This window comes from Asterias rubens, chromosome 16, assembly GCF_902459465.1.
Source record: "Asterias rubens chromosome 16, eAstRub1.3, whole genome shotgun sequence".
Taxonomy (NCBI): domain Eukaryota; kingdom Metazoa; phylum Echinodermata; class Asteroidea; order Forcipulatida; family Asteriidae; genus Asterias; species Asterias rubens.
The window spans coordinates 600518-709795 of NC_047077.1; the positions used below are offsets into that span (position 1 = coordinate 600518).

At 39.6% G+C, this 109278-nt stretch overlaps 6 protein-coding genes and 1 non-coding gene across 14 annotated transcripts; 4 read left to right on the plus strand and 3 right to left on the minus strand.

Moving 5' to 3' along the window:
• Positions 1 to 5467: 5467 nt before the first annotated feature.
• On the plus strand, positions 5468 to 27755 carry LOC117300824 (peroxisomal acyl-coenzyme A oxidase 1-like). 2 transcript variants are annotated; one of them, XM_033784660.1, is made up of 14 exons: positions 5468 to 5699; positions 7652 to 7811; positions 9443 to 9603; positions 15596 to 15703; positions 16279 to 16398; positions 17595 to 17710; positions 18699 to 18868; positions 19725 to 19887; positions 21284 to 21474; positions 21959 to 22120; positions 22796 to 22901; positions 24005 to 24151; positions 24928 to 25134; positions 25828 to 27755. In XM_033784660.1, exons 1-14 carry the CDS (start codon positions 5543 to 5545, stop codon positions 25894 to 25896), a joined length of 2037 nt encoding a protein of 678 aa, XP_033640551.1. In that variant the 5' UTR covers positions 5468 to 5542; the 3' UTR covers positions 25897 to 27755. The 2 variants fall into 2 exon arrangements, with proteins under 2 accessions (XP_033640551.1, XP_033640552.1); XM_033784661.1 differs by lacking the exon at positions 9443 to 9603 and adding an exon at positions 11961 to 12121.
• Positions 27756 to 36999: 9244 nt separating this feature from the next.
• On the minus strand, positions 37000 to 60646 carry LOC117301018 (tumor protein D54-like). 4 transcript variants are annotated; one of them, XM_033784897.1, is made up of 6 exons: positions 60435 to 60646; positions 46417 to 46556; positions 45379 to 45527; positions 43642 to 43701; positions 40361 to 40523; positions 37000 to 38822 (listed from the first exon to the last, which is right to left on the minus strand). In XM_033784897.1, the coding sequence occupies exons 1-6, from the start codon at positions 60493 to 60495 to the stop codon at positions 38685 to 38687; spliced, it is 711 nt and encodes a 236-aa protein (XP_033640788.1). In that variant the 5' UTR covers positions 60496 to 60646; the 3' UTR covers positions 37000 to 38684. The 4 variants fall into 4 exon arrangements, with proteins under 4 accessions (XP_033640788.1, XP_033640789.1, XP_033640791.1 ...); XM_033784898.1 differs by lacking the exon at positions 60435 to 60646 and adding an exon at positions 51867 to 52563; XM_033784900.1 differs by lacking the exon at positions 60435 to 60646 and adding an exon at positions 47026 to 47983.
• Positions 60647 to 60892: 246 nt separating this feature from the next.
• LOC117301019 (splicing factor 3B subunit 6-like) lies at positions 60893 to 66666 on the plus strand. The gene is made up of 4 exons (XM_033784902.1): positions 60893 to 60928; positions 61948 to 62066; positions 64596 to 64734; positions 65226 to 66666. Exons 1-4 carry the CDS (start codon positions 60899 to 60901, stop codon positions 65313 to 65315), a joined length of 378 nt encoding a protein of 125 aa, XP_033640793.1. The 5' UTR covers positions 60893 to 60898; the 3' UTR covers positions 65316 to 66666.
• On the minus strand, positions 63493 to 63618 carry LOC117301205. Its single transcript, XR_004520272.1, has one exon. It is a non-coding gene; the product is annotated as a U6atac minor spliceosomal RNA (small nuclear RNA).
• Positions 66667 to 67216: 550 nt separating the features above from the next.
• Positions 67217 to 71416, plus strand: LOC117300940 (ras-related protein Rab-20-like). Of its 3 annotated transcripts, XM_033784806.1 has the most exons (5): positions 67217 to 67237; positions 67474 to 67640; positions 69292 to 69385; positions 69823 to 69879; positions 70687 to 71416. In XM_033784806.1, the coding sequence occupies exons 2-5, from the start codon at positions 67612 to 67614 to the stop codon at positions 71173 to 71175; spliced, it is 669 nt and encodes a 222-aa protein (XP_033640697.1). In that variant the 5' UTR covers positions 67217 to 67237; positions 67474 to 67611; the 3' UTR covers positions 71176 to 71416. The 3 variants fall into 3 exon arrangements, with proteins under 3 accessions (XP_033640697.1, XP_033640698.1, XP_033640699.1); XM_033784807.1 differs by lacking the exons at positions 67217 to 67237; positions 67474 to 67640 and adding an exon at positions 67680 to 67794; XM_033784808.1 differs by lacking the exons at positions 67217 to 67237; positions 67474 to 67640 and adding an exon at positions 68397 to 68489.
• A 5233-nt stretch (positions 71417 to 76649) lies between these two features.
• LOC117300744 (solute carrier family 22 member 18-like) lies at positions 76650 to 84795 on the minus strand. The gene is made up of 9 exons (XM_033784526.1): positions 84653 to 84795; positions 83020 to 83344; positions 81485 to 81728; positions 80446 to 80578; positions 79522 to 79634; positions 78798 to 79009; positions 78192 to 78293; positions 77120 to 77240; positions 76650 to 76937 (listed from the first exon to the last, which is right to left on the minus strand). Exons 2-9 carry the CDS (start codon positions 83308 to 83310, stop codon positions 76780 to 76782), a joined length of 1374 nt encoding a protein of 457 aa, XP_033640417.1. The 5' UTR covers positions 83311 to 83344; positions 84653 to 84795; the 3' UTR covers positions 76650 to 76779.
• A 605-nt stretch (positions 84796 to 85400) lies between these two features.
• Positions 85401 to 105324, plus strand: LOC117300745 (glutamate-rich protein 3-like). Of its 2 annotated transcripts, none has more exons than XM_033784528.1 (12): positions 85401 to 85580; positions 91372 to 91663; positions 92055 to 92219; positions 92632 to 92739; positions 93359 to 93568; positions 94737 to 94941; positions 95444 to 95630; positions 96342 to 96508; positions 100079 to 100165; positions 100639 to 102941; positions 103598 to 103695; positions 104204 to 105324. In XM_033784528.1, the coding sequence occupies exons 1-12, from the start codon at positions 85561 to 85563 to the stop codon at positions 104733 to 104735; spliced, it is 4374 nt and encodes a 1457-aa protein (XP_033640419.1). In that variant the 5' UTR covers positions 85401 to 85560; the 3' UTR covers positions 104736 to 105324. The 2 variants fall into 2 exon arrangements, with proteins under 2 accessions (XP_033640419.1, XP_033640418.1); XM_033784527.1 differs by lacking the exon at positions 85401 to 85580 and adding an exon at positions 90328 to 90619.
• Positions 105325 to 109278: the final 3954 nt, after the last annotated feature.

Here is a 109278-nt window from a genome sequence, read left to right on the forward strand (position 1 = left end):
ATCCTATGTTTTGGCAGCGGGTACCGCAACGATATAATAGATGTTAAATTAATTATGCATGGGGACCATTTACAGTAGATTGTTTTGCTTGCTTTTACAATTCCAAGTTGCCCCGTTTCTTCTCAAGGTTTTGGAACCCGGGTCATTCGCGGTGGACGCTTTTGCACAGAACTGGGCAAATGAAATTGTTTGTTAGTTCCTCCAGTAGTATTGATTCCAGCAGTCCTAAAACATTTACATTTATGCAACGGTAAAGGAGCTTTAGTTTTTCCCTGGTGGCCATCTTCACCTTTTTGGCCATTACTTTGGTCTTGTTAAATAGAACTTGGATGAAAGGATTTATCACATTTGAAGGATCTAGTGCACTACAGTTGGGAAGAAATAAGAATTCTCTTTTGGGTTCCAATAAGTTAAAGAGCCTTGTATGTGTAGCTTATTTTGATTGCACCAACAAAAGCTATATATTTTTTTCTCCCCCATGTGTATCAGATCATTTGCAGTTTAGCCGCATTCATCGTTCATAAAAGTAAGTTTGCAAATTCTGAGAGTACAATAGTGTCAATTGCAGCTGCCATAAAATGGCTTCACTCAATAGTAAACACCACACCCAATCCCTTGGACTCACCAGTAATGCAACAACTTATTATATTAGTGAAAGAAGAAAGTTACACAAACCACCCGTGCAATAAGACCCCTTCCATTCAGTCTAGACAATATGATAATCGATAGATTTGGGCAATCTGATTGCAGTCTGATCGATTTAAAGACGGCATGCTATGTCTCCCTTAAATTTTAGCTTTTTTCAAACATTACAAGTAACGGTATTTAATAGTAGAGTTATGTAGATGTATAAGTTCAATTGCATTTTCCGTTAGGAGACGGTTAAAGAGAAATAAGAAAAGTTTGAGTTTATACTATTAACACCGGTCATTACTGAATATGACTCTGATTTGAGATTGTTATGGATGGAAATTCCTCAAAGTAACGGAGGTTTAAGCGATGTTGCGAGTTATGTTTACTGATAAACTGCTTACTCAATATGTTAGTTTCCAGACCGATGTCTGAAGAGCCGAAAGGGCTGTTTTCCTTTGTGGAAATCGGGAAGAAAAAGAGAAAATTGGTGTGAAGAGATTGTCGAGATTGTTGTATTGTGTTGAAAACGAAAAGTGCTTTTTGTTAAACAAAAGAAACATAGAAGTTGTACTCAGCGGCCGAATCCCGGCCTTATTCCCATGTTTTTCAATAAATTCGTAAAATATACTTGACTGCTTCTGTGTGCTTATTTTGGTTGTTCATAAGGGTAAAACTGTTTTTCATGCGTATGAGCGTAGCGAAGGAGCATGAAAAAGACATTTCTTGTTACGGGCAATGCGGGCGCTGTCGGTGAGTTGGCCGCGCTGTGTGTGAAAGTGTTGCACCAAGACTATACGCGCAAAAACGGAACCGGAAACTGTAGGAAAACGGCATCTCAGTCATAACAATGCAACACACTGACGTCGTACATGTACATGATACAGAGCTCAAGCACGTCGGAAACGGAAAAGTTTGACAGAGTTTCTTATTTTATTACGGCTTTTAACCAAAAAGGTATTTATGAATGGGGATAAAGGAGTAGTGACTCGTTCTTTAACGGCCGTTAAAAACCTTACAGGGTCAGTGCCGTGTGATAAAGGCCCTCGCCAACACGGCAACGACCCTGCCTGTTTTAAATGGCCATGAAAGAACACGTCGCTACCCTATTCTAAATCCAAAATTAAAAATGCCCATTCCGGCCCTATAGCTAAAAAGCATAAAAATGTTGACAAACCTATATATAAATAATATACCAATATAATACACAAGATTCTGTAAATTGTCAGTTCTTGTTGACAAACCTATGTAAGCCTATAATATACCTATACACAAGATTCTGTAAATTGTCAGTTCTTGTCCAATCTCATGCTCCATTTTGCGAAGCATAAAAGTGCACGCAATGTATAACCTCTGTACAGATGCGCGCGCAGTAATAGTTGTACATTGATTACCGGTGTATTGATTGCGTAAACTCGAAAATGAGACCCAACCAAGCGGGAGCCAATATGATATTTTTAGTTTCTAGAAGTTATAAGTATTTCAACACCTACGCTGCTGTAATAAATGAATGCCCAAGGCGCATATTTGTAGCGTCTTGACTAAAGTCACCTGCCGTCGATTTCACCAAACTCTTCCTAACTTAGGATTAATCTTAGGACTTAGGACGGGTTCAGTTCCGTATCAAAATACGTAGGACGCATTGAACTCATCCTAAGTTAGGACAGGTTACTCGTCATAACTCGAGATAGGATTGATCCTAGCATTTCATGAAATCGGCTGCTGGAATTATATATTTTTTTTTCCGTCAAACATTAGAGTATAAGTTTATGAACAATAAAATATTTTTTTGAGGAATTGTTTGTAACGATTTATATGTTTAAAAAATAGATAAAGTTGTTTAGGGGGCGACTCCAAACACACCTACGTTCAAGTACATGCAAGTCCGACTTTGTACGTTTCGAAAAAAGTTTTTTCTTGCATTATTCCGGCAATGTCGACCAGGTGTATTGTTGTATTGTTGTATTTAGACCTGCTGGATGCAGCAAAACAACTAAAGATGGGGTCAGTTTGCAAAGTGGTCCGGTCCGACGTCTTTTCCAGCACTGTGCAGCAAACACTTCGAGCCGACGTGCTTCAAGAATCCGGAATACATGAGTTGACACATTTTGACATTGGTCTAGTTGTATATTTGGTTTGCGGTAACACCATGTGTGTATCTACTTGCCAGGTAGAGTTGTTCTTAGGGAACTGTCTTGCTTTATTCTACTGCCGTGGAATAGATAATCGGAGGTTCGAGAGACTTCTCAGTTCTGAAAAGAACTGTCCTGCTTTTAACTATTACCAGGGCGGATGGTATAGAAATTAGACTGGACTACTACTTTAGCTTATAGGATCGTAATTAACTGTACTGCCGCGGAGTCAGTTCTGAAATTGGTCTCAACATTTCGACTAGCTTGCTCTAGAACCGATGACTAGAGCAAGCTAGTCGAAACGTTGAGACCAATTTCAGAACTGACTCCGCGGCAGTACAGTTAATTACGATCCTATAAGCTAAAGTAGTAGTCCAGTCTAATTTCTATACCATCCGCCCTGGTAATAGTTAAAAGCAAGACAGTTCTTTTCAGGGAAAAGGTTCCGTATGGCGCCACCACTTTTTCATTCGATATGAAATAGTATAGTATCTTATTTACCTCAATGAGATATCCCTTTTTGTAAAAATGAGTGAAAAAGTGGTGGCGCCATATGGAAAGTTATCCCTTTTCAGAACTGAGAAGTCTCTCGAACCTCCGATTATCTACTCCACGGCAGTAGAATAAAGCAAGACAGTTCCCTAAGAACAACTCTACCTGGCAAGTAGATACACACATGGTGTTACCGCAAACCAAATATACATTGATACCTCTCTCACCATGCAAAGACAATGCCTCAAAGTCAAATCCTATAAAGGAACTAGTTGCGAAAAAACGTAACCCTCCTCCGTTATCGCAACTAAACAAGGAACATTACTCAAATTACTGACGGACAAACGGGTTTGACAGCTTTATTACAATGGTGACTGGTACCGAAATGGAAGTAGTGGTTGGCAAACAAATACTTGAATATGTAAGATTACTTTACACGAAACATACCTTCAAAACATGGACAAGTTTTGGTGAACAATGTATGCCTTTTAGTTTTCATACCGCAGTGACTTCTGTCATCTGTCGTCTGTCAAATCTCCCTCTCTCCCGATGATCCCATGCTCACAAACTGAACTAATGAGGGCGCACTCCAATAATAACGAGTTTGAAAAAAATAATAATTTATTGTGCGTTCGTTTAGCTTCCCTGGGTGGACCCCAGTGTGTGACCCCAAATCATTGCTCAATCTAAACAAGTTTAGCACCATTGGACTGACATTTTCAAGGGCTTTCGTCTCGTTTAAAACTAAGTTCTATGGAGATTTTCAAAGCGAGGCTAGAGGCCGGGGAGTGTTCCCGACACATCCCCCAACTTTGGGCATTAATACATGATACACACGGCGCGTGGTGATAAAGAATGGAGAAAAAAAGGTTTACTCATTGGAAAAAAGTCCGGACTTATATATATAAAAACTTTCAGCTATGCTCTTGAATCATTCTGGAACTAAATGCTAGAGAAACGCAGTTTGTACCTGAGTCATCCTGGCATGTCCCTGCATCAGAATTTCAAAGTTTTAGGGCGGCTTCCAGACTTCTTGAAACCGAAAATGACAAGTAGGCGGCTGTTCTTCGAAACGAACTCAACAAGCCTCCCTAAGGGATTTTTGTGCACAGAAAAAAAATCAAAAGTTACAACGGGTCAATTTTACCCAAAATCATTGCTCAATCTAAACAAGTTAAGCACCATTGGATGGACATTTTCAAAGGCTTTCCTCTCGTTTAAAACTTAGTGCTATGGGGATTTTCAAAGCGAGGCTAGAGGCCAGGGAGTGGACCCGACACGCCCCCCCCAAAAAAAAAAAACACGGTGCGTGGTGATGAATGGAAAACAATAATACAATCATGTAGTCATTGAAAAAAAAGTCCGGACTTAAAAACTTTCAGGTATGCTCTTGATGAATCATTCTTGAACTAAAATTGCTAGAGAGACGCAGTTTGTACCTGAGTCCTGGCATATCCCTGCATCCCCGAATTTCAAAGTTTTAGGGCGGCTTGCAATTGGACACAGCTTCCTCAAAGCGGAAATAACAAGTTACGGGACGCTCCGAGCGGTTTAATATCGCCTCTCCAACGGGATTTTTGTGCACAGAGCTGTCAAATAGCGTTCCCTGATCTTAACAGTTACCCTTGGCATGGTAGGGCAGCGTAGAGCTGGGAGTTTGGCATATATGATCTGGCATATTATGATCTTCCCAGTGTACATCAAGGGCCATCCGTAGCATTCTTGAAAGAAGGGCTTTCATCTCGTACAAATTTTAATGTTATGACGATTTTCTAGGCGGGGCCAGCAGACAGAGGAAGTGGACCCGCTACCCATCCAAAATAGGGGCGTAAATACATATGTGCCTAATGTGCCCCGACCCAGAAACACGGCGGCGCGGCCGATGAATGGACAAACAATGGCCCGGACCTCTAGAACTTTCAGCCAAACTCTTAAATAATTCTGGAACTAAAAATAAAAGAATTTTTAAGTTTTATGGCGGCTTGGACACTTCTTCATACCAGAAATGACAACTGCGTGTGATACGGGAGTTTATAGCGGCTAAAGTGTTGGTGCAAGACGTTTCTCGTTTTTCTTTCACGCATAGAGCGGCCAACTTACCAACAGCGCCCGCTCCGACCGCCCGTATACAAAGGAACACGAGAAACTTCTTGCACCAAGACTAGTTTTATGGCTACTGTTTTTCTGTGGGTCACGGTACGGACGTGTACTACTACCGCTTTACGTCGGGTTCATCATATCATCAGTGTGTGTACTGTGTGTGCGTTTCTTAGGTCAGAGTGGTAAATATGGCGTCTACAGCTGCAAGAGCAATCTCTTTGGATCCAGATTCCAAAATCAATCCAGATATCCAGAAAGAGCGTGACACTGCCACATTTAACACCCTAGAACTCACGTATGTACTCGATGGGGGCAGAGAAATTACTGAAAGAAGGCGATACGTGGGTAAGTGTTTTTGTTTGACTTTGATCAACATCTCTAAATCAACCAGCCCGATCCGGTTGCAATGTATGTTTTTATTTACACTAACTCGTGTCCGTAACTGTAAGACTTATTTCCCACTAATAAAAGCACTATATGTATGTTTAGTTTAGGTATACGGTTTCGTTCCGCTATCGTCTCCCGTTATTTGATAGCGTAACGAACGAAACCGCATAGTTCTAGGAGTACACATCCTACCTCCATGGTGGTCGGATTTTTCCGTCAAGGGAACTGCAAACCCACACAAGGCAAGGGGATAAAAATTACTTCTACTATAACTATATTACTTTATTAGTTTACTATTTATTAGTCTAACGTACTAGTTAGTTACTACTACTTCGGTACTTGGCATAGTCCTAGCCTTTCAGTCAGGGTGTAAACGCTTGCAATAGCTAATCTCTCTCTCTCATATGACAAATGGTTTATAAATGTCTATGATTATGAATTTCACAAATAAAATGCTGATAAATGAAGAAATTGAGATTCGTAGAGTAGCTAGGAGTAGGAGCATGGAGTCTGTGTGACATGGTAGATGTACCTACACTAGCTAGGCTAAGTAGACGGCTTTAAATCTCTTATCTACACGTACCACTAGTCATTTTTAAATCATTGTTCACAATCACACAGTGAAAGTGAGTGGTGTATTTACATAGCAAGTTTAAAAATTTCACCAATGAGCAAAGTCATCACTGTCAACAAATGATTTATCTGTGATAATGATAGATCCTAACTACAGAGATATAACACCATTGTCATGATTGAATCAGTAAATAGTTTACTATATAGGCCTAACTAACTGTTGTATACTTTGCCCAGTACTAAGTTTTCTCCTCCTAGAACTGTGGAGCGAACCTCATCATACGTACATGTACGTACAAATATAGTTCAGTTAAGTATCTAGTATCAGACCTAGCACTGAGTTTGGGGCTTGAGAATCATGAGATACAGCGAGAGCCCAAGTTACTGCATGGGTCTAATTCAGTAGAGTAAAGTTGATTTGATATTTCCTTCTTTGGGATGCTTTGCATAAATTGCTTTGCATAAATTGCATTGCAGACTATAATTCAGATTCAGAACTGTTTGAGTGTAGTGTAGGACTACCGTTTGACATACAACCAGTTTTGACATACTGACTCACTAGGCCTACATTTTTAATTCAAATTTGGGTAGAATCCAAAGAAAACATTTCTTGAGCAGGATTTGAACCTGTGACCTCCGATGTAACATGCCAGCTCTGTACCTATCTACCTACATGTAGTACAGTATGTCACAATTTACAATGGCTAAATACTCATCGGGGATCAGGTTGGCTCCAAGTGGTTTTGTTCCCCCTGCCTTTCACCTCTGTGGACCCTGGTTTGAATCTCATCTCCTTGCATGTGAATTGAGTTTTTAGTTCACACTAGACTTGTGGACAAGTCGTTAAATCGGCCCCACGCGGTAAAGATAGTCGAGTTGTAGCGGTGCTCTCGCGAGATCACTGCTCTCGCGCGAACTGCTGGCTCCCCGATTTCTACTCCTCATTAACTATCTTTACCGCATGGGGCCGATTTAAAGACTTGTCCACAAGTCTAAGTTCACACCTGATTGCGTGGGTTTTCCCAATAATATTGGGGTTTCCTACCGCATCTAAAACTGAACATTCTTCTTAATTCCATTGGTGCTAATTGTTCTATTGAGTGTGTAATTAATAAATAAATAAATAAATAATAAATGAGTATGAGTAAAGCCTGGTTCATACTTATGCGAATTATGCGATACAAATTTTGACGTCACAAATTCATTCGCAATGTTCAGTTGAATTGTGATCGAGAACAGCCGTGACTTCAACAATTCGCTCCGCATTTGAAGTATCGACCGGGCTTAAGCTTTCAGATTGAAACTCAAAGCTGTTTTTCGTGTCAATTGTTTCACAGAGTCCCTGGCCTTCAATGATCCTGATTTCAATTGCAAGGATGTGGCTTTCATGACGAGGGAGGAGGCATACACTAACAGCATTCGGATTGCCATCCTGTGCATCAAGAAACTCAAAGCACTAGATATCCATGACATCAAGGAGCAAATGTGGTATCGTAGGTCAGTTAGAGTTCAGACAAACCTTCATTAATCATATCCATCGTCTTTTACATTACATTCGAAGACACTGGACACTGTTGGTAATTGTCAAAGACCAGTCTTCTCACTTGGTGTATCTCAACATGCATAAAATAACAAACCTGTGAAAATTTGAGCTCAATTGGTCATCGAAGTTGCGAGATAACTATGAAAGAAAAAACACCCTTGTCGCACAAAGTTGTGTGCTTTCAGATGCTTGATTTCGAGACCTCAAAATCTAATTCTGAGGTCTTGAAATCAAATTCATGTAAAATTACTTCTTTTTTAAAAACAAAACTACATGTACTTCACTTCAGAGGAAGCCGTTTCTCACAATGTTTAATACTGTCAACCTCTCCCCATTACTCGTTACCAAGTAAGGTTTTATGCTAATAATTATTTTGAGTAGTTACCAATAGTGTCCACTGCCTTTAAAGGTACTGGACACGCTTGGTAACTACTCAAAATATGTATGCAGAAAAACTTACTTGGTAACGAGCAACTTAAAGCTGACTGTGGTAACACAATGTGAGAAACGACTCCCTCTGAAGTAACATAGTTTTTGAGAAAGAGGTAATTTCTCACCAGAACAAATATTTGAATCTGCGAAAGACTTCAGACGTGAAGGCAACTGTAAGTGAAAGCACACACATTTGTGCATTAAGGGGACAAGGGTAATGTTTTGTTCATTATTTTCTTGCATCTTCGATGACCAACTTAGTCCAAATTTTCATAGGTTTTTTACTTTATGGAAGTTGGGATACACCAAGTGAGAATACTGGTCTTTGACAATTACCAATAGTGTCCAGTGCCTCTAAGTCACAGAAAAATTATTCTTTCACACACTTGTTTACATGTTTACACACTATCAGAAATATTTGCTCTTCCAAGACAAAGTTACAAAACAAAACAAGCTACAAATGCAAACACGTCCACATTACAACACAGCCTTGAATAAGCTGCCACCTACAGGCTTGGCCACCATGTACACGTACAACAGGTAAATGCATCAATTAAGTCTTTAGATGGTACATACAACCATACTACATTTTCACACTAAATGACGTGGATGATGGAAACTTCTGCTGCACTGAGTACTAGAGTTTTATGTGTGCTCTTAAATTATGGTGCACACATGTGTACTGCAGTCGCCGGATTTCACCTTTGAGAGGGCAATGCCATTTCAATTTGCAATTTAGGCACTTCCATTGGGATTTTTTAAAGACTGTGGAAACCAAGGCAAAGTACAAGAACAAACAGAGGTCATGATTCTATGGCCTCCATGTAATCCTATGTCTGGTACAGTATGGTGCCCATAATTTTCTGGATGGTAGGTGTCTATGTGTATTATTTTATAAATAATTATTATCTATGCCAATTTTGTTATTACAATTTTAAAACTACATGTACCCAAGGCGGGTCTGTACAAACATGAAGGTAGGGGATTGGGTTAGGTTTTTTTTTCTTCATTTTCTATAAACGAATAAATAAATAAAACAAGTACAGGTAGTGATTGCTAAAAAAAAGTGCACCAGTCATGCCAGTTGGGAAATTGTATATGATTCTGAAGACAGACTTTTAACATGATGCTTCCATGTACCTCTTTTGAGCAGTGCGTCCGCACGAGGTAACATTCCCTCAATGCTATTGCACGAGTCAATGTTCATGCACAGTGTGTTCACACAGACGTCAGAAGCTCAGATGGTGCAATGGACGAGCGCAGCGCAGGAACACACCATACTTGGCACGTATGCTCAAACTGAGATGGGACACGGTAGGTACAGTGCAGTAAACAACCAGTCCATTGCTGTGTGACAGTCTGATTGCCAGCTACATGTACCTTACCAGCTTACTGACCAACCAGTCACAGTGTTAACTTTAGTGAAGTTTGTCAAACCTTCTAAAATTCTGATGGATTTAAGAAATGTATTATTATCTGTTTGTGTGTGATGGAATCTGCAAAGCAGTCTCAGTGTAGTGGTGGGAATTGTTTCTGTAGAAAACTGTGGTCATTTCAATGACGACCAATGTCTACACATTTGACATATGAAATCGCTGCGCTACACGCTGCGAAAATGTAGGATTCAAACGGCCTCTACTAAAGGAGGTACTACATTGTATGCACGTCATACGCGGCGACTGTGCCACGCTCACCATTTTGGCTGGCAAATAGGTTTACGTTTAAACGCTGCATCGCCTAAAATACGCACTTTACTGAATAAACGCACAGTGACATTGCCCACCAGTATGGTGCATCCAAGATTATTCAATGATGACGTCAGGTGAATTGGGTCAATAGTTGGTCAGACAACTGCTCTAGATAAGAAAGAGTCATGGGCTCGAATATGACGGAAAGTATGCCTATACCTGTGATTTTTCACAGAACTTGGGGGAAAGTACTAAGCATACAGTATGAATGGATTTATTAGACATCCATGTAAGGGTAAAACTGAAGAACATCCAATGATATTCATCTGAAACTTCCATACATAATGTATGTAGGTGACTTTTAATATCTCTTTCTTTGTAAGTTTGCCTATAAATCAACATTACGTTGACAACAAAACATGGATTAATTACCCTACCTTTAAACTGCTCTGTACTGTACACATGTAGCATGTTCTATCATTAGTAAAAAAGTTATGATTTAGTTTTTTTAGCCCGTTGTAAGTGTACTGAATGTAAGCTGGGGTCAACCACTGATTATGCATGAAAGTCTTCCATCATCCATAGAAGCATTAACCAAGTAAAACAAAAAAAAACTAAACTTGCAATACATGAACAACCGAAGCTCATACACACCACACAAGAATCATGTACATTGTACACACAGGGTTTAATTTTTGTACTTTTCAAATGACTTTCATGTGTTATGGTATACCTCATTTAAAGTGAAATCCTACAGAAATAATTGTGTTTTGGCAGATCTACACTAAGTACGTGTATCATTAGGTGTAGATCGTACATGCATTTTGTGTAAATCTTGCAACAAAAATACAGTACACAATATAATGACAATCACAGACCTGGAATTTCATCTTTGAGAGGGCAAGGCCATCTTCATTTTGCAGAGGCCACTCCCACTGGGAAATCTAAAAGTCTATGGGACACTTTTGAAGGGGCACGAAGGCCAAGTCAAGGGGCAATGGAAGCCATGTAATTCCATGTCTGCAATGTCAAATGTCATGAGTTACATTGTGATGAGGTAGAAAAATGCATAATTGTGGAGCTTTAAACCCGATTGACAATTTTATGCACTGAAACAAATTGTTCTGCATGCTTATTGTTTTAATAGGAGACTCTCTGGTACGATAGGTGGCAGCAGACTTACCGGGTAAAACCATTGTTCTCAGAATTATGCGCATGTTCAGAACTACGCAAACAATGGAAATTTACCCAATAAGTCTGCTGCCACCTAGCGTTGGAAAGTCTCCCATTATGGCTTCCTTTTCAGTTTCAATGTCATTGGCTATATGTACACTACTACAGTGGGGTCTTTGCCTTCTGCATGTTCATTGTCATATGTCTGCACCTTTTGTCCAATCATTCACGCTTTGTATGATTGTAACGTACAAACGTAACTCATTTTGAGCTCTGAGACTTGACACCTTCCCTCCATTCTGAGATTAGTCTTTCACCCAGGCCTTGGCGGCTTAGACAAAGCTTTGTAGCCGCAACGTGTCTGGAGGGGGAGACCACATAAGCTCGCGAGTGGCGAAGATACGTGGCTCTTTCCTATTGATTTTGAAGGCTGCGGCTACATTGCTGTGTCATCAATCATTGAAAGTATAAGACATCCTTAGCAATGCCCTTACAGGCCCGTTTGCTTCACTTTTGAAAGGGCAAGGGCACCAATGACTAAGGCATTTTCTCCTTGGTAAAAGGGCACCCTTGGAGGAAATTTGTATTTCAAGAGTATTTCAAGGGCACCAAGGCAATGACCAAGGGGCATGGAGGCTTTGGCCTTCCTTCTCCGTGAAGTGTTACTTGTACCCTTAGTGATGTTACAAACAATGATAAACTGGACATCTTTTGTTAAGATTGATGTCTCATTTCAATCTAGAAGTCTGTCCTTTACTCACATTGTACATCATCATACCACTACACTTCTAAAATTCATTTCACATACAGAATTGCCGATGGCAATGATATGGGACAACTTGGACTGCATGGCAGCATGGTCCTCCACACCCTGAGGAATCAGACCTCGGAAAAGCAGATGGCAAAGTGGGTAGGGGCGGCCTGCAACTGGGAGTTTATAGCCACCTACGCCCAAACTGAACTAGGTCACGGTACGTCATAACAAGTTTAACACACTTATTGTATGTTCTATATCTGCATACATAGAACAGCCAATTTAAATTTACATTATGTACAACTACTAACTCTAATTAGAGTGTTTACGGCCATAAATGGGGGGGCTGCCTTGACAGGTTACACAAATGTAATCTATCTTAGGCTGGCTTGAATTTACAACTCTTCGTACTGGATTATGCATTGCACTTCCTATAGTTTACGATCAAGCAAAGTCTCCTCTTCCATAGTTTTAAATCATCTAGTATTATTGCTCTGTTAATCATGATTCAGTATAAATTGGTTGACTCGTAAATACTTGAGTTCCTTATCCCTTGATCTACAACTGTATAGCATGTTGTTTTGTGGCACGGTCTGTTTATCCAGTGCGTTGCTTTTTAAGTTTCTTGTGCCTTCATCTCAAACATTATTTTAGTAATGTTTTGGTCTTATCTTGGTCTGATGGTGTCTTGGTCTTGTACACTACATGGTTAGTTTTTTTGGGTACTGGTCACTTCGGCACCTTGCAAACTCGGCACCTTGCAAACTCGGCGCTTACAACCTCGGCACCTTGCAAACTCGGCACCCACAAACTCAGCACATGTACAATTATACAAACTCGGCACCCAGTTGAAAAAGTTTGATTTTCACACTGTAATTTTCAGCCCCCCAGTCCCATAAAAAGTTTTATCCTGTTATAAGTTATTATAACACTTATTTTAATTATCGTACAATTTACCAGAAAGTAGAAGGGAAGTTATAGCAAAATAGCACGGGACGGAAAAAATAACACTGAAATTAAGGATAATGTGCACCAAACGATCTTTGATCTTTCACGCACAGAACTGTCGCAAGTGGTCCGTCGGTAAATTAGTCCCCGGTCACGGCCGGCGTCTTTCAGCAAATCGCGCTCTGTTAAAAGCAAAATTTCATTGAAAACTATTAACCAAATTAAACAAAACCCTTTTTTTAAATGTTCAAAGCCCAAATCATAAAAAAAATTGCGCCGCACTTTCACCACCGACATGGATGCAATCAGCCTAAACATCATTTAAAAAAAACTTGTAGACTGAACTCGGTGAATTTCCTGTGGGCCCAAATTTTCTCGAAAGTTCGGAATTCTTCTCAACTCCCATAACTCGTGATTTTGCCATGAACAGCATTTACAAAGCTACTAATTATCAAACCCTTTTTTATTGGCCGTTATTTGGTTATTTGAACTAATTATCAGTGGCTAAGAACCAGGAGTAGTGATGACCTTTTGTCTGTCCCATTTATAACTTTTGCATTCTGTGTACTATATACATTGTAGGCCTACTAAACTTACTTAGATTATATGTAAATAAAACAAAATCCAATTGAATCTATGCAAACATGTCTAGATGGACTGCTAAGGTCGTTGATAGTGCAGTTCAGAATTACTACACAAGCTGATAAGCATGTTAAGCTGATGACCATCATAAAAAATGATATAAAGATAAAACTACAGACGCTGATGGTGAGTGTCAGTACGATGGCATAGCACAATTGCATGAAGTTCACCCTCATAATAAAGAGCACTGTTATAATGGACCGTATTGAATAACCCCCTTGAGCTTAATAGACCGTATTGAATAACCCCCTTTGTGCTATGAAAGTCGCCATCTTGTAGGGCAAACCGCATGCACGTCCAAACGCATACATCAACGAAGCACGCAGCACGCAACATTCCCAGTTTGATTTCTACGGCACATACATGCGCACAGTCGCCATGTTGTAGGTCAGATATTTGAACTGTGACGTCATATTCAATACGGTATCACCTGTAGAGAGTACAAAATCCCAAATCTCTTTTTCTGCTTTGCGTTTCTTTGTTTTGCTGTTCTCTTATAACAATTTTCCTGTTAAAGAGGGTTAATGTGGCTAGTCCAAGCGATCCAAGTAATACCAAAAGTTGACTGTTTTACATACGATATGTTGTACACTGCAAACAAAACCCATGACCTTGGATGAACATTGATTGCAGTTTTCTATGTTTGTAATCATTGAAATCTTTGTATGTGTTTTTATGCCGAATAAATAATAATAAACAAATACGCCTAAAGCCATGTTCCCATTGGACTGTAGAATAACAAAATTAAATCCAATGGGTGACGCAAGGTTAATTGCTCTCCGTGTCAACTCTTGTAGAGTGTCGCGGCCGAGTGGTTAAGAGCATCAAATTCAAGTTCTGGTGCTAAGTCACCAGAGTGTGGGTTCAAATCCCGATCGTGACACTTGTGTCCTTGAGCAAGATACTTTACTATAATTGCTTCTCTTCACCCTGGGGTAAATGGGTACCTGCGAGGGTAGAGGTTGATATTGTGAATGAAAAGCTTTTGGAGCGCCACGGCAGCTCTGGGCTGTATACTCCCTAATGGGAGCTGAGAAAGATAAAAGGGATGTTATTGGCCCAATAACCAGGGCACTAATGCAAAGCGCATTGATACGGTTTATTGTGAAATGCGCTATATAAGAATTTGTTATTAATATTATTATTATTATAACTCATCGTGACCGTGATGTAAGTTTAACAGGCAGAAAGAGGTCTTGGAAGACTTCTGCGCAACCACGATTACTCAAGTAAAATTTGAATTTTGGCACGGATCAGACCTTGACTGCAGTGTGAAAAGGCCTAATAATATACTGTTGCTGGTTGTCAGCTTGATCACTGATAACACATTGATATGATGGCACACTGTTTGCATAGACCAAGCATTGCCTGTTCATCACATGATGAAGGATTAATTGTTACCCACACATTATGGATCAATAGTACCCCCTCGCTTTATAAAAAAAAAACTGGATTTCAGATTTAAGTATATACCTGAAGGGTAAAAATTGCCCAAGTTAAAGCAGACTACATAGGTGACAGGTCTTAATGTTTTTTTGAAACACATTTTAGGGATGGTTTTAGCGTAAAAGGAAGGTTTGAAAACTTGCACTAATGTTTCCATGACTAAAGGAAAATCACCTAAAACATGTAATGGGTTTGTGTGTGTTGGTTGGTCAGTGGCAAAAGGAAAGGTAGAATGTTTGGTAGTCATTTCTAAATCTAATGGCAATAAAAACTTACTCGGTTAGAAATTACATCAGCTTTTGAATATTTGATTGTTTACATGTAAAGCATTTTGAGAATCATTTAACTTTGAGGTAATGTGGTTATAACAGTTTTTATATTCCAAAATTTGAATCCGAGTGAGATTGCGTATTCCAATTTATGAAGTATTTTTCCTGCATGGACATAGTTTGTTTTAATCGAAGAGCCCTGGCAAATCAGTCTTGAGGTCACAGGTTCAAATCCTGTTTTGGTAAACGACAAATTTTCATCCAAAATAAGACTTCTACATGTATATACAAAGTAGAATAAACTGCCTATAACAAGAGATGTACAATGTAGTTTTTTGCCAGGGAAATGTAAGACTAAATGTTGATTTTGACTGCCTGTCATTTAGGAACGTTTCTACGTGGGCTGGAGACCACAGCGACCTATGACCCCACCACAGAGGAGTTTGTGCTGCACAGTCCAACTCTGACATCCATGAAATGGTGGCCTGGAAACTGTAAGCTTTTTACTCATGGAGTTAATCTATTTCAGCTAACATAATATTTGGTTTGCTGTAACACCATGTGTGTATCTACTTGCCAGGTAGAGTTTGTTCTTTAGAGAACTGTCTTGCTATGTATTCTACTAACTGCTGCTGGTCCTTTGTACTATTTAAAAGAACCCAGTTCACGTACATGTATCTTTACGAGAAGGGGTTTTGCTCTGGGGTTTTACTGGTATGGTGAGCTGCAGATTGTGTTAATAAATCAGTCATTTAACACTTTGAACGCAGCTTTGAAACCTTGTAGAAAAAAATGACTCTCTTTGAGATGCTCTCATGGTGTAACAAAGCATTGTCTAAGAACTGTGCACTATTAGTAAGTGTAGTAATAGTAGAAAATGAAACTTTAAAAACAATTAAGATATGAAAATTACTTTATTACATTAACCCAGCTTTTTGTTTTTGAGTGATAGTATGCACTTTGCAAGCGTTTATGATTTCATGTGGCTACTCGATATACAGAGAGTTCGGTGCAAAGTTGTTCCACTATGTTCCTGCTTTAAATAATTTATGTTTTTGATTTCCAACAGTGGGCAAATCAGTGACACACGCTGTGGTTGCTGCACAACTCTACACAAAGGGCAAATGCCATGGGGTTCACATGTTTATGGTGCCTCTACGGAGCCTGGAAGACCACATGCCACTACCAGGTAAGGCATAAAAATAACAGAGTGAGACCAGGTGACGATTTCACAAAGGTAATCCTAACTTAGGAGTTATTAAAAACTTTAGGCTAGTACTAAGTTAACTTGTCCTATCTCGAGATAAGACTATAGTCTTAACTCTTTGTGACATCCGCCTCGGGTCATTCTTGTCCGAATCCATCAGCATGTGGTTTACATGTATCATACAGTCGCAGATGCTGCTTCAATAGCAATAGCCCTGACATTCTACAATGGACATGTGTATAACATTGACCATTAAAAGTGCGTAACTCCACAAAAAAAGTTTAAACTCCTATGGAGAGTCCTTGGAAGTTTTTAACTATAAAACAAAAGTAACATCATCATTCTTTGCTTACTTATTCGGCATGTGTCAACGCTTTATCTTTTGGTCACTCGACCACCAAGCGCTGTTAACCAGCCTACTTGCCGAACTGCCAAGCCACCACCAAGTTGGACTAAACCATTCTGTGAAAGGGGTGTTACAAACCCGTGTGGCAGTTAGGCGCTGTTTGTTTAAAATAAAACCCGCCGTTCACGCATAAAGCGCCCACGCACTGCCGCACGGGTTTGTAACACCCCTCTCACAGAATGGTTTAGTCCGACTCGGCCGCGGCTCAGCAGTTCGTCGATCTACATGTAGTAGGCTGCATAATGAGAAGTCAAAAGACGTGCGATGCGGCGGGGGAGAAAAAAGTGAGTACCGACTTATTCGGCATGTGTCAAATTTCTGCGCTATAGCTGTTTAGGCACAGATGCCTGGTAACGTGGAGAACGCCTGCGTACTAGCAAAAACTCTCTACTAACCTGTGTAATACCCCATGACATAAGTGGGGAATTCCTTACTACCGTGAGCACAGGCTCTTGGCTTATTGTAAGCAGATCCATAATATTGGTCCCCAATTGTTTCAGCTTAGATGAGTAAGATTCTTACCTGCCTTTCACCTCTGAGGGCCCCACTTGGACCAGAGCCTTGCGTGGATAGGGTTTTCAGTCCCTGCCTGAATGTCTCAGGTTTCTTCAGTCCTACAGATTACAGTGCTTATCGCTTGTGAGGATCCTGTTTTCAACGCAAGAAAGAAATAATAACATTGTTACAAAATTGACCCATTAAGTATAAGTAACGGCACCAGACATTTTGTGTGGTAAAGCATTTAAATTTTCTCTCACCACTGCCCATATAGGTATTGAATTGGGTGACATTGGACCCAAGATGGGCTATAAAAGCATTGATAACGGCTTCCTACGCTTCACACATGCACGCATCCCAAGAGAGAACATGCTCATGAAGTATGCACAGGTAAGCTGTAACCTGATAACTTCGACACAGGAACAAAAAGTTCATCTTTGAGATGTCAAGACCAATTTGGATTTGGAAATGGCACTTCCATCATGTCCAGGTCCCAATTTCATATAGCTGCTTTAAAAAGCACAAAAAGATGCTAAGCACAACATGAACAGAATAAGATTACCTGTGTATGAATTATGTCACATGTACCATGTCTGTATGGTACCCTGCTTATTTCTGCTTAGCAAAGAATTGTCTAGCAATATTTTCTTCTTAAGCAGATTTGGAAATGGCACTTCCATCATGTCCAGGTCCCAATTTCATATAGCTGCTTTAAAAAGCACAGAAAGATGCTAAGCACAACATGATTTTGCTGAACAGAATAAGATAACCTGTGTATGAATTATGTCACATGTACCATGTCTGTATGGTACCCTGCTTATTTCTGCTTAGCAAAGAATTGTCTAGCAATATTTTCTTCTTAAGCAGCTCTATGAAATTGGGCACTGTTGGTAAATGCCTAAATCTACACAGTACACAGAGACTGTACTGTAGTTTTGTTGTACAGGTTTTCACCCTTGCAATTGAATGATTGGTACATTTACTGGCAAGTGTTGCAGAAAGTGGGTTGAGATTTGACAGTGCAGCACGTGCAATGAGTTCTCATATAAAGCGTAAATACCCGTAGCAATGCGCTTTACATTTATGCCCTGGTCATTGGGCCAATAACATTCCCTTAATCTTTCTCAGCTCCCTGGGGAGCTAACAGCCCTGGGCTGCCAAGGCCCTCCAAAGGTTTTTTCATACACAATATCAACACCTACCATCGAAGGTACTGGGTGAAGAGAAACAATCATAGTAAAAGTATTTTGCTCAAGGTCATAAGTGTCACGATCCGGACTCGAACCCACACTCCAATAACTTAACCAACAGAACTTGAACTCAATGCTCTAAACCACTCTGTCATGACGCCCTATTCTGATGTTTTTTTTGTCCTCAGGTTGAACCAGAAGGTACCTACGTTGCCCCACCAGCAGCCAAGCTTTCCTATGGCAGTATGATACTAATCCGCAGTTTGATTGTTGGTGGTATGGGTCGTACCTTAGCTCAGGCATCAACCATTGCTATTCGCTACAGTGCCATCAGGCGACAGTCAGAACTCATTCCAGGGTAAATTAAAATTAATCTTGGCTTCAACAATTTGTGGCAACAAGGATCTCTCTAACGACTGTATGGTTCTTGAAACAAATTTGCTTCCTCATCTCCGTGAGCTCAGTTCACTCAAATAATCTGGTCGCGTTTAAGGACAACTGGACACTATTGGTAATTGTCAAAGACTAGTCTTCTCACTTGGTGTATCCCAACATACGCACAAAATAACAAACCTGTGGAAATTTGAACCAATTGGTCGTCGAGGTTGCGAGATAATAATGAAAGAAAAAATACCTGTGTCACACAAAGTTGTGTGCTTTCAGATGCTTGATTTTGGGATTTCAAAATCTTATTCTGAGGTCTCGAAATAAAGTTCATGGAAAATTACTTTTTTCTCAAAAACTAAGTTACTGTAGAGGGAGCCGTTTCTCACAGTTTTTGTACGATCAGCAGCTCTCCATTGCTTGCTTACAAGTAAGTTTTTATGCTAACAATTATTTTGAGTAATTACTAATAATGTCCACTGCCTTAAAAGATAATGATAACTCAACCAAGATTCACAATCTCTTGCTATGGTCAGCGTACCTTTGCCAAGATGCTGCACCTCCCATTTGGAACAAGCTCCCTGCCTCATTACGTCAAAAACATCTTTGAATATCTTTAAGAGAGAATTGATTGAAGTCCCATTTGTGTTGAGATGTTTAAAAAAAATGTTTTCCCTCTTCACCTGTTCTGAACATAACTTTAGTGCACATTATAAATCCATTTGACTCTTGAAATGGCAAACGTGTGATGTCAGTGCAATGAGTCAATATACAGTACATTGTACTTACGCTTGTTTGGTCATCTGTCATTTTGGCCGTTCTCATTCCAGTGCGGGTGAACCTCAGGTGATAGATTACCAGAGCCAACAGCTGAAGCTTTTTCCATATCTGGCCATGGCATTTGCCTTCACATTCTCAGGTAAACAAATGCAGCAGATGTTTGCACAGAGCCTTGATGCAGTCAGCGGTGGTAACTTCAATGTCCTCCCTGAGGTAAGTACAAAAGGAAAGGGTTAAGGGTACAGTTTTTAGGAGCAGTATTTTGTGGAGATATTGGTCCAGAGGTTAGGCTGCATGGGTGGATTTCACACATCTACATCTATGGGCAAGTTCGAGTGGGCACATTTAGTCGACCCGTGGTTGACTACTGACCAGCAATGACATGCGCAGTCACGCACTCACTCGAACGACTCATTTGAAAATCTAGTCAACCTTCCGGCTTTTTGCTTGATTGTCACTGGTTCCCATCCGCGCTTAGAATTGAACATGCTGTTGGGACCAGTCAAGAAACCATGGGCTCGAGGCTGGTTCCAAATGGTCAACCACAGTTGTCAACCAATGGTCGACCAGCCTGGGTTCGAGTGCAAATGGTTAACCTTTAGTTAACCATTGTGCACACTCGAACTTTAGTTTTAGAAGTGGGAGGAAATCCCAAAGAATTGTTCCAGGGAAAACCCAAGAAGTCAAGTAGGGACTGAAAAACTCAATCCACATAGTGCCCCTGGTAGGATTCAAACCAGGGTCCCCAGAGGTGGAAGGCGAGGCAAGACACCACTGTGCCAACCTGAAATTCCTATAGACAAGTCTTATCTTGAGTTAGGACGAGTTACACGTCCTAACTTAGGACTAGCTTTAAGTTTTTTAATATCTCCTAGGACTAGTCCCTAGGTTAGGACGAGTCACACGTCCTAACTTAGGACTAGCTTTAAGTTTTTTAATATCTCCTAGGACTAGTCCCTAGGTTAGGACTAGCTTCAAGTTTTTAATATCTCCTAGGACTAGTCCCTAAGTTAGGACGAGTTACACGTCCTAACTTAGGACTAGCTTTTAGTTTTTAATATCTCCTAGGACTAGTCCCTAGGTTAGGACAAGTTACTTGTCTTAACCTAGGACTAGCTTTAAGTTTTTAATATCTCCTAGACTAGTCCTCAGGTAGGACTAGTCCTAACTCTTTGTGAAATCGACTCCAGGACTTGCAATTACAAGGTTGTGGGTTCAAATCCTACCAAGCTGACCGCTGATTTCACAATGACTATAATCCGGTTGGCGTCTAGTTACTGAATCACAACTTCTTGAATTGTGCAATTCATATTCAAAGACGCTAAACCAATGTCTGTATGAGAGAGATTGGCTGTTGCTAGCTTGGTGTTTATATCCTCTTGTGGAAGTTTGCCGAGTTCCCTTGACAGGAAGATCAGACAAACAGACAGACAGACAGTGAAGACAGACAGATATTTCATTTTTCAAGTTCATCTTTGAGACACAATGAAGTGCGTCTGAGGTTAACACAGCTATGTATACTGTACCTGATTTATGACTACTAATAATGCAAAAGTTCTTGTGCAAAGTTGGACAACCCTTAAAACTCCACACTCTCTTGCAATTTCAGCTTCATGCCACAGCTGCAGGGCTGAAGGCTTTCACATCCAGTGCAGCCACTGCTGGAGTAGAGCTTCTTAGGATGGCATGCGGCGGGCATGGGTACTCACAAGCCAGCGGGTTCCCCTTGCTGTATGCCAACGAAGCCCCTGCTTGCACCTACGAGGGCGAGAACACAGTCATGCTTTTGCAGACGGCTAGGTAAGATATGGCAAATACCCAGAGTTCAAATCTCACAGTTACAGGCCTTGAATGTTGTTTTTGAAGGGGAAGAGCAATTTTCATCTAGTAAGGGGCAATTCTATGAGGACAATCATAACTTTGCAAAGGGCACCACAGCAAAAGCACAGGGCACTACCACAATCTGTGTGGTTGCAGTGGGTTATTTTGAGCAATGCAATCTAGGTATGCACAGTGGGCTGAAGTCGTAAAGCTGTTAAGCAATTTTATAACCCAGGTTGCTTTGCTTTGCAGAGGCAGGTTATGGACCAAATTATTACTAAGTTTGCCTACATTTTTATTTTATTTTATCAAATGGTCAGGAAATGAGTAGCCACCATAATTACTAAAATAAAATCCTGATCAGATTGATTTTTGGTGACAAAATACATTTTCATATGTATATATGGAAATGTATGTATAAAGTATCAAATGATAACATTATTGGCATTTGTTTCCTGTGAAGGTTTCTGATGAAGTGTGTCGGCGCACTGAAATCCGGCAACCCTGCACAAGGCGTCATGTCGTACCTGGCAGTGCCCCCTCAAGCTCACTGCTCAGCCAGCTCGGAGGCTGATTTCCTCAACCCAAAGGTACTTCTGGATGCCTACCGTCACAAGGCTCAAAGGTAACTAATCACATTGGCCATCCCGAGGAGAGATACATAGGAGTCCTACATCAATCAAGTTGATGTGCTTTTCATTCAATTAGGTGGTTCACTGCAATGGCAGTAGTATTTTCATAACAAATTGCTTTATATATTTCATTTTATTTCATTTTGATGAGGGCCAGTTAAATTAAATTATGTTTTGCGTACATAGAGACTATTTTTGAAAACTTATACACTATTGTTATTGCACTTCAAACAGAGGGACAGTCCTTAAGCTGGCGCCCCAAGCCTAACCCATGGTTTCAGACAATGGACACAGTGTGCAGGGTTGGATTTGACATAGAGTTTTAAAATGGTCTTATCTTGAGTTTCATGAAGGACAAGTTATTAATAATGAGTGATAATAATATCGAAGTCTTACAATGTATATAGCGCACAAAAATGCATCAACCAAACAAGGTACTCAAGGCGCCGAGTATACACAATCTTTCAGAAAGATAGGTTATTGCAGTGATGGATTCTGAGTCCCAATTATGTAGTACCTTGTAAGGGTTTACAAGGTGCTACGGCACCCTACTCTTCCTAACTTATGTTTAGTCTAAAGATAGTTAAATACCTCCTGAAGAGTCGTAGGACTAGTTCTAAGTTAGGACTACCGTTGTGAAATCGACCCTTGTGTGTTTGTATTAACAGGATCATCATGCAGACAGCGGAGAATCTTGCTAATACTGAGAAGTCTGGTGTGGCTAAACCTCTAGCCTGGAACCAGAATCATCTGTACCTGATAAGAGCCGCAAATGTAAGTTACTATGTAATCAGTTCCCATCACAAATAATTTTATCATTGACTCGAACTGCCTCTAGCTACCAGGAAATCTCAGTGGTCTAGTTGGCATTAGACACTGCTCTAGAATTGCTAGGGTCGTGGGTTCAAACCCCACCTGAGTAATATGCCACAGGAAGTACCGAGTATACAGTGCTAACACACATCGGTGTATGGGTTTAAAAAAATCATATTATTTATCCCAATGCAAATTTAACATCTATTATTTATCATTGAGATTGACTATTTTATAGCACCTACTGTTGAGGCTATGGCTTGGTTGTCAAGTGAACTTGTGTTGAAGCATGTATTCTATAATTTGATGCGATCAAGCAAAATGAGTCGTTTGTCGAACTTGTCGACCTTGGTGATCTATGCTTTAATACTGTTTCAACCCAAATGTGATATCACATTTGGTTCAAAAGCTGGAAAAAAGAAATGCCAAAAAGGTTCATTAAGGCATTAAAACTTCCAATTTTGTTATTATTAATTATTTTTTTCAACCCTGTTGGCCTGTTTTTGCTTCTTTCTCCATAATGACATTGCCGACAAACAAATAAAACTATTCACAAACAATACTTTGCAAACAGTTAGAAAGACCAACCTTCTACATGTTTTCATCATCCTTCTCATTATCCAAACACTACAAATGGGTACATCAAGTTTCTTCATAATAACAATTATTATATCAAAGTCTTATATAGCGCACGTATCTACCAAACAAGATACTCAAGGCGCTAAGTTAGATATGCAAACTTTCAAAGAGACAGGTTTTTATTGAAGTGGTGAATTCTGAGAACCAATTAAGTAGGACCTTATAAGGGTTTACAATGTGCTAGGGCGCCACATGGTTATGGTCAAAGGCCAACTACCCTTCATTAGAAACCCGGACACTGTACATTTCTCCAGAAGACGATCAGAGCATACTGATCGAAACGTCGAGTTGAAACCAACGGTTCTTTTCAGAACCACCCCAACTCATTTAGAGATAGTCATTACATGGTGTTACTGCAAACCTTTCTGTATTGTATATTTATGACTCCACAAACATCTTTTTTGCCTTCTTTGCCACCTCCTTAGGCCCACTGTCATCTCTCTGTTGTTCAGACCTTTTACTCTGCCCTAGAGAGCATGGATGCCCCTCCAGCCGTTAGGAAAGCCATGATGACTATGTTCCATGTATACGCCATCCATGGAATCAGTGAAAACAGAGGAGACTTCTTGCAGGTGGGAGAATTAAACTCTTTAATAAACCAGTCATTTTTCAAGAGTTGGAACATTATTTGATAATAGAAAAATTGAAGTGAATATGGAAATATTAAATGAGGATGCTTTTCAACACTAAACTAGCCACCAGAACACATGTTGAAGAGAATCGTTATCCTTTTTTGAATGTTTTAACTAGCATTTAACAGAATTTTGAGTGGTCCTCTGGTGTTTTAACAACTAGCATTCGGCCAGTGTACCACTGTAAAGGGAGAATGCTGCTGATACCATGTAAAAGCACACTGATGCTTTAGTGGAAAGGACTGGTAGGCCTCACTCTCTGCAGGCTTATAGTAGGCTGTTGTTGCATTGTTCAGGGAAAATAGCTTAAAAGGGTAGAACAAAACGCAAGGTTAAATAAACTTTGAAATGTCAAGACCAATTAAGAACTCGCTATACGCAGGTTGTGAAGTAAAACAAGAAGTTCCCGATTCACTGAAGTAAAAGAAGTAGTCCCGCTCGATATACTACCTAATCTGCCTAGGTTAAAGTTAATAGCAGAACAGTTCTTTTTAGAACTGAGAAGTCTCCAAATTCCTGAAAATTTACTCTACGGTTGTTAAATATAAAGGAAGACGAGTTCTCAAACGAACATAATCTACCTAGCAAGTAGATACACACATGGTGGTACCAAGAACACTGCAAACTGCAAAACCAAATACACATTGATACCTCACAAATCCCAAAGACTTTCAGTTTTAATCTCAAGATGTGACTTTCTTTCAACCCCAATCCAGGATGGTTACTTGACTGGTCAGCAGTTGGATCTAATCGATTGTCAGTTGATCCGCCTTTTGGTTGAGGTGCGCCCCAACGCCGTAGCGCTGGTTGACTCCTTTGACTTCCATGATAAACACATGGCTTCTGTCATGGGGCGGTACGATGGCAATGTCTATGAGAACATGTACAAGTGGGCCAAGTCTGCCCCAATGAACCAGCAAGAGGTAAGGTTTGAAACAGTCACAATAACAATAATAGTATCAAAGTCTTATATAACGCACGTATCTACCAAACAAGGTACTCAAGGCATTACAAACAAACTTTAAGAATGCTGTGATGAATTTTGAGACACAATTATTTAGCACCTTCTAAGGGTTTACAAGGTGCTCAACGCATACAGCAGCCACAGCCAGGAACACCGGGGCAAACCCCTTCTCTTTGCGATAAGTGCACTGGGTTCTTTTACATGCGTTACACAACACATGGGACTAAAGTGACGTCACCTAACTACCAAATTAGACACGCGTGTGTCCTACTACAATACAGTACCTAGTTACACTAGTAAAGCCCGGTTCATACTTCTTGCGAATGTGATTGCGATATGAAAGTTGACGTCACAAATTCGCAATGGAATTCGCACTGAGTTGAGTCGTGCTCTACTCACTTGCGAATATCGCTGCGAAAGGAGGGTTGTGACTTCAAATTTGCTTCGCATTCGCGTTCGCAGGAAGTATGAACAGGGCTTTAGTCAATACTTTGTACACGCAAGTGCTGCAAGCTGTGTTGCTATTGAACAGGTGCTTGAAATGCAAGGTTTTGTAACAAAGACATAGAAAGTCATACTTTTCATTTGATGCTAATTGAGTGTATTTCTCAATGATTTACACATCATTTGTTATTCATTTCCAATCTTCTAGGTCAAAGATGCGTACCACTTATACATCCAACCATTCCTCAAGGAGAACATTGCTCAAGCTAAACTGTAGAGGGAGCCCCACATGAGACGAATGTTTATGCAAGCCTCTTCATTACTAGAGTGGTCCGAACCAATGTATGCAATGACAACACAGAGGATGGTCTGTTATTATAAAGGCCTGGTGCATGGAGCTTGGTGATTGAACTTTGCTGAATGTAGGGGTCAGGGCGGGGGGGAGATCTACGAGACATTCAAAGACTTTTGTGCAAGACCAGAATCAGTATGAGAAAAAACAATGTTTTAAAACTTAAAAGTTGTTTTTTGACTACCTCCACAAGATTTGTGTCATTTGTCCTTAAATGGATAAGAACAATTTGATGCTCATCAGAAATTAAAGTCAACGTTTGAGGATATGACACCATGAGGCAATAACTATGATTTATTTTAAACCTATCAGACCGGCAGAATTTAGTTTTCTGGGGTGGATTTCACAAAGAATTAGGACTAGTCTTATCTCGAGTTCGGAGGAGTTACTCGTCCTTACTTTGGACTAGCCTGAACGTTTTTAATAACTCGCAAAGAGTCCTAGGACTAGTTCTAAGTTAGGACTATTTGTGAAATTGACACCTGGACAATGCTAAAATCACTGCCTTCAGGCTTGCGGTCAAGTGTTAATTTCAAGCCCTGGTTAAATGAATTTTGTAAAGCAGTGTGTTCATGGTGATCATGTATTAGTTGCTCACTTAAAATCTTGACTGAGATTTTGCTATGTAAATCAATAATGATTTGATAACTAATATATTAAAATACTACTATAATTGTTAATGTGTAAACAACTATCTCACTTTTTGTTCTAGTCTAAAATCACTTTACAACTTTTCTATTTCTTTGGGTTGCCAAAGCTGTCATAAAATAATTCAAGATTTAATAATATCTCATACATTTACTATAGAATTAAAAAATGCATTTTAGAAAGTGTCACAATGTATCTGCTTAAAATAGATGGGATGTACACAAAAGCGCAGAAGGTGCAGGGGTACAGCAATTTTGTGTGGAGTGTTTTTGCGGCTGAGATGCGAAGGTGTTGCACAATTATTGTGACGGTTTATCAGAACGGTACTCCCCCGTTATGTTTCAGGCTCTACTCTCCTTGCATGTCTAAGATGTGTTCGAAAAGCATTCATAGATGGCCTGGGCCCCTGTCTTTATCCGCAAGAATAAAGACAGGTACCTGCTACTCAAATCCAGTGATTCAATTGGATACAATGATACCGTTGGATAAATGCACTAAAATGCACTAAATAAATGACTAAAAGCTACCGTAGCTGGGTTCGTTTTGATTGGTCTGAGGTCACCTCGGACCCAATCAAAACACATGAAAAGCTTACTTTCAGTTGTCTGCATGCTGTGGCCACATACGTGCGTATTGTGTACAATTAATGTGCATGTACTTGCATGTAATGTCGGTGTAGAATTTGACTGCGTGTATCTATGTGAAATGAATGTAGGTCAAAGGTGAATGTATACTCCGGTACACGCTGGTTTGGAGGCCGGTCTCTGGCGTTATTTATGAGCCTCGAAGTGTGACGTCAGATGTTCAAGCTAATGATATGATTGGGCTGATCATTATCATCAATGAGACACAAGGGGGCAGCAGACTTACTGTTGGTTTTTCCATTTAACAAAATAAGATGTGTTCGAAAAGCAGTCATAGAGGGCAGTATTCAAAGCTCATGACATGATTGCGCTGACTGATTATTATCAACAATGAGACGCAAGGGGGCAGCAGACTCACTGGTGCTTTTTCCATTTAAAAAAGTGTTTTAAATTCAGAGGTAATGAGTGAAACTAGGAAGTCCAAATTTTAAAATAATATGATGACAAATTAAAGACAGTGGACACTATTGGTAATTGTCAAAGACCAGTCTTCTCACTTGTTGTATCTCAACATAAGCATAAAATAACAAACCTGTGAAAATTTGAGCTCAATTGGTCGTCGAAGTTGCGAGATAATAATGAAAGAAAAAACACCCTGGTCACACGAAGTTGTGTGCTTTCACATGCTTGATTTTGTGACCTAAAATTCTGTATGAGGTCTCGAAATCAAATTTGTGGAAAATAACTTCTTTCTCAAAACTATGTCACTTCAGAGGGAGCCGTCTCTCAAAAAGTTTTATACTATCAACCTCTCCCCATTACTCGTAACCAAGTAAGGTTTTATGCTAATTTTATTCTGAGTAATTACCAATAGTGTCCACTGCCTTTAACTTTGTTTGTTAATTGCTCAAATTATAGCCATGTTTACACCTGGCCTATTGACAATTTTTCTAACCATTTAGATAGAAGCTTTGTATTAGATATGGAAACAAGATATATATATATTTTTTGCCAATATTTGATGGATTAATTTGTGTAATTGTAAAAAAGAAAAAGATCATATTAAAAATGCATTTTATACGTACAAAGGAAAATGCTGTAGGTTGTAAATTTATTGATGAACTTGTGCAAAGCTTGCACTTTTTGCCTTAATTTTTATCCTAGGTACTTATGAAGACTGAGTTGTGGTAATCTGTTGTTTTAAATGTATGAAGGTTATCAAACTACCGAGTCAACTAATTTATCAAATTATTATTGTGTCTTTACTTACGCTATTTAATTTCATTTTAAATCAGAATGGTTGATTTAATAAATAGGAAGCAAAGTGAATTGAAAAAATGTGATCTTTAAATGTCCTTGGTTCAAAATAAGACCACATGTTTAGTCTTATACAAGGGAGATGGGATTAGAGCTGTGTGACATAATGCCGCAGCTTGTATTTAAATTTTGATTCAACCAGAAACAATTTTCTGATGGGATACAACAACTTTTGTATTCAGGGCAAACTGGCAAAGTATTTTCAGAAAATAAAGTCAGGCACACCTGACCCCTGGTTGGTAGGGCACATCAGTCCCGGTCATAAATTGGTTTAGTTTGGCACATTATTCGGCACAGCAGACATATTAGGAAATTGGGCACACCAGGCACATTTTAAAGTTGGGCACACCAGACCCATTTAGAAGTTGGGCACACTAGACCCATTTAGAAGTTGGGCACACTAGACCCATTTAGAAGTTGGGCACATAAGACCCATTTAGAAGTTGGGCACATAAGACCCATTTAGAAGTTGGGCACAAGTCCCATTTGAAAGTTGGGCACACCAGACCCATTTAGAAGTTGGGCACACCAGACCCATTTAGAAGTTGGGCACACTAGACCCATTTAGAAGTTGGGCACATAAGACCCATTTAGAAGTTGGGCACATAAGACCCATTTAGAAGTTGGGCACAAGTCCCATTTGAAAGTTGGGCACAGCAGACCCATTTAGAAGTTGGGCACACTAGACCCATTTAGAAGTTGGGCATACCAGACCCATTTAGAAGTTGGGCACACCAGACCCATTTAGAAGTTGGGCACATAATAAATAAGACCCATTTTGAAAGTTGGGCACACCAGACATTATTTGAAAGTTGGGCACACCAGGCACATTTGAAAGTTGGGCACACCAGACCCATTTGAAAGTAAGCCACACAAGATCCATTTAGAAGTTGAGCACCAGACATTATTTGAAAGTTGGGCACACCAGACATTATTTGAAAGTTGGGCACACCATACCCATTTGAAAGTTGGGCACACCAGACCCATTTGAAAGTTAGGCCCACAAGATCCATTTAGAAGTTGGGCACACCAGACATTATTTGAAAGTTGGGCACGCCAGACATTATTTGAAAGTTGGGCACACTAAACCCACTTAGAAGTTGGGCACAGTTCAAGACCCATTTGAAAGTTGGGCACACCAGGCACATTTCAAAGTTGGGCACACCAGGCACATTTGAAAGTTGGGCATACCAGACCCATTTCAAAGTTGGGCACACCAGACCACTGGGCACATCAAACCCAGCCATAAATTGGTTTATTTGGGCACGGCAGACATTAGAAAGTTGGGCACACCAGGCACATTTGAAAGTTGGGCACACCAGACCTATTTGAAAGTTGGGCACACCAGACCTATTTGAAAGTTAGGCACACAAGACCCATTTAGAAGTTGGGCACATAAGACCCATTTGAAAGTTGGGCACACCAGGCACATTTGAAAATTGGGCACCAGACCCATTTGAAAATTGTGCACACCAATTAAAAATTACTGCACATAAAATCAAGCATATTCACTGGAAATGTTTGATTGTGCGAATGCCTACTCCACACAAAAGGCATTCTTCGCTAATACACAGCTAGCGCAGAAATTGGGCGCTCACAGAGTCGTAAGCAGAGTGGTGATCGTAAGCTCAAAATTCAGCTGTAGGCATTGGGCCCAGACACATTTTAAAGTTGTGTATACCAACCCATTGAAACACAAAGTAGAAAAATTACAATGTCAAACCATGATGCTAAGCAAACCAAACCGAGCCAACAGTTTAACACAAAAATTAACTACACAAGTAAATGTGTTTAAGACTTATTAGGAAACCGTACCAACACAAAATCAAAGGGAAGCAATTTTCAATATATGTACCAATTCGAAAGGGCTACCTTTAAATGATAAACCACAAAATTGTACAGTCTTGTGCACAATAAATCCCCACACAGGCCCACCGAATCCCAAATAAAACCTATAGAGAGATTTTTCCTTTCATAAGACAAGTTTACCAAATTAATCAATCAAATGAAATCCAAAGAAATTTGAAGGTGCATGGATGGCTGTATGTGCAGGTGCATCAACAATGTAGAAAATGGCATACATGTATCACTTAATGCTAACAAATTGCCGCTAAATTCCAAACAACACCTTCTGTAATCAACTAATTTTCTTGAGAAACAAATACTTTCAAAAGTGTAATCATTTTGGGCTAAGTTTTTCTGAACCCCCCCAAAAAGTGACAGCCAAATTTTTATTTTCCTTACTTAGTTTGAATGGAAGTTCATTAGGCCTAGGCCTAATCATTGAACAAAATTGGTCATAACAAAGACTATTTTACAAATTTAAAATTCTTGTAACATTGTCCAGGGGATGCCTGGGATGAAATATCTTCTTAAAACATTCCACATCAAAAAAGTCCTCGCGATTGATTTTGTGTATCTGTAAGAGAGATTTAATTCAAACATCTGCAGAAGACAAAGTCTTGATATTGAGTACAGAATGCTAAGGTCTGGCCCCTGTTATGGGTTCAATGCCGATTGAGACCCTCAAAAAGGAATTAGAGACAATGACTACATTGTTTGGGTTAGTGTTCAGTCATACAATAGCGAGTGGTTTTAACCATAAGTTGTCACTAGAGGGCGGTATATAAGATAAGTGGTCAGAGCCGAGCGGTGTACTAACAGCCCGCCCCCTGATACACCATGCGAACTAGACTTACGATGCACTAAACAAAATGAAAACTTTACACGTTTGTTCCCTCTCCCTCCCTTTCACTCTCAGTTTTTTTAAAGTTTCCGTACCTCGCCGCCACCTTTTCATTCGATTTGAAATATTTTGTTATAGTATCTAATTTACCTCAATGAGATATCCCTGTTTGTATAAAAATGAGTGGAAAAGTGCGGTGGCAGGATACGGAAAGTTTTCCCGAAAGGGAAAGCAATCCTTAGTTCTTATAGTCTATAACGAATACATTTAGCAGGCCATAATAGACGTAACATGAAACAAACTTACATAACTGGTTGTTTTGTAGCATGTATGCCTAGGACTTCGCGCTGGGGGCTCCGTACTCCAGTGGATGTCTTCATGTACGTGTGCCGTCAAAAGTTAGTTCCAGCGGGAAACAGAGAACTCGGCGAACGAAAATGAAATCCCGTACTCAGCATTGTCAAGAGCCGCCTGGCCGCTTGGTCCAAACCTCTGCCGGTACATGTTTAGCATCCTGAGGAACCGTCACTTGTCTGACTGAGAATAATTCGCTCCAGACAATATTTCTTAGAGCAGAGTTGACTACAAACACAGAAGAGTAGAGACATAAATGCTCAGGAAGTTCCAGACCTCACCTTGTCTTTCAGAGTCAACAGCAACCTCCCAGGTACGGCTGTACACGCATGTGTACACATTCTTTTCCACAGCATCTAAAGCTTCAAACATGACTGAATTCAGTTGTACTTTTGTAGCTCACAAAAACTCGCATAATTCAATTTTAGCTCGTCGAGACGAACGATAAATTCCCATTGCTTTGAGCTCATGTACCGAGTCCAAAACAGCTAGCATACGAATGGCAATCAAGCTACATGGAAAACCACATGATGGGATAAGATGTGGACCGGGGGGGGGGGGGGGGCACAAGTGTAAACCGTTCTCCTATTGGTCAATAAAAGAGCCATGTAGTCACTGCAAAATGCTACTGAGCCCTGATTGGTCAAGACAACAGCACAAAGTTGTCAATGGAATGTGATGTATACGAATGTGCGTTGTATCAATGTAGGTCAACCCTGCCCATGCATACATCATTAGCCTCAACCGAGGCGGACGTCGTGATAGGAGTGTACTGTTTGGGCATCTATGGAAAGCTTATGTCACTGCACGTTTACCCAATGATTATAATTGTATCCAATGGAATCACTGGATCTGAGTAGTAGGTATTTATCCTTGCTGATAAAGACAGGGGCCCAGTCTAATACATCATCTGCTTATGCAAATGATTTACGGATCAGCTCCCTGATTGGTCAACAGTTTTAATTTGGCAGATACTCAGCTATTGCATCTTCAATTTAGGAAAGCAGAAATGAGAGAAGCAAAAACGAGTCACAAATTCTAAAACAAAACTGTCTGTCACAATTTTCAATTCATCAAATGAATTTTTATTACGAGTCACAACTATTCTCTGATTTCTCTACTTTAAATGAACTTATTAGAAAATAATCAATATTAATACCTTTTAAAGAGACCACATATCACTATGGGATCCCCATGCGCTTAGCAAAAAATATTATTTCAAATCTGCACCAATACTGCAACATGTACTCAATTACACGTTTAAAGTTAATGTTCCCCTAATATTTGATAATTACTGACAACACTTCCTAATGGTTTTACTAAAGGTTGGTGGTTATACCACGATAACATTTTTGTAGATAAAATGTCTGTATGAGAGAGCAATCATTAAAGTACAGGGGCTAAATTCATAAAGCTGTTAAACAGAAAATACTGCTTAGCAAACTTCTATGCTAAGCAAACAATAGGTAGTGCAACTTTCACAAACATGCATTATTGACTTTTGGCTGGTTACCAGTTTCTGTTAAGCAATATATTTCTGTGCTTAGCAAGTTTTTGTGCGTACAGGCTTTATGAAATTGGGTCCTGTACTAGGCAATACCACATGGCCCAAAATGCAAATGTCAATACCAAGTTTGAAAGTGGAGCCACTTCAACTCCGATAAACATTCTTACTGAAAAACTACACTCTGTTAGTAATCAAATCAAAATCAGCCTAGTTACCGTGGGCAGCGTTCCATATTGATACCTCTCGTCACTAACCCCTGGTAGGGATGCACTGAGAAACAATGCTGATTGGCTCCCAAGGGTGACTGCTTTGCGTGCACGCTTGGTAAAAAACCTTTAAGCGCTTAGTATCGTGCTAGTACGATACTTGCCAAAATGCAAAAGTATTGTAACACGATCCCAATTTCAAATGAATCCTGTTTTTACATGGTCACCCTAAACTGAAAACAGTTAGACATATCACAAGATCAAAGAAGAATGAGAGGGGACCAGTTGCTCTGTCATTGACTTAATGCCTCTTTGACTTGATGCCTCGGGACTTACTAGAGCGCATATAGATTGACGACAGGTCTAATTAAAATATGCCATACATTAGACATTAAATTAACCAGTACCAGGGGTTATGAGTGAGCAAGGCAAACCTGGGGAAAACAAACTGCGTGGCGAGATCGATCACCCATTGGGAATGAGGTTGAATTTACATACATTCTAAATACAATTTAGTTTCCCCTTCACCAATGTATGGTAGGCCCTGTACATTTGGCGCTGTATGAATCCTACTCAACACAAAATCCCAACACCATTCCCAGGATGGAGTAGAACCTTTAAAAATAAATAATAACTAGTTCTTATCTAGTGCATTTCACAATAACCTTTCAATGCCAGTGCCCAGGGGTCGAGTTCACAAAAGGGTTTTTAGGACTAGTTCTAACTTGGAGCGTCCTAGGAGATATTGAAAACATAAGGCTAGTCCTAACTCGAGATACATGTAAGACTAGTCCTAAATCTTTGTGAAATCCACCCCTGGTCATAGCGCTTATAACATTCCTTTAATCTTTCTCATCTCCTTGGGGAGTATACAACCCTGGGCAACCGTGGCGCTCCAAAGGCTTTTTCATACACAATATTGACCTCTACCTTCGCAGGAAACCCATGTATACCCCTGAGTGCATTCTAGGTCGTAATGTCTGAACCACTGAACACATGAAATAGAAGGGTTATGGGTTCGGATCCCAACTGAGGTAGTGTTAATATCTTTCACCATTTGTGAGAACAAAACCAACCATAGACATCTTGGGATGGGTTCGAACTCCAGCATGAGCTTGATTTTACTACTAGACCAAGTGTGAACTAAAAGGTAATTGGTTCACATCCCAACTGAGTCAGCGTCAATATCTTTCAGTTTCCCTTCAGTTTCCCAATGTCTTTCAGCTTCCCACTGCTGGTGGGCACAAATCCAACCAGACACCTTGGGTTGGGGTTCGAACTCCTGCATTCTGGAGCATGTCTTTACTACTAGACCAAAACCTCATCAGGGCCAATTTCATGTAATTCTGTGCTTACGCCAAGCTTACTTCAAGGGTTAGCGGGGAATTTTGCATTGTGCCACAAAAACCATCAACGTTATTAGGCATTCTATGCTAACACAGCTAGCGCAGAAATTCAGCGCTTGCATGTAAGCGGAGAATGGTGATCGCAAATGCAGAATGCGGCGGTTAGCAGAGCCATGAAATTGGTTCCTGGTGATGCCCAGAAGCCAGTTTGAACTATGTTAAAAGGTTATAGGGTCAAATCCCAACTGAGGGATTGTCACTATACGGTTCATAACCCTTCAAATGGAAGGTCTAAGGTTGGAATCCACCAAGCGTCTGTTGTGTATTTTCCCTGCAGGACCTGGGAAACACTGAGTGTACAGTCATACCATACATCGCTTTATGACAATACTAACACAACTGTGCTTTATCCTAAATAATATATAATTAAATCAGTTAAAACAAATTTACATTTTGTCTATGCTAAGCAATTTATGTTGTGGTTAAAGCTTTTCTCGCACTATGTCATAAATTCAGAATAATCTTTACAGTACATGGACTAACCAAGTAAAATAAATATATGTATATACATGTCATTTTTGCATACTCAATTGGTATGCAGAAAAAAAAGGAAAAAAAAGGACAATTCTTGAAACACTTTTGGAATTGTTCCATTTTATAACAGAATTAAAGACTCTGAAATTAATTGTCGTATAATTTGCACTTCATTCAATATACAGCACGGAATGATTTGAGATTCACCATTACTTTCAAAAATAAGAAAAGAAAAACAAAGAAGGAAACATTTTTGGTTACAAAAATAATCAATTTCCTGCTCAAGCTAATGGTGCAACAATTTTTCTTTCTTTCTGTTAAACTTTCTCATAATTTCCTGCGTAATCCTATTGAAAAGAATCATACATGATAGATACTGACCAAAGAGACAAATAATAAACTTTTAATATACAACAAAAATGGTTCGAATATAAAATTGATACCAGTAACAATTATCCGCTAGGGTTTTTCCTTCTTAACTTTTGACGCGTATGAGAAAATTATTTCCCCAATACTGACTACAATTTGCCATATCGAAATAGGCACAATATAAACGTGCACAAACCCCCCAATAACTCATAACCGATTGTGGACATTATTTAACTAAAAACTTGATCGGTCAATTTGAAGTTTGAAAAAGATTTGAAAAGAAACCATTTAACGTTACCTTCCAACGATGACATGTACAGTACCGTTAAATGTATAATCTCTAAGTGTATCAATTTCTTGAAAGAAAAAAGGGTACATCCAATACATGTATGTAGGTTAACACTTGAATTGGTACGAACCATTGCTGTTTAAGCCACTAGTGGTGGCAGTGGCTGGAGATACATGTACCAGACTGCACTGAACTGACAAAGTAACATAAAAGAAGAAGATATTAAAATTCTCCATATTTTTCCATTCAGAATTACAGTAAACATGTACACAAGTAAACAACAGACTGCATTTAATGCTAGCATACATCTGTACACATAAAGAGTTGTGAAGTTTTATTGTACTAATTATTCAGTAAATTTTTCCAAAAACAAACTTTTAGAATGTTCTCAAGGCTTGGCATTCGAGGCAATTATAGTAAACATTTTCTGATGCAGTATTCTATTCAGGACAAATCTGGTGGGGCAAGGTGAAAAAATGGAGGCCTTACTATAATGTGCACAACTATTATTATTGTTATATGCAGCCCTATTGTACTCCCGTCGCACTTAGAGGCCAATAGACGTGTGGACAAGTCGTAAATGGTTGCGGTGAGATTGAGTCGAGGCGTGGTGGCGGCATAATGATTCAGGTTTTCGCAATCGAATACTGCTCTGGCTTCCGTAATGGCAAAACCAAAGTACATCGTTGGTGAACATGAAAGGTGACTTGGGTTGTGCATTAGAAAGCTAATCAAGGCATTTGCCGTGCACCCAGAACACCGTCTTTCCACCAAGTCAGGGCCCCGTGCCGGGCCCCCACTGCAGCCGGGCGAGAGCCCCGCAGCCCCCCTCGGCCCTACTTTAATAACGGACCATGGGCTTTTCAACATTGATGAACCATACTAGAGTCCAGAAGCAAACTAAGCTTGTAAACTTTACTTTTGTTTTTAACCTTTTTTTTCTTATATTTATTTGTGCACATTACTGGCTAGAATAAACATAAGTAAACAGGAGTTTCTGTTTTTGTTTTGCTTGTTATAAATGCTTCAAACATCACAGACATAACTTTATAGAACAATGTACATCCATATTAATTTTTTTTCTTCTTCTACCCATACACCGATGTGTGTTAGGAATCCCACATGAGTAATATGCCTGTGATATTTTTTTCACAGGACTCGGGGGAAAGTACTGAGTATACAGTGCTAACACACATAGGTGTATGGGTAGAAACCAAAATTAATACTCTTTATCCCCAATGCAAATTTAACATCTATTATATAATGTACATCAACAAGTACATTATTTTCTTCTTATAAATTCATACATATTTTCATAGAGGGGATAGATGGCCAATTTCATAAACTTCTTCACTTTATTAAAATATATATACTGTTTCTGTGGTACTCTTCTTAAATCCGTCACAAGAAAAGACAACTTTATAAATTTACTGTTGTAAGCAGACACCATCCAAGCCCATCAACGCGTCATTTCATGTATATATCGAGATGACTGTACATATACATGTATACAGGCTAACTCATCAGAAGAAATACATGAAATAGGGAAAGGAACCAAACAAAAATTGAATCCCTTGGGCAACAAACCTTCACAAATCCATCAAAATCTAAAAGCATTATGTGTAAATTGACAAGCACAGCTAAGAACATCGCATGCCTGGCCCCAAGGTTGCTTTGGTGTAAATAAAAAGTTAACAAAATTCAGGTAAGAGCAGGTGGCAGGAGATGGATGAGTTGGATTACATACAAAATAAAGCCCGGTTCATACTTCCTGCGAAGGCGGATGCAAATGTTGACGTCACAAATTCGCATTGAATAATTCGCAACAGTTGAGCTGTGCTCAACTTTTGCGAAAAATTTGCTGCGAAAACAGAGATGGGAGGTCAAATTCGCTTTGCGTTTGCATTCACAAGAAGTATAAACCAGGCTTTAGGGTGCTGTGAAAAGGATGTATACTTTCTGAGCTTTCGAATAACTCTGAAATTCTTAAAGGGAGCTTTCCCGTAATGGCTGATGAGTGTTAAGATGAAGAACATGAAATAAATGAGGATGATCAAGAAAGAGGAGGCAATGCAAGACAAATGGAGATGATGGGAAGAGCAGAAGATAATGACTGAAGTCAAGTCAGTTGAGTTTTCCAGTTCCGTGGATTTGAGTTCCCCAAAAATCATCCATGGTTGTTGAGCTCCATAGGACCCAGTCAACTGATCTTATCTACAGCAGTAGGGAAAGTGTTAAATAGAGAGAATAGTATGAGATGAGAACAGAAGCAGATGAAGACAATAGAAGAAACAAGAAAGTAATGGAGTCAAATATGAGCTGAAAAAAAGGACAAAATAATATTTTAAAGGGTCTGTACACATTTGGGTTTTTGGAACCCTTTGACTATTTCAATCCTAAATGTGGTTGAGATATCGCCGAAAATCCGGAGTGAATATATCCATGCAGGAAGAATAATCCCTCATAGGTATACAATAATCTCAAAAGCGATACCGGTAACGCTTTCTTATATTCAAATTTTAGGGGATAAAAATCAAATATTTTTTTAATACTTTGAAGTGAAATGTTTCTCAAAAGGCATTATACTTCTTACCACGTAAGGTTATATATTAACATTAATTTTCAGATTCATAACCAAACATATACATGTACAGACCCTTTAAAGGATGAAAAAAAGGAGGAAATGAGACACAAAGTTGGAGATGAAAAATGGTAATCAGTGAAGTGGGATGACCCGATGAGACAAATAGAGAAGCTGGAGTAAGAAAAGAGAGGAAGGTGGGATGAAGGGCCAGGAGGAGAACGATACAGATACAGCCAGCTCAAAAGAAAAGAAAGAACAAACAAACAGCTAAATGAAGAGAAAATGAAATCTACAATGGAATCTTTTCTTGGTCTTCTGGGATGAGTGCTATGTTAACGTTTGAGTCATTCTCTTGCTCAGCGCTTGCCGTGCTCTGGAGTACTTCCTCAAAACTGGACTCTTGTGTCTTTCCTCCGACGACCTTTGTCTGGTGAGAAATGTCAGAAAGTTGGACATTAGTAACCTTTCTGAATCTGAATTACAAAGTTGGCAAAGCATTAGAGACATGGTGATTACACAAAGTGCTTACACTGCCAGCAACTGTGTTGTTAACAAAAACCAATTCTTTAATGTTCCTTTAAAGACAGTGGACACTATTGGTAATTGTCACAGACCAGTCTTCTCACTTGGTGTATCTCAACATATGCATAAAATAACAAACCTGTGAAAATTTGAGCTCAATTGGTCATCGAAGTTGCACGATAATAATGAAAGAAAAAAACACCCTTGACACAAAGTTGTGGCTTTTAGATGCTTGATTTCGAGACCTAAAATTCTAAATCTGAGGTCTCAAAAATTACATGTACTTCTTTCTGGAAAACTATGTCACTTCAGAGGGAGCTGTTTCTCACAATGTTTTATACTATAAACCTTTCCCCGTTACTCATTACCAAGTAAGGTTTTATGAATAACTATTTTGAGTAATTACCAAAAGTGTCCACTGCCTTTAAAATGGAAACATCACACCAACTGTTTCCGTAAAAAAAAACAATGAAGAACTTTCAGGTTTAGATGCGGGAGGAAAACTCATATAGGAAAACCCCACACAAGTCAGGAAGGGACTGAAAAGCTAATCCACACGCAAGACTCTGGTCCGGGCATCGAACCTCGGTCCATAGAGGTGAAAGGCAGGGACACAAACCACTGAGCCAACATGACTGCCCTTATTTAAGATTGGTCCCCTGTCTTTATCTGCAAGGATAAAGACTGGCACTGGTCTTGCATTAACAGGCCCAATGATTTTATTGAATACAATGTTTTCATTGAAAAATTGTGCAGTGTCCATATCTGTGTTTTGATTGGTCCGAGGTGATGTTTGTCAGCTGCACTTTCAGTCGTCTGCATTCAGAGGCATGTTTGTACATTGTACATGCACTGTACATGCATGTAATGTTTTGTGATGTGTGTAGGATTCGACTGCGAGTCTCCATGTGAAATGAATGTGAGGTCAAAGGTTCATCCGTAAGCAGGTTTCTGGCGTAATTCATGACCTTTGAAGTGTGACGTCACATGTTCAGGCTACCTTTCATTGATTGTACTTGTAAATAGCTTCTTTTATTGGAGGTTTATTGAAGGAACTTTGTTCATGGCACTAAAGCAAAAGCACATGGCGCCCTGGCAATTGCTGTGGGTGCCTTAGATTACATGTAATTCAAGGCCTGACATTATTGTTTCAGGGTGCGTTCAATTAGCTTCCCTGGGTCGACCCCGGTCTGCCCCATGTACGTTCCAATAGCTTTGACATCATTCCAGGGGCTCACCTGCATTAGCCCCAAGTGCCCTGCTTGTGGAGTGGGTCACTTCGGACTGGCCCAAGGTGCATGACGTCACCACGAGAGGGTGAGTGATCGTTCGATTAGCTTTTGTAAGGGGCTCATCCGCAGGGTCGACCCAGGGAAGCTAATCGAACCCACCCATTATGAACGTACATGTAACAGGCTTCACACTGTGATTATAAACTCATACCTTAATGGTGGTTGATGCCGATGACATCTTCTCCTCAAAAGACTTGAAGGTGTTTGAATCTCTCATGTCGCCAAGCTTCTTGGAGACGGCCGTGCCGAAGGTGTTGAACGCTGACGTGGTCTTCTGACCCGCTGTGGCTAGCCCACTCTTCGTCTTGCTGTACCTGTATTACATTCAATTGATTTGGGGGTTGAGCAAAGACAAATTGACTAGAGTGTGATTTGAACCAACGACCTCCGGTTTATCCTACCGGCGCTCTACCAACCGAGCTATTAGAGTCCTATATGTACATAGGGTGTCATTGCCCGAGTGGTTAAAGAGTATCGATTTCAAGTTCAGTTGGTTAAGTCATTGGAGTGTGGGTTCGAGTCCTGGTCATGACACTTGTTTTCCTAGAGCATGATACTCAAATGTAAATACTTCTCTTCACCCAGGGGTAAGTGTGTACCTGTGAGAGCAGGAGATGGTTTTTGGGATTGATGTAGCTTGGAGCGCTACATATTTGGCAGCACACGCTGTACTCTCTACCAACTGAGCTATCTAGCCCTATGTTGATGCTCCCCCTATTTTGTCCATTCATGTATCTCTTTGTTACGGAGTGCCAGTCAAAAGCCATACAAATTACATTGAAATACACTTTATGAGTTTGGGTGATTATTGAATTTAGAAAGATGACATCATCACAGCACAATTTCTATCACACACAAAAATGCTCCATGCAAAAACGTATCTTGGTGCATTATGGGTGCATATTTGTTTTGTGTGTACGGTACGTAATATCCAGGTTTTAAGCAAGATACAACATTTTGACAAAGTCAACCTTGTGCATAATATAAGGGCTAATGTATATTGGGAGATGCAACATTTTTGCACCGACAGGACAATGTTTAATTTTGAGAACGAATAGAACCCTTGCATATGCAAAACGCTCCACTGACGCACACGTTTGCACGCACAAAGAACAGATATAGTCCAATCGTTCGCCTCCTTTGACCCAAGTTAGGGCGCGTTTTGACCCCAGTGAGGGCGGCATTTGACCCCAGTGAGGGCCTTTTTGAGCCTGTGACGTCACATGCATGGGGTCTATAGGGTTATAAATATTAGGACACTATTTGGATGTAGACTCTCTGAGCATGGTACAATGTTATCACACAATGGAGATATGATGCTTTTTGCAATGATGCGGCCTAAAGCCAACCAGGGCCCAATAGACCCTTCCCATGAAATATGTTAATTGCACATAGCGCGTGCGCACCAACGCTTTGGTTGGCAAAATGGGGGAACATCGCGCTGTTTTGTACACGGCTAATAGGTGCGTGACGCAGATGCGATTGCGTGTCTGCTTAGTGCACAACTCTATGGCGTTTGCCAACCAACAGGGTCTGTACGCATGTGTGAATGTAATTAGCATATTTCATGGGAAGGGTCCATTTCATGGCTCTGCTTACTATAGGCAAAAAATTTGCGCTTACGGAAGCAGGGACTTTTGCGCTTATGTCACAGGTTAGCAGGGAATTTTTGCTTTTGTGCAATTACTACATGTACATTGTATGTAAGCATTCTTGGTTTACACAGCTAGCGCAGAAATTTGGCACTTGCACGAAAGAAGCAGAGAATGGTGATCTTAAGCGCAGAAATCAGTAGTAAGCAGAGCAATGAAATTGGGCCCAAAGCGCTTTGAAGACATTTACTGTACATGTACGTGGTGAAATGTTAAAACACAATGCACCCAATTTACTCTGTGAAATTTGAAATACTAACATACATGAGACATGAGTTTTTGGTAAATTGTTTTGTACACAACAAATAGGCAAGGCAAGCTTTTGGTTAGTTGAACTGAAGCGTTTAAAACATCAATCTAACGACTAATGGAAATGAACAACACAGAAAACAAACTGTAACAAAACAACATAAACAAAACATTAGTAATTACACTACATGATAAGTTTTTTCTGAAACAATGACTTTTGGTGGTGACAGGTTTACTTTTGTTGGATTGTTATGTTGATAATTCCAGAGTTACGCACAGACGAGGCCATTCAACATGTTCAGAGCTGGAGTCGAACTGTCTCTAGCTACCGGGCAACCTTGGTAGTCTAGTTGGTAAGACACTGCTCTAGAATTACAAGGGTCGTGGGTTCGAATCCCACCCTAATATACTGAGTAAACACACATCGATGTATGGGTAAAATCTTTATCCCCGATGCAAATTTAACATCTCAGAATAACCGATGTCAACCCATCAAGAGACTGTTCATTTTTGTATAATCATTACCATACACCCCAACATTGCGAAAAAAAAGTCACAAAAGTTCAGGGGACAAGTTCCATGGCCTATGTGTAATTCCAAGCCTGTAGAATTGTGTACCGGTATATTCTCTGTGTAATTCCAAGCCTGTAGAATTGTGTACCGGTATATTCTCTGTGTAATTCCAAGCCTGTAGAATTGTGTACCGGTATATTCTCTGTGTAATTCCAAGCCTGTAGAATTGTGTACCGGTATATTCTCTGTGTAATTCCAAGCCTGTAGAATTGTGTACCGGTATATTCTTTGTAACATGGAACACATTGGACAGTGTCGATTCGGTCCATGACCTTTTCTTTGACCTCTTGCTCCCACTCTGGTATTTAAGAGGAAGTACATGTACATATTTTGTAAGTCAAATCTTGCAGCTGTTTGCAACTACTATGGCATTTTGGTACCAAGCCAATTGCGGCCACTTTGGTCTCAAGGGGGTTAAAGACACTGGACACTATTGGTAATTGTCAAAGACTAGTCTTCTCACTTGGTTTATCTCAACATCCATATATGCATAAAACTTGAACACCCAGCAGGGTGGATACATGCGCATTACAAGTCTTATTATTAATATTATTTTAAATTAACAAACCTGTGAAAATTTTAGCTCAATTGGTTGCGAGATAGTAATGAAAGCAAAAAAACATTGGCACATAATAGTGTCTACTGCCTTTAAGCGTAGAGCTCAGGTATACTACCTTTTTTTCCAATTGCCGGTTTAAAATGTAAAATTCACTGTATTTGTATAACCATGGTAACTGTGGAATTTTCCAATGGAATACGAGGTATCATGCTGTTATATTTGTTAATGCGTTGTCGGTACCGTCACATGACGCTGAAAGCACCTCCGCACAATACGCAACTACTGTACCATTTCCGCCATTTTTGAAGTCAATTCCTTTGCGTATGTTGGACAGGGTAGGCGCATGTGGTTAGTGCGGTGCGCATCATGAAAATGGATGAATGCATGCATACTACTTACGTTTCTGATGTAACAACTTTATCATTCCATTCTGCTAGTTTTGTACTTGTGTTGACATATCTGTACAGTACATGTAGTTGTCGTCAATTGTTATGGTGTGTGAATCATGTGTAATTATTGTACAGATCCTTACACTATCTCAGGTTCATAAGCATTTATATGTTCAAGCAACTTTTCATACGTACAAGTTGTTTGTACACATGTACATGGTATGCGTGAGCTTTTAATGTTTTAAAAATTGTCCAGATAAAATTTCTGAAAATTTCATCGGCCCGTACAAACACTTCTGCATGTTACAGACAAATTTTAATACTTTTTCAAGAAAATCGTTCTAAATAAATTTCAGATTTTTTAATTTTTTTATATCTCTGCGACAATGGGGCCGTGCAACTTTAAAGACAGTGGACACTATTGGTAATTGTCAAAGACTAGTCTTCACAGTTGGTGTATCTCAACATATGCATAAAATAACAAACCTGTGAAAATGTCGTCAAAGTTGCGAGATATTAATGAAAGGAAAAAACACCTTTGTCAAACGAAGTTGTGTGCTTTCAGATGCTTGATTTCGGGATCTAAATTCTAAACTTGAGGTCTCGAAATCAAATTCGTGAAAAATTGCTTAGTGCTCGAAAACTACTCCACTTCAGAGGGAGCCGTTTCTCACAATGTTTTATACTACCAACCTCTCCCCATTAGTCGTTACCAAGTGAGGTTTTATGCTAATAATTATTTTGAGTAATTACCAATAGTGTCCACTGCCTTTAATTGCACAGTCTACAGTGTGCGAGTACAACCATAAACGCACTGATAGTCGTAGCAGTGGCATGTCGTGGCCGAGCAGTTCAATGCATCAAACTAAAGTTTTGGTGGTTCAGTCATCAGAGTGTGGGTTCGAATCTCAATCATGACACTTGTGTCCTTAAGCAAGACACTTGACTGTAATTGCTTCTCTTCACCACGGGTAAATGGGTACCTTTGAGGGCAGAGATGGTTCTTGTGATTTATTTAGCTTAGTGCACTACATATTTGGCAGCACATGCTTTAGACTCCCAAGGGAGCCAAAATGGTTTTCAAGCAATGACATAAATGGCCAAGTGACCCGGGATAATAATGTTGGAGTGCCATGAGTGCCCAATACATGTAAGAAGCCGCTATTACTAATACAATTTTGTAGCTATAAAAAAGTGTACAAAATAAAAAGCATGTATACATGCAGGATTGTTAACACACAAACCCATACACACCCAAACACCTTTTAAATGTCAAGGGCTGAATTTCATAGAGCTGCTTAACGGCTGATTTCGCGCTTACTCATGTTACTGTGCGAGATTATTTTTCATGCTAACCATTCAAGCACACGAAATACACCTTCCAGTGCTTAGAGCACGTAAACTAATAATGTCACCATGCAAATCTAAGGTGAACATGGTAAATGCACAGGCTGGCCACCTAATTTTCTTGCTAATCCGTGAAATACGCTTACACCTAAGCAAAGCAAATTTTTCTGCTACAGTAAGCACACAAATTTGCTTAAGGTTAAGCAGCGCTATGAACTTGGGCCCTGGCAATACGCCTCTCTTAATATTCATGCATGATGTCATAATTCATACCCAAAATGAGGCCATAGGCACACGTCCGAAAATACTTGCAGTGGCTGCACCTATGGCCTTGTTTTAGAATTGTGACGTACTCATGCATAAATATTAAGGGAGGGGTATAGAACCTTAGTAAACTTACGCATTGGACTGTTGGAAATTCTGCCAGCTGTGTTTGAGTTCTTCTTTCATTTGGTTCATGGGTGTAACGCCAAGCTTCCGTTTGATTTCTTTGGCATGGCCTTCCTTGGCTCGCAGCGTTTGCCTCAAGGTTAGGATGTCACTCTCAATCTGAAAACAAAAGAGTCAGAAATTAATAAAAATTTGGGGCGGAACAAAGAAACATTGACTAGTCGCATCCCTTTAAAGGCATGGACACTATTGGTATTACTCAAAATAATTGTTAGCACCTTACTTGGTAGCGAGTAATGGAGAGCTGTTGATAGTGTAAAACAGTTTGAGAAACAGCTCCCTCTGAAGTAACGTAGTTTGTAGAAAGAAGTAATTTCTCACTAAAATACTTGAATTTGATTTTGAGACCTGAGAATTTGGTTTTGAGGTCTCGGAAACAAGCATCTGAAACTTGTGCAACGAGGGTGGTTTTCTTCCATTATTCTCTTGCAACTTCGATGACCAATTGAGCTCAAAGTTTCACAGGTTTGTTATTTTATGAATGTACAATGTACATGTACACCAAGTGAAAATACTAGTCTTTGACAATTGCCAGTAGTGTCCAGGGCTTTAACAGCTCTCCGTTGCTCGATCCCAAGAAGTTTTTATGCTAAATACATACTTTGAGTAAATACCGAATGTGTTTAGTGCCATCAAGGTTGTAAATTTTGAAAATTTGCTAAAGAAACAGATTGTCACAGATTGTCGATAATTGTTATTTATTTTTGCTTTTCACCAATTGGCTTTGGGCCTTTATCTCGCGGCCACGACCCTGCCGGTTTTAAACGGCCGTTTAAGAACCTGCAGCCGTTTTCACGAAAGGCTAGTAATAATCCTATCTCGAGATAGGATGAGTAACCCGTCTTAACTTGGGATGGTTTCAATGTGTCCTATGCCTTTCGATACGGAACTTAACTCATCCTAAGTCAAAAGATTAATCCTAAGTTAGGAAGAGTTTGTTGAAATCGACGGCTGTGGCCAGTCTTTTATTCCTGCATTTACTTGTTACCTCAGCCAGCTCAGCGCGGAGTCGTTCCCTCTCTTCTTCATCCTGTTCAACCTCTACCCCCGGGCTGGGTAAGTCGCTTGGTGTGCTGGCTGGTGTGTTATCATACAATGGCGTAGAGTCTGGCGAGGAAAGGGGCTCTTCTGTACAATGAAAAAAACAAAGAAGTTGTGACCGTGAGACATTAGCGCTTCATTTTATTTATCGATTCTGGTTGTGAAGACAAGGAAGGACGTTTTGGTTTTACATGGTTGTCAGTGGCAGGAAAACCCCAGAGAATTGTTCAAGGGAAAACACTTGAGTCAAAAAGGGACTGAAAACCCAATCCACATAGTAACCCCAGATGATTCAAACCGGAGTTGAAAGATGAGAAAAGTGTTGTGTATATGTAATGCACACAAAAAAATCACTCCACTCATCGTCAAAAGAAGGGGGCTCGCCTAGTCTGTTCGGCAGCAAACTGCGACGCAGCACATTGTACATGTAATTGTAAACCATACTTCAAAAACGTAGGAAAAAAATACTGACCACTTTAATGCCCAACCAGGGGTGTGATAAAGTGCGCTATAAATAAACCCAGAATAATTAATAATAATTATCTATATTTTCCACCTGGTTCAGAGTAACCACTGCCTTCATCTGGGATATAATCCTCGTCATCATCTGGTACAATACTCAGATACGAATGGTAACTTGGAGCTCCCGCTAATGGCGACTTGTAATCCTCCGTCAACTCACAATCATCGCTCGATCCATACCCTTCCTCTACCGTGAAGAACTTCTGCACCGACTCGTCGATGTAACGTGGCTGCTCCTTCGATTCGGGCGGACCGCTGTTTGGTGATGAAGTTGTCTTGGACTTGCCATTCGCGGGCGAGTTCGCCGACTTTTTGTTGTTGTTGCGACGCATCAAGGTCATGATGGTTGCAGAATGTTGGATCTGCTTCAAAAATCTTTAGAATGACTCCCCTAAGATAGAGAGCTCAGTGGTTTTTACAGTTCACACAGTGCTGTTTTTCAATCTTTTTGTGATCAGACGTAAACTCTCATAAACACACAAATGTTTCACACTGTTGATCTTGTAGTCAAATAAGACTTCCAAAGTAATGTATGATTCTATGCTTGTTTTACTGTTACCCTTGTTTACATTCAAAATGGTGAGGTTTTCAAAAGTTTCATACAGTTACGTGTAAACCACATCCAAACACAAAGCAAGAGCTTTTAACTTTCAAAAAAGCTGACCAGTGAAACAGTACGCAAAAATGAAGTTTACAATGTTGCACTTGTAGTGGTTTTTAAGAGATGTTAGAGTACGTGTACGTATTATCAACATCAAGCCCTAAGTACAGTCAATCCTCCAAGGTACAATGTATTATCCCTGAAAACTCTGCATTATACTGTACCGGTATATAAAGTTCAAACTTGACTTCTTGTCATACAAGATTCCAATTCAGAAAGGATCTCCGAATGATGTGATATCCTCTAGCAATGATGGAGCAAGCTCCAGAAATGAGTCCAGTCAATAAATTCCGTTTACAGTACGAGTCTGAAACTACCAACAGGTCTGCATTCCTAAGTTCCTGTACAACGGGTGTGTGTACTTGCACCACCACAAAGATACCTCATCAATGTATGGAATGGAATCCAGCAAGTTTATTAGAGCACAACAAATTGTTTGTTGGAATGGTTTTGTTATGAGGTTTTATTGTGTGAGTCGGAACACAACTCGAGCAGTACACCCTGGTACATGTATCAAGGACTTGACTTCAAAAACTTCCAGGAATGAATTTGCATTATATAACAGCGGGCGCTATTTGAACTGGGTATAATGCACATACAATGCTTTTTAATCGCTTGTACAAGGCATTGCGATAAGCTGCCCACAGACAGGGGGTACTACAGTATGTACTTATGGGGGTGTGTTAATTCTTCCAACTGAAGGACACTTCAACAAACTAGGAGTGAACTTTGATCAAGAAAAGGACTTTGCCACTAGCAGTGTGTGCATGTCCTATTGGAGTGTTCGGCTCAAGTTGAATGTACACAATAAAGTGTTTACAAATGTTTTGTTTGATGCACACATGTCATGGCTGTTGCAAATAATGTACTCCTCACATCTGTGGTTGTTGGCACCCAACTGCTGTTTCATTTTCACATCAAATGAGGCTCTGAACTTGAAGAGTAGATGAAATAGCCGTTGATAAAGCAGGGATGCCAGTGTCCAACTGGTTGTACGATCAGTAACAATGTACACGCTCAAGTTGTTGCGCACCCAACTGCCGTTTCATTCTCAAACTTCACATCTAATGAGGCTCTGAACTTGAGTTATGAAACAGCCGTTGATACAGCAGGCAGTCAGTGTACACGTTCAATCATACGCCCAAGAATTGTATGGAGGATCCAATTACTCCGCTAATGTTTTTATTTCACTTCCACGATCTCCAAGAGTGGAGTCCCAGTTGAGCTGTCAATGTGTTTTTTCCCTTCGTTGAAAACTGACGTCCAGGTTGCCGGAAAGCAATCAAACATGATCAATCCAATTGTGATGGTTTCTAATTAGCTTAAGTGGTTTCATGTTAAGACTTCATGCTAGCATATTTGTATTACACTGTACCGCAGTTAAGTTTGTACGCACATAACTTCATGCTACATTTGTGTTTATAATTTTGGAGACTATACACTCAATACGCACAGTTATGTGTAACTAAACCTCGAAACGCATCAGATTTAGACGAGACAAATCTTTGAATTTCTGGCACGACTGTTCAGACAATCACATCCACGCTACAAACTGAGTTGAATCAGTTTCTGCCACATCACCAGCCATATTGCCAATTCATGAATCTGAGTTGGCCATCCAATTTAAAGATTTTGTTTTGTTCAAAATGTATTTTAACGGGCCTAACAACAGTACTTAGTTTTTGTTGGGAATATTTTGTTTCCACGCGCATAATACAGACATTCATTACTTTTGTGACTGAACAGATAAAAAGTGAAAAACAATAGCAAGCTACATTGTTTACTTCAATCTCTTCCAAACACTGAACAGAGTAACAATGTTCCATGTCGAGTTTGGCTTAATGTAGCATTAGACCATTTGAAACAAAGTACCTTGGACATTTGGAAAAAATAACCACAGACTGATCTTGTTTAATCCCACGTACGAAAGAACTTATTTTTTTAATTTGACAAGCCACAGCTCTTCCCACTAAAATCAATAGACATTAATATATTCTATTCAGAATCCTAGCCTATTGTTTAATAGCCAGCCCCCATTCAACCTCCAATACATGTGTTGCTAATATTTTTTCAATCAATAAAGTGTAATGATTAACACTGTGAGACTAACGACTGAAGTGTTAAGTATAGGAGAACTCTAGGGTCATGGCCGCCGTCTGGTCGTGGGGATTCAGGTGTTTGGTAAACAATGCAGGTCTGATACTTCACGGAGGCAAAGAATGCGATTGCCTCCATGCCCCTTGGTCATTACCTTGGTGCCCTTAAAATGCTCCGGTAGAAATTTACAGTGTTTGATAAACAATGCAGGCCTGATGCTTCACACGGAAGCAAAAAATGCGATCGCCTCCATGCCCCTTGTTGCCCTTGAAATGCTCCAACAGAAATTCACAACTTCATCATAGGGTGCCCTTACCAAGGAGAAAATGCCTTGGTGCCCTTGCCCTATCAAAAACGAAGCATACAAGCCTGCAACGCCAAAGTGGGGTGTAGTGGCTGAGCGGATTAGAACACAGAGCTCAGGCACCAGTGTTTCTCGTCAGCAGAGTGTGGGTTCGAGTCCCGGTCGTGTCACTTGCGTCCCTGAGCAAGACGCTTGACTATAATTGCTTCTCTCCACCCACGGGTAAATGGGTACCTGTGAGGGCAGAGATGGTTCTTGTGATTGATTTAGCAGAGTAGTACATGTGTTGCACAGGCTGTATACTCCCTAGGGAGCTGAGATGGTTTAAGGAATGAACAGGCGCAGTGACCAGGGTATTAATGTTGGAAGCGCTTTGAGTATGCACTTCGGGTGTGAAAAACCCTATAAAAACCACATTTAACACACATCGGTGTATAAAATATACATGTACATGGGTAAAAACCCAAACAAATCAGTTTTTATTGTCATTCATTTTGGGAGTAGTTACCAAACGTATGTATAGACCTTCCCTTTAGGCTAAAGGTCATGTACAGTCATGTACAAATTGTTTTTTTTGTCAACGTAGTGAAGAGAATGATACCATGTAAGTCACCTGAGAAAGTTTCAGCAGACAACAGTCAACTTGTTGACAATGTCAACGTTTAGTCCTTTCTCTATGGTTTAGCGAGGTGACAGTGGAGAGTGGGTACCAACCGCATAGCAGACCACAGTATTCATTAACGAACACCAACCCTCAGTAATCTGGAAATGACTCAGAATGCATTATGACTCATTTCTCAGATTCATTTCAAATGTTTTATTAATTTCTAATCAGCCATGTCAACAGGGTTACAATTATTTGAGTAAAATGACCAATAGTCTCCAGTGCCTTTAACTCGGACGGGTTTTCTCAACAAGAGGGGACAAAACAATTTCACAGGATGGTACAACAATTTCACAGGATGGTACAACAAAGTTTTGGATAAAAATTACAACATTTTTCTTCAGGGTACATGTATTACCGAAGTACTTGACCTACACTTGCGTCCAGTACTCATTTGGGTTTATTTTTAAGTCAGCAGGGAATAATTTCATCCCACAATTTAAATTTCCATAGCGAAATATTTCAGCTTAACAGATTTTGTGCACACTGGTTGCTAACATTGAGTAGCAAATGATGATTTTTGATTAGCAACTGACACATTTTGCGTAGCATTTTGCTCTGAGCTATTCATTATACAAGGGAAATCGTTCACTGACACGTACACAGAAAGTTTCAGCAGAGTACAGTCCCACTTGTTGAGAAAACAGCAAAAAATACAGTACATATGTATTAGTGTACTTTCTTCAAAGACAACATCAAACATGTCAAACCCATCCGAGTTAAAGGCACTGGACACTATTGGTAATTACTCAAATAATTGTTTCAACATAAAAACTTACTAGACTGACAAGCAATGGAGAGCTGTTGATTATGTAAAACATTGTGGGAAACAGCTCCCTCTCGGGTAATGTAATTTGGGGGAACAAGGTTATTTCTCACTCAAATATTCAAAGACTTCAAGGCCTTTAAAGTGGTGTACTTTGTGCGTCCTGATTACAAGTCTAAATAATAATGGCTGTGAAAACTCAGAGTTCTATAATACATGTAGTATACAAAAATGACAATTATGTTTTCTTGGATGAGGTCATTCCCAGTAATGACCTACATGATACCTTCAAACAGAAATGCATTAATAGCATGTTTGCCATGTGAACAGCACTACATTTGTACATCCAATGGCATGAAACCATTTAGCAATGGTTTACTTACCAACCAGTGCATCGTACAGACAGCTTTCTGGTGGATCAGATTCCATAAGTACTAGCGCCATCTTCCATTCCAACCCCAACGTCAACAAATGGTAATCAACAGACGAGAGAAATCAATTCCCTGTCTCTAGAGTCTATAGAGAGTTCAAATCTGACTCAGAGTCAATGATGCAACCTCCAGTCCGTAGTACGGTCATTGAAAACTCATCTCAAAGAAACACGAATGTCATCCTTAGGAAATGTGTAGCATCGTGATCTTTCCAATAGTCAATTATCCACGGAAATAGCAATGGTGAAGTACTGTATGCATGTCAAATTGGGACTGTGTGCCTCACACACTGCCAAGATACATACAGCATGGTGTTTGCCCAAACGATAGTGAACACGAACATTTCCTCGGGAAATGAAAATGATGCCAATATCACGGGTGCTACGTACATTAATTATTCAAAGCGAGTGGTGACAAAATGGCCTACTCTCTACTACAGTCGAGTCGGACTGGTTTACACTGTACTATGTTTCTGAGACTGTGGGCATGGCACTAACACAATATGGGTGATGTCTAACTGTACAATGTGGGCAGTTTCCCCAATAGGAAGATGCACTTCCTCTCTACATCATCGCATGTTTAATCCTTGAAATATTGTAGTGGTCACGTAGTGTCATGTTAGGAACACAGGGCAGGCTCAATAACGTATGCATTGAACTCAGTGTGCAGGCTCGGTATACACCTGATACACAGTGGTGCACGTACTCCACACATACATTGCACATGTACACAGTCTAGTCTCTGACAGTATACAATGTACGTAGTCTAGAACAATGTCTTGAGTACAACATACACATCATGTATGAAGATTTGCAGTATACTGGAACCACCATCTGGAGAGCCCATCCCAGATTGACATTACATACATGCGTTTATTCGATGTTCCAAATAGTGTATTAGAAAGAGTAATATGGTCAAAATTATTGTATAAAAGAGATTAAAAGGTAAAAATATAAACAAAATGCAACATCTAGGTCCGGGGAGAAGCACAGCTTTTGTCCCCCAGTCTATGAACAGAAAGACTTGTAAACAAAAAACAGACAGATATTAAAAATACAGAACAAAACTAACAGTAACAGGTGTAAAGGCCGAGTTATAGTCGGTCGCGCGATGGTCGGGCGTCGGAAATCTAGACGCGCGATCATAAAAAGACCAGTTTTTAGGCTTCAGTCTTAGGATTGCGTGCAAGATTTCCGTCGCGTGACCATCGCGCAACCCACTATAAACCGGCCTTTAGACAGAAAACAAAGCCGTTACTATTTCTGCATACAAAAATTACATCATCAGTATCTTAGTATTCATTTAGAAACATATGGTACTTATTTTTGTTTCTACAGGGACATTATAATAATACCCAATAGCCCAATTACCGCTCCAGATTTTCGGCACTTGTCTCAAAAATTCTACCACCTTTCAAAATTAATTTTTCACAGGTGGTTGTCAAGCAGGTGCCAACTAACATTTACACTGCTATAGGCTTAATTGGTTTTGGCCATTACTTAATTGTAAAAGCTGCTTGCATTGAGTTAATGAGTAATTTGTTTCTCTAACTTGGGGGGCATTTTGTTTTGTAATCGAGAAAGGAAGAAAAGGTGATAGAGACACCGTTTAAACTAGATCAAGAAAGGTGTTCCTGGTTAGATTGGCTGCAAAGCACCTTGTAATTAACCATAATTACCAATGAGTGCTTATACAATGTAGGTGCTACATGTACATGTATTCAAAGAAAATTCAATTCAATTCAATTCAAAATTGGTTTATTTTCATATAAAAATACAAGACCAAATAAAAAGTCATAGACTAATGGCATTTGGTCAAAAATAGATGTACAAGTTTACATGATAAAACAACAATATCAAAAATATTACTAGAGAAAAACAGACAGGAATTGGGAAAACAGCCATAGACAGGGGGGGGGGGATGATTTGTGGACACAAAATAGAAACAAAACAAAAGGGAGTTTAAAACAAAACAGCAACATTTTGTAGGCAAGGGAGATTTGGACACAACAGGAGCACAAAAGAAATAAAATGGAGCTGTTATCATTAACTGATTGAGTTAAGCATCTGGAGCATATGAGGGGAATGGCGAGTTTTTGTATCTTTGAGTTTTTATCTGAAGGTGTTCTAGTTGCCTGGTGTTTCTTAAAGTATGCTCTGACAAATAATTAGATTTACGTTCTGGGGGGAGACTGAGGAGGCGATGATTATCAGAAGTGAACAGAGATTTGGAAAATTTAATGCCTAGGTGTTTACGCCTTTCATTCAATGATTCAAGTCTAACAAAATTCAATTCGGATAAGCAATATTACGAAAAGCCCTTTAAAAGAAAATACTTCAAAACAGTTCACATACATTTGTTTGTGTATTACCTAGCAGGAATAAAACTGAGCGCTTTGAGATGCCCATCCGGTGTGGTACAGTGCAACAATAATTTTAGTAATTTTTGTTACAACACGGTTGTACATGTACACCAATGTGTGTTAGCACTGTATGCTCAGTACTTTCCTGAGTGCTGTGAAAAAATCACAGGCATATTATTTGAGTGGGATTCAAACTCCGACCTTTGCAATTCTAGAGCAGTGTCTTACGAACTAAACCACAGAGATTACCCGGTAGCTACATAAATCATAGCGGTACCCGCTGCTACATGTAAATATGTAGGATTCGAACTGACTCTACGCTACCGCCGGGCAACCTCGGTGGTCTTGTTGGTGAGACACTGTTCTAGATTTGCAAAGATCATGAGTTCGAATCCCACCTGAGTGATGTATGCCTACTCTTTTTTTCCACAGGACTCAGGAAAGTCCCGAGTATACAGTGATAACAGTAACACCATTGGTGTAAGGGTTAAAACCAAAATGAATGCTACAATAATGTTGGAGTGCCATGAGCGACACTGAATGGGTCAGGGCAAAATTGAGCGCTCTCTCTTAAGCCTATTATTATTATTAAATGGTAACTGGAAAACAAACAAAAACTGTGAGAGCACAGCCATTAATAGCAGGCTAATTCCACATGTACGTAGTATTGGAGTAGGTCTATTCTGTAGAACACAGTGTTGAGGACTTATTTTACAGTAGAACATTGTGGTGATTGCAAACTACACTGTAATCTTGGTAATAACTTGTAAGACACCTGTATGTGTATTAAAAAGTACATTACAGTATCTTCTGTTCCAAGTTCGCCAACACCCCTTGCTAATGTAGTATCCTCACCCTAAACCTTTAACCCCAACCTTAGACCAGACCTACATACGGTACAATGTGTAACCCTTACCCTAACCCAGCCTACCCCTAGCGTGAAGATCAGAAAGAGTTATCAGGAGGGGTTATAATAATAAATTTTGTGGAACATTTTGTGGCAGTTAATCTTGGTAGAAATTTTGAATTTTATTTACAAACTTCATGATCCAAAGGTAAAATTACAGAGTCATTACAGTAGTTTAAAATTACATTTTATGTAAAATATTTAAAAAGTACACCTCAAATATCAAAAATAAATTATATAAGAAAAACAGAATGCACCTTCACCAATGTATAAAACAAAAACAGAACCACATTTACTGAAGAAACACCTCACTAAAGAAAAGGGAAAAGGGAATTTCATACTTTAGAGAGGGCAGGGCAATTTCCATTTCACGAACAGCACTTCCATTGGAAAATCTTAAACTTTATGGGAAACATCTGAAGGGGCAGGCACCAAGGCCAAGACTAGGGGCAACAAACATGATGTAGGGCAGTGGCCCCTGGGGCCTCCATGCATGTAAATCTGGACAGGCCTTGGAGTGTCAGGGGAAGGACGGTCAACCCTTAAAAGATCAATGCTTTTTTAATGCACTGGACCAAGTTCTGGTGTTGTCAGCAGCAGAGTGTGAGTTAAAACCCTGGTCATGAAACAAGTGTGCACCTGAGTTGTGGGGAGACGGGTCTTTTTCTTCAGCTGCGCCACGCATCTCAAACTCTCTACCACTTAATCTTAAATCTTGCCTTTGTACCACAACATTCAAATCTCTTCTCAAAACTTATCTTATGTCACAGGTTTTCAAGGACTAATTTTGTTGTGTCTGTTTTTCTTTGTTTTGTTTTGTTTGTTGTTGGTTTTTTACTGCACCTTGAACACCCAGCAGGGTGGATACATGTACGTGCGCATTACAAGTCTTATTATTTATTATTATTAATTGATTATGATTAATACCTCACTGTGTATCTTTTGTTACAAAAAAAGAATCTTCAAACTTTTGACTTTGTTTCATGTTGTATGTAAATGTTAGATTTCATATAAAGACATGATTTATAAATACCCTCTTTGTTTTTGTGTTCAAATAAAAACAGTTTATTGTGATTGATGAAGTCCAGGGTTCTCCCCAGAATTATTCAAAACTATAGAGCAGTTTCGAAACACACTGAATGATTAAAAATGTCAAAGCATTCATAAACTGGGAATTTCAATTTGGAAAGGGCAAGGCCAATTTCATTTTGCAAAGGGCAATACATCTTAAAGTTTATTGGAAAATGTTGAAGGGACACCCAAGGCCAAGACCACTGGGGGCAACAGCAGCCAAGACCACTGTGGGCAACAGAGGCCAAGACCACTGGGGGCAACAGAGGCCAAGACCACTGGGGACAACAGAGGCCAAGACCACTCGGGGCAACAGAAGCCAAGACCACTGGGGCAACAGAGGCAAAGACCACTGGGGCAACAGAGGCCAAGACCACTGGGGCAACAGAGGCCAAGACCACTGGGGCAACAGAGGCAAAGACCACTGGGGCAACAGAGGCAAAGACCAGTGGGGCAACAGAGGCCAAGACCACTGGGGCAACAGAGGCCAAGACCACTGGGGCAACAGAGGCAAAGACCACTGGGGGCAACGAAGGACAAGACCACTGGGGGCAACAGAGGCCAAGACCACTGGGGGCAACAGAGGCCAAGACCACTGGGGGCAACAGAGGCCAAGACCACTGGGGGGCAACAGAGGCCAAGACCACTGGGGCAACAGAGGCCAAGACCACTGGGGCAACAGAGGCAAAGACCACTGGGGCAACAGAGGCAAAGACCAGTGGGGCAACAGAGGCCAAGACCACTGGGGCAACAGAGGCCAAGACCACTGGGGGGCAACAGAGGCCAAGACCACTGGGGCAACAGAAGCCAAGACCACTGGGGCAACAGAGGCAAAGACCACTGGGGCAACAGAGGCAAAGACCAGTGGGGCAACAGAGGCCAAGACCACTGGGGCAACAGAGGCCAAGACCACTGGGGCAACAGAGGCAAAGACCACTGGGGGCAACGAAGGACAAGACCACTGGGGGCAACAGAGGCCAAGACCACTGGGGGCAACAGAGGCCAAGACCACTGGGGGCAACAGAGGCCAAGACCACTGGGGGGCAACAGAGGCCAAGACCACTGGGGCAACAGAGGCCAAGACCACTGGGGGCAACAGAGGCCAAGACCACTGGGGCAACAGAGGCCAAGACCACTGGGGGAAACAGAGGCCAAGACCACTGGGGGCAACATAGGCCAAGACCACTGGGGGAAACAGAGGCCAAGACAACTGGGGGCAACAGAGGCCAAGACCACTGGGGGCAACAGAGGCCAAGACCACTGGGGGCAACAGAGGCCAAGACCACTGGGGGCAACAGAGGCCAAGACCACTGGGGGCAACAGAGGCCAAGACCACTGGGGGCAACAGAGGCCAAGACCACTGGGGGCAACAGAGGCCAAGACCACTGGGGGCAACAGAGGCCAAGACCACTGGGGGCAACAGATGCCAAGACCACTGGGGGCAACAGAGGCCAAGACCACTGGGGCAACAGAGGCCAAGACCACTGGGGGAAACAGAGGCCAAGACCACTGGAGGCAACATAGGCCAAGACCACTGGGGGAAACAGAGGCCAAGACAACTGGGGGCAACAGAGGCCAAGACCACTGGGGCAACAGAGGCCAAGACCACTGGGGGCAACAGAGGCCAAGACCACTGGGGGCAACAGAGGCCAAGACCACTGGGGGCAACAGAGGCCAAGACCACTGGGGGCAACAGAGGCCAAGACCACTGGGGGAAACAGAGGCCAAGACCACTGGAGGAAACATAGGCCATGGCCTATAAGTTAGCATCCGTGCTAACTTATAACTAATAATATTGTCCTTGTATTCCTTCCAGTCTACTATTGCCGGGAGGATCAAGGATAACAATTATTGCTATGATGAGGTCATAACAGAGTACAAGTTAACATTAATCAATAGGGTCGGACAGTTAGAATAATTCAATTCACTTTATTTTCAATTCCAAACAAATAAATAATAAAGAACTATTTATACTAAGTATTACTATCGTGACCAATCAAATAAATAAAGTGTTCTGTACAACATTTTTAGACATTGTTTTCAAATTGTTTATTTACCTTACATTACAACATTACAAAGTCCAAACAAAAACTTCCCGCCCCCACACATCGTGACCATGCCCACCTTTTTTAGAAAACAAATGGGAAAAAAACTTTTCTGTTTATCAATCATTTCTGACCTCCACTTTAAAACTTTGAACATTTAAAACTTGTCTAGATTATCTAGATGTAGTTGCGATAACGTAACCCTCCTCCTGACGGCCACCAGGCCGGAGGGTTACGAGATTCTTTCGAGCGGCAAATGACAATCTGGTCCAACACGTATAATTTTGACAGCTAGTCACCAGATTTGCCCCATTTTTACCACTTTCCAAAATCATGACACAAATTCTAGCTGTCAAAATTATACTTGTTGGACCAGATTGTCATTTGCCGCTCGAAAGAATCTCAAAACCCTCCGGCCTAGCGGCCGTCAGGAGGAGGGTTACGTTATCGCAACTAACCTAGACTAAGCTCTACGTAAAGATGCTGCAAGTGTAGCGTTATGTACAGGGGAGGGCTAAAGTGGCTGGGCAGGGTCACAATACAAATCACTGTGGCAAACAACCCATCCTAAGTTAAGACGAATCTTAATGCTTTGTGAAATCGTACACTTGTCCGTCTTTTTTCCGTTTCGGCATTGTCGATCCCATCCATATTTTCCAGTTTCCAGCGGATCCCGATAGTGACTCTTTCCCAGTCCCGTTTATATCCCGTTTCGTTTATTTTGTTCCCGTTCAGTTTATTATTTTCTGTTCTGTATAGTTTTCAAACCCCTTTGCTCCCCCCCCCTCACCAGCCTCGTTCATTTTTCCCCCCAACTCCCTGTCCAACCGTGTGCCCCATAACCCTATGATCCCGTCCCATATCTAACCCACGCCTCCGTGCCTCTCCCGTCCCCGTGATCCCCTGCATTGGCATTGTTCTTTGCTTGCCACTGTTTGCCCATAACTCATATTTTCCAGTTTTGCACGGGTCCCGTTTTGTTTCCCGTTTAATGGGCTTGATTTCCCCCACTCAGTTTAATATTTTCCTGTCCCATGTCCCATATCACGATAGTCCCTTTTAATTTTGTTCAATCCCTACCTCAGCCCTGTTCATTTTCCCCGTCATTTCTATTTTTGCCGTTTCCCTGTCCCCCGTTCCACAGACGTACCACTTTGTGCCCCTACATCCTTTCCCCGTCCGGAATCTAACCCGTGCCTCCTTCCCGTCATCCCGCACGTGAATTGTTCTCTGCACTTTTTGCCGTACCATAACTTTCTTGTTCCCTGCGGGTCCTGCCAGTCAGGTGGTTCTCCGTTTCGTGTATTTTTCTCTGTCCAGTTTTTTTTCTTCCTGTGTCCAATGTCATCATTAGTCCCTTTTTCATTTTCCTCTTTCCGTATTATTTTTCCAGCCCCTTTACTAATGTTCCCTACAATTTTTGCCGTTCACCCGCCCTCTTCCAACAGACGTACCACACTACATGCCACTTCCATCTCCCTGTCCCCACAATGTGCTCTAATAACCCCCTACAGCCTTCGTCACATCACAAAGGACGCTTGCCCTCAACCACAAAGTTATACACGCTCGCGCTTTGACTGTGACGTCACAAACAACACATGCCCCAACCCACGGGTACCCCGAAATTTATCCAGGACGCATCATTTTAGCAGGGTGCGGGCACCACTTGCCAAACAACAATGGCGGCGCCCATGCGATTTAACTTTTAAGCACTTTTATAATATAGATGTTGAACGGGTTCTGTTTATCACAACTGGACTTGACTGATGTCTGTCAACATCACTGCCACTCTGTGTGTCACTGACACTGTCAGTGGTCACGTTCGTACAGCAGTGTCACTCCTGTCTATTCACTTCTCTGTGATTGGTGACTTTTTTGTCACTTGGTCAGTAATTTCTTTATAAATTATTGTCAATTAATTCCCGTTGTTATTCTTTGGTTGCCCTTTATAATTTATTTATTGTTTGTTGGAAAGGTAAACCATAACTGGTAATATAAACATTAACAACATGAAATTTAGTTAAGTCTGATATTGGGAGTCTGATATCGTGACGTGTCCTGAAATCTCAGAATCTGATTCCGAGTGACAGTGAATGGTCGCCAGAGCAGAGCAGATGGGTTTATATTTTACCTACCTGTGGTGGCAATATCCGAGTACATGTGATCTGCTGGGGCAGGCAAGCCGTTGTTATCCATCTTTCTGGCTTCAAAGTGTCCTTTCAAAACCGAGGAGTTTGTTCAATTTAGCGAAAATTCACCTGGAAAAGAGGTCCACACATGAATTTCTATAATTTTTCATTCACGTCCCAATATGATTTCAGATAATTTAACGTGTATATGATGTTTATCTTTTCATCACTTTATAATTATTTACCTGTAGATCGTGATTTAATTCAGCCTTCGTCACCAATGAACTATTTTTTTTAAGTAAAAAGACAACAATAAATACTAGATTTTATATACGTCTTTTCAAATAAATATCATTAGATATAAAATATATCATTTGGTTATTCAATGTTAATATTATTTTTACTTTATAGCCAAATAATATATTGTTAAATATATATTTTATTCACAGTAACGATAAATTTTTTTCAAGATGGCGATGCAAGCAGCCCGTCGACAGAATGTAAGAAAAACAAATAACCTAAAAATGCATATTTCGGAGGATCGTGTTAAAGTATAAACATATCTGACGTGTGCATGTACCTTTCAATAACACTTATGTTAATAAAAAAATGTCAATATCATCCATTTCTATGTATATTATGTTATGTTGAATAACGATCGATGACTTCTTCGTTTTTCTTTTGCTGTTGACGCGTTGGTCATGCTGGTGTTGTACACATGTGGCATGCATCCAATCCATGGCACAGTGTTGTGTGACTGTGTGTGGACTGTGGGTAGTTGGGTAATTCACCACTGCTGTCCAGTCACTGTCCCCTGTGTGAGGGTCGAGTTTGTCCACTCCTACCGTTCAAAGAAAAATATTTCCATATCATGCAACCACCTTTTCATTTATTTTAAACTAAGTAAAAAGAAAAGTAAAGTAGGCTAAATCTATTTTCTCACAATTTACATCCAAAATTTGCAAAAAATGAGATTGAGAATAGAGAATAGAATTACAATTAGAATGAAAATGTAAAAGAAATAGTGAAAAAGTGGTAACACTACAGGGCAGGAAATGGAAATCTTTTCATCAATCCTGTTCAAAAGGTTTTGACCGTCAGTTTACACACCTACCAGCAGAGAGAGCTCTTTTTTAAAACTCGCCAAATTGAGGCTCAATATGTTTTTATGAAATGTGTTCTTTGTTGGGAGCACAGACTAACTTAATCAACTAAAAAGAAGATCTGAGCTATGTTAGTCAGTGTCTTTGTGAGCATTTTTATTTCCAAAAAATCACTCCGCAAATATTAAAGGACAACCAAAAAAGCATTAATTTAAAATTGCTGCAAGGAAGCATTGTTTGCATTTAAAGGTCTTGTGATAAAGCCCTTCTTTACTTTTAATTTTAAATCCTTCTGACCATGGTAGGCCGGAGGACGAAGACATTTTCTGTGCAAAATTGCTGGCTGAAATAATTCTTTTACATTTGTATTAATATGTTTTGTTATTTTTCTAATCCTTTTATTACCTCTTGCACAGGTGAGATTACCGCCAGAAGTTAACCGCATTCTGTACATCCGTAATCTCCCATACAAGATCACTGCAGAGGAGATGTATGATATATTTGGGAAGTATGGCGCAATAAGACAGATCAGAGTGTAAGTATTTCTGCCTTCTTAAAAAAAAAATTATAAAGTAAACAAATCCACCAAAAGGTACTCAAAAGCTCAAGGCACTGTAACAAAGGAAGAGAAAAAAACCAAAAGCCAAAAGAAAATTCAGTTAGAAACTGAATGCTTTTGTCCTTTCTTTTAAGTCTTATCCTTGGTAATAGACAATAATATCAGAGCTTGGTTCTTTATTATTTTAATAAGGGATTCAAAATGCATGAAGGGGTATTAGGCAAACAGACTGGAAGGCCTTGTTCTTGATATTTTTACCGAAGCAAAGTCAAGTTAAATTTATCAAGAATCAGGCCTCACCATGTTTAAACAACTATTTTAAAGTCACCTGGAAATATAATTTTTTTTTCTTTCAAACATAAAAACATAATTTTTTTAGTAATTGTTTTTCATGATTTATATGTTTAAAAAAATATATAAAGTTGTTTGGGGGGCTGACTCCGCCTACCCCTTTTGTGACGTCAATCGAGGCAGACTTTGCCTGCAATGCGTAAAGTAAACACACGTGCAAAGTACATGTACGTCCAAGTCGTGAGTTGGTACATTTCAAAAAGTGTTTTTCTGCATTCAGCAGCAATACACCTTTGAAACGTACAAACTCACATCTTGGTCCGTACATGTACTTTGCTATTGTGTTTACTCTACACATTACAGGCAAAGTCTGCCTCGATTTACGTCACGAACAGCGCCCTCTCGGGTCGGGGTCTACTCTTAAATTTGTAAATAACATAAGAACTGATTTTTTTTAAACCTTAGTTAACTGTTTATTCACTCATCAAAACACATATATTAGTGACAAAAGCTTTATTTTGAAAAAATACCACTTCCAGGTGACTTTAAAGCGAATTTTAACACACTTTGATTTACATTCATACCTTTCCGTTAAAAGCATACAAAAACCCTAATAAAAATCGTCATGTTGGTCTAATACTGATAGATAAAATAGACTAGTACTAGTAGTAGCACTTAGAGAAAAAATGTAAATGTTGACAACAAATCTGACAGTTTAGCCAAAACCATCAACTCGGTGTTGAATTTCCATGCCATTGAATAGCTCATCTCTTAATTTTCAAACTGTTACGTGCAAGTTTCATTTTTGCGCGCCCAACAAATCATCTAATAGTGCTCTATTTTGACTAAATAAGGTCAGGTATTTTTTAAGCACTTAAATGATGAACATAATTTTAGAGATGCATTGTTTAGCAACAGACAGCTCAGGATAGAGTGAAATGGAGAATTGGTGAAAAGTTTAGTTTTTCCCCCTACATGGAGTGAAATAGGCTAGAAAGAAGAATTGTGTTCATATACCATGTTTAAACGTGGTCATGTGTCCAAACAGAAGGAAAAACTGACCTATATTTTGGCAAAAAAAAACGAAATTGGTGTTCTGTGCTTAGAAGGGGAAAAAACTTGGTTAGATGCCACAAAGTAATGGCATTGCCTTAACCATTTGTGTGTTATAAACGCCTTACGGCGTCTTCCGTCCTTGTGAAGGGGAGTGCTAACCTTCTCTCCTTTCATACAACACATCTGTTTAAAATGCCGCCAGTCGTATATATACACCAATATTCCCTGAAAAAATATACTCATGGGTGTTAACAACAAAAATTGGTAGAATTCATGATTTTTTCAAATTGCAGGTTATCCACCTTCCAAATAAATTTGGGCAAGAGCCTTTATTTTTGTGCATCCTGCAATGTATTTTTAGAAAGAATCTATGGCGTCAATTTGTATTTATGAGGGTTTTTCTTCTTTACTTAGGCATGCTGGGAAATATGCAAATTAGCATGACTCAGCAATTTTGTATGCTGGAATATTGCACATGAGTTGAATTGGATTGCATTGGTTGCAATGGATTGCATTGATATTGTTTGAACTCAAACTAATAATGGGGGATTTTTTGTGTTTTTTTATTAATCATTTGATCAATAATTTCTTTGTTTTAACAGTTTAAAGAGGAATTGTGCTAAATGAATGCTATTTGTGCACACTATGAACTTGCAGAACTTTTGATATGTTTATGTTTCAGGTTGAGTTTTAGAAAAGGGCACATTGATGGAAAGTGGCTGGAATAGTATTCTACGATATGGATATTCCCTCCAAAAATCTTTTAAGCATACTTTGTTTGCATAATTAATGAGCTTAAATTAAAAAAGCTTAAAAATACCAAGCCAGTGACCAGCACCTCTACAAAGCCTCAAAGGATGTCCCCTGAAACCCACCCCATAGTTAAAAACCACCCATCCCACTACATTAAAATAATAAAAAAGTTGTGACCAAGCAAGACATAATTTTTAAAATATAACTTGCAATGACTCATTATTTTTCCATTTTTTTCCCTCAGTTTGTCTGGAGTTCAAACTTTCTTTATCCACCAACATCCCTCAAACTTTTGGGCGCTAACCAGATCTGTATACCTTGTCCAATGACAACAAGTGCACTGATAATTCCTTCAAGTTCAGGCCATCCAATTCATTATTGTTGTTGTATATTTGTATTTTCCAGTGGTACCAACCCAGACACCAAAGGAACAGCATATGTTGTGTATGAAGACATCTTTGATGCTAAGAATGCATGCGATCATCTCTCAGGTTTCAATGTCTGTGGCCGGTACCTCGTTGTCCTGTACTACCAACCTAACAGAGTAAGCTTTTTAATCCTACTTGTAACTTTCATGCCAGTTTTACCTTTTATTCTAAATTTCTGTTAGTAAATAACATTCAATTTTGCCTGACATTTTGCCTGACTTTGCCCGTCTTTTGGTAAATTTCCAATATTAATTAATCATATGGGGGGACACTCACACAGGGGGGACAAAATCACCTACAACACCAGTCTTCAAAAGACCGATCCATTAGGCTCCACCCACGACGCACGTGTGAGCAAGAACACGTGAGCCTCTCCAATGCCTTTCTGCACAATCTGCCGCGCGCGCCAAGCATACGCACACGCATGTCGGACCTTATTTGTTGGACCTTCGCTGCGTTGTGATTGGTCAGTACGCAATGGGGCGGAGCTTAATGGATTGGTCTATTAAGAAGAGTACACTTTCTTTTAAAAAGGTTGAAAATTAAGTTTTGTAGTAACGGCTATAACAAATTTTGCTACCTTTTTATTTCCTTCTCTCCCATCCAGGCGTTCAAGAAGCTCGACCAGGCCAAGAAACAAGCGGAACTGGACAAGATGAAAGCAAAATATGGACTAAGTACGCCGGAAATGAAGTAGCAGACTACAAACCCCAGAAACTTTTCAATTTGTATAAATATGTACATTCAGCAAGATGTTGATAGTGCAAAGACCTGCTGCGAGTCGGAACAGCTCTCATTTATGGCAACAAACTGCCAATGGATGATAGGGACTATATAAACTGCTCATGGGGCTAGCACTTCGCTGCAATTTGGCAACAGTTGTTACCAGACCATGGTTGTCCCAATTATAAAGTAGGTCCCACGCAGTGACCAACTATGGCTTCAGCATTGGGTACCAGGATTTATGGATGGACACCTTGACATGCCCGATGTGCTTCTTACTTCCTATTGATGACGGATTTGTGAAACGTTAAACCTCCACCATCCTGCGCTCATAGGTCATCAAATTTGTTTAATTCATTGTTTTTTTAGTTTTTTTTTAAGGAGTTGCTGGCCCTTATTGGAAGTAGAGACGAATCTTTACTGAAATGTGTTGGTTTTGATTGGATGTCTTTCTCTTTCATAGAGATTGACGAATATTGAAGGTATTTCTTATGCTCTTGGTAAGGCTTTGGTTTCTTAAAGTAAACAAATCAAGTAATTTTTAACCCTTTTACGGACCATTCACTTGAGTATAATCATCACAAAACGCCCAGACATATCAAATTTCGAGAGTGAAAATGACAATCAGATATAACATCAAACATAAAAAGTAGTTTTGTTTTAGAAATTTGGATGCTATGTTAACATACTACATTAAGATAATTTCATATCCGGATATGACCTTTACTTTGACCTCTTTATGTAAACAGAAGTAGGCCAAACCTTGTGGGCGTCTTGATACAAGCCACTTAAGGCTGCTTTGGTCACGAAAGGGTTTATGAAGATTAAAGAAGAAACAGAAGGAGGGAGACTTAGTAACTTAGTAGTTTTGTGTTTAGAAATTGGGATACTATGTTAACATGCTAGATTAGATAATTTCATATCTTTTACTTTGACCTCTTTATGTGACCAGAAGTAGGCCAAACCTTGGGGGCGTTTTGATACAAGCCGCTTGTTTGTGGCTGCTATGGTCTCTATTAAAAGGTTAAAGAAGAAACGGAAGGAGGGAGACTTAGTAACATACCTAAAAGTTGCCAGAAGCAGTTGACTAGTCCAGTTCTTGTAAGACCGACACCGAAGTATGAAAGTAGACCTCCTGGCATGATGTTACTCGAGCTCCGGAGCAGGGCCTTAATAGCTGTGCATTTCCATTGTTGAATCGGCGTTTTACCTGTAGTGTAAATGACAGTGGGATGTTTATCAGATGGTTTTATTGATTTAATTTCTCGTTGGAAGTGTAACATGTTGACTAAGAAAAACTTTGTAATAAAATTTTTAAAAGCTTAGAACCTCTCTCATGTTGTCATTTACTTTTGTAATTTGTAAAATTTCAAAACTAGTTTTGTCGTAGAATACAACATAAATATTTTAACAAGTATTGCAAGTTGCCCATTTGACAATGTTTGATTTAGTGCTATGAATTTGAACAACTTGGTGTTGATCGACTTGCTGAAACCTTGCTTGAACACCCACTTGAGATTGAAAAAAAAAACCCCACAAATAAATGTTTCCATACAATAAATAACCCCCTAAACCATGATTTTGCCCCTGCCTCAACCTCCTCCCCATATGTAAGTCTGTAACCCACTACACCCAGGTTTGCCCGATGGTTCCTCATTTATGTGCTATGAGTTATTCAATCTGATTGCGGAAATGTTCATGGTTTAAATTAAGGTTTCCCTCCTAAGGAACATTTAATGGGCCACCAAGGCAATGAACATCGGGGCAATCGACTCCGTTCAGTAAGCCTGTATGTGATTTTAAAAAACAGCAGCAGAAGTTCATATAAAAAAAACTTTTATTTATCCAAAAGTTTGTCCTTTAAATTATGAGGGCGCCACCAACGGCATGTAAATGGTTAAACATTAGAATTGGTGATACAAAAAATATTGCCCAGTCACTTAGAATACTAGTCATGTTTACACTTTTGTCAACAGTAAACACAACTCAAAATATTTGTATACAATATTTTTCAACTACTTTATTTTGAATTATATACCAAAAATAAAGTATACCAATCTTAAAGTTGGCGTTTTCGTGGTAAATTTGTAATTTAATTATTGACATTATCTTCTAATACACCATTGTTTCAGAACTGAAACAAAAGTTCAGAAATGTTTCAGTTACTTTCGGAAGTTTGCAGATTATGACATATTTCTGAATAATAAGTTCAGATATGATAATAAATTGACTGCTGCAGAAATAAACAACAGTTGTGTGTTGTATTCGGAATGTCTGCGCCGCAAGCAAAGAAGAGGGCGTAAGTATTTGTTGCATCCGCTTAAAAAAACCTTTTTTGTAGCGTTATTAATTAGGTTTTTTTAAGCCGGCCTACGTTAATTTACGTTGCAATTCACATTGCATGTACGGTTGTTTCTTGGTTGGGTCGTCATGGTCGTGGGTTGTTTATTGGGGTATTTGTTTGTTTGTATGTTTAATGTTTCTTTGGTCAGATGATCTTCCCTCAACAAGGTCTTTTAATCAACAAACATTGGTATATTTTCAGAGAAACGATTTCGGCCAGCATGCAATTGACTGAAATTGTTTTGACACACGACACTGCAGTGCCTGCACTGATTCCCCATAAATCGGTCCAATCCACTCCGTATCCTTGGCCCCAGCAGCCTGGTATCAAAATCCGTTTCGCTTTTTTGGAAAACCATCTGCAACGATCTGTATCATGAAACTTACCGATCTAATGCTTCAAGTTGCAGATAGCACTACACTTGGAATTGTTCAAATATGTATCACAGGTTTTGAGTAAAAATCAAATGAATTTTGAGTGAATTTTCTCAATGATCTTGACAACTTGTTTTCGAATTGCGCACGGTCTCATAATTAGTCGGGTTTTCTCAACCACTTATCATGAACGGTATGGAAAACTACATGTTTGAAGAATTTGTTTTTATAAGGCTTTAAAAAAATTTTTTCTTAAAACAGTGGCTTTCTTTCTCTACTTTTTTTGACCTCGCTGCTTATCCCGGTTGATTGGATTCAGTCCCTACCCCTGGTTAGGTCTCCATGCTACCTGACTGAACAGGTCTTCTCTATTTTCTTGAGGATCCTCCCACGTCTAAAAACTGAAATGTCTATTGTCCTCTTCAAAAAAGTAAGGATGCTTTAATTCAGATAAATTTAGATTCTGGTACGTGTACAATACATGTAGAGGGCAATACTTGTGTACTAACAACTGAAATCTGTGGTTAACTCGTTTGGTTATGAACCCACAATCTTGTGATTGAACTTCACTCAGGCCCTGCAGTCCAGTCTAACCACTTAGCATTGTTTTCATTTCAATTTTCTAAATATTGTTATTGATATTGTTATTGATCAATCATACTTTACTGATCCACCAAGACACACAAGCCACCCAAATGATATTACACGTAGTCTCAGTCTTACCTGCCTGCCTGCATACTGTAGAAATAGCTCAAAAAGCACTTTCCTCTGTAGATACAGTTTACCACAGTTGGAGGCAAATCTTCTTAAATTCAATTCAAGTTTCATTCCGGATCTACATTCGTCTTTTTTGTACAATGTATGAATTTGATGCTCAACTTCCAAACACTGCAGATAGGAAAACAGTATTTTGAGGCATTTACTTATAATTAAACTCCCACCTCCATATGATTATGAATAAAGTTAGCAAAATGTCTTCCCTGACTAATGTACTTTCCATTCTGCTAACTACATGTTCGCTATCCTGGCCTGTACGCTTCATTTCCGAAAGGGCAAGGGCACTAAGGCCAAGGTACATGTAAAGGGCACCCTATGAATAAATTGTCAATTTCTACACGAGCATTTCAAGGGCACCAAGGCAATGACCAGGGGGCACGGAGGCAACCGCCTTGGTTGCCTCCGTGAAGTATCAGGCCTGGTTAACCATACTGTTGAATTACTTCTCTCACCAGTGATATGAAAGTGGTCATAATCGGTGATGCCTTCGTTGGGAAAACCACTTTCATCCGGCGGTACATGGAGAGGACATTCTCAGAAAATTTGGGGGTAAGTTTTTATGTGTCATCAAAACATGGTAATTTTATAAAGTTCAATGCACTTACTCTTAATAGAAACAAAAAACTGCTTTAATAGGATATTACTCTACTCCTTTTGCACAGGCTGCATACTCCCCTCCGGGGAGCTGAGATGGTTTGAACCATCGGAATAAATTAAGGCCCAGTAACCAGGGGTAATAATGTTGGAAGAGCTTTGAGAAGCCCTCTGGGTGTGAAAAGCACTATTATAAAAACTGGTTATAGTTATTATTTTAATATTAGCCTGTTGGCCATTTAGTTCCGCTAAAAGGGATCCAATCACCCCAGGGATCAGTGGGTGACATTTTTATTGGATCTCCTTCCTAAAAGTCTGCAGACTGCTGGTTTTAAATGACTTAATGCTTGCATAAAGATCATAGATGCCTTTTTGTTTCATCCATACTTTAGACTGTTGGTGCCTGCTTTTTCCTTAAACAATGGAAGGACTACAATGTGGCAATATGGGTAAGTACTCGGGCAAAGGCATACCATTATAGAATGTTAATGTTCTGCTATGGGTATGTTCAGACAGCAGACTAAGTTAGCCCTGAACTGGTTTCACTTTCGAGGTGGTCGTAATAAAAATTCCCCTTGCGTTTGGACAGCACTGAGTTAAACCCGATACAGTTTATCTTCACCTTTAAGATTTCAACGCAGGCGCAACCCCATTACTTCATTATCCGGTTTATTGTCGTGTTCATTGGTCACTGTGTGTTTACGTACATGTAATGATCACGGAGGTCAATGGGTCATCTGTTGTGAGTTAATTCGGATGTGGTATTTTTTTTTGTCCACACACAGTCTTAAAAAGATAAACCCAAAGTGGTCTAAAGATAAATCCCCTAGCTCGACGGTCTAACTTTTATGGGTTGAACCCGATTTGGTCTCACTTCAGAGCCATTCAGACACAGTGCACACAGAGTTGAGCTCGATCAGGTTGAACCATGAGTTAAACCATGGAGGTCCATGGTTAAACCGACTTTAGTACTGTTTCTGAACGACCTCAAACACCCAATACATAGCTATGCCTTTAGTCTTCATCATGTTCACAACTTTACAGTAAACATGCTGTTTGATAACAAACAAACTAAATGAAACCATACAAAGACCTTATCAATGCAGTTTGCAATTTCTCATAGAGGTGCCCCTTAAACCAGAGGGAAATTGTGGTGCCCCTTCAAGAAAGCGAAGTTCAAGGCCTGTGTTTGATGAAATAACAAAAAAACAAAAAAAAATACCTTGATGATGATATTGTATCTGTTGATATTGTAGGACACAGCGGGGGAAGAACGTTTCTCAGGGTTGAGCTCCTTCTACTGCCGGGATGCCTCGGCGGCCATCGTTGCCTATGACATCAGCAACCAGCGCTCCTTCGAACTCCTCTCAGAACGCTACCTCCCGCTCCTTGACGCAGCAAAGGAAGACTGTCTACTCTGCATCACAGGCATGAAACTAGACATCATCGATGATAAAACCAGAGAGGTCGACCGGTGCCACGCCGAGAAGTTCGCCATGCAGTTGAACGCAAACCGTTTTAAGGAGGACGACACCAAGAAGCCGTACTTTGAAACGAGCTCGCTAACTGGCGAAAACGTAGATGAGGTTTTTGACTTTATATTCTCAACGCTCTTGCCCACAGATAAGGACAACTCTAGTATTCATCGGTCGGGCAGTCAGCAGAGTAGAGGACTTATACATGTCGAGGATGATGACCTGCAGAGTGGATCAGAGATTAGAAGATCTAAAAATTGTTGTAAATGAAATTATTGACTAGAGTGGCTATTATGGCTAGAGTGGGATTCGAACCAACGACCTCCGGATTAATGATTGTTTTTATCTGAAATAAATATATTCAATAAAACTAACCCTTGAAAAATTCATTTCAAAATGTGGTAGAATTATTGAGACAATCCCTAAAAATCTGGAGGGTTATGTCCAAGCAGGAAGAATAATCCGCAATTGGAATACGCACAAATTTCATGCAGAAATGTTTCTCAGATTGAAACATTTTTGAATCCCTCTCTCTAAAACCACATTCCTAAGAAGGGAATTGTTTCTCAACATGTTAAACATTATCAACAGCTGCAGTGCTTCATAACAAGCAAGTTTTTATGGTCGGTCATTAATTTGTTGAGCGATAACCAAAGGTACATGTATACCCTCCCTTTACCCTTTAAATGTCTTGATATATGGTTGCACCAGAGCATTTTCACATTTGGTGTCGATATATCTGGAATCATTTTAAAAGCATTTACATTTTGAGTTGCAATATTTAAGGTTCGTTCAGTTAGAATGTCAATTTATGCAATGAAGTATTCAAATCATGTTGACAATTAGATTATTTATCATCTTATGTGTAAATAACTTCTTACATTGTATTAAAAGATGTATAACTTTTAAAATGTTTTTTTTATTTAAATGCTGTTTACAGAATGCTTGGAAAGATCACACCAACCTTGACAACAACCAAAATTAATTTCAATTTTTATTTTTACCTTTTTTTATACTAAAATCAAAGTTTGAAGAAACCAAAGTCTGATTTCAAAGAAATCGCTATTCAAAATTAGTGAATAAATTTGTTATAGTTATTATTCCAAATTGAAGCCCTACATACCACCTAGAAATAATTGTCAAATTTGTTATAAAGCAAAAATGTTATAATCATAATCATGGACTAAGCAATTGAAAGTGTAACTGATCCCACTCCGTTTTGGCAAGAACTACTTCAGTTTCAGTTTAAAACACGCATTAAAATTCATGCATGTTTCCCATATTCATCAAAAATGGAGTTTCTTTTTTGTGGTTATTGCAGTCAACTTTTTCAGACACGCACGCTGTGAGCAATTTGCCTGATTTTACTTTTAGTTGTTTATATACCGTGATGTTATTACCAACAATGCCTGATTTAACGTGATTTGATTTCTTCAAACTGAGCAAGTTCAAGTGTGCACCATGGTTGACCAAAGGTTGACTATTTTGTCTTGAACCCAGGCTGGTTGACCATTGATTGACTACTGTTGACGACCAATGGAACCAGCCTCATGATGACTATGGTTTCTTTCGTGGTCCCCATGCTAACATGTGTAAAGCGCAGAGGGGAACCAGTGACACAATAGTGAAAACGCGATAGGAAATGAAGTGTTGAATACTGTCGTAGCACCAATGGTTGACTAGGCTTCCATATAAGTCGTTCTAGTGCGTCAGTGCGCATGTGTGTTGCTGGTCAGCAGTTGAAGTTAAAAGTAAAAGTGCACACTCGAACTTGCTCAAGTTTGCACAGAAAAATGTTTGAACTGAACATTCATTGTTTGTATACAACTGACTAGCAAATGATGATTTTTTTTACAAGTAACTGATACATGAACTGATACTAAGCCAGGCGCACAAGGTCAATACAAGAATTCTATTATACTTATTATAAAATAAATAACAACAAAAACATAAACTTATCAACTCTTAACCAACTTTGTATAAATATTTTCTTACAAAACCACTTAAATTTTTGTTTAAAATATAGTTTTATTTATAAATAAAACTTTTGTGAAATCACAAAATAAAATTGATCAAATGCCATATTATATGCGTATATTTATATCTGGCTCACTTTTTATTGTCCATTTTACTCGAGTGTCCCCATGATACTCTAATTACAAGTTTTATTTAACCAACATTGATTAAAAATTACAAAATAATATTCAAGATTATTTGAAAAGGAAAGTACATCTCAAATTATGGAAGACTTTTATTCATTAAAATACTATTTGCCGAGAAGTTATATAACAAAATATCGCATTCAGAAAATGACTGCACTGTATTTTACACCATCCCCAAATTTCATACAGCTGCAAAAAATACTTTTTAATACCAGTCACAAATTGTACATGTGAAGTGGAAGTGCCTTTGAATTGAACATGTTTTTATGGAATTTCCGCTGTAGCAATAAATTAGTATAATTTTTTTAACTATGGCATGGTTTTTATAGATTTAAAACTAAGTTAAACACAATTCGAATATATGCATACAAAAGTAACTATTCGAAATTTTGTTTATAAATGGCAGGATTTGAAGAAGACAAAATTAATCTTCGAACAAAAATGAAATACCCTTAAAAAATAGCCTGGAAGTGAAGAGGAGCAATTAATTAACATACCCGTTATCTAAACTATAAAAAAAAAACATTTTTCCTGGCAAATACCAATACAATACCAAGTTTCAGAATTTAGTAACAAAAAGGGTTATACAGTAAAATAAGAAAATACTGGCAGTACCCAACCTATGATTATGATTGTATTTTATACCCTTTCATCAACATTTGACATCCAAAAAACATCCATGTGACAACATTTCACATAATAATTGTAAACAAGTGTTGTTTATTAATTTTTGGTTTTACCCATATACACCGATGTGTGTAGCACTGTATTCTCAGTACTTTCCCGAGTCCTGTAAAAAAATCACAGGCATTTTACTCGGGTGGGATTCGAACCCACGACCCTTGCAATTCTAGAGCAGTGTCTTACCAACTAGACCAAGTACCGAGTATACAGTGCTACACACATCGGTGTATATGGGTAAAACCAAAAATTAATATTCTTTATCCCGATGCAAATTTAACATCTATTAAAGTGTTGTTTACATTTCCTTTCTTCTCCACCATTATTAAAGGAACACGTTGCCTTAATAAATGGCCGACCGTGTTAGTCAATGAGGTAAAAGGAAAACCGTGCAATTTTGAGTGATACTTGTGTGGATCATTATATTCTACTTTTAAAACATCTTTCCAACCATATGCATTTCATCCAAGGCAACGTGTTCCTTTAAGGTCTTCATAATGTCATTGTTCGTTTATTTATTGTGTTGATTGTAGCTCGTGTTCTTCATATCGTTTGATGTACCTATATCAAGTAGTACAGACAACCTTAGAAGGCACATTACTCGACAAACAAGCAACCTTTTTATTGACCCCCTCCATCCACAAAGCTTTGTTGTAATTCAGATATTTGGAAGCAAATGTTCATTCAATAATAAGAAAATTAGAAGGCTTACCGGCTGCATGCAACGCGTCGTCCGTTGGAGCTCCGCGGCCATTTTGATTCAAATACTGCACGTGCGATTGCGGACGTGACTGAAACCACTACGCGACTGGCCGCCGAACGCACGTGTTTGCTGCCAGGCCGATTTAAAAACGGCTCATACGGTGCCAACCAACTTTACAATGAGTACAAGTTTGCACGGCACAGCGACAGCCCTGCTCCCAATTGAATGCGATGCTATTGCCACCAAACCTAAGGATCGCGACCACCGACTGCAGAAACAAAACTTTTTTAGCGGTCGATAAGGGCCGTCCTTGCACCCGATTTGATGGACGCAGCGGCCGCCAAAAGTCCTCTTCAAATCGCTCATCATAACCGCCACCCAAAACCGAAACCTTAACAGGGCTAGGGGCCAAGCACATGGTATCACTTTATTATAAGCAACGCTGCTGCAAGAGATGGATCTCTAAATTGACAGAAAATAATAATATGATGGCCGTGTTTCGATCTATATAACATAACTGTGTTGCAATCGAGTTTGCCACCAACAATAATTGGAAAATCAACAACATTTCCAGGTCCCAAAATGTAGTGCTTGACTTGTTTTTCGTTTGTTTGGCTATTTGATTGGGTTTTTACTACATCATTACTTTTGTTATTACTAATAAAGCCTACACTTTTAAGTTCAACTTTCAAAATTAAATCATAGCCAGCCAGACTAAGTGGCTTTCAGTGGCTTGCTCTTTCACAACACACTGGTAACAAAATTACTGGCGTTCATAGTTACCTATGTAACTTTAACAAATGCAATAGTGTATTTGACTTTAACCCTTCAAAGATCATCTGAAACATAGCTAATTTCGGTTAGCACTTTTATTATAGAAATATTAACGGAAAAAAATAAAAGAAACAAAAATAATATGATTTTGTCTTTTGAAATGTAGATGGAAAACATGAGAATTGTTTTGCAAATGTCCTTTTTGGGACATGACCTTTACTTTTGGAGAACGGAAGTGAAAGCATGGTGGAAGTAAATCATATCTTGCAGCCATTTGTGGCTACTACGGGCATTTTGGTACCAGCCACTTGCGTCCACTAAAGTTAAAGGTTTTATACAGGATTGGTAAGGGTTTAACACATAGAATGTTCATGATTATGAAGTTCATACTAGCCTTTTTTTCTGTGACATATTTCCCTCTGAAACAAAGTCAAAATGCGAGGAAACTGTGTCTGAAAACCTAAAAGGTTATTACAACCAAAATTAAGGACAATCTGTTTATATGCTGAAAAGTTGGCATGGTTTTTCAGTATTTTCTTCTGACTCACAGAGCGAATTAAGCCCAAACTTAACCAGGTTTGTTATTACAGATGGTTGATCACACAAAACATGAACACCGCATGCGACTATTAACATGATTTGTATACTGTGGATTAAAGCCATTATACACTTTCTGAACAGAAAAAAAAAAAAAAAGTTCACAGATTTACAAATAACTTACAGGGTTTACAGAATTAGAAGGTAATGGTAAAAGACTTCTCTTGAAATATTATTCCATGAAATGCTTTACTTTTTGAAAAAACATTAAAACAATAATCAGTTCTCGACATCGAGAATTACCGATTATAGTAAACACATGTCATGACACGGCGAAATGTGCGGAAACAAGAATGGGTTTTCCAGTTATTTTCTCTCGACTCCGATGACCGATTGAGCCTAAATTTTCACAGGTTTGTTATTTTATATATAAGTTGTGATACACAAGGTGTGGGGCTTGGAAAATACTGTTTACCAAAAGTGTCCAATGGCTTTAATACAGATCATCTAAATGAATTTATACAGACCATATAAATGAATTTCAACCAAACCTCCATTGTATTTATACACAACTAGCATTTGGTTAAATTCCTCTACAGGAAGAATACTGAAATCTAAACAAGCTTTAAAGGCACAGGACACATTTGGTAATTACTGAACAACATTAGTATAAAACTCACTTGGTAATGAGCAACAGAGAGTATAAAACAATGTGAGAAACGACACCCTCTAAAGTAACATAGTTACTTACATAGATCCTCTCTGTCTAAAATATTTGAATCTGAGCTCAGGTAACTGAAAGCACACAAATTTGTGCAAAAAGGGTGTTTTTTCCCTTTATTTTCTTGCAACTTTGATTGTGACCAAAGTTTCACAGATTTGTTATTCTATGCATACACCAAGTGAGACTACTGGTCTTTTTTAATAACCAACCGAGTCCAGTGCCTTTAAGGCCCCTCTCCAAAACAGCAAGAAACTCACAATGCATGCCACTGTGCACGAAGACAACCCTGTTGCTCAATTACGGAACAGTATTGCAAGCAATATACAATTGACCACGACACCTACAATACCAAATGAGTAGAAACCACAGGCTGCCAGAAGAGCTCCCCCTATTGTCGGCGCAAACGTGTTGACCAACGAACCGCCAGCATAACCCAAACCTAACATGGTACCTAAATAAGACAACATGGAATTTTTCTTGTTAGAAAGTTAAGTACATATATATGTATAGTTTATTTGTAGTTTATTTTACCAAAGGGCGTAAATGGGTACCTGCTAGGATAGAGGTTGTGTAATGTCAGACTCTGAAAGGAGGGGGGGGGGGTAAACAGAAGATTAAAGCTACTATACATACCTGTATCAGTGGTTGTGACAATCTTGGTCATTACTGTACTTAGGATGACAGAGATCACACTGTTACCGATTGTTAATGGAAGCATAACCACCATCAGGTGGAGAATATCCTGAGCTAGTGCCTGCAATTCAAATTAGTATAAATAGTCACTAACAAATCAATTATATAATAGATGTTAAATTTGCATCAGGGATAAAGCATATTAATTTGGATTTCCCATACACCAATGTGTTATAGTACTGTATACTCGGTGCTTTCCCCCCCCCCCCTCCCCAAGTCCCGTGAAAAACATAGGATTCGAACTGTCTCTAGCTACCGCGCAATCCTCGGTAGTCTAGTTGGTAAGACACTGCTCTAGAATTGCAAAGGTCGTGGGTTTGAATCCCACCTGAGTAATATGCCTGTGATACTTTTTTTTACAGGACTCGGGAAAGTACTGAGTATACAGTGCTAACACACATCGGTGTATGGGAAAACCAAAATTAATGTAAATCAGTTATAGCAAACTTTTTCAACTGCACAATGAAATACTTAAAATAGACACAAGACTTGAACCAGCAGTTTTGAAGTCAGCAATTTGAGACAAAAACTCATGCAGAACCATCAAGATTTGTGGCAGGCTAGTCAGCTACAACCTTGTTTTAAAGTTTGGTCGATCTCACCATTTTTTTTCCAGCGTGCCTTAATCGTTCTATTCTACATGCCCGCTCAAGTATGGTAACCTACAAAAAAAGCATCAAGTAAGAGAGCAACTGGTCCCCTTTCATTCTTCTTTGATCTTGTGATTTGTCTTACTGTATACAGTTTAGGGTGATCGTATAAAAACCTGATTCATTTCCAAGGGAATCGTGGCAGAATACTTGCATTTTGACACCCCGTACTAAGTGTCCTACAAGCCCGTACAGTCGCTCAAAGGTTTTAAACAAACGTGCAAGCAAAAAGTAATTTTTGGCCAGTCGGTGTTGTTGTTCAGTACATCACTACCACGGGTTAGTGACGAGAGGTATTGATGACACACTGCTCATAGTATCGAGGCTGAGTAAGCTATCATAAAAGTTCTGTGAAAACTTACCAATAGTCCGAAGGATCCTATTAAGATGACCACAGATGCCCTGAGAAGTGCCATATCACTGAAGCGTTTAGTCAATGGTCCCATGCAAAACCCCTGTATAAGCTGCAGTCAAATCAAATAATATATCACATCAAAGTTAATACTTAATTTGCATGCAAAGTGTAGCCCAATTATTATAAAATAAAATACAAAAGTTTAATTTGTTGCTTTAAAAAAGGAAACAACTAATCCAAACTTCTTGTGTACATTTTGATTTACCAGAATCATAACAACCACATACGTGAAAAACATTCAATAATACAATACAACAGTGTTATATAATAGTTCGGGCCTTTATTACACGGCAACGACCCTGCAAGGTTTTAAACGGCAGTTAAAGAACGAGTCACTACTTGTCTTGCACCAAGACAGTGCGTCGGATCCGAAAACAACTGGTTGTAAACAGACAGAGCTCCAGCTGGTTATTATCAACCGTTTAAACACCCCCACGTGACGCACTCTCCACCAACAGGAATAGAGAAACTGTCTGAGGTACTAATGAATTATATATCAAACCCTAACACCAGTATTTTGTTGAAATACATTTTCTAAGTTGTTGACACTTACCATTCCAACGACGGCCATGCCAGACAGCATGTAGCCATTGAACTCTGCCGTTAAGTGAAATCTTTCCATAAGGATCATGGGAAACATGCTCTGGAGTATAGCGTTGGGCAATGCTGAAACCATGGTAACGGTCAGGAAAAATAGCGCCCCCGGTGTCTGCGTTACCAGACTGATGTATTTTTCCATGTTGAAAATTCCACTGTTTGTACTTTCTGTTGTTTCAGGAAAAAGAAAATCATGAATTTATGTTCACATTTTTCATTATAAAGGTTTTATACAGGATTGGTCAAACTGGGAAAAAAACAGTCGCAAACAGAGTTCATGTTTTGTCTGCTCTATGAATACCTTTAATGCTAAACTTTAATTTTAACTTTACAGATTACAAGCTTCAGCCAGCCCTATATTTCATGGAACCGAATTCCACGGTGTGAACCATAAAACAGAGCCGAGGGCACAGTATAGACCTTTATCATGCTGCCACCATCTTGGTCATGTTCCCAATGACAGTAATGGATGCTGATATTCTTTGCACAAAAAGAAACCAGACTAATTTTTTTCCAGCCTCAGTTTGGTTACATTGATTTGAATGGAAGAAAATCAAGATGGCCGCAACATGATAAAGGTCTATTGGTCCCTGTCTACAACATGCTTTTGTCTAGTACTCAGACTAATAACAATTGTATTTCAAGATTACCTAAATTGAAATTTTAAAAGGTCAACCTACCCTCCTGTGTCTTGACTGGAACGACTCGTTTGGTTTGTGACGGAATGAAGATCTGTATGAGCACTACACTGAGCAAGGAACCCAGGCAGGATACCAGGGCAGCATGCTGCTCACTGTAAACAAGACAGACAAATACCACAATAATGCTCAGTTCTTGTAGCACATTATCTTTATGCATCTCAAAGCACTCACTATTTTAGTGACAGGTGCAAAGAGTAATATTTCAATTATGAGACCCATTTATTTGTTATTAGATGATCTTCCCGTCCAGGAAACTTGGCTAACTCTCACAAGGGGATATATACACACACCAAGCTGGCACTAGCCAATCTCTCTCAGACAAACATTGGTTTAACGTCTATGATTATGAGTTGCACAATTCAAGAAAATTATTATACTGAAATGAGTTACTCATGTCTGCTCTGGATCCAGCAATTGATATATAGGTCAGTAGTCAGACAACACTTATTCAAAGACGAAATAACTGACATGTTCATGTTTTATAGAAAGCTCCAGTGTATAGGTTTTGAAAGTAGCTGCAGATATGAATAAGTAACACGTTCAACTGCTGCGTAGAGTTCTAAACATTGGTGGGACCATATTACAAACAAAGAGGTAGGTCTTAATGTCAATCTACCGTCAATAGCCAAAACCGTAAAGCAGAGATGTCTACAGTTTGCTGGACACTGTTTGCGAACAGCTGATCAACCCATGGAACCTGATCTTCTGGAATCCTTCTGTTGGATATCCAAATCACAGCCGGAGGAAAAATGAGCTATCCAGACACCATCACCAAAGACACGAATCTCAATCTAATCGGGACCCAACAACTCATGAGAAATAAAGCAACCTGGCACCACTTCATCAAAACTGCTTCTACTATCGTCCAAGGACGAAGGATGATGATGATGAATACCCTCTTACCTGTAGTATTTGGTGACAAGGCCCCCTACCAGTGGGCCTATAGACATGCCAAGACCGTAGGATAAATTGATCCGTCCAAGCGCCTCTGCTCTCTGAGATTCATCTGTCAAGTCCGACATGACCATCTGAGTACCTACATATACACACAAACAAATGGAAATGTGGGATCTGAAACGTTACACATGGTGGGAAACCAAACATGAAGGTATTTGTACCCGAGTCACTGCGTACCCAAGTCACTTTGTACCCAAGTTTGTACCCAAGTCACTTCGTACCCAAGTCACTTCAGACCCAAGTCACTTCGTACCCGAGTTTGTACCCAAGTCACTTCGTACCCAAGTTTGTACCAAAGTCACTTCGTACCCAAGTCACTGCGTACCCAAGTTTATACCCAAGTTTATACCTAAGTCACTTCATACTCAAGTCACTTCGTAACCAAGTTGATACCCAAGTCACTTCGTACTCAAGTCACTTCGTACCCAAGTTTGTACCCAAGTCACTGCGTACCCAAGTCACTTCGTACCCAAGTCACTTATTACCCAAGTTTATACCCAAGTTTATACCTAAGTCACTTCGTACCTAAGTCACTTCGTACCCAAGTCACTTCGTACCCAAGTTTATACCCAAGTCACTTCGTACCCAAGTCACTTCATACTCAAGTCACTTCGTACCAAAGTTTGTACCCATGTCACTTCGTACCCAAGTCACTTCATACCCAAGTCACTTCGTACCCAAGTTTGTACCCATGTCACTTTGTACCAAAGTCATTTCTAACCCAGGTCACGTCGTACCCAGGTCACTTCGAACCAAAGTCAAGTCATATGAGTATGATTGGCACACAGATTATCATGCACTAAGCGGCGGTACGAAATAACTTTGAGCCAACATTTTCACAGATTTGTAATTTGATTCATACGTTGGGATACACCATGTGAGAATACTGGTCTTTGACAATTACCAAATGTGTGTGCCTTTAATACACATCAGCAAACGGTTAAAGATAAACTACATACAGTTACATAACAGTATCCAATCATACCATGATTTGCACTAAGGAAGAGAGCAGGAACACGAGACAGGAACACAATAGCCCCTGTTGTTGCGATTCCAAGAAGACCATACATAGCTGCAGCCATAGCGAAGGCTAACGTCAGAGCAGCTCGCCCACCATACAAGTCACCAAACCGTCCGTAGAATGGCCCTCCAACTAGCTGCACAAAGTTATAGAAGGTCTGTAGGTAGCCATACACCACCATGTCCATACCAAGTTTCTTTGTCAAGTACTAAATAAGAAAGCAAATTCACGAAGTAAGCATTAACAAAAGATTGATTCAAGCAGAATAAGATACTTCTTTTACGCATGAAGAAACATATTGGGTCTCAAAATTCATCACTCTGAAAGTTTGTATACTTACACTCAACGCCTTGAGTACCTTGTTTGGTAGATACGTGCGCTATTCAAGACTTGGATATTATTATTATATTATCTGTCTTATGGCGAGTCATAGCTGAGCTAGCGCACTGAACACAGATTCTGGTGGCTGCAATCATCAAGGGATTGGTTTGAATCCTGGTCCTGACACTTGAGTCCTTGATCAAGACACAATCTATAATAGACCGATCCAGTAGGCTCCGCCCATGACGCACGTGTGAGCAAGAACACGTGGGGCTCTCCAATGCCTTTCTGCACAACTCTGCCGCGCACAATATGTTAACCTGAAAGGGCAGAGGTGATTAATTAAAGGTGGATGGTCATAGATTGGTTTTTGTTAACATAAAATGTTGATTTGAACCAAAAATGAATATTCTTTATCCCGATCCAGACCGGTATCTGAATTGTTGCTTAGCGCACAATTTGTCGGTAAATAATCTCTTTTATGTTAAAAGCAGCTCTTTACTTTGAAGCCCAGAGTTTGAGTCAAGTTAGTCTTGGTCTAAGACATCACTATCTCATACTAAGAACATAAAGTGAGAAACCCGACAACAGAGGGCGTGCTTTTCTTCTTGAATTCTGACGACTGGCTGTCGCAGAAGCTGGATATGAAACCAAGAATATTGACGCCCTCTGTTGTTTGAATTGATCCATTCGGTCCGAACTACCAACTACCAGTGGTAAATCATCGTTGGAATTGATCCATGCGAATGTCTTTAAACCAACACTAGAGTCCAGTGCACTTAATTTTTGTTTAATTTTTTTTTGCAAGTCGCCAGACACACAAGGCCTGAAGGCCACTTCAAGGTGTGGGCTTCAATTCATTTTTTGCCAGAGGCCGTTGCCACCTACTCCTGGTGCTGAAACAGGGATACCCCCTTTACAGTCCATACGGATGTAGGCTTGGGTATCATCCATCTGAAGCCTGGCTGGTAGAGCAGCAAGCACTACCTCCCAAACTTTACAAAGCAATCATGGTTAAGTGTCTTGCTTAAGGACACAAGTGTCAAGACTGGGACTCGAACCCACACTCTGCTGATCAAACACCAGGAGCTTGGCCACAACAGGCTGTAGGCCTACCATCTAACTAAATCAATTTGCGGTAAATATCAAACAGACCTAAAGGGTCTCTCAACACTTACTGGTAGGACTCCGACCTGGATCCAGAAACAAAACGCATAGAGAAAGATGTTGACATGGAGTGTCCTCTTCACGACCACCCATGAGATGTTGGAAGATGCCTTCTGCGAGAAATCAATGGATGAATGTTTCTGGGATGGGGACATACCCCCTTGATTACCATTGTCATCCGACTGGCGGTTTGTGTCCATTGCAGTTGTTTCTGTTTCCACTGTGCCCATTCCTTTACTCGATTCAGCAGACCTATTCCTCAGCGTGGATTGGCTGGCTGGATCAGTTGTTTCTTGAGGCATTTCTAACGTTCAAATGTTCATGAACTATTGTGACCTGTTATGGATAAATCATAATACAGTTTTGTTTATATAAGTTTGAAGGCGGGGGTGTAAAACTATGTTGGGCTCGTACAGTTAGTTAAAAAACTTATTTAATCAGTATTTGCTCTCTAATTAAACTTCCTCACTAAGGAATGATGGGTGAAATTTATAGGTTATAAAACCTTTTGTTGGTACCCCCATATCCATTTTGACACTAACGCCTACGGATACTTACGGAACCTCAGGCTCTGAGGTTAGACTTGGTCAATTTGAATGAAGTGTCACACCAGTTCTTATTTTTCATGAGCAAACTCTTGAAACTGTTCAGTGATTTAGCATTGTGAGGGCTTTACATCATGCTAGGAGAAAAACTCATTTCTTACTGTATAATAAGACGTGACCTTATTTTTACAAATCTTTTCAAAATTTTTACAAATCTTTTGTTGAACTTGTTGGTTATTTTCAAGCAAATGAAAAGATGTTCGGGAATATTATTTTACAACTCAACAACTCATTGGTAGAATAAATTTTACCTCATATTCAATTTAGCAATAAAATGTCCCCTTGTGTGGGGTCGTTTTAGTTACAAGAATTGTATCACGCCGACGAGGGCCTAAGACCCCAGCATTACCGGAGCATTACAATTATGCCGGATTGTAACTGTGGAAAAATTTCCGTATAGCGCCACCACTTTTTCATTTGATACGAAATAATATAGTTATCAAATTTACCTCAATGAGACATCCCTTCCCTTTTTGTAAAAATTAGTGAAAAGTGCTGGCGCCATATGGAAAGTTATCCGAAACTGTAGTAGCGCTCAGAGTCATTGCCTTTATTATAAAAATCTCACATTTAAATTAATTTTAGAAATAAGATTCTTTTCTGCCTTCCAATAAATAAATAAAAACCTGTACACTGTACTGTTGGAACGTGGAGTGGTTGGAAAGAAATAAATGGGATTGGTATTATTTAATAAATTAAATACAAAAACAAGGGGATCGTAGCAAGCCAATTGTCTAGTTGCTAAACAGGCTTTATTTGGAAGTGGCTGAAAAATAAATGTAGGCACGGGTATGGGTCGGATAGTGCCAATACGCTGGACTCCCTCCCCGCTTCTTCCGGAGGAGTCCATGCGTACATGTGTACCTAATCATGGGGATATGAAATGATAGACCCGTGTACTGTGTAAGAATAGCATAGTTAATTAGTAACAAAAACCCTTTCATTTGCCCTTAGTCCCTTAGAAATTAATACCCGGTACCCATGCTTATGTATGTTAATCCTTCTATAAATAATAATGCACTTCAAAGAAAGAACACACCATAGATTTCAGACAGTCATCGACAGGCGTCAGACTCCGAAACAATCCAGCTGTTGTAGGCCTACTGCTTTCATCTCCAGCGCAAAGTCAAGTTTTACGCCTGAATGATTTACAACATAACTTTCCAATGTACTCGTCGTGTTCAGCCGACGTGTAACTTTAATTACGTAAACAACTTTGGAGCTAAACTTGACCAAGTCCGCTAAGTGTAATTGCTCCCGACAAAAATGCTTCAACACAAATTTGTTAAAACATTTTATTTATAAATAATGCAATCTTTCTTGCAAATTATCGCCCAATGTTACCAAGATATATCATATATAAAAAATAAAATAAAACAAATCTGAAAAATAGCGATTTGCGAAGCAGTTTTAATAGTATGACTGTGTAGCTAGTCTAATAATGCTACTTGAATTATTCAAAGCGCTGCTCCAAGGCGTCTGTCCATTTCTAAGCGTATCAAACACATCGGATTCTTTTCCTTTTGCTTTCTCGCTGGGTTACCAGACTAGAATTTTCCTAAGATAATTAATTGGTTATTTCTTTCCTAAATTTACTCTAATTTTCACGAACACAGTTCCTTTTCAACAAGCAAACAGTCTGATCTGTGTGTCTTATTGTAATAATTGTCTTTTTAAAAGCGAAAAACGGTAGAAAACCCAATGCAAAATTCGTGATGTTTATATGTCTGGTCACGTGACCGCCTTGACGACGGCATAATCAAACACCTGTTTTTGTATGCACCGCATACCGAAAAGGCGAACTGCAGTAAACACGATCGACCAAAGAACATATTATGTGATGCTGAAAAGAATGGAATTAAAGCATCTTATTATATTGTAGTTGTACTGAATGGTTAGAGTTTGGATCCTCTAAAAGACGAGGTTTCTGGGAAAAACAGCTGAAAGATGTCACACGTTGAATCTGGGTAAGTTTTATCTGGATTTATCTGAACTGATTGAAACTGAGGAGCAAAACTGTACATAATTTGCAGTACACTGTACATAGATACAGTACGTTTACGTGGTGATCCATTTGATAATTAACAGTACAACATGGTGGAGGTATAAACCATGATATGATTAGTACACAATCCATTTAAATAATGGAGCCTCCATTGGAGGAATGAGTTATAATTCAAGACCGACCATAAAACTAAGGCCATGCTGACAGGGCGAGTTATTAGTCCAGTTGGTTGGTAGTTTGTATAATTTCCCTTCCTCTCTCTAGTTGTAGACAACACTTCACTGAGGCACCATAAACACAGTACTCTAGACATGCTAGACGACTTGTGATATTCAAGTAAACTAGTATTAGTAATGGGTAGACTTCTTGTAAGGCTGTCAAAGATCGGACCGTGGTCTGAAAGTTGTGACAATGATCAAGTTTTAACAGTTGTATACACAAGTAACAATGTAAAATCTTGAGAAAGGCTTTGCTTTGTCATTTAAGTATTGATCAATCTTAGTAAGAAACCACAACTTTGCGTTACATTTAACCTTTTCTCTCTGTCCCCTTCCAAACTTATTTCAAAATTAACCAAGTAGTTCAAAGAAATAGTTATTTGTCTGGTAGCTTAAAAAAAACAAAAAAAGAAACACTCCAACACAGAACCAAACAACAAGGTAGCAAAGCTGTTATATTACATAAATTAAATGAAAATTCATAAATACCTATAAAGACAGTTTCGTTGTTATTATTGGTGGAGAGCGCGTCACGTAGGGGTGTTTAAACCTTTGATAATGACCATTAAAAAGTGTTGAAACATGTGCTTATAAGACAGTTTCTTCATTCCCATTGGTCGAGAGCAATCTCCTTATAAGGAGTTGTTTACCCGAGGGCCTTTCCATTTCATAGCTGGAGGGGTGTTGTGTTGAAAGAAATTATTGATAATTTTTTGGCATTTATTTTACTTTTTCACCAAAAAGTGTTGATGTTTTTTGAACGAAAAGTGTGTTGAATCGGTTTTCAACTACATGCAGTGGTTTAAACCTGCCGAGGCCTGGTTCTTGATCATTTATCTCAACTTCATCTCGGTAAAATTATCAAGAACCAGGCCTCGGCGGGTTTAAACCACTAGTTGAAAACCTCTTCACCACACGATGATTTCCTTATTTAATGCCTCAAACTACTAGCCAATTTAGACCGTGCATCTCTTTATAGGCAAACACTACTAGTGGGTTTCGGGAAAAAAGGCCTGTTTATTTACAAAACGAAAAGCAGATCTTGAATTAAATGCAGGCCACGGAGGCCATTACCTCCGTTGCCCCTGGCCTTGGCCTTAGTGCCCCTCTAAATTGACTTTATAATTTTCCAATTGAAGTAACCCTTTGCAAAATGAAAATAGCCTTGCCCTTTTGAATATGAAATTCCTGGCCTGAAAAGTACTTATAAATACACTAGTTTTGCTAATCTCACAAAAAACTTGAATGAAAAAAACACTCCAGACTTTAATGTAATTCTTACCCTGCAAGTGTTCCTAGTGTTCCAGACCTCCATGTTTGGTAATTGTTGTTTGCCCCAGCCTGTTACATGAAGTACTTCTCAAGGCTACAGTGTAATGGAAGAACTACTAACTGGCCAATTTCTCCTCCTGATGTCTATCCAAGTGCAAACAGTTCTGGTGATGATTAAATGAGTATGATTTGCAAAGAGAGTAGGCACTGTCTATGAATACAGTCAGCCCCCGTCACACAAAGAACACTATAAAGAAGAGGTTTTTGCTTATAAATGAATTCATTATGAATCTCATTTCTGCTTGGTGTTCTCTGTTTTGCTGTCCTCACAACATTCCTGTTATGAAATTTGGCCAGTCCCAGCGACCTTGGTATAGTTCTGTATTTAGTTTCTCATTTCTATAGTTTAGGACATCAATCAATCTCCAACTACCTGACTACTTAACAGATGTTATGTACATGTAGGCCTACAAATACACACAACAAAATACAATTGATTTACAGTGTTTGTCAGGTTGAGCTATTGTATGCAGTCCTTGTATTTTTAAACAGTGTATTTAAAGACAGTGGACACTATTGGTTATTGTTAAAGACCAGTCTTCTCACTTTGTGTATTTCAACATATAGGCCTATGCATAAAATAACAAACCTGTGAAAACTTGAGCTCGATTGGTGGTCGGAGTTGCGAGATAACTATGAAAGAAAAAACACCCTTGTCACACGAAGTTATGTGCTTTTAGATGCTTGATTTCGGGACCTTAAAGGCAGTGGACACTATTGGTAATTGTCTAAGACTAGCCTTCATAGTTGCTGTATCTCAACATCTGCATACAATAACAAACCTGTGAAAATTTGAGCTCAATGGGTCATCGAACTTGCGAGACAATAATGACAGAAAAAACACCCTTGTCACACGAAGTTGTGTGCGTTTAGATGGTTGATTTCGAGACCTCAAGTTCTAAATCTGAGGTCTCGAAATCAAATTCGTGGAAAATTACTTCTTTCTCGAAAACTGTGTCACTTCAGAGGGAGACGTTTCTCACAATGTTTTATACTATTAACCTCTCCCCATTACTCGTTACCAAGAGAGGTTTTATGCTAATAATTATTTTGAGTAAGTACCAATAGTGTCCACTGCCTTTAAACACAAATCATTTTTAAAGCACACTGCTTATCTTCCCATAGAATTCAAAGCAAGCTGCACCTGGTGTATATTTTATAGCATGGAGAGGAACAAATATTAACCAATTGTGAAATTTCTGAAGTTAAAATCATTGCCTGTCATTGTCTGAAAGGTGTTACACCAGTGTGTTTTAAAGCAAAATATAACAGAAATATACATTTGTAGTGCATCACCCCGCCCCCTAAACAAAAATATTGAGCTCATTATGTAGTATGATAAATTGAATTTGAATATACACTTAAATTATCAGGCACAACAGCTAATCAAACTTTGGCCTTCGGATTTAGGCCTTTATGTAGAGGCTGTACTCAAGTACAACAATCCATTATACAATCATAGTACAATAGGAACAGGTGTTGTGCAGCAGCCAATCGCAATGAAGGCCATGTACATTAAAACATACCTGATGTAACACAGTGTGTACACAGTGTACATGGTACAAGTTTGAATGAAAAGCCTTAAAATGCTAAAGGTCGGGTCATAGATTGGTAATTATACTCCAAACAATAATGACCTAAAAAACCTTACTGGTGAGAAGCAATGCAGCTGTTGATATAACTATTTTGAGCACAGATTCATTTAAAAGTTACATTTTGGATAATTTTCCACCCAAAACATATGACTGAATCGTTTCTCTGATTTCTGAGGGTTGGTGCCTGTTCATGAATGCTAGCGTCGAAAGATGGAAGGAACACCCACTGCCACCTCCCTACACATAGATGGATTCAACAGTCTTGTGAAAATACAGTGACAGTTCTTGTAATGTTTTCTCAACAAGTTGACACTTCATTCAGCTGAAGGTTTCACATTACGTTGAACAAAAAAAAACTAAGACTTTAGGAATAAAGTGCCCCTACAAAAACGAAAGTGGCCTTGCCCTCTTAAAGATGAAATTCCAGGCCAGTGTCAGCTGTCATACTGCTCAGGGCCAAATTTCATAGAGCTGCTTTAAGCAACATTAACAAGTAGCCGATTAGCACAACAAAATAAGGCTTACCAGAATAAAGTTACCAGGTTATCATTCAACTCACAATCTGTGACTAATATCCTGCTCATTTCTATTTAGCAGAAAATTGTTAAGCAATATTCTCTGATTAAGCAGCTCTATGAAATTGGGCCCAGGTTTACAAGTAGGCCTCTGGCTTGATCTACGGCTTGATGGCCTTCATCTGCCTGTTGGATGCCCCTTTAAGCCGAAGCCCTAGCACAAACATGGTTTCTAATAGGGATGCGTCATTAACATTTATAACTTCAGGAAACCAACAAGTTTGGTTTGTAAAGCATTTTACACCTACATGTAGAGAGACACGTATACAGCATGAAATGATCACAGGAAACAGGGATGTGTTTGCATCAGTTTGTAAGCTTAGCTCGAAGGCTGCACATCACTCTGTTGACTCTTCCAATGGTCTGGAAAATAGCTGTCAGTTTGGATTGGATGGAAACGGCACTGGACTTTGCTCATCTTCAATCTGGTGTTTGAGTGGGGGATCGTGAAACTCTAGATGTTGGCGTTGGGATGTTTTGCTTGTGTTACTAAGGGTTTGATGATGTGATGGAAAGACTGATGTCTATGAAAACAAGTCTTTGGTTTACACTGTGTAATGTAAAACACAACGCAGACACAGCACGCACAGCATCTTCCGAATGTTCTGGTTCAAGATACAGCGTCTCTAGATTTCTCATCATTAGCTGATCGTGCATTGAATCTTGATCATGATGAATGCTTTCACTACAAAATGTATGGTCGCCAGACTCCAATTATCATGATACATGATACATGTAGGCAGGATATCAGTAATCATATAGTGGCATCTCAGACCGTGTCTTTGAAGTATTGATGACTGTTTTCGTCAGCAGACCTGTGTTACAGGTGTACATGTATCTGTACTGTGTACATTTGTGCAATTGTACATTTGTGCCACCGTCTGCTCCTTGACTTTTGTTACTGTTTGAATTGATGCTATAGGAGACGAACATTGCAAGTTAGATGACAACTGCTTGGTTTAATCGCATCAACTGGACAAAATAGCTAGGTGGAAAATAGATACTGTATGTGGTCCTTCGTCCCAAAATGGCCGTCTACATGTACTCTTCCCTTTTCCCTGAGTCATCGCGCAATCCATTCGGAATTACTCCACCCACGCTGTGCACCAAGTGTGTCTATCATTACCGAAGGGCTGAGTCCAATCAGAATGGACGTGTCGATCCAGTGGAACGACAGAGACTGAAAGTGGAGCTTAAGTCATCTACTGAGCTACAATGTAGGAAGAGAGAGAAACGGTGGAATGGCAGGCTTTATGTAACGGATGCTAAGACTAATCCTGGGTATACTTTGGCAGTGGATCACTCTTGTCACACTCAGTTGTAATAGACCGATCCATTAGGCATGTTAGGCTCCGCCCACGACGCATGTGTGAGCAAGAACACGTGAGCCCCTTCTGCACAACATTGCCGTGCGAGCCAGGCATACGCGCACACATTTAGGACTTTATTTGTCGGACCTTCGTTGCGTTGTGATTGGTCAATACGCAATGGGGCGGAGCTTAATGGATCTGTGTATTAGTTATTTTTTAAAGTGCTACCACTATTTCCTTATTATTTGGCCAGTTATTCCACAACCAACAAAACCAAACAAGTCCTGCAGTCATGGCAGTTTACAATGTTTACAAACACAACATTTTCAAAATTGTCTTATGTGCTTATTTACTAACCTTTTTAGTTCCAATCTGCTTCCGAAAAAATCAGCACTAGGCCTACAAAAGAAGTCACTACTCTTCTGGCCTGGAGTCATATGGGGGCGACAAAGGCCATGGCCTCCATTGCTCCTGGCATGCCTGGTCATGGCCCTGGTGCCCCTTCAAAAGTGGCTTATACACTTCCAGAGTTTACAATGGAAGTGCCCTCTGCAAAATGAAAGTGGCCTTGCCCTCTCAAAGATAAAATTCCAGGCACGTTACTCTTGGCTTGAAGATGTTCTGATCAGACTGTCATCACTTCAAACGGAAACGAGACAAGAGAGAATTGAATTATTCATAAACACGTTTTCACTAATTCCTTTTATCTCACTGTCTTTCCAGGCCATTGGCCACCTACAGCAGCCTCCAGGATAAACACCTGGTTGGCTACTTCAACAACTCCCGTATGCGCCGTCACCTCCGACGCTCCGGACTCGTCACGCGCAATGGCGAGATCATCACAGAGAATTCGTTCCGTCTGAACATGGCGCGCAAGGAGCATCAGAAGCACGTCCGGGACCTGATGGCCCAGGCTATCGTTCACAAAGCCCTAGACATGGAGAGACATCGTCAGTCACAGATTAAGAGGAAACTGGAGGAGATATCAAAGGTTGAGCTGGTTCAGCGAGTCAGGGTAAGTATCATATCGTGTGTAATATTTTTTGTAATGAAACTAAGGTTGCCTCTTTAGTGAACTTAATCACTGTAGCTTGCAAGCCTGTGGAGACCTGTATAAAAGGGTGCTTGCTAGATGAACATGTTTATCAACCAGAAACACTGGGGTTAACCGCTACTCTTCCCTGATAAGTGTGCGACAAGTGTGCCCTGTGCTTTTGCTTTGGTGCCCTTTGCAAAGTTCCAAAACCATTTTTCATTTTCCTAATAGAAGATGCCCCCCTCTAAGGGGAAAATTGCTGTGCTCCTTCAAGAGTGAAGTTCAAGGACTGCCAGACACATGTTTGAGAAAGATTCGGAATCCTACACATTGAAAGGTACAAATAAATTGTGTTTTCCACTTCTTGCAGAGCACAAGAGGGCGTAAAGGGGATGAGGATATCACACCATACCTGTCTCCAAGAGCACCTGGGGCAAGACCCAAATCTGCTAAGCAGGAACGTCCACGCTCAGTAGTATCTGGCCATAGACCGGCCACTGCCCCATCAAAACATGCAGGAGCATCTAAAAAGAAGGTAATAGCTTTTTTTTTCAAATTTTCTCCATATAGTAAAAATTTGCTTATTATATTGGTGTATCTTATCACATGTTGTAGAAACATGCATGAAATAATAAAACTGTACAAATTTTGGCTCATCAAAGAAAATACTGAAGAAAAAAAACACCCTTGTAGCACAAACCGGCAACTATGTTACTCAACAGCTCTCAAGTGCTCTTTACCAAGTCATTAAATTGCAGAGTTAGTAATTACCAAAATGACACCCTGTCTTTTAAATGACAGCACTAAACATCAACAATAACAATTCAAAGCCATGTTTTTCACAGATATTTTCAGATGCTTGCATAATGATTATAATGTAATTTTTTCTGGAAATGAACAAAACACCTGCTTATTAAATATCATTTTTTGTCTTCTATTGATTTCAGAGCTCAGTGTACGTTGACCATGAAGGGTTCCCCGTACACAGAGACCAAGCCTGGGCGGAAACAGCCTCAGACTCAGATGAAGAAATCGACTCTCAGAATCTACGGGAGGTAAGAATAAAACAGAAACTCTAGATTCTGTACAACCCTGGATCAGATGAGGCCATAGCTCATCATGCTCTGGGAAATAGGGTTTTAATGAGACAAGATGTTTCGGTAATCTATAGGCGGCTATAAATAGTAGCTTGGTGAGACATGGTATAACATGTAGCTGGTACTATAGGTCAAAACAGCTAGTAGGAGATTGAGTTTTGATCGAGGAATACCGGGCTATTCTGATAATTATGTAAAGAAAAAATAGGAGCAATCCGAAGAAAACCTATTTTCATGCTACTTCGCTGTTCATACAAATGAAAAAAAGATCACAAACCAAAAGGACCTAAGTATAATTGTAAACATTTGTTAATGGCATGACACTTCGACCCTAGCAGAGTCTTTCTCAAAGGCTTAATGACAACACAACAAACATGAACAGGTGTAACTAAGTGTAACATAAACAGTGAAGTGGAAATACATGAATAGAGAGACAGAGAGAGGCAGAAAGCACACAGCAAAAAGCAAAGGGTAAACAACGAATAAGGAGACAAGGGGATGGAGGGAAGGGGCTGGTTTGACCACAAATCAAAATGAGACTATTAAAGGAAACTGGTATTTTCCATTCTGTTTGCAGCTGGACCCCTACATCATGAACAACATCACCCTCAACATGTCACCCGAGGAAAGACGAAGCAACTCCCCCTACAAAGTGGACCTGACTCTCCCCCCAGAGCCTAGACCTCCTACCCGGGCACCACCGGGGTCCAGGAAGACACCAAGGGTCTCATCATCACGGAGTGTCATAACAAAGGATGGACGCAGAATCAGACCGAAGTCTAACAAGGTGATTAACAGACATTGTTGTTGTTGTTTTGTTGTTGTTGTTTGTTTTTTCATACATGTATCAATCCAACTCAATGAATTATTTTTTTCTGTACCCACAATAAGAAAAGATAGAATTATTAGGACAACATTTATAGCAGTACACCACAAGCAAAGAGTAAACATGACCAAAGATAATATTACTGGTAAAATGTTACAATATGAGGAGTAGGAGGCTGTTCAAATAAGCAGAGGCTTGTGGGGAACGACCCTTGACAAAATACAACAACAATGAGGAAAGACAACAAAACAAAACAAAAAAAGTGAGCGGAGAGAATGAAAAAAGTGCTTAGAGATGTTTATTCATATTATGCGCTATATAAATGTAGTTTATTAGTATTATTATTATTAAAAGTACTTAGCTTTTTATAGAAATAATGCCAAAGAAATAGTGAACAAATTAGGACCAGCTAACTGCAACGCAAAAGAGGGAACTAAAGACGTGCACTGAAGTCGAGGGAGTTTCACCATGAGCGAGTAGGGCTCTTTAAAATGAGACTTTACAATTACCCATAGGCTGTCTCTGATTTGTTAAGTACTAGATTCTGAAATGCATTTGGTTTTACTGTGAGTTCCTTCTCACCCCTCCAACACCCCCAGGGCTCCCTCTCTTTGCATCGTAAGGAACCTGCTTACAATTACCCATAGGCTGTCTCTGATTTGTTAAGTACTAGATTCTGAAATGCATTTGGTTTTACTGTGAGTTCCTTCTCACCCCTCCAACACCCCCAGGGCTCCCTCTCTTTGCATCGTAAGGAACCTGCTTACAATTACCCATAGGCTGTCTCTGATTTGTTAAGTACTAGATTCTGAAATGCATTTGGTTTTACTGTGAGTTCCTTCTCACCCCTCCAACACCCCCAGGGCTCCCTCTCTTTGCATCGTAAGGAACCTGCTTACAATTACCCATAGGCTGTCTCTGATTTGTTAAGTACTAGATTCTGAAATGCATTTGGTTTTACTGTGAGTTCCTTCTCACCCCTCCAACACCCCCAGGGCTCCCTCTCTTTGCATCGTAAGGAACCTGCTTACAATTACCCATAGGCTGTCTCTGATTTGTTAAGTACTATAGATTCTGAAATGCATTTGGTTTTACTGTGAGTTCCTTCTCACCCCTCCAACACCCCCAGGGCTCCCTCTCTTTGCATCGTAAGGAACCTGCTTACCCTCACGCCGCCCAGCAACAGACTCTCTGCGACGTCACAATCAAATACCGTGGCAGTAACCTGAAGCTGCAGTATGAGAGACAGGACAAGCGAGATGAGATCGTCATCAATCAACAGCACTGTGGAGGAGGGAACCTTGTTGTGTTTCATGGACTCGTTGAACCTGGAAGTAAGTAAACTCTGAAATAAGGTTAATCAGGGATGGGGAGGAGGCGTCTTGGAAATAATGTCTAGTTGAAAATAGGAGCAAAATCGTCCAGCAAATAATTCTGATTTGGTTTTGGTTGTGGCTTTTTTTCAAAACCAAGATTAGAATACTGTTTGGAAAGTGTAGTAGTGGATAGTCCATCGAACTTTCGATGACATCTTTACGCAATCAATGAGTTGGCGTATGACTGTACATGTAGTCCAATTCATGAGGGGCACAACTGCCCACAGTTGGGGCATGGAAACTGTCCAGGTACCAACTCTTCTCTGCTCCTCCAAGCTGACAAGGGCCTGATGTGCGATCGACCCTGAGGACTGTTCCAACTCTTTGGGAGGGATGCCAGCATGTGTGATAGTAAATTTCAAGCAGTAACAGTCTTTTTAACAAACAGCATAGCAATTTTGTCACCTTGTAAGATAAAAATCAAGAATGTTACTAAAAGTTTGCTGTTTTCTCCCTACAGCCGATCTGGTCTTTACATCTCGACGTCACCGTGGCTACCCGTTCAGTCTGACTTTCTTCTTGAACCAGATCCAGGTTCTGCGTCTCAGTGCATGCTGCGAGTACAAATATGGCCCTGGGGTACTGCTAGGAGGGCGCAAGGGGCACTTCAAATTTGGACGTGTCGACGGAGGTTCCCCATGTTACAAGTACGAGAGTGTGATTTGGTTTCGCTCTTAATGAAAGCACTAGTTTAACTTTATGCTAGCGTCAGTTTCACATTGATACATGGAATTTACCAGAAATTGTACAATGAGATCTCTCAATTAACAATAGAAAAATATGTAACAGAATATTGACTGAAAATTGTGTGTAAATAGTAATAATAATAACAATAGTCGATATTTATATAGCATTTTATACATACGAAGGGCGTGTCAAAGCGCTGAAACATACAGTATTTTAGGCAAGGTATGGGACTATGTTTGAATTGGGAGATCTACTCCGTTTACATAGCACCATGTAATGGTTTACAAGGTGCTGTGGCGCAACATGCCACAAATCCAGCCAGGAACACCGGGACGAATCCCTTCTCTCTTCGATAAGTGCACTGGATTCTTTTATGTGCGTTACACACTACACGGGACCAACGGCTTAACGTCTCATCCGTAGGACGAAGCAATGGTTCAGTGTCTTGCTTAAAGGACACAAGTGTCACGGCTGGGGATTCAAACCCACACTCTGCTAAACAGAAACACCAGATACATCAACGGGCACGCAATTTACATCTAGAAGTTGTACACAAAAAGTGAAAATTGTACAAAGAGATCTTTCAATAAGGGAGCATAATTAGAAATTAACCATGTTAACTATTCTTGTTTTGTTTCGATGTTCTTATGCCATTTGATATGTTGTCACAGATGCATGGTTGAAGCAGAGCTGGCACGCAGAGAACGCCAGCGCTACAAGGACACCCAGACTGAAGAGCCAAAACCAGAGCCAGAACCCGAACCAATCCTGGAGAGTCAGGGCACCCAAAGTGACCCTCCACCTCCAGAGACAAGGGACCAGAACGAACAGGCCGAAGGTGAGAGAAAAGCTGGGAATAAAAGGGATGTAAAAAGGGATTCTAAATATAGCTCTGAGCATTCTAAGAGTCAATCAGATGTACCCACAAAGAGTACCCAATCTAACCCTGATTCAACTAGGGATTTAAGTGATACACGTCCAGATATACCAAGAACCTTGAGAAGTAGTATGCCTAACTCTAATAGAGCTAGGGTGTCTAGCGATTCCAGCGAAGGTACTTGTACTTCACAAAGCTCTAGAGGGTCAAGTTGTAGCCCAGATGCACCCAGGGACTCTATGGGTACTTCAGACAGCCCAATGGCACCCAGGGACTCTACGGGTACTTCTGGCAGCCCAGATGCACCCGAGGACTCTATGGGTACAACCAAAATCCAACTGGGTGTTTCTGGCAAAAATGATCTTACACAACATAAAAAACAGAGAAATAAGAAGTTATTGAAAAGCAGTGATAGCTCAAGTGATAGCTCTAGCTCCCCTAGCAATGGAGTGACAAAAAAGAAAGGTTTTAAAATCAATGTTTCTCAGAGTAGAAAAAGCAAAGGTAGACAAAATAAAATTTCAAAATCAAGTAGTTGCAAAGTTGTGAAACCAGCAAGTGAGACTAACTTTAAGAAAGAAAGTACGGAGAAAGAGAGAAAAAGTGACAGTGTAGATAGTAGTTCTTCTGAAAAACCAAATGAAATTAAGCAGGGAGATGGTGATAGAGTTGAGAGGAAGACTTCTGTATCTGGTAGTGACACTAGTGTGAGTGAAGACTTGTCATCCAGCTTTCATTATACCTCCTAAAGGGAAGGTACATGATACACGTACATTTGGTAAATCACTCTTAAAATTAATGGCAATATAAACTTACATGTATGGGTTAGACAGTTAGATGCCTACACAGCAGCTTTCGAAGTAATGTGTTTATGAAAAAATATATAAGTTTTTATGCCCCAAATTTGAATCTGAGAAGCGCTTTAATGCTGTCATTAACGCTTCTCGGATTGTGTGTTCATATTCATTTATTAATCTAGCTGCACAGACATGACAGATGTATGCGATGTGGCACACATACATGTAGTTATTAACCAAAATTACATGCTCTAACAATTCTGTCTTACTTCAATACTTACAATGTACTTTCTTTTGTATCTGAAAGCTTTTCTATCCATACTTGTACAAAAATGCTTTGCACCCTGACTCTAATCTAACATTACAGTTTTGCTACACTTAACATATGATGTAAACTTCTACTTCGTTCAACTTTAGGCCATGTATCACGTATCATTTTCTAGTGAGATTTGCAGTAACGCCATGTTATCTCTATTTGACTTGTGGTTCTTTTTGTCTGGAATTGGTGTGTAATGGCCAACGACTCACACTTATGTAGTCTAGGCCCAAGACATCAGTGACTTGTGTGTGTACATTTGTAATAATTCATAACAGCCCTTGTATGAACGCGTGAAAGAAACAAACTTGTGCGCTTACATGCATGTAGGTACAACCGTTCAAATCTGTACCAGACTTGCAGTTTATTGTGAGCAAAAGTGACATCATTAGTGTTCACATGTAGAGTGCCATTGGTCACTGACGTCTTTGACCAAGACTAGTACTTATGCTAAACTAGTTGTGCATTCTCTCAGACTCAATAGTATTAGTAACATGTGCAGTGTTTTCTATACACACACGTTTATTCACCCAGTAATATGGAAAACAATTCTCTTTGTTCTTCCATTGTTTGTACATTAGATTTTTGCAACTCCGCAATAAAGTAATATCACTTTAAAAATGTGTAGAAACATATTTCTGACATTTCTTCTTCTACATTTTCTGTGTCTGTGTCTGGAATCTGCAAGTAACATTAATGTTAGAATTGCATGCAATGTAGGAACCACTTTAGATAGTCTTGTGTCAAACCACAGATACATGTTGTTTTGGTTGATACATTGTTACAAAACACTACAGCACTTTGAGTTTCGGTAGCAGTTTTACTTTTAATGTTGTTGTCTTTGTTGGAATTTACACAATTCACCTTGAACACTCAATTTGGCAGGGCTAATATCCAGTATTTTTAAGTCTTAGTTGTCACCATTGGTCAAGTTTGCGCAAGGACCAATGTTTATCTAGTGGCATACGATGGGGCATATCATGTCAAAGCAACTGGCAGCTTTACATATTGTTATCATCTGGTCCACTCCGCACTTAGCCTTGATCAAGGCTGTGTAAACTAATAAAGCTAAAACCATAGAGCACCTCAGCCGCCCGAATGTCCCCCGACTGACTCTAAACAGAATAGCACACCGTACTCTCACCCACACCCACACAGCGCCTGTAATGTACATCCACGCAGCCCCCCACACACAGCCCCCACATACACTCACCGCTATTCCACACACCGCTATTGCCCACAATCCCAGCCCGTGAGCCGTCAGGCTCACAGCCTTGACGATCTTGTAAACCGAGTGGCTTATGTGTTTCATTGTTTTTCTTCGCAAATCCGTGGAAAATGGGGGGGTGAGTGGATATGCAAATCAAGAGCCTTCTATTACAAGTAGGGCGCGCTCATTACCATAACCGCAAAACCCGGAAGTGTACAAGATCGTCAAGGCTGTGAGCCTCACGGCTCACGGGCTAGGATTGTGGGCGATAGCGGTGAGTGTGTGTGGGGCTGCGTGGATGTACATTACAGGCGCTGTGTGGGTGTGGGTGAGAGTACGGTGTGCTATTCTGTTTAGAGTCAGTCGGGGGACATTCGGGCGGCTGAGGTGCTCTATGGTTTTAGCTTTATTAGTTTACACAGCCTTGATCAAGGCTACTCCGCACTGTGCTATGAAAAAAGCTATCTGTAAATAGCAATGAGACAATGCCCTGTAGGCTGGTTACAATATTCCACTAGCGCAACCAACTATTGTTGACTAGACAGAGTTGGGCTATCATACCATGTAGTCGAAGTATAGTTTTTGCACGAACTTGGCCATTGCATGCCCCTTGAAGTTTTGTTGTATCCTTGCCCCTTGATCTCAAATCCCAGTAGATGCATGGTGTGTTAAAGTGATGAGAATAGTAGAAACATTTAAACAGGTGAAATCAGTGAGATAGTTCAGGTCAAATTGGGTCTGGAATTAAACAGAGGCCACAGAGGCACTGGTTTGGTTGCCCCGGTCTTGGCCAACGTGCCCCCTAAAAAGTTCCTGTATACAATGTACCTGTACTTTAGCATTGTCTGCCCTTTGTGAAATGGAAATAGCCTTGCCCTACAAAAGTTGAAAAATCTGGTCCCGTCAATGTGTTTTGAATAAAAAATTCTTCAAAAGCACATGTGCATAATAAAGATTTATATTGAAGACTTGTAGACATTTTACACGTGTACTTAAAACACTTATTTTGTATTCAGAAATCATGTGTTGGGGAACACTGGAGTGCTTCATATTTGGACAGAAGTAATTTTCTAGACATTTGATCAAGCTTTATAAACAGTAAGCTATTAGATTGAAATTAACTTGTACTTGAGTAGAGAGAGAGTTGAATCCCTTTGTAGTTGCATGAATGCATGATAATCCCTTATCCCCCTCTCCCTTAATCCCAGCTGATGAAGAAACCAAGGATGCAGAGGGTGGCTATGACGATGAAGACTTTGAAGAGGAAGATGGAGCCCAAGCAGACTCTGAGAAAGGTCAGTTGCCGTTAGACAGTACATGTACATGTATGTGGCATGTCATGGCCGAGCAGATAAGAACACCGAACTTAAGCTCTGGTGTTTCTGATAAGCAGAGTTCAGGTTCAAGTCTCAATTGTCGAACTTGTGTCCTTAAGCAAGACACTTCACCATTATTGCGTTCTTTGGATTGGACATAAAGCCTGAGGTCCTGTGTGTTGTGTAATGCATATAAAAAAAATGTGCACTTATCATAAAGAGAAGTGGTTCACCCTGATGTTCCTGGTTTGATCGGCTGCATATTGTGCCAAAGCACCTTGTGAACCATTACATGGTGCTAAAAAGAAATAGACCACATACTTCAAAACGAAGCTCAACAATGTGATGTAAATTTTATAGCCATAAACTTGCACAGTCTATTGTCATAGCCATCAAGATTTATGTTCACCTAGCTTGTAACATTTGCAATTTTCTTCTGTGTACTTTTGTAGAAGATGCTTCAAAGACTGAAGATAAGAACTCAGATCATTTCTTTTCCGGTCCGGAGTCAGATACTGAGCAGAAGCAACCAGATGATGTAGACTATGACGCAGACTCAGACTTTGAGGTGGAGTCAAATCACGGGAAACAGAAAGAGGAAGAGAAAGATGAGGAAATCAAAGAAGAGGTCAAGGAAGAAGGAGATGAGGAAGACGCTAAGAAGGAGGCTTCTGAAGATGAGCCGATTCATTCTGAAATAGAAGCAGATGAGGACAGTAAAGAAGATGAAGGTGCACCACAAGAGGTACTGATGGAGGAGGAGGTACCTGAGGAGAAGGAAGAACCCAAAGTGAGGGAGGAAGAACAAGGTACCGAAGCTGGGCGTCAGAGCTCAGCCTTTGACAGTGATTCAGATAGTGATGGAGAAGATCACAACAAAGTGTTGTCGTCAAGCTCTTCTAGTTCCTCGGAGGATGAGGCAGATCAGAAAGCGCCAGCCACCATCGTGACTTCTAGCTCAGATTCTGATTCGGATGATGATGCAGCAGGCAGGAAGACTAAGAAGGTTGAGGATGATGTTAAAGAAGAGCAAATACCATCCAAGGATGAGGAGCACGATTTTGTTAGAGAGGAAGTGGAAGATACTGACAAAGACGTCCAGGCCTCAGCAGAGGAAGCTATATCAGTAAAGGATGATGACGAGGATACAAATACTAAGAAGGTGAAGCAGGAGGACGACATTAAAGAAGAGGAAATACCACCCAAAGATGAGGAAAAGGATGTTCAAAGAGAGGAAGAGGAAGATAAAAATGCTGACAAAATCCAGTCCTCTGCAGAGGAAACCATCCCAGCTGAGGACGGGGAAGAGGTAGAGAGCAAAGATGAAGAGAAAAAACCTGACTTACGGGCGCACCTTAAAGATGTTGTAAACTTTGACGATAGCGCTGACGATGACGTGCAGGCAAATCAAAAGAGGGACCAGCCGTTATCTTCAACTGTAAATCCTGAGGACACTAAGACAGACAAAGAGGCAGATGATGACATCCAAGAGGAGAATAACGCAACCAAAGAGAAACAGGATGGAGACGACAAGGAGGAATCCGAAAAAGAGGAGAAAACTTTTGGTGATAAAATAAAGTCCATGTTCGGTTCATCTGATTCTGACTCCTCCTCCTCCGACTCTTCTTCTTCTTCATCTTCTGATTCAGACAGTGAGAGAAAAAAGAAGAACAAACACAGAAAGAAAAAGGGAGAAGCAAAGAAAGAAGATACACAAGTCCATGTTGAAACAAAATCAGGCTCCGATTCTAAAAAGGAAGAAATTAAAGCTGAGAGCAAAGAAGAAGATGCAATAACTCAAGATGACTCAAGTAAAGAGGATGCGAGTACGCTCGCAGAAGTTGACCATTCGGAAGATGAAAAAGAGAAGACAGAGGATGCCATCAGTGCAGACGAGCAGCCAGAGACTGGTGCTACGATGCAGAAGGAAGAGAAAGAAGATAGGGATGAGGATTCTCAATCGCAATCTGAGAAATTAGTAATCGATGAAGAAAACGATAACGATAAGGATAAAGGTGATACAGTCTCTCTTGGAAAAGATTCATTGTCGGAAAACAGGAACGATGCTCAGACCAAGGATGACACGGAGATGCAAGACAGTGATACTGAGAAAGAAGATCATCAAAAATCTGAAGAGCCTGACCAGGATGAGGCTTCGCAGTCTCAGTCTGAGAGATTGGTTGACGATGAAGAAAAAGATGATACAGCCTCTCTACAGAACGACGCAGCTTCGGAAAACGTAGATGATGGGGGTGTGCAGACCAAGGATGATGAGGAAAAGTCGGAGAGTGATGTTGGTAGGTTGGCTCCTCATGTTTTGATCGAGGAGGCTACTTCAGATGAGGAGCAGAAAGAGGACGATCAAGATGCGGACAACAGCACTAGTGTAGATAAAGAGAACAAAATAGATGAAGATGATGAAAAGCAAACGACAGATACAGAGAAGGAAGATGTGCATAGCAACAAGGAAGAGGACAACGATGCTGGTAGTAATGAAAAAGAAGCTGATGAGGAACAACATACAACGGAAGACGAGGGTGCAATGGGGAAGGAAGAGGACTCTAAGGAGGAGGTTCAAGAGAAGGAGAACAGAGAGCAAAATGAGGAGGTTGAAGCCAAACAAGATGAGGTCAAGGATGAGGATAAGACTGATGAAGGACCAAAGGAGGAAGTGAACCCCGAGGGTAGTCAGAGCTCTCGCTCATCTGCCTCGGAATCTGGATCCATTGCTACTGGTCTTGACAAGAATTACAGAGTAAGTATTTATTGATTTACTGAAACACAATAATGCTATGTACAAATTATCAATGCAAGCCTGAACAAAAAACAGCATTTTGTTGTATCCTTTTTTACATGCATTTTGGAAGCACACATTGTCTTTTTGAGACATTTCAGGCGTTTCTAATTGTATTTTATATGTAAAACATACATCATTGGTTTTTATACAAGTGCATTGGGGTTTGGGTCTGTCCAACAATTTTCCATACACTGACAATCCAATCAACCCAATCAAAGTCAGTTATTGTTATCAGCAGCATTTGTATACAGTTGCAACCGCACCCTTTCACCATGTACAACAGAAACAAATTAAAAGCACAAAATAAAGGTTTTGGTTATAGACAACAATTCTGTGCATACATATTGCACTTGTACATTTTAATACCAAAAGGTAATATAACAGCAGGGCTCTGGTCATGCAAACTTGCCTGGTACAAAATATATATAAGTAGGATTGTAAACTTTGTATGGTAAAAGAATAACTAAAGAGAGGTTTGCATGGGAACACCTCGGTTTGAGTCGTGTCGGTTTTTAAAACCGGTGGTTTTAACGACGTAAAATATGTATGACTTTATGACAGAATGTGTTCCCATTTTTGTATTCATTGTTGTGATTCTCTTTATTCCATGACAGATTTTAAATCTCAATGCTAAGAACATGGATGAGAGGAAAGCTGGGAAGCTGGCCAAAGCACTGAAAAAACACAAGTATCGCAACTTGGAATACCTACTGTAAGTAATCTATGTGTTTTTGTTCGGTATATATGCCATGATTGCTGTTCAAGCATGGCTCTTTTTCTGTGTGTTTTTTATTGTACATATGAAGTGCAGACCTGAGAACAACAGCACCTATGCTTTTATGTCCCATCTGAAGGACAATGCAATTATGGTCAAATATCTTGCTCATACAAGAACACCAGTGCCACAACTGGGACTCAAACCCTGTTGATCAGAAATATCCAAGCTTGATTTGTTCTTACATGTAATCGCTGGACTACGATAATCCTCAAAAGGAGACAATTAAAGTAAAGACAAAGTATTTGGTCAGGTGGAAATCTGTGTTGTAGTTGAGACCACCTAATAGTGCAATGACTAAGACTGACACCTGAAGGAAAATTCACATGGAAAGTTCACATTTGGCTCTGGTACACTTACCAAAGTTATATAGTGCCAGTTGATTTTCCCGACCATAATTGTCCGTCATGTATCATTTCTAAAATCTAATACGTTTTCTTTACAGGTTACGTGAAAACTCCCTGACTGATACAGGTTTAGCAACAGTCATCCGATCCCTCATTGAGAGGCACAATGAGTCAACGAGTGCAGACAGCACCCTCAAGCTGACTCACATGGACCTCGGCAACAGCGGCATGGGTGAGGAGTCTGCAGCCGAGCTGGCCAGACTCTTGACCCTTGACACGCCATTGCGTAATCTCAACATCAGCGAGAATGAGCTTTCAACGGCCGCGTGGGCGTCCATCATCGACCATATCAAGCGTAACAAATCGCTGGTCACATTCAGCGCGGAGTATGCGCACCTCAGCGACACTAGCTGCGTCATGCTGATGGAGGCGTTGTCCGATCACGAGAAACTAGAGGAGCTGAACATCGAGGGGAATGGGCTTGGGGAGAGAGCCGGGAAGGCTGTGGCGCAGCTCGTTAAGGATAACAGCATCATAATCTCGGTGAACTTTGAACGAGATAACTCTATTTCGCCACAGATCTTGGCTGAGGTAAAAGAGATTTTGGAGACAGGGTCTTATGTGCCTTAGGAAGTGCCTTATTCAATCCCTATGTACCTGAAAATTTCACTTCGTCTCACAGCAAAAAGAAAGAAAAAACAAGATAAAGATCTGCACCATTTTGCCTAGTTACATTACTTGTAATTCAAGCTGTACTGCTAAATTTGACAAGTTTTCTATCCCAAAATCATCAACTTCAGAGAATGTAGGGGCAGGATTGATATTATGTGCAAGAAATTTAAATTGGAACTTAAATTTTAATAAGTAGTAATTTTGTGTGTGAACATTTGTGTACTTATTATTTTTTTAAATAACTTTTATTCAAAATTTTGTTCTGGAAGTGCCTGATTATGCTAGTGGTAATGGATTATAAATGGCAAACATACTAAAGATGTAGAAATCTAAAACAATGTGCCTTGGAATAGTTGTACATTTTCTACCTAAATTTTGATTGGCCGAAAAGCCAGAATTTCTAATGTACGCCATCACCACTTATAGTACAAAATGAACCCATTGTCTTGTACAGTACTGACCTTACTCTACCAACATTAACTGGTAACTTAAAGGAACACATTGCCTTGGATCGGTCGAGTTGGTCTTTGAAAAGCGTTAGTAACCGTTTGTTATAAAATGCATATGTTTAGAAAGATATTTTAAAAGTAGAATGTAATGACCCACTCAAGTATCACTCGAAATTGCGTGGTTTTCCTTTTACCTCGTCGACCACCACGTCGGCCATTTATGGGAGTCAAATTGTTGACTCCCATAAATGGCCGACCGTGTTAGTTCGCAAAGTAAAGGAAAACCACGCAGTTTCGAGACAAATTTGTGTGGATCATTGTATTCTACTTTTGAATTATCTTTCTAACCATATGCATTTTATAACAAACAGTTACTAACGCTTTTCAAAGACCAACTCGACAGATCCAAGGCAACGTGTTCCTTTAACTATGTAGGTGGCTAGCTCTACTGTAACTGAACTCACTAATTAGTTAACTAATTACAGCCAGTTCGACTGTGAGAATACTGCAATCGTACATGTACGTTATGATTTTCAAATAACTGCTATCAAAATGGCTATTAAAAACTAATGTAGAATAGACAGTGAGTTGGGGCCAAGTCACTTAACCTATAGTCAATGGTAGTACATGTACTTTCGTGAACGTCGCGCTGTACTACTTGGCCTATCAAAAGTCTTTCCTTGCTGTAAATAGTTCGTCTAAAGAAACTTTAAATGGTTCGTCTATAAGCTTTACTTCAAGAAGAAATTGTTTGTTCTAACAAAGTGTGGAATTAATTGCTGTTGATTAAAAGAAACACTTATAATTCTACAAATTCCGTCCAGTCTGGGCCAACATAACACTGTGCCAAATACGTCTCTGTACAAAAAATTATGTCTTGGTTTCACGATGAATCAAAGTTTGCACTTGGACATTTCATGTATATATGTAAAAAAAATAATATCAAACAGTGTGAAAATTCAACTATATTAATTCATCTGTCTTTCTCCTGTGAAAACTTGTGCCTTTTTTGTGTCTTATGGTGAAAACGAGATGAGGAAATTCCATTCTTCATGCAATTTTTTAAGTGAATGTGCATTTTGTTGTTTAATAAGTGCCTGTACTTATCCCACCCTAACGAAATTGCCTTCAAGTGGGGAGATACTATTGCACATGTTACATTGTGCATTTCCAAAATTGTAGTTTGATTGTTATAACTTATTTTATGGCATCATACATGGACAGTTGGTATAAATATTGTAAAATTATACTCTCAACATGCTGAAAGTTTTAAGGCAGTGGACACTATTGGTAATTACTCAAAATAATTATTAGCATAAAATCTTACTTGGTAACGAGTAATGCGGAGAGGTTTGTAGTATAAAACATTGTGAGAAACGGCTCCCTCCAAAGTGGAGTAGTTTTCGAGAAAGAAGTAATTTTCCACGAATTTGATTTCGAGACCTCAAAATCAAGCATCTGAAATCACACAACTCCCCGTGTGACAAGGGTGTTTTTTCTTTAACTATTATCTCGCAACTTCCATGACCGATTGAACTCAAATTTTCACAGGTTTGTTATTTTATGCATATGTTGAGATACATGTACAGCAAGTGAGAAGACTGGTCTTTGACAATAACCAATAGTGTTTAGTGTCTTTAAGATAGAGAAGAGATCACTGTACCCATTTTGCAGTTAATTTGTTATTTCTCTGTATTAGACTGTGCAAGTGTTTTGCACATTAACTCTTTCATCCGCTGACCGTGCGCTAGTGATTGGTTTAAATCCTTTCAGGAAAACAGTTGTAAAATGTCTAATAAAGATTGCACGGCCACACAGTTTTAAGAATGGGAAACAGGACGCTTGAGGGTGCTATTGTCACCTGTTTCAGGGGTCGCCTTTTGCAAAAGAACTAAGTCACCAATTAATGTGTAAATTTATGATAAATTTATCACTGAAATAAATGGTGCATGAAAGGGCTAATAATATTACGCAGTTCTTACACACATATGCTTTTTAACCAAAATTGTTCATGCCTTTCGAATGTCTCTCTTATTAAAAATCGTTGTGCTTTTATTTGTCATGTTTGTTGGTGCTTTTTAGTTGCTTGTACATTTATTTAACCTTTCTTTATATTTTCTTTTGAGGCTGCCCAGTAATGTTGTTTAATAAAGTACAAGTGTGCTGCTAAATTATGACTTAGAAAGAAACATCAATAAAATAGTCTTTTAAAAAAAAAGGTTTCCGCAGTTTTGATTGGAATTAGAGTTACAGCAGCTAAGTAGAATAATTTGTGTAAAAACATAAAATAAACAATTTTTTAATTGAAAACTGAAAGCATCGATGTTTAGCAACAACATGACAATTGATATAAATGAAAAACAATTAATATATTTTGGTGGAGAAGTTTAAAAAGTAGAAATAAATCATTTTGATGTAAACTTGTTGCAAAATAGGAAAGCATTTGATTTTAAGGTAGACTTTTTGTAAATAATATTTTAAGTATAGTTTTTGCTGTATACATGTGCTTCGGAGTGTAAAATATCTGATTTTAAATCAAAGCGGTTGTACAGTTGTCATGTAACAGCAGTATAGGTGTATGTTCTTCAAGAATTTTTATATATATTTTTTGTTCATCAAAACATCACAGACATTTCAATCTGAGTAATGTTTCATGCATGAAATGTTTCTCAGATCTTGTAGTTCAGTTACGGATCGTTCTTCTTGTGTGAAATAAAAACAAAAATTTGGCATTGTCTCAAAAATGCTACAATTTTCTGAATTGAAACGTTTACAGGTTAGTTTTATTGTTTATATTTACATTTATATTGGATTGAAACAATCGAATAGTTCCCACACCCAAAGGTATACTTTGCTTTTAACAAAGAGCATCGTTGACATACATGTGTTCGTGTACATGTACATGTATCATGAACATGTATCATCACTTTATTATTGAAATAAACAAAGTGATGTTTGAAGTTGTGCATAGTGTGGGTGATAAGGTAGTTACATGTAAAAAAGAGTAAATTTGTGGGTACATCCATGTGTACAATCTTTGTTTAGAAGTGTTGGTTCTGCGAATAAACTGTCGTTGTCTTGATGTTTCAAACAGATAATCTGCTCTTTTCTGTGTTCTCCTGAAGAAGAGCAGAGCAATGTATACTGTCTGAAATGTCAAGGTCCCAACGGCTCTTTTAAGAACCAAGATTTCTCCTAAAATAGATTTAAAACATGGTTGTACCCGCAAGTTAAATAAATTACTTGTAATTTAGTGTTTCCTTGTTCGACCGAGAACTTTTGCCTGGCAAAGATTGAAAGCAAACTAGTGAAATACATGTGATGTAAAGGTGTCATTGGATTTTTAAAAAAATGGGGGCAAAATGGTTAATCGTTTTGTCCAAAAGCACCATGGAATCTAGAGCTGTGGTTATAACACTTTTCTCGCTGGTAGCAAAACTCTTTAACTATTTATCTCTAATTATTTTAAGAAGTACGGTTACGCCTGTCAGAACTTTAGATGAATCAATAAAACATTTTGGAGGTTAAATCTTTGTTTATGTGTATTCTTGGAGTGTCAAATAACACAATGCAGTTTTTATAATTTAAACTAAAGGGGTTATCGAGACAGGATTTTTCAAAACTGGGGTGTGTTCTAAACCCAAATTTGGGAAGTTTGGCCGAAGCACGCTGGTTTGAAACAAGGTGTTCGGAATGTTCTTTAAGGTGTTCGGAATGTTCTTTAAGGTGTTCGGAATGTTCTTTACTTGACGTGTATCATTAGTTTTAAAAGCCCTACCCTGCAATCTGGGGCATTCTAAATGGTTTTAATTTCTACATTTTTTTTGTGATATTTGATCGGCAACATAATATGGAAAAACCCTAAAAGAGATAAAAAACTTAAATGAAAATGGTTAAGCATGAGACTATCAAAGAAATGAAATAAAATAGCAATATCACTCAACATAGATTAAATAAGAAACTCAATATTTTATTCGGTGAACAATTCCATAGAACAGTCTCATCTGTATTTATTTCTATGTATAGATAATAGAAGTATGCTTAGTGTTTCT

Excerpts from the sequence above, each read along its gene's own strand:
- LOC117300824 (XM_033784660.1), top strand. The coding sequence starts at position 5,543 with ATGGCGTCTACAGCTGCAAGAGCAATCTCTTTGGATCCAGATTCCAAA. Across the intron at positions 5,700-7,651 it reads TGAAAGAAGGCGATACGTGG|AGTCCCTGGCCTTCAATGAT; the intron begins GTAAGTGTTTTT and ends ATTGTTTCACAG. Across the intron at positions 15,704-16,278 it reads GAAATGGTGGCCTGGAAACT|TGGGCAAATCAGTGACACAC; the intron begins GTAAGCTTTTTA and ends GATTTCCAACAG.
- LOC117301018 (XM_033784900.1), bottom strand. The coding sequence starts at position 47,332 with ATGACCTTGATGCGTCGCAACAACAACAAAAAGTCGGCGAACTCGCCC. Across the intron at positions 45,528-46,416 it reads TCCGCGCTGAGCTGGCTGAG|ATTGAGAGTGACATCCTAAC; the intron begins GTAACAAGTAAA and ends TTTTGTTTTCAG. Across the intron at positions 38,823-40,360 it reads CGGCATCAACCACCATTAAG|ACAAAGGTCGTCGGAGGAAA; the intron begins GTATGAGTTTAT and ends ATTTCTCACCAG.
- LOC117301019 (XM_033784902.1), top strand. The coding sequence starts at position 60,899 with ATGGCGATGCAAGCAGCCCGTCGACAGAAT. Across the intron at positions 60,929-61,947 it reads AAGCAGCCCGTCGACAGAAT|GTGAGATTACCGCCAGAAGT; the intron begins GTAAGAAAAACA and ends CCTCTTGCACAG. Across the intron at positions 62,067-64,595 it reads GCAATAAGACAGATCAGAGT|TGGTACCAACCCAGACACCA; the intron begins GTAAGTATTTCT and ends TGTATTTTCCAG.
- LOC117300940 (XM_033784806.1), top strand. The coding sequence starts at position 67,612 with ATGTCTGCGCCGCAAGCAAAGAAGAGGGC. Across the intron at positions 67,641-69,291 it reads CCGCAAGCAAAGAAGAGGGC|TGATATGAAAGTGGTCATAA; the intron begins GTAAGTATTTGT and ends TTCTCTCACCAG. Across the intron at positions 69,386-69,822 it reads CATTCTCAGAAAATTTGGGG|ACTGTTGGTGCCTGCTTTTT; the intron begins GTAAGTTTTTAT and ends TCCATACTTTAG.
- LOC117300744 (XM_033784526.1), bottom strand. The coding sequence starts at position 83,310 with ATGCCTCAAGAAACAACTGATCCAGCCAGCCAATCCACGCTGAGGAAT. Across the intron at positions 79,010-79,521 it reads TCCAGTCAAGACACAGGAGG|AAAGTACAAACAGTGGAATT; the intron begins GTAGGTTGACCT and ends CTGAAACAACAG. Across the intron at positions 76,938-77,119 it reads TGTCACAACCACTGATACAG|GTACCATGTTAGGTTTGGGT; the intron begins GTATGTATAGTA and ends TGTCTTATTTAG.
- LOC117300745 (XM_033784527.1), top strand. The coding sequence starts at position 90,366 with ATGGCCGTCTACATGTACTCTTCCCTTTTCCCTGAGTCATCGCGCAAT. Across the intron at positions 93,569-94,736 it reads TCAGACCGAAGTCTAACAAG|GGCTCCCTCTCTTTGCATCG; the intron begins GTGATTAACAGA and ends CAACACCCCCAG. Across the intron at positions 103,696-104,203 it reads CGCAACTTGGAATACCTACT|GTTACGTGAAAACTCCCTGA; the intron begins GTAAGTAATCTA and ends TTTTCTTTACAG.